The sequence below is a fragment of the Panthera leo genome, chromosome F3 (genome assembly GCF_018350215.1).
Source record: "Panthera leo isolate Ple1 chromosome F3, P.leo_Ple1_pat1.1, whole genome shotgun sequence".
Classification (NCBI taxonomy): domain Eukaryota; kingdom Metazoa; phylum Chordata; class Mammalia; order Carnivora; family Felidae; genus Panthera; species Panthera leo.
In genome coordinates, this window is record NC_056696.1 from 68,174,095 (window position 1) to 68,288,747 (window position 114,653).

At 62.6% G+C, this 114,653-nt stretch overlaps 8 protein-coding genes and 1 non-coding gene across 31 annotated transcripts; 2 read left to right on the forward strand and 7 right to left on the reverse strand.

The window, feature by feature from the left end:
• Nucleotides 1–14,201: 14,201 nt before the first annotated feature.
• On the forward strand, nucleotides 14,202–14,274 carry TRNAE-CUC. The gene has a single exon. It is a non-coding gene; the product is annotated as a tRNA-Glu (tRNA).
• Nucleotides 14,275–21,090: 6,816 nt separating this feature from the next.
• On the reverse strand, nucleotides 21,091–31,251 carry EFNA3 (ephrin A3). The gene is made up of 5 exons (XM_042924802.1): nucleotides 30,764–31,251; nucleotides 24,553–24,866; nucleotides 22,533–22,598; nucleotides 22,277–22,354; nucleotides 21,091–22,065 (listed from the first exon to the last, which is right to left on the reverse strand). The coding sequence occupies exons 1-5, from the start codon at nucleotides 31,249–31,251 to the stop codon at nucleotides 21,935–21,937; spliced, it is 1,077 nt and encodes a 358-aa protein (XP_042780736.1). The 3' UTR covers nucleotides 21,091–21,934.
• Nucleotides 31,252–40,670: 9,419 nt separating this feature from the next.
• On the reverse strand, nucleotides 40,671–44,743 carry EFNA4 (ephrin A4). Of its 2 annotated transcripts, none has more exons than XM_042926182.1 (4): nucleotides 44,590–44,743; nucleotides 42,260–42,555; nucleotides 41,866–41,938; nucleotides 40,671–41,396 (listed from the first exon to the last, which is right to left on the reverse strand). In XM_042926182.1, exons 1-4 carry the CDS (start codon nucleotides 44,700–44,702, stop codon nucleotides 41,162–41,164), a joined length of 717 nt encoding a protein of 238 aa, XP_042782116.1. In that variant the 5' UTR covers nucleotides 44,703–44,743; the 3' UTR covers nucleotides 40,671–41,161. The 2 variants fall into 2 exon arrangements, with proteins under 2 accessions (XP_042782116.1, XP_042782117.1); XM_042926183.1 differs by having other exon boundaries at nucleotides 41,166–41,396; nucleotides 41,870–41,938.
• Nucleotides 44,744–45,873: 1,130 nt separating this feature from the next.
• On the reverse strand, nucleotides 45,874–56,448 carry ADAM15 (ADAM metallopeptidase domain 15). 15 transcript variants are annotated; one of them, XM_042926118.1, is made up of 23 exons: nucleotides 56,280–56,448; nucleotides 55,042–55,148; nucleotides 54,362–54,438; nucleotides 53,907–53,985; nucleotides 53,660–53,736; nucleotides 53,365–53,569; nucleotides 51,912–51,977; nucleotides 51,710–51,778; nucleotides 51,462–51,631; nucleotides 51,297–51,381; nucleotides 50,727–50,875; nucleotides 50,458–50,632; nucleotides 50,086–50,178; nucleotides 49,654–49,958; nucleotides 49,375–49,576; nucleotides 49,044–49,121; nucleotides 48,553–48,625; nucleotides 48,262–48,400; nucleotides 47,812–47,881; nucleotides 47,128–47,199; nucleotides 46,644–46,715; nucleotides 46,264–46,439; nucleotides 45,874–46,170 (listed from the first exon to the last, which is right to left on the reverse strand). In XM_042926118.1, exons 1-23 carry the CDS (start codon nucleotides 56,356–56,358, stop codon nucleotides 46,128–46,130), a joined length of 2,661 nt encoding a protein of 886 aa, XP_042782052.1. In that variant the 5' UTR covers nucleotides 56,359–56,448; the 3' UTR covers nucleotides 45,874–46,127. The 15 variants fall into 15 exon arrangements, with proteins under 15 accessions (XP_042782052.1, XP_042782053.1, XP_042782051.1 ...); XM_042926119.1 differs by having other exon boundaries at nucleotides 46,264–46,382; nucleotides 47,128–47,202; XM_042926117.1 differs by having other exon boundaries at nucleotides 47,128–47,202.
• Nucleotides 56,449–56,784: 336 nt separating this feature from the next.
• On the reverse strand, nucleotides 56,785–70,335 carry DCST1 (DC-STAMP domain containing 1). 4 transcript variants are annotated; one of them, XM_042926137.1, is made up of 16 exons: nucleotides 70,108–70,192; nucleotides 69,651–69,776; nucleotides 69,504–69,578; nucleotides 64,847–64,975; nucleotides 64,488–64,627; nucleotides 63,656–63,872; nucleotides 63,424–63,567; nucleotides 62,765–62,886; nucleotides 62,290–62,447; nucleotides 60,422–60,521; nucleotides 60,214–60,309; nucleotides 59,975–60,101; nucleotides 59,538–59,654; nucleotides 59,007–59,149; nucleotides 58,792–58,905; nucleotides 56,785–57,109 (listed from the first exon to the last, which is right to left on the reverse strand). In XM_042926137.1, the coding sequence occupies exons 1-16, from the start codon at nucleotides 70,163–70,165 to the stop codon at nucleotides 56,858–56,860; spliced, it is 2,118 nt and encodes a 705-aa protein (XP_042782071.1). In that variant the 5' UTR covers nucleotides 70,166–70,192; the 3' UTR covers nucleotides 56,785–56,857. The 4 variants fall into 4 exon arrangements, with proteins under 4 accessions (XP_042782071.1, XP_042782073.1, XP_042782072.1 ...); XM_042926139.1 differs by lacking the exon at nucleotides 69,651–69,776 and having other exon boundaries at nucleotides 69,529–69,567; nucleotides 70,108–70,335; XM_042926138.1 differs by lacking the exon at nucleotides 69,651–69,776 and having other exon boundaries at nucleotides 69,504–69,567; nucleotides 70,108–70,335.
• On the forward strand, nucleotides 70,117–81,319 carry DCST2 (DC-STAMP domain containing 2). The gene is given in 16 exon segments (XM_042926134.1): nucleotides 70,117–70,364; nucleotides 70,366–70,732; nucleotides 70,882–71,052; nucleotides 71,254–71,355; nucleotides 71,617–71,814; nucleotides 72,005–72,070; nucleotides 72,469–72,682; nucleotides 72,837–72,994; nucleotides 74,549–74,713; nucleotides 75,505–75,672; nucleotides 75,822–75,922; nucleotides 77,290–77,420; nucleotides 77,748–77,875; nucleotides 78,244–78,337; nucleotides 78,438–78,578; nucleotides 81,105–81,319. Coding segments are annotated over 16 exon segments (2,610 nt in total). The 5' UTR covers nucleotides 70,117–70,157; the 3' UTR covers nucleotides 81,304–81,319.
• Nucleotides 81,320–81,404: 85 nt separating this feature from the next.
• On the reverse strand, nucleotides 81,405–96,726 carry ZBTB7B (zinc finger and BTB domain containing 7B). Of its 5 annotated transcripts, none has more exons than XM_042926157.1 (4): nucleotides 96,684–96,726; nucleotides 96,409–96,509; nucleotides 83,882–85,050; nucleotides 81,405–83,533 (listed from the first exon to the last, which is right to left on the reverse strand). In XM_042926157.1, the coding sequence occupies exons 3-4, from the start codon at nucleotides 85,042–85,044 to the stop codon at nucleotides 83,068–83,070; spliced, it is 1,629 nt and encodes a 542-aa protein (XP_042782091.1). In that variant the 5' UTR covers nucleotides 85,045–85,050; nucleotides 96,409–96,509; nucleotides 96,684–96,726; the 3' UTR covers nucleotides 81,405–83,067. The 5 variants fall into 5 exon arrangements, with proteins under 5 accessions (XP_042782091.1, XP_042782090.1, XP_042782093.1 ...); XM_042926156.1 differs by having other exon boundaries at nucleotides 96,667–96,721; XM_042926159.1 differs by lacking the exons at nucleotides 96,409–96,509; nucleotides 96,684–96,726 and adding an exon at nucleotides 95,394–95,480.
• Nucleotides 96,727–104,765: 8,039 nt separating this feature from the next.
• LOC122212090 (lens epithelial protein) lies at nucleotides 104,766–105,137 on the reverse strand. Its single transcript, XM_042925771.1, has one exon. It carries the CDS (start codon nucleotides 105,039–105,041, stop codon nucleotides 104,778–104,780), a length of 264 nt encoding a protein of 87 aa, XP_042781705.1. The 5' UTR covers nucleotides 105,042–105,137; the 3' UTR covers nucleotides 104,766–104,777.
• A 325-nt stretch (nucleotides 105,138–105,462) lies between these two features.
• FLAD1 (flavin adenine dinucleotide synthetase 1) lies at nucleotides 105,463–110,775 on the reverse strand. Its single transcript, XM_042925770.1, is given in 9 exon segments — nucleotides 105,463–105,668; nucleotides 105,774–105,847; nucleotides 106,328–106,517; nucleotides 106,602–106,700; nucleotides 106,974–107,121; nucleotides 107,740–107,970; nucleotides 107,973–108,483; nucleotides 109,907–110,100; nucleotides 110,597–110,775. Coding segments are annotated over 8 exon segments (1,470 nt in total). The 5' UTR covers nucleotides 109,988–110,100; nucleotides 110,597–110,775; the 3' UTR covers nucleotides 105,463–105,532.
• Between the last annotated feature and the right edge of the window lie 3,878 nt (nucleotides 110,776–114,653).

The window sequence follows — 114,653 nt, forward strand, 5'->3', positions numbered from 1 at the left end:
TTAGAGGCGGTGATGCGGAGGGGCCGGCCCACTCCGGCCGCCAGAGAAGGAGCCCGTTGTTGGCCCGGCGTGTGTTCCCAGGGCTGGAATGTGCGGGAAGGGCCTCGGGACTTGGGAGGGTGGTTTAGTCTGGGAAATTCGCATCTTTGTAAAAGCCACCGTACTTATAAATCATCAGTTAAAGGCCCGTAGGGGTCATAATGCAGGTGTGTGATTTTTACTTCTGAAGCGAGCGGGCGTGATAATGTTTGACAACACGTAATAATTAGGATACTGCGTGTACATTTGATGAGTTAGATGATGATCGGGATGACCCTCCTGCGTCATGGCTCCTCTCCACCTTTGCTGACACTTCCCTCTCAGTCTCTCTCTCTGCCTGGGCCACCGTCAAACTGAGACCTCCCAGTGGCTCAGCACCACCTCCCCACGGTGTGCATGAAGGCCTCCCTCCGCTGGGCCCCCTTGACGTTTTTCCTTTTTTTTTTCTTTTTTTAAGTGTTTATTTTCGAGAGGGAGCCGGTTGGAGGAGGTGGGTAGAGAGAGGGGGACCGAGGATCTGAAGCCAGAGAGCCCGACGCGGGGCTCGAACTCACAAACCGTGAGATCAAGACCTGAGCCAAAGTCGGACACTCAACCGACAGAGCCACCCAGGGGCCCCAACATTTCGTCTTTAGCAAAGTTCACTGTGTCCTTTCCCTTCTGAAATTCAACTGAATGTGTGTCTGTCGCCGTCACACGCCCTGTGGGGACCGGGGCTGGGTCTTAGCGGTGCCTCCCTTTCAGCTCCGTGCCCAGAGAGGGCTCTTGGTCCATATCTGTTGGATTAAACTGTTTTTTTTCCTTTTAAATTTTTTTTTAATGTTTTATTTACTTTTGAGAGAGAGAGAGAGACAGAGCACGAGCAGGGGAGGGGCAGAGAGAGAGGGAGACACAGAATCGGAAGCAGGCTCCAGGCTCTGAGCCATCAGCACAGAGCCCGATGCAGGGCTCAAGCTCACAAGCTGCGAGGTCATGACCTGAGCCAAAGCCGGAGGCTTAACCAACAGAGCCACCCAGGAGCCCCAGTTTTGCTATACTTTAATGTTTTCTTTCTAGTTTTTTTAATGTTTATTTATTTTTGAGAGAGAGAGACAGAGACAGACAGACACAGTGTGACTGGGGGGAGGGGCAGAGAGAGAGGGGGAGACACAGAATCCAAAGCAGGCTCCCGGCTGCGAGCGGTCAGCACAGAGCCCGACGTGGGGCTCGAACCCACGAACTGGGAGATCATGACCTGGGCCGAAGTCCGATGCTCAACCAACTGAGCCACTCAGGCGCCCCTAAACTGTTTTTTTTTTTTTTTTTTCTTAACAGGATTCCTGGGCAGACCTAATTTGGTAACAGCCATCACACTTTAAGATATATTTTTAAATTCCATTGTCCTCGAGCCCTGCCTCGATGGAATATAGATGTAATTGTGCTGAATTTAGAATTAGTGGAATTCAAGGTACAGTTTGAAGACCATCTGGTTTTGTTTGATTGTAGTTCTGAAACACAATGTCTATCTCATGTGGAAACCCCTTGGGGACAGCATTTGTGGGGGGCAAGGTGACCTGTGGTAGATCTTCGTCATGACCTTCCGTGGCACCTGACGGATGAAGGGCGTTTCTCTCCGCACCTGCGCCCTCTTCTTCGTGCTGGTCGCGGGGATGGATAGAGCGGAGCCCCACACCGAGCAGGGAAGGAACATTCGATTCACGTGAGTGCCCCGGGCGCAGCCTGGTTCCGCGCAAGCGTTAAAGGGAGTGGCAGTGTGGCAGGCTAGGTGTGGCGGTCAACTCTCTAAAAGAAACAGCCACAGCAACAACAGCTGGTGGTGGTCGGCGGCCGGCCGTGAGGCTGTGTTGGAGCAGAGTTCCCGGGACAGGGGCCGCCCCACGTGGGTTGCACGTGAAGGTGGCCTTCGTGTCCTTTTCCTTGGTTTCCCCGCTGCCCCAGGGAGACGGTGCCTGGAAGCCAGGAAGGCTGGGGGTTTAAACACGAGGCAGCAGCGGTCCTGGGTCTCGGTTCCCTCAACTGCGACAATGTGAAGAATAATGCAGTGTCAGCCTGCTTGCTTGTCCCCGTTCCCCCCTCTGCCTGGCAGATCCCCTCCTCCTCCTCCCCTGCCTCCCGGCCATGCAAGCCGCCCTCTCTTCACGTTCAGGCTTTCCGGATTTAGCAAACGAAAATAGGGCATCCCCAGTTAAATCTGAATTTCAGATAAACAGTGAATACTGTTTTAGTCGGAGTAAGACCCAGACAATATTTGGGGCACACTTCTACTGAAGTATTCATTTTAATCTGAGATTCAGACTCAGCGGAGGGTTCTGTCATTGAAACTGACAACTCAGTTAAGTCCCACTTCTCCACGGAGCCGCCCTGGTGAACTTCGTGCAGCTCTGAACTCCTGTAGCCTTAGTGACGCCCACACTTGACCGACATCTGGGAAGTACCACCACCTTTATCTGTTATCAATAACCCTGACCACCTGTTGAGCTCCCGTGATGTGACGTGCCAGGCACATAGGAACTTTGCACAACCTGTCGTGCTATCCCTCACGGTAACCTCATCAGGCTGGAATCCGTGTCCCCGTAGAGGCCCAAGGACGGAGGACGGCCCCGGTGGATGCACGGTGACATCAGGCTGCAGGCCTGAGGGTGCGGGACGGGATCCTGAACCCCGCACTGCCGCTCCCGGTGGGACAGGGACGGGGTCTGACGCCGACCGTCTCTGCTGGTGCCTGGCTGACAGCGGCCCGTGTCTGTTGAGAAGAGTGATGCTCCAAGGGAAGAGTATCAGGATCGATTTGGGGACCGGGGGACAGGTCTGTATCCAGAGTCCTAAACAATGTGACGAAGATAGGGGTTTGGGGACGGGACCACGAAGTTTCTACACTTCCAGCAACTTCTAAAGTGCTGTTTGCTTTCGTGTGTGGATAAATGCTTTGCTGTTTGTGGAGTATTGTGACACTCGTCCCTGAGCAAAGTCCTCTCAGACGCGGCCCATAGGGTGTGGGACACGCGGCCAGACGGGGCGTGTGGCAGGCAGCTGGGGCGCCCCGGGCTCAGTGTTCCTGGGGCTCAAGTTTGGGAATCGACCGAAGGGCACTGTGGTCGCAGAGGAGAGGGTGTCGGGCACAGCCACGCAGCGGTTTCGGAGAGAGAATCTCCGTGGATGCTCTTTCCCCAAGGGACCGGGTGGGGGACGTGCGTGGGCGCAGGCTTGCGGACCCAGAGTGGAGGCTGAGCCCCCGCTGCTGTCCGGGTCTCCCGGGTCAGGTCAAGGTCATTCCCGCACTCGGCCTGGAAGTTAGACACACGCCTGCCCTAGGCCCAGGTGCAGCTGGTTCCCAGGACGGAGGGAGGGGGAGGGAGGTGGGGGCAGCACTGCGCAGGCTCCTGAGCCTCGGGCAGCGCCTGCACCCCTGCCTGGCGGGCCGCCTCTTTTTCCTCATCCCCCCTTTGTCTAATTTTAATTTTTTTTCACATATATTTTTGAGAGACAGGGACAGACAGAATGTGAGCAGAGGAGGGGTTGAGAGAGAGGGGGACACAGGATCTGAAACGGGCTCCAGTCTCCGAGCTGCCAGCACAGAGCCCGACGCGGGGCTCGAACTCACGAACCGTGAGATCATGACCTGAGCCGAAGTTGGACGCTCAACTGACTGGGCCATCCAGGCACCGCCCCCGCCCCTTTTGTCTATTTTTATTCCCGTTCGAATGTATGTGTCCAGGGGAGCTGGCTTTGTAAGGAGGTGGGGAGAGCGGGCTCAGCAGGTGGGGATCAGGCTTCACCCCCACCCCGGAGTTAGAAGCCTTTCCAGGCTCGGGATCCTCAGCTCTTTCCACGGTGACGCTCAGACCCTGTCCTTCAAGAGACTCCGGGGAACATGGGGCTTAATCGTGGGTCTATTTCTCAAAGCCACAGCACAGTGAGTGCGAATCGAATCGTGATACGGTAACAGTGTGGCTCCCCCAGGAGGATACCGGGGACCACCTGACTGAGAGGCTGAGGGGGGAGTGGGGCCCATATCCGGAGGGAAGAGGCGCTAAGGTGGGTGCCTGCAAAGTGAGGTCTTGCCGACAGGGAGGCCGCTGTCTCCCCAGAACCAGGGAGGGCTCAGGAGTCGGGAGAGGAAGGCATCCGGGCCAGGGCTGCCAGCGGGGGTGGGCTTGGGAACGGGGAGCCTAGGGCAGGGGAGCCCCCAGCTCTTTCCTGCACCCCTAGCCGCTAAGCAACGGCACCCCTGCAAACCCCACCCCACGGGAGGCCCCCCGCCCCCCGCCCTGCCGGAGTCCAGCTCCAGCGGGTCCAGGGGTTCCCGAAGGATGAACGGTGTCGGCAAAAAAGCGAAAAAAAAAAATAAAGCAGAAACAAAAATGGACACAGACCACAGCAGTGGGTTAGACTGGCCACTTTATTGTGGCAAACATGGCATTATATTTGCTAGCAATTTCCTTGTAGCGTGCGTCATCTATGTTTTCTGGCATTACCTGATTCTAAAAACGTTCCCATGTGTAATCACCCTTTAAGGAACAACATGGTTATTTTCTCATAACGTTTCCTCCTGCCCTTTGCTTATTGATTAATTTCTTACATTATTTTCATTACGTATCTACGTTTATCCATAATCTATAGAGCATTTGCTTTGCTGTTTTCATGAAAGGTCATCTATCTCTCAACACCTCAAGTGGAACAGTTATGGGGCCATGACCTCTTAGTTGTTTCCCCGAACCATTTGTGGTTTGGGGAACAAAGGTGTTCGTCTCAGTCCAAGGTGCTAGAAGGGGGCCAAGAGGGCCTTAGGAACCCACGCCTTACACATTCTCAGAGAGACAATGCACCTAGGAACTAATGAGCCGTTCTGTACCTTAACCGACTAGGTTCAGTCATCATCTGGAATGCCTCCGGGGGGCCAAGTGGGCCTATGGGTTGCAGTGACTTGTGCCCATGGATACACTCCTTTGTTGCGGGAGTGGGGCTTTCAAGTCCATTTGTTCCTTCCTTGGCTGGGAAACGTAGGAGGCTATCCTTCCTTTAGGTAGAGGAGTCTTTATAGGGGGTGGCAAGGGCTAAATGCAGGGCCGCACAATTTCCTTGCAGAACCTTATTTTCTTTCCCCAATGGTTCTTTTCCCAGGGGGCCTGTGGAGGGCAATTCCCCAAAAGACAATTCCCCAGGTACTTTTATTAAGGCCAAATTACATAAAAGCGGGAATATAAGAAGCTTCGCTGTCGGTGGGCGGCCTGCGGTCCCGATCCGTCCACCGCCCGGGCCCCGCCATCAGGCTGGTTGGATAGCTCGGCTTCCGGCACAGCCCTGAGCCCCCAAGCTTCCAGAGAGATCATGTCAAGCTCCCTGCTGTAAGCCGCATCTACGCACCGAGGACTCACGTCGGACCTGTACAGTCCCCTAATGTCCACACTTACCGGCCGTCTCCACCCGGATGCCTAACCGGCCCCCCGCACTCAACACGGCCCGATGCCCCCTTGATCTCCCCCCTAAGCCTCCCCCCTGCCTCCCGCCTCCGAAAACGGCACTGAAACAAAACGACAGGGCCGAGGCCCTCGACCTCTTTTCTCTCATCTGTCATCCAGTCCTCAGCAAACCCTGTCAGCCGACCTTCCTTCCCGAATCCCCCCAGCTCCACCCCCCAGGCCCCCAGCCACCAACAGCCGGCTCCTGTTTTGTACACAACAGCCCAGGGAGACTCTTTCTTTTTCAGTTTTTTGAGAGAGAGGGTGCAAGTGAGCGAGGGGCAGACAGAGAGAGAGAGAGAGAGAGAGAGAGAGAGAGAATCCCAAGCAGACTCCACAGTCAGTGCAGAACCCGACTCGGGACTCGATCCCACAAACTGTGAGATCATGACCTGAACAGAAACCAGGAGTCGGACGCTTAACTGACCGAGCCCCCGGGCGCCCCACTTAGAGACTCTGTTTGAAAATAATCTCTGCACCCAACGTGGGGCCACTCGAACCCACACCCCTGAGATCAAGAGTCACGCGCTCCATCACTCAGCCAGCCAGGCCCCAGAGACTCGTGAATGTAGATTGTATTCTGGGCTCCCGGGGCCAAACCGTCCAGTGGCCCCAGCCACACTAACCATGAAACTCAGGTGCTTACTGTGGTCGCCCAGGGCCTGTGCTGTGGGGCCCCTGGCTCCCTCCCTCGCGGGCCAGACCACTTCTACCCTTTCTCCCCCTTCTCCAGCCACGGGGCAATTTGCGCTCGACCCTCAGGCTGGAACCTTTCTCCCAAGATACAGACTCGGCCCGTCCAGCCGTCACTCCCCAGGAGAGGTCTTTCGGAGGACTCTGGGCACACGAGCGTGTACGAGCAAGCTCACACACACTCCTCTTCCTCGTCATTCTCCTGTTGCTTTACTGCGTAGGACCTGAACCGGAAGGAAGGGCATGACTGTAGCGGCAGGAACACCAAGCAAGTCAGGTCAAAGGAGCGTCTGCATCAAAACAGCGTCTGCATGCCCACGGGAGTGCGGAGACCCCTGCCCCTTCCCCACCCGCTTCCTGGAGGCGGGACGGTGCCCTCAGGAATGAGATCAGTGGGCGCTTTTCTAGAAAACGTCCCAGAGAAAAGGTCAACGTTTAAAGATGAGAAAATCGGGGCGCCTGGGTGGCTCAGTCGGTTGAGTATCTGACTTCGGCTCAGGTCATGATCTCGCGGTTCGTGGGTTCGAGCCCCGCGTCGGGCTCTGTGCTGACAGCTCGGAACCTGGAGTCTGCTTAGGATTCTGTGTCTCCCTTTCTGTCTGCCCCACCCCTGCTTGCTCTCTGTCTCTCTCAAAAATACTAAACATTAAAAAAAAATTAAAAAAGAAAAAGAAAGAAAGAAAGAAAGGGTGACTGAGGGGCACCCAGCGGGTTCGGTCTGCAGAATGTACGGCTCTTGGTCTCGGGGTTGTGAGTTCAAGCCCCACATTGGGTGCACAGTTTACTTAAAACAAACAAATAAATAAATAAGTAAATATAAACAAAAGAATAACCTCAATTAAAAGAAATGGTACCTGATTGGTTTTTTTTTTTAAGTTTATTTTCTTTTTCAGTAATCTCTACGCCCAACGTGTGGCTCGCTCATGACCCTGAGGTCAAGAGTTGCACACTTCACCGACCGAGCCAGCCCGGTGCCCTAGTAACATATTTTCAGAGGTAAGTCAGGATTTATGAAACAAGAAGATGATATTAGAAATAAATTAGAAATTCAATTACTCAGAAATTAAATGTAGGTTAGTAAAGACAATCAAAGGAATGGGAAGCCCAGGTGTGGAAATCCCCAAGGAAGCACTTTAAGTAGACGAAGACTTGAGGAATAAGGGAGAAAAATGTAAACGAGAAACAATTCAGCATCCAACTGGCAGGAGAACGGGCGTGGGAGGAAGTTCTCAAAGAAACAGTACAAGAAACCTTCTCAGACCTTTTCAGATTCACCTTCATGCGAAGGCTCCAAGATCAGTTGCAACTCGGGGCGCCTGGGGGGCTCAGGTCATGATCTCACGGTTCACGAGTTCGAGCCTCGTGCTGGGCTCTGTGCGGACAGTGTGGAGTCCGCTGGGGACTCTCTCTCCCTCTCTCTCTGCCCCTGTCTCTCTCACGTGCTCTCTCTCTCTCTCAAAAATAAATACATAAACTTTAAAAAAAAAAGAAATGAAAAAGAATCGGTTGTATCTCTGATTTCCCAGTAGCAACACTGGGAGCTAGGGGACCCGGGAAAACCCTGAACAAAATGTTTTCCATCCCAAATTCCTACCCCCAGGCAAACAGAAAGAAAGAGCGGGGCAGGATAAAGAGCCCGCCCGCCAGTCGGTGACACAAAGCCTTCCCCTCCCAGGCACCGGGTTTCGGGGAGCTCTTGGAGACGTGCCCCACAAAGTGAAATGTGCATCCGGGAGCCGGGTCTCACACAGGCAGGGTGGGAAGGGCATTCGTTCCCAGATGTCGGCGAAGGGATGCCCCGAGGTGCGGCACAGCGTGGGCCACAACTAACGACCAACCAACCCGAGCGGCAGCAGGAGACTGGGCACCAGGACCAGTGGCTCCAAGAAGGCGCTGCGGGGAAGCCTGGCTGGCTCAGCGGGCGCTCTGTGCGACGCCTGGTCTCGGGTGTAGACATGACCTTGAAATAAAATCTTAAGGGGCACCTGGGTGGCTCGGTTGGTTAAGCGTCCAACTCCTGATGTCGGCTCAGGTCATGATCTCTCGGTGCACGAGTTCGAGCCCCGCGTCGGGCTCTGTGCTGACAGCTGGGAGCCTGGAGCCCGCTTCGGATTCTGTGTCCCCCTCTCTGCCCCTCTTCCGCTCACGCTCTGTCTCTCTTAAAACTAAACATTAAAAAAAAAAAAAAAAAAAAGGTAGCACTGCCAAAGTGCTGGATGAGTTTGATCACATTGACAGCAAGAGTCAAAGAGACAAAGAGTTTTGGGATGAATTGGTAAAATCAGGAAAAGAAAAAGCAGGAAAATAATCCAGGCAATATTGTATTTTATTTTTAAAGTTAAAAAATGTTTTCATTATTATTTTTTAATTTTTTTAACGTTTATTTATTTTTGAGACAGAGAGAGACAGAGCATGAACAGGGGAGGGGCAGAGAGAGAGGGAGACACAGAATCCGAAACAGGCTCCAGGCTCCGAGCTGTCGGCACAGAGCCCGACGCGGGGCTCGAACTCCCGGACCGCGAGATCATGACCTGAGCTGAAGTCGGACGCTCAACCGGCCGAGCCCCCCAGGCGCCCCTCGTTCCAGTGTTTTTTAATAAGGTTCACATAAATGTGTATTTGCTCTTACTTTTCTTGTGTTCTCTTGTTTTTTAGTTTATTTTTTCTAGTAATCTGTGTACCCAACGCGGGGCTCGAACTCACAACCCTAAGATCAAGAGCTGCGCGCTCTTCCCACGGAGCCAGCGGGCGCCTCTTTTCTTGTGTCCCGTATACACCGTTTGCACTCGGCTCCTGCCGCCTCACACCGTACCCGGGACGTCTTTCCATGGAGAGCTTCCCTTTCTCCTGTATCATGTAGCACAGTCGTGTATGTGGCCAGCTCTCTCACAAAGACACTTGGGTGTCTCCGGGGCTTTGCTCTTACACGCGAATGCCACGGTAACCGGACACATGCAGTGCAGCTGCACGACAAACCCCCAGAGGCGGGCTTGCCCGGCCGGAGGGAGGCGCCCTTGCACCTGACCTCGATGTCCGCACAGGGCCCGCGCAGCCCCGCCTCCCGCCCCCATCCGCCCCCATCGATGAAAGCACCTGTTCTCTGAGGTCTCATCCATGCGCCGGGTCGTAGGCTCCTGGGTTTCTGAGCTGATAAATGAGGAATGCTCTCCCGATGTAGTGTTAATTTTGACTTCTTCCCCGTGGACCGGGCGCGCGCTTTGGCCGATTTTCTCTTCGGTTGCTGGTCTTTCCGGATCGTTGTTGCCTACAAGGGAAGTGGAAAGTGTTTGAAGACAGAACGGATCACAGTATACGACGTGGCTCAACCGTGAATAATTGTTACGGTTGCCTGACACTCTAGATGCTGAATATTGATGCACCCCAAATTTTGGATTGGAATGTATAGAGAAGGTAGCAGCAAAGGGTGTGTGTTCATGCATGCAGGGGTGGGGAGCAGAGGGCCAAGTCCTCACCCTCCATCAAAAGGAGTCAGTCTGTTTCTCTAGAAAGTCTAAGGTTGGAAAACAGGGGCGCCCGGGGGGGGGGGGGGGGGCTCAGTCCGTGAAGCGTCTGACTCTTGGTTTCGGCTCAGGTCGTGACCTCACAGTTTGTGAGTTTAAACCCCACGCCGGGCTCTGTGCCGACAGCCGGAGCCTGCTTCGGATTCTCTCTCTCCCTCTCTCTGCCCCTCCCCTGCTCATGCTCTCTCTCAGAATGGGTAAATAAACTTAAAAAAGAAATCTTTAAAATTGGGGGAAAGAAAGAAGGAGAAAACAGCAGTAGCAGCTGAACAAGATTATTTAGAAACACGAAAGTAAATATGGGTGGAAACAACCAGAAGTTTTGAGGGCGGTCGCCCCTGGAGCCAGGGTGGGAACGGGGAGGGGTGTGGCGGGAGCCCTCATTCCTCGTCAGAACTAAGTCCCATCGTAACCGGGCGCCTGGTCCTGGGAGCCCAAGCAGACCAGGTTCGGGCCCCGGCTGCTGGTTTCGACCAAACCCAAAGGCGGAAGGTGGGCGGTGGTGACGCAAGAGGGGATCTGCTTCAGCAAGGCCACCGCGAGGAAGCAGCCGACCAGTGTCTCGGGGACTGTCTCCGAGGTGCCACAAACGCGTCCAGGTTCACGCAAGGCAAGTGCGAGACAAAGGTGGGGTGGGTCTGCAGGTGGGCGCCAGAGGTCAAGGTGATCACTGTTTCGGGGTCAGTCGCACAGTGGTCCCTGCTGCTGGAGTAGGTAGTTGTGACCCCGTCACCCGATGCTTTGCCTGCTGGGTCTTTCCTCTCCTTTCCTTCCCTTCCCTTCCCTTCCCTTCCCTTCCCTTCCCTTCCCTTCCGTTCCCTTCTTCCCTTCCCTTCCGTTCCCTTCTTCCCTTCCCTTCCCTTCCCTTCCCTTCCCTTCCCTTCCCTTCCCTTCCCTTCTTCCCTTCCCTTCTTCCCTTCCCTTCCCTTCCCCTTCCCTTCCCTTCCCTTCTTCCCTTCCCTTCTTCCCTTCCCTTCCCTTCCCCTTTTTTAAGTTTATTTATTTATTTTGAGCAGGAGGAGGGGGGAGCGGAGAGAGAGCATCCCAGGCAGGCTCTGTGCTGCCAGCGCAGAGCCCAATGTGGGGCTTCAACCCACCAGCCGTGAGATCGTGACCTGAGCTGAAACCTAGAGCCGGACGCCTGGCCACCGAGCCACCCGGCACCTCCAGCCCGCTTGGTCTTTTGTCAGAGTTAAGAGAGAAGAAGCTGAAAAGAAAATAATCAGAAAGTAGAGACTGAGGTGAGAGTGGACGTGGCTGACATCCTCCTCGCCCACCATTTGGCCTTTTAAACTATGTAACGTGTTACTGTGATAAAAGGAATTACATACAATGAAAAGAGGTGGTTTGCACACGGCCACGTAAATGGAGGGATATTGCAGAGTGTGACAGACGTGCGAGTCTGTGCCAGACCAAGAAAGGGCTGAAAGACTGCAGAAGACCCAGCAGCCTCTCTTTCCTTTTCCTTTTCCGGTACGGGCCACACCCAACATGGGGCTTGCGCTCAGGACCCTGAGATTGAGACTCACGCATGCTCCTGACTGCGCCAGCCGGGTGCTCCCTTATGGCTTAATCCGGCAGGTTTTGGGGGAGACAAAGTCACATTTGGAGGAAAGCCTCTCCCGAAATCGCAGGTCGACCCTGACCCCGGCCGCGGTGCCGCAGCGGGGACTGCCCTCCCTCTACCCTCTAGCCTCAAACAACTGAAAACCCAGACGTGCTTCAAGACACAGTGATGTCCAGACGTTGGACAAGGGGCAGAACAGGGCAGCGATCCCCGAGAGAGGGGAAATAAATGAGGTGGGCTCGAAAATTGCCCAAACTTACTGCCTGCGGAGAGTTTCCAGGCTGGCTGAGCCCGGTGGCCTCCCGGCTGGAGGAGAGGGACAGGGGACCCTGGGGGCCGTGGGGGCCGGTGCGCAAGGCAGAGCCCTGGAGAGGGGCAGGCTCCGCAGAGAGGGCTCCAGAAGCCGGCGGAGGGCCCACCCCAGGCTGCGGCCTTGCAGGGCAGCGCTTGCATGTACGGAAGAGCCAGAGGCGAGAAGGGCCAGTGCTGAGCGCCGCCGGGGCCAGGATTACTTTGTGTTCCCGTCAGCCCGAGCGGAAAGACCCCCCCCCCCCCCCCCCCAGTTATCGCTCTGTGCCAGTCGTTAGTTTATCGCCTCTCAGCTCTAAGCTTATTTTACTGCCGGCTCCGTGAAAATGGAGCTGAGCCCTCCGAATAGTTCCTGTGCCGGTGGGCGCGACGCCAAACTTCGTCAGTGGAGGGCGCTGGAGAGACACTGCCGGCGGAAGCCGTTTCCTTCGGATTCTCCAATGGATTCAGTCCACCGGATTCAGACGCGGCGGGGATGGGGGTGGGGGTGGGGGTACGGAGGGGGCTCCTCCTTGAGCGCCCTGTCTCCCCCTAAGTGTGGCGGCTCCTGGTACCTGTGGTTCCTGGGCGCCCTCAGAGTTCTGTTTCTGATCAGCCGATCCCTTGCGACACAGGCTCTTGTTACAAGCAACGATATTTTATGTTAAACGTTCCCTGTTCAAGTCACCATGTGATTTCTATCACCTGACCGGATTGTGGCAGGTACACAGGCTTGAAGCTGAGTCCTCAGAAGGGTATCACCTCTGGGGCTCCTGGGTGGCTCAGTCGGTTAAGCGTCCGGCTTCGGCTCAGGTTGTGATCTCACAGCTCCTGAGGTTGAGTTCGAGGCCCGCGTCGGGCTCCATGCGGACAGCTCGGAGCCCGGAGCCTGCCTCGGATTCTGTGTCTCCCTCTCTCTCTGCCCCTCTCCCACTTGTGCTCTGTCTCTCTCTGCCTCTCAAAAATAAATAAATGCTAAAAAAAAATTAAAAACATTAAATAGAAGGATGGCACCTCACTGGCCAGACCAAATTAGCCCTAAATGAAAGGCTGTTTTGGTCTTGGTATATGGTACTTAAAAGCAAGTCTGAAGGGAGTCAGTCTGTTTCCAAGTAACTGTGTCTCTGAACCAGGCTCGGAAATATTCAAAGCGATTAAAAAAATTAAAAACAGAGTTCGGCATCCAATGATAATTAGCACACGTGCAACGAAGGAAAATATGACCCAAAATGAGAAGAAAAATCAATCAAAACAGATCTAGAACTGACACAGATGATAGAATTCATAGACAAAGGCTTGAAAATAGCTGTTATAGGGGCTCCTGGGTGGCTCAGTCGGTTGAGCGTCCGACTTCGGCTCAGGTCACGATCTCGCGGTCCGTGAGTTCGAGCCCCGCGTCGGGCTCCGTGCTGACAGCTCAGAGCCTGGAGCCTGTTTTGGATTCCGTGTCTCCCTCTCTCTGACCCTCCCCCATCCGTTCATGCTCTGTCTCTCTCTGTCTCCAAAATAAATAAACGTTAAAAAAATAAAAAATAAATAAAATAGGGGTGCCTGGGTGGCGCAGTCGGTTAAGCGTCCGACTTCAGCCAGGTCATGATCTCGCGGTCCGTGAGTTCGAGCCCCGCGTCAGGCTCTGGGCTGACGGCTCGGAGCCTGGAGCCTGTTTCCGATTCTGTGTCTCCCTCTCTCTCTGCCCCTCCCCCGTTCATGCTCTGTCTCTCTCTGTCCCAAAAATAAAAAAAAATAAAAAAAAAAAAATAAATAAAATAGCTGTTATTAAATATATCTATATATTCAGGAAGCTAAAGATACACACGGACGTGATTACAATAGATGTACAAGATGTAGAAAAGACCCCGACTGGACTTCTGGAGACGAGGGTTGCCAGGTCTGAGATGAAAAGTGTACTGGGCAGAATTAAGAGCAGATTAGACACTGGAGACAAAAGATTGGTGAGCTTGAAGACTTAGCCACAGAAACTCTCTAAAACGAAGCACAGAAAAGGACAAGAAGAAGAAGGACAAGGAGGAGAAAAAGGAGGGAGAGGAAGGGAAGGAGGGGAGGGAAAGTCGGTGAGCCGTGGAATCCTGTCAGGTCCACACATCTGTTTGGGGACCCAGACACACGGGAAGGGGCTGACAGCCAAATATTTGAAGAAACAGTGGCCCAAAGGCTTTCCAGTTTTGATGAAAACCATAAAGCCAGATATCCCAGAAGCCCCCAAGCCCCAAAGCACGAGACACATGAGACAACTGCGCACAGACACGTCGGAATCTGCCGTGAGCAGCAGTGATAAGGAGCAAATCCTAAGAGCAGCCGGAGGGAAAACATAGTACGTAAGGAGGACAAGCGAAGCAGACTTCTCGTCAGAAACGACGGAGGCCCGAAGACAGGGCGGCAACGTCTTCATAAAAGTAAAGACAGAATTCGGGGGAGATGGCAAGCGCTGAAAGGATCCGTCGTCACCAGCAGGCCGGCACTAAAGAAAGTAATTTAAGTCCTTCAAGCAGAAGAAAAATGCCAGATGGAAACATCCATCTCTGCAAAGGAACGGACGAAGGGCACCAGGCAGGTAAACATGTGCCTGAGCATAACAGGCCTTTTTCTTGTTTCAAAATTCTCTGTAAGAGAGGCGCCCGGCTGGCTCAGTCGGTAGAGCACGAGATTCTCGGTCTCGGGGTAGTGAGTTCAAGCCCCACGCTGGGTGTGGAGCCTACGTAAAGAAATGAAGTGAAATATAAAATAGAATAGAATAGAACAGAATAGAATAGAATAGAATAGAATAGAATAGAATAGAATCTCTTTAAGTGAGACCTGAGGGATTGAAGCAGAAATAACGTGTGGTCCCACCCGGCGAGCAGGAGGGAGAAGCGAAATGCTATCCCTTCAAAATGGAATGTAACACGTTCAGGATGCATTCTGTAATCCCAGAGGAACCGCGAAAACAAGTTTTTGAAGAGTATAGTTAATAAGCTAGTAAAGGAGACAAAGCAGAGTGGGGGTCACTGGCGTCCCCGGGACTCCGTGGCCCAGGGGGGTGGGTCCCCAGCGCCTCCAGATGTTGGGGACAGAATAAGTACTCAGAAAAGAGCTTCCTCTCCTGCCACCTTCTGGCAGTACATCCAGCCTATTTTTAACTTGAGTCTCTGTTTAAATGCTTTTGGCTAAAAGAGAGCCCGCGGCTTCGGAGCCCCGGGCCGGCCACGGACTCCCCGGCTTCCCCAGCCCCGGTGGCCCCGGCCGCTCGGACGCCCCCCTTCCCAGCCATCTGTGCCCCGCGTGGGTGAGACACCTCCAGCGGGCGCGCGCACACGGCACCTGCAGGCACCTGGACACACGCGCACACGGTGGGAGTGGTGCCCGCAGGGGTGCCCTGGGCCTCGGGGGCACTGGAACTGGAGGGTGCGCGGCAGGAGGGCGGCCTGCGGGGAGGCTGTGGTCTGCCGCCAGGGAGGACGCGGTGGCCGCTCGCGCTCTGTAGGAACCACAGACACCCCCAGCCCGCCGTCGCCTCTCCCGGGCCCCGGCCGCCCCTCTGGCGTCTCCTGTCTCCGGAGGCCCTCCGGCTTCGCTCGAAGCTCTGCCCACCGGCCGGCCAAATGGCCCTTTGATTCGGGGTGAGGACTAGGATGCCGGTGTGCTTGGCCTCACGCGTGGAGGATGCCCCCAAGGCCGGTTTTAGGGGCCTTCCTGGGGGTTCACTGACAGCACCCCTTTCCCACTGGCAGACCAGGTCCACCAACCACAGGCCTCAGGACCCGGAGCGCCAGGATCGTGCTCCAGGCCCACGGCTGGGCCCGGGCGTCTGCGCGCAGAGTGGGCGGTGCCAGCGCGGCGTGGCCCCACGTGGGACGCGGCCGCTGTCCCTGGGCGTCTCCCCCGGGCTCAGGCCTGGCGTGCGTGCACGCGTGTCCGCGGGGTGGAGAGAGGGGCTCTCTGGTCCCCAGCGCCTCTTCCTACGTGCTGTCTCCTCCTTCCCCAGCTAGGGGTGGGGGGCGCTGGCGGCCCCCGGGAGGGGGTGTGCTGGGTGCGTGTGCGCCGGTGTGGATGCGAGCAGCGCCTCCCTCACCTGCTGTTTGGGGGGGGGGGGGGGGGGGGGTACATCCTCGGGGCCCTAGGGGTTGTTTCTGTGTCCGGGGTGGCCGTCGGCCTGACCTGTAGGTCTCCAGAGGGTGTGAACGTGGCCTTGGTCTCCCCCACCGCCCGCCTCCTCCCTTCCCTGGATTTTCCTGGACTCCGGGCTTCGTCCAGTCGGTTCAGCGATGCCGTTCCTTGCGCGGACCCCTATCTGTTGAGTCGCGGCTGGCTGCCAGCCCCGCCCCGGAGCACGTCACCCTGTGAGCCCCCGCCTGTGGGTGGGCTTGTGTGTGCAAGCATCAGGGTGACCCTGCTGTGTGTGCCCGCGGCCTGTGGAGGGGTCCGCGTGGCTGAGCGAGCTGAGCAGTTCCTGAACGTGTCAGCCATCCTGCTCTGCGCCGGGAGGGCCCGCGGGCCTCAGGTGCCCCTTCCCTTCAGCTGTGTAAACAGACCCCCGCCTTCCCTTCCGAGGCCCCTTCAGGACTGTGGCCCCGGCCCCCCTCCCTGAGCAGGGAGTGTGATGGACCGTGTGGGTCACGAGGTTGCAGGTGTGTGAGTGCGTGTGGGTCGGACTGAGCAAGCGCGTGTGGGGCGTGAACGTGAGGCCCGAGCGTCGCCCTCACCAGCACAGCCCTCACGAGCAGCTTGGGGGACCCCAGGCCGCTGGGGCCTAGCTCTCCCAGGTCTCTGGGCTGCTTCGTCCTCCCTTTTATGGCCAGGATCGGTGACGGTCCTGTAATTACCCCGAGCCGGACGCTGTGCGGAAAGCCAGGAGCTTGGCGCTGACCCCCCGGGGGGCCAAGACACAAGAGGCCGGACCTCCCCGAGGTCCCACCCCAGGCGAGTCATGGCCTCTGCCTGCTCTTGCTGCCCTGGCTGGCCCGGTCCCGGCACCTCTGGGCTGTTCCCCGCGTCTGTTCGGGGCTGAGCTACCCAGCCCGTGTGTCCCTCACGCCAGCCTTGGCCTCTACCTAGCTCATGTCCTTTATCCCCACCTGTATCCCCCCGGCCCAGCCTTGTTCCCTGGTCCCAGCCCGTGTCCCCCCGGCCCAGCCATGTCCCTGGTCCCAGCCCATGTCCCCTGGTCCCAGCCCGTGTCCCCTGGTCCCAGCCATGTCCCTGGTCCCAGCCTGTGTCCCCTGGTCCCAGCCGTGTCCCTGGCCCCAGCCTGTGTCCCCCCCCCGGACCAGCCGTGTCCCTGGTCCCAGCCCGTGTCCACCCGGCCCAGCCATGTCCCTCGTCCCAGCCCGTGTCCCCCCAGCCCAGCCGTGTCCCCTGGTTCCAGCCCATGTCCCCTGGTCCCAGCCCGTGTCCCCTGGTCCCAGCCAGTGTCCCCCTGGTCCAGCCATGTCCCTGATCCCAGCCTGTGTCCCCCTAGCCCAGCCGTGTCCCCGGTTCCAGCCCATGTCCCCTGGTCCCAGCCCGTGTCCCCTGGTCCCAGCCAGTGTCCCCCCTAGCCCAGCCGTGTCCCTGGTCCCAGCCCGTGTCCCCTGGTCCCAGCCCGTGTCCCCTGGTCCCAGCCAGTGTCCCCCCTAGCCCAGCCGTGTCCCTGGTCCCAGCCCATGTCCCCTGGTCCCAGCCCGTGTGCCCCCAGCCCAGCTCAACCCATGCCGCTAGGTTTGCCAGCTGAGGAGAACGGGCAGGGTGGGGGAGACCGTGTGAGGCTTTGGGGCGGAGCAGCTCTGGCCAGACAGGACAGGACGGTCCACTCCCAAGGCCTCAGCGCCTGAAGTGGGAGGGTTAGGGGAGCAGGCCTAAAGGGGCAGGAGAGGCTGTGGGATGCGGGAGGTGTGGGGGCCTCACACCTTCTGGCAGCCCCCAGCAGGTGGTCCGGACACCGAAGGGCCCATGTGTGGCAGGGGAAGGAGGTGGCTCAGCCCTCCCTCCCCCTGCTTTGTCCAGTTTCTTCCGCCCAGCCCCCAATGTCCCTGAATGTCGTGCTCGGTCCCAGATGCCACAGGCAGGGATCCTGTGCTGGGCAGGCTCGGGGTCGCTGGTGTCTGTACATCTAAGTGTTGGCCTGTGTCCCCACCTCTCCCAGGCTCTGGGAACAAAAGTCTTGCCTGGGGGGGGGGGGTGTCCCAGTAGGACCCTTGGCTGAAGGGGAGAGGCACTTTCTCTATATTCGCTTTTTGGGGTGACTTAAGAGGTTTCAAATATCAGCCTTCAGTCCCTGGGAAGTTTTAAGTCTCTGGTGGGGCAAGGCTGCCTGGTAGAAGAGACGAGAACTTGGGATACCTGAGTCCTGGGGCTTCTCTGCCGTGGACACCCATCACTTGCCCTTTCTGAGCTTTAGTTTTTTCCTGTCTTCTTTTTTTTTTATGTTTATTTATTTATTTTGAGAGAGAAAGAGAGAGAGAGAGAGAGCCGTCATATGCGCAAGCAGAGGAGGGGCAGAGAGAGAGGGGGAGAGAGAATCTCAAGCAGGCTCTAGGCTCTGAGCTGTCAGCACAGAGCCTGATGTGGGGCTTGAACCACAACCATGGGATCATGACCTGAGCCGAAATCGAGTCAGACACTCAACCGACTGAGCCCCCCAGGCACCCCAAATGTCCTTTTTTTTTTCTTTAAAGTTTTATTTATTTAAGTAATCTCTACACCCAACAAGGGGCTCGAACTCATGACCTGGAGGTCCAGAGTCACATGCTCCTCTGATGGAGCCAGGCTAGTTTTCCTGTCCTTAAAATGTGGGGTTCAGGGACACCTGGGTGGCTCAGTCGGTTGAGCGTCTGACTTTGGCTCGGGTCATGATCTCACGGCTCGTGAGTTCAAGCCCGTGTCGGGCTGTGTGCTGACAGCTCAGAGCCTGGAGCCTGCTTCAAAGTCTGTGTCTCACTCTCTCTGCCCCTCCCCCCACTCACACTCTGTCTCTCTCTCTCAAAAATAAATAAACATTAAAAAAATTAGAAAGAAAACATTAAAGCATAGCAAATCTGGGGCACCTGCGTGGCTCAGTCGGTTAAGCATCCGACTTCAGCTCAGGTCATAATCTCGCGGTCCGTGAGTTCGAGCCCCACATCGGGCTCTGTGCTGACAGCTCAGAGCCTGTTTCCGATTCTGTGTCTCCCTCTCTCTCTGCCCCTCCCCTACTTGCAGTCTGTCTTTCTCTCAAAAATAAATAAACATTAAAAAAAACTTTTTTTGAATCTGGGGTTCAGACTGGCTCAGCCAATCCAGATTGGAGGCCTTTTGCTGTCTTTCTCCAAAGACCCCGAGTGACTTTGGTGGAGGGGCCATCAGGATTTGTGGGAAGCAGTTCCGGGCGGTGGTGCAGGCTGTAATAGAGCGTGGTGTCCATCGGACCCACCTTGAATGCCAGCCGTGCCAGGATGTGTGGCCCTGATCGCAGGACACAGCTCCTTAAACTCTCAGGCTTCCCATCTGTGCTGTTGGGACAGCGAGGCGTCCAAGGGCACGGAAACACGGGGTGCAGCGCCTGGCACGTAGCACGTGCTTGGTAAATGGGAGCTGGCTTGTTCTAGTTCCTGCCCCCAGATGCCCGGGCCTCTGTCTTCCCACGGCTGCATTTTTGAACCTACTAAGCCCTCCCCATCTCAGCGCTCTGCCCCCCCCCTCTCATCCCCTGTGGCCCTGGGATTTGAGGACCTACAGCTTAGGCCCGCCGCGTTGGCTCCTTCAAGGCCCTCCACTCTCCCCAGGGGCTGCCAGCTACGTGTACCTCCTCCCAGCAGCCTCTTTCCTGTGTCCCCAGGCACAGGGGTATGTTCCCCTCCACGTTCCCACGGCCCCCTGGCATTTAACCATGTAACACTCGGTGTTGTCCTGTGTGTGTGTGTGTGTGTGTGTGATTGATCCCTCTTCACATGGCAACACACGCTAAATTATGAGCTTATTGGAGGCAGAGACTGTGTCTTTGCACCCCCAGCACCCAGGATAGAGCCTGGCCTGGAAACCATGACCGAATGGACGAACCTACCTTTTCAGTTGTGTCTCCAGGTGGGGAGCCTCAGACTGGTGTCCTGGCTGCCCCCGGTCCTTTCCCCACTGCCCTCCCTCCCCTACTGCTCTGCCAGCAGGAAACCTACCCGCTGTCCACGGTCCAGAAGAAATTCCAGTTCCCGTGTTTCATGAGTACAGAGTGAAGACCCAGTCCCTGCCAGAGAGGGGCTCGTTCTCAGGATGCAGCTGGTGAGAGCCACCGGGGGCCAAGGCCCTCACCCAGGACCCAGCCTGCCCACACAGTGCCAGTCGGAGAACCAGGGTGCGATGGGGCCCCAAGGGTGTGCAGCTTGGAAGAAGGCGCCCCCTCCCTGGGGGGGTTCGGCCTGTGTCGTCACCCACACTCAGTGCCCACCCTGGCCTCACCCAGCCTGGCAGGGCCATGTGACCGCATCACCTGCTCGCCTGTCTTTTGTTTTCTGTCTCCTCTCTCCTGACAGATGGAGGGTGGCAGAGGCCCCAGCAGCAGCAAACTCAGCCCTTGCGCCATAGTGTTTTTTTTTTTTTAATTTTTGAGAGAGCGAGCGAGCATGCGAGCAGGGGAGAGGGGCAGAGGGAGAGAGAGAGGATCCCAAGCAGGCTCAGTGTGGAGCCTGATGCAGGGCTCAATCCCCTGACCCCGGGATCGTGACCTGAGCTGACATCAAGCCCAGCTGACCGATCCACCCCGGCGCCCCCAGCCATAACGTTTTAAATGAACAAAATAAAATCACAAAGGATTATGAAGGAAACCAATCACATGGAAACACAGTTAACAAAACATTTACATTTTTTGGTATAGTAATATGTACACTTCTTTATTAATACATGAAAAACAAGGCAGGCCTAACAACTCCGGTCGTTTCAACGCAGGGATGAGAGCGAATGGTTATCTTGAGAGATGTTCAAAACTGTAACGCAGCCCGAAAACATCTGGGATTTCTGTTGGTTACAAAGAAGCAACTATTTTGGCTTGTGGACGGAGCACATAAGAGAATGTTTAATTTCAGTTACAGGTGAGTGAAAACAGAGATGTCACTTTTATCCCGTCTGGGTTCACAACCCCCTGAAATCCACAGACCCCAGTCAAGGACCTGATTGCAGAATGGAACGGGAAGAAACCCCCGTTCGTGGAGCTGTACGCTTCCGCTGCCATTTAATCCTCACACGTGTTACAATTTTCTGATGAGAAACACGACCCTCCGAGGGTGGATGATGCGCCCTAAGCCGGCCAGGCCCGGCTGGGAGCCCCTGGTGCTCGCTGGACACGGAGCGGTCCCCTCACGGGAGACAGAGCCCAGACCGAGGTGTTCAGTTGCTCCTTTGGCCCCAGAATCCCCTCCCCGACCCTGTGCCCTGTGGGGTTTAACCAGTGTCCGGAAGGGTGGTGGCCCCTGAAATCACACACACTCGATTATTTTTATCTCCAGTTTATTTTTTTAGACTAAGAGCAGAGTATGAAAGTCACAGCCAAAGCACTTGAAAAAGGCCCAGGAGGATGGGTGGGGCCACGGAGGGTGGGCGGGGCCAGGTCCCGGGACTGGGGTCCCGGCTCAGGGCTGGAGGGGAGGGGGGGCGCTGTTGTCTCACGGTCTCCAAAAGTGTCTGTGCGTTGCATAGGCCTTGTCTTCACAGAAGACAAAAGAGGGGCCAGGGGGTCCCCCGGAGGGGGGGGCCTAGCCTGGTGGGGAAGGGGTCTGAAGCTGGAAGGGGAAGTCAGGGAAGGTCAGGGACCGAGGAGGGGGAGGGAGTCGTCCGTCTGTACATTATATATAGAGATACAGAGTCTGTACATGCCTGCTGGCACCCCGGTGCCCACCCGTTGCCACCCTTGTCCACTGCCCGCCCTCCCCAGGGGTGTCTACTTGTAAACTTGGATTCAATCCAAACCACAATCCTGGGGGCGGGGGTGGGAGGAGGAGGACGTGCTTATTGCTGTAAACAGGGGGAGGGGGCAGTGGGCGCTGCCACCCCCTCGCCCATCTAGTCCCCTCCCTGGGTTCCGCCCCTAGAAGAGAACGACGGGGGTGCCTCCCACGCTCGGATGCGTGCTCTCCGGGGCATACCTGTCTCTGGTGGGGACAACAGGAGAGGGTACCAGGGATCAGAGAAAGGTCGCGGAGCCCCAGGGCCACCCGGGGCCCGGGGCTGTGCCTGCGTCTGGTCCACTCCAGTGCCCTACGCGGGGAGAGCGGGGGCAAAGGGGACGGGCACAGAGGTACGGTGCAGGCCCCACTGCCAGCCACAGCAGGAGGGGGCCTAGGCCCCACAGCTGGACTTCCCTTGGAGAGGCCAGAGTCCCCCTGCCCTTTCCCAGCCCCGCGTCCCCCCCGCCAAGGGAGGGGGCAGAGCTAGGAGGCCAGGAGCGTCATAAGGAAGAAGGCGATGCCCGCCGCCAGGGGCAGGTGTTCCCGCTTGGGGCTGGTCCCACTCACGCTCTTCTCAAGCTTGGGCACCTGGGGGTTCTCTCCCTCAAAGTCTTCTGTGGGCAGACAGATAGAGAGACTGGTGAGGGCTGGGCCGCGCGCCCGGGCGGGGCACGCGGCAGCGGCAGCAGCGGTGGAGCCGGGACGTGACCACCCACGGGGTACGAGGGGTGCGTGCCCCCCGGGGGAGGCATGCGAGGTGGGCAGGCACCGGGGAGGGGGCTGCGGTTCCAGCAGTGGCCACCAGAGGGCGCTGCGCAGACTCACCCAGCACGTTGATCCTCACATGGGGGCCCATGGTGAACTGGGGGAGGGTGGGGGCCGGCTTCTCCCCGGAATGCGATGCTGCGGGGTGGGGCGCGAGGGGGAGAGAGGAGGGGAGAGTCAGGGCCAGGACACCCCCCCTCGCTACAGCTGGGGAGCGAGCCCCCGCTCCTTGCCCCCCCTCCGCCCCCGGGAGCCAGGGGAGCCCCGAAGCAGGGAGCCGGGGATGGGGTCGCGGCCGGGCGCCGGAGGTACTCACTGGAGGCACAGCAGACGAACACCTTCATCCGCAGACACTTCCAGTGCAGACTGTGGGTGGGCGTGGCTGGGGACGAGACGGGGTCTGAGCTGCGTTCTGCGGGCCCACGCCCCGCCCCCTCTCGCCCTCCGCACCGCCACCTGCCCCGGGCAGCGTCCTTCCCGGCTCCCCTACCCTTGGACTTGGCTTGCGGTGGCTCCGCCGGCAGCCCGCGAAGCCCTTTTGGTCCCAGCCCTCAAGAAACTCTGAGCCCTGAGGTCTCAGCCCTGGAACGTCCCTCCCGGAAGCAGTGACCCTGCGACCGACCCTTCAGGCTGTCACTAAACCTCTCAGCCTCGGACGCTGTCCGGCTGGAAGCCCTAAGGCCACCAGGCCCCACGCATCATCCCGAGGTGTCACTCCCAGCGATGCAGACCACATGGCACCCACGTGGGCCCGCCCCGGCCCCTGCGACCCCAGCCCTGGTCATCACTGTGACACTTTCCTTTAGGCCCACCTCCACCCCGTCCCCATCCCCGGATCCTGGGGACCCCAGCGTCTGCCGCTCTCAGATACTTTTTTAGGCCCCGCCCCAGCCCCTGGGGACACCACCCCCTGGCCGCCACTCACGCTTAGGCCCCGCCCATTCCCCCCAGCCTCGCTCTCCCTGCCGTCACTGACGCTCTTAGGCCCCGCCCCGGTCCCTTGAGTCTTCACTTCTGTCACTCATTCTCCTTCGGGACCCGCCCCCAGGACCCCATTCCCTGGTCATCACTCTTTAGACCCTGCCTCCAGGACCCCACACCCTGGCCGTCACTCAGGTACTCCTTAGGTCCCGCCCCTGGGACCCCCCCACCCCCCCACCTCTGGCCATCACTCAGGTACTCTCCTTCGGGCCCTGCCCCAGGACCCTAGCCATCACTCAGGTACTCTTTAGGCCCTGCTCCCAGGACCCCAGCCCGTGGCAGTCACTCCTTAGGCCCCGCCCCTGGAGCCCCGCGCCCTGGACGTCACTCAGATACTCTTAGGCCCCGCCCCTGGGACCCAACCCCGTGGCCCTCCCCATCCCCTGGCCATCACGCAGGTACTCTTTAGGCCCCGACCCCACCCCCAGGATGTCACTCAGATACTCTTTAGGTCCTGTCCCTGGGACCCCCACACCCTGGCCATCACTCCTTGGGCCCCGCCCCCAGGAACGCCCTGGCCGTCACTCAGGTACTCTTTAGGCTCCACCTTTGGGACCTCCACTCCCTGGCCATCACAGGTACTTTTTAGGCCCCCACTCCTGGGACCCCACACCCCTGTTCATCACTCACTCTCCTTAGGCCCCGCCTCTGGGACCCCACCCCATGGCCATCACTCCTTAGGCCCCGCCCCCTAGACCCCACCCCTCTGGCCGTCACTCAGGTACTCTTTAGGCCCCGCCTCTGGGACCCCCACTCCCTGGCCATCACTCAGGTACTCTTTAGGCCCCGCCTCTGGGACACCACCCCATGGCCATCACTCCTTAGGCCTCGCTCTTTAGACCCCACCCCCTAGCCGTCACTCAGGTACTCTTTAGGCCCCGCCTCCGGGACCCCACACCCCTGGTCATCACTCAGTCTCCTTAGGCCCTGCCTCTGGGACCCCACCCCATGGCCATCACTCCTTAGGCTCGGCCCCCGGGACCCCACCCCCCCTGGCCATTACTCAGGTACTTTTTAGGCCCCGTCCCCGGGACTCCACCCCCCACCCTGGCCGCCACTCAGGTACTCTTTAGGCCCCGCCTCCGGGACCCCACACCCCTGGTCATCACTCAGTCTCCTTAGGCCCCGCCTCTGGGACCCCACCCCATGGCCATCACTCCTTAGGCTCCGCCCCCGGGACCCCACCCCCCCCGGCCATTACTCAGGTACTTTTTAGGCCCCGCCCCCGGGACTCCACCCCCCCGACCTCCACTCAGGTACTCTTTAGGCCCCGCCCCGAAACCCCGCCCCCGGCCGGCACTCCTTAGGCCCCGCCCCCGGGATCCCCCCGGGCCCCGCCGCCGGCCGTCACTCACAGATATAGTAGTACTCGTGGCCCGCGTGGAACTCGTAGCCCAGCGAGAAGGCGCTGTAGCGCTGGAACTTCTCCGAGAACTTGATGGGGCTGTGGGGGGCGTGCGGGCGGTTGCACTCCCAGCGCTTGAAGCCTTGGCTGGCGTTGCAGGTGCGGTAGCCGGCGCGGCTCACCATGTACAACACGTACTGCTCCGCCCCGCCCCCGGGGCCCGGCCCCGCCCCGGGGCCCACCCCCGAGCTGTTGTAGTGAGGGCAGTAAATATCCAGATAATCGTTCACATTCACCTGCACCGTGTAGCCCTCTCGCCGCAGGCTGTGGGAGAGAGGAAGCGGGTCAGGGAGGAGAAACCCCACGCCAACCCTCTTCCCATCCCGCCGCTCCGCAGACCTTCCCCTGGGTCTGCGGAGCCTCCCCGAGTAGCTGCGGAGCCGCCTCTCCGCTCGGTCCCGGTCCCCTGGGCCCTAGCGCCACCGGTCCCCCGCCACCCGCCCAGGCCCACGCCTCCTCCTGTCCTTCTCTTGGTGGCCGCCAGGGGGCAGCAGACGCGCAGGGAAGCCCGGCCTTCCTCGGAAGGAAAAGAGAGGCGGAGGAGAAGGGAACGTACGCTTTGGTTACCACAGAAACGGCGCAGGCCCCTGCGACTCCCAGACCCAGGCCCGGATTTCCTCCGTCCATCCCCCATAATTCAGCGCTGGGGAGGAGGGATAGGGGCACGGAAGGGAAGGGTGAAGGCGGGAGGGGTCCCCTCCCAGAGATGCGCACCCTCCATCGCCTCTCCCGGCACGCTTTCCTGCCGCTGCCGGCCCACCCCCAAGGCCAGTCGGACAGCACCTGCCCTCACACACGCCTGTGCGGACGCTCCACGCAATACCCACCGAAGTCCTGTGGCACACACAAATATGTCCACGGTGCAGCGGGCGGCCTAGCTTGGGTGTGTGCTGGGCCCGCGCACCGGTGTTGCTTGACCCCAGCAGTCTCCAGCTCTGTCCCTGCCCCCACTCCCCTCTGGCACGCGCGCGCACACGCACACGCGCACACTGGCACACGCTCTTCTCTACAGTACTACTGGCAATTAAGGTCCCCAATAACGTGATACAACAGGTCGGGGAGAGCTAAGGGACTCCACAGCAAGGCTCCGCGTGGTATCATGCCCACCGGCCCCGAGTTCTGTCTCTATACATCTTCCTCCCCAACCTGGCACCACTGGCCCCTTAATGGTGCCAGGCAGAGTAGTGGGCACAGTGCCCAGACAAGATGGCTGTGCCACTGACTCCCCAGATCCTTCTACGGGACACAGAAGCAGATGCTGGGTCCTTCATAATCCCCACCTGCCTTGCTGATTATCATCAAAGGGCTGGTCTTAATGCCCTCCATGGTGGTGCCGCGCGCTGTGGGGTGAAAAACATCTGAATGGAGAAACAAACTCGGAGAGTAGGCAGGGGTTTCCCCCGGTTTCTTCTGCACACGTCCTGGCAGGGACAGGTGGACGTGGTGGACACAGGAGGCCTGGGGTACTTGGCAGAAGGTCAAACCACTGGGGTCCCTAGTCCCTGGGAACTCCCTGAAGGCAGGCGCGGGCTCCCCCTGTCACCAGGCACCTCCCAGCTCCACAAATAGTAATTAGATTCATTAGGAAAACAGGCTTGGAGGCCTCGGAATTGGGTGGGGCCTCGAGGGTCCCTCCCCACCTTCCCCTCCTTCCATGGCCTTGCCTGGGCCGCCCCCTCCCCAAGCACTCCCTGCCAAGCCAGGCGCTAAGCAGACAGGGGAGAGCTGGTGCTTGGGCATCCCGGGAGAATGGGCAGAGCCTCCTTGAGTCATCGGGAATGCCACCAGCCCCACTCAGTTCCCACAGGAGTGATGGGTCACTCAGGCCCCTCCCTGGCCCTGGCACTCAGGTGGGCAGGAATCTCGGCCTGGGGCACCAGGAGCAGGAAAACGGGTTAGACCAGGCCTGGCTTCTGGCGCCACCTGGGTTTGCCTCTCTATCCCCAGCTTCCAAGTCTACCCTTCCTCCCTCCCCCACAGGCTCTGAGGAGGGGGCCACCAGTGAAAGGGTGCCAGGCCTGCAGCAGCCGCACAGCCACCCGGGGCCTCTGTCCTGGAGCTTCCCCCAGGTTTCCAGCCCTGCTCTGCAGTGGTCCCTCCCTGGGGCGCCTTCCCGGGAGCACAACCCACTCCCGCAAGGAGTCAGCCAAAGCCAGAGCCACTGGGACGGGTTCCTCTGTTTCTTCAACAGGGCGGAGACTAGCCTTATGGAAAGGTCGGTGGGTGACTACAGTGAAGAGAGGCCACCTTTGACCTGTCCGTCCCCAGGCTGGGTGGCAGGAACAGTCCCTGGAGTGCCCGCGCGCCATGGGCACGCGGGAGGAAAGCCTGGTCGTGGAATGATTGCGGGCAGCAGCCGGGATTGGGGGGGGGGGGGGGGAGCGGGACTGGGTGCCAGAGTCCCCAGTCACAACTCGTGGGAGACTCGAGTGAGGTGTCCGCTTGGCTTGGGCACTTTAATTGAATGTGCCATCCTCCCTGCCCTGGCAGCGAAGAGGGAGGGGCCGCTAGGCCCAGCGAAGCTGGCAGCTAACGCCTCCTGGGGGGGGGGGGGCGCGGGTACCCATCCCCGGGAGGGGGCAGGGGGTGGGCTGCGGGGGCCGTGTGCCTGTCCCCTCGAACAGTTCTCCGTTCTTCCCCACTTCACCCCCTCCCAGCCTCCACCTCTTTCGCAGAAAGACCGGTGTTGACGCACCCCACCTGGAGGGGGTGCCCCCTCACCCCGTTATTTTGTCTCTCCCGGCCCTCGCCGCCTCCGGGGCGCATTCCGACCCTTCTCCGTCACTCCTTCAGGGCCCCGCCTGCTCCAACCCGGTGGGGTGGGCGGCGGGGGAGCAGGGAAGGGCAAACCTCTCCCCGCGGGGCAATTAGGGGCAGGTAAACAGGGTGCCTAACGAGACCAGGGAGCAGGCAAAGCATCCCGGGGGGACCCGAACGTGTTCACCCCCCCGCCCCCACCCAGGAAGCCGGGACGCAGAGCTCTCCCAGGGCAGGAGGGATGGAGCGACGCCGACCCGGGCTCTCCACCCCTCTAGAGCGCGCCCCCGAGGCGGCGCGCCGCTCGCTCCCGCAGGCGAGGCCGGACCACGTGCGCGCCCGGCCCGGGGTGGGCGGGTGGCGGGAACGTTCGCGGGGCGCGCGTGCTCGCCGACACCCCCGCACCCCGCGGGCGCTCGGGGCGCCCCGCCCCGCCGGGCCCCGCCGGCCCCCGGCCCGGGCTTCTCCCGCCGGCGTCGGGTGGGGGAGCGTCCGCGCGCCCCGCATCCCCGCCCCCTCCCTGCGACAGCGGCGGCGGCGGCGGCGGCGAAGGTTTATTGATCTGCAGCGGCGGCGAAGAGCGAGAGACCAGCCGAAGGCGAGACACACAGAAACGGAGTGAGACGCGCACCGAGAGGGGTGACTAAGAGGCCCGAGTGTCCGAGAGGGGCCGGGTGTGAGAGCCCGCGAAAGAGAGGGCCCAGAATCGCGGAGAGCGCGAGGATGCGGATGGGACTGAGGCTGGGGACGAAGAGAGGCCTGGGGGGAGGTAGGCGCGCAGGGGCAGGCGGGGAGGCCCGCAGACAGCACAGCCCAGACGGCTCTGAGCGGCGGCGCGGGGGTGCGGGGCACAGGCTCGTGGCCGGGAGGAGACACGCAGGGGACAGGCCACCAGGGACCTGGTGCAGCCTCAATAAATATTTGTTGAATGAACGTGTGAATGAAAGCGAGATCAGCAACAGAAACATTCCAGAGAGAGGGGTAGGAGCCAGCCAAGGGAAGAGGTTCCGGGCTTCCTGAGTTAGGGGCGAAGGACGACACCTTGCTTAGTTCTGCGAAGAAACGAGGCACAGACCAGGGGGCATACACATTTGGCCATCGGCTGGTCCGCCCACCCCCACCCCCAATTCAATTCCGGGCTCAGGGGACCCCTCGACCTCACATTCTCCTTCTTCCCTCCAGTATAGTACGGCCCCCCCCCCCCCCGTCCCCAGTTTCTGGGCCACGTTGGGAACTGGTCTTCCCAATTACAGGGGAGCACACGGAGGGACTGAGTCGGGGGACAGGGGGCGAGATCATGACCGCTGTGCGGGGCACTGCCCCCAGGTCTGTCAAAGGAGGCCTCTGCACGTGTCCCACCAGCACCCTCCCACGTGACCCCAGGAGGCGGGGTCGCAAGACCCTCTCCACGTGACCCCAAGGGGCAGAGACCCTCAGCACGTGATAGGGGGGTGGGAGCCCGGCGCCCAGCTCACGTGACCGGGGGGAGGGGGCGCGGGAGCCTGTGGCTCGGCCCGGCCCCGCCCCCAGCTCCCTGGCCCTCTCCACTCCCGGCTCCCGAGCACGTCGCTCTCACGATTTATGGGGCCGCGGCTGCCGCAGTGAGGGAGCCGGGGAGCCCGGGCGCAGCGGCAACAAAGGCCGAGGAATCGAGGCGGGGGCGGCGGCGTCCTCCCTGCCGGGTGCGCGCCCCCTCCCACCTCTGCCGGTCCAGACCCGTGGGGGGGGGGGGCGCGGAGGACGGACAGGAGGCTCCCGGAACCGGGAGCCCCCACCCCCTCCCAGGGCCTTCACCTGCGCCCAGGTGTATGCGGGGGAGGGGAACCTGATCAACAGCGTCGCCCACCGCCCCCTCCCCGGCCATTCCCGCATACTCCCGGCCCCGGCTTCTCTTAAGAACGCTGGGGTGCCCCAAGGGTGGTGGGGCCCCAGGGTCCCTCACCTGCGTACTCGCCACTCCCCGCCAGACTCTAGCGGGGCGGGGGGCGGACGTGCGAGTCTGGGGGAGGGGGACGAGCTGGATAGAACCGGGGAGTCCGCCCCCAGCACCCCCCGGAGTTCTTCGAGTCCCGCTCCGGGGGACGAGGGGGAGGGGCCTCGTCCCCACCCCCGAGGTTTCCATGGGAAGCGAGAGGGGGGCGTCGTCGGCTCATCCCCACCCCCAGTCTGACACTCCGGGCGCGAGGAGGGAGAGAGGGGGAGGCGCGGAGCCCCAAACAACAAAGAGCGGAGCGGCGAGCGGCAGCCCCTCCCCCGGAAGGTTGGGGGTCGCGGCCGCCCGGCCCTCCCGGTCCCCTCCCCTGGGGCTTCGCCGTTTGCTCCCGGGTCGTCCCCCAGGGTGGGGAGCCAGAGGCAGTGCCGCCGCCGCCCGGGCAGGAGTGACAGTGACCCCCCCGCCTCCCCAGGGATGCCCCCGACACACAGACACACACGGAGGCGGCCGGGGTGATACGCACGGAGGCACGGCGGGGAGGAGAGGACAAGGGCAGCGAGGACTGAGCACACTGAGGACCCGGCCGCCGCGCCACACACCCGGGGAAACCACCCGGCCGCCCTGACACCCGCCCAGACCGCGGCGGCGCCGGCGGCCACCCCAGCCCAGACGCGGCCGGCCACGCGGACGGCGGCCGCAGCCCCCTCCCCGCCCCGCCGCCCCCCTCCCACCCCCAGACGATCGCCGACGCAGACACACAAATCACACACTCAGACACACACGCACACTGACAGCCGCGCACGCCCGCTCACACTCGAGCCACACGCCGTCCCCAGGCCGGGCGTGTGTGTGCGCGCGCGTGTGACACGCCGACATCTGCCTGCCTCTCTCCCTTTCACCGGTACCCCACGTTTCCGTCGTCACCCAGCAGCACCTCCAGGACCCCCGCCTCGGCGACCCAGCCCCCGCTCACCCCACCCGGGCTTTTCCCCACAATCAGGGCAACCGGTTCGCCTTGGTTCTGGGGCGGTGCTCGGCCGGACTCCCTGCCTCAGCTCTGGACCCCACTTTTCAAAAGCAAGAGTCCTAGACCCAAGCCCTCGAAAGCCTCACCGTGAAAACAGGTCATCGCCGCCCCCCCCAAGTGCGACGGCCCAGCACGGCCCAAGGGGGCGAAGATGGGGGGGCGGTGGGATGGGGGCGCGCGCTATCCCAGCGGCGGGCTCCGAGAGAAGGCAAGGTGGGGTGCGGCGTCCGCACGGCCCAAGTCCTCCTTCCCAAACCTCAACAGCCTCTTTCCGACACCCCCCCTCCCCGAGTTTCGCGGACGCCCACAGACTGTGTGCCCCGGTCCCTCGCCCCCAGCCCCCCAGCCCCCAGCCGTGTCTCCCAGGACCCCCACCGCAGGTGCCCTCAGGACTCCCCCTCTCGCCGCCGCGGGACGCGCGGGCTCCCCGGGCCCCCGACTCACTGCTGGTTGGAGCTGTTCCAGTACACCGCATGCCGGTTCCCCAGCGCCCCCCCGGGCCCCTGGGCCAGCAGCGGCAGCAGCGGCACGGGCACGAGCAGCAGCAGCAGCAGCAGCGGCGCCGCCATCCCCGGAGCCGCCGCCGCCGCCGCCCCCCGACTGAGCCCCGCTCTCCCGGCTTCTCGCCTCCCAGCTCCCCGCCGCCGCCGCCGCCGCCGCCGCCGCCGCCGCCGGCCCCCGAGCCGTAGGCCACGCCCCCAGCCCTTCCCTCCGCCCTCCGGGCGCGCCCCCGAAGCCCCGCCCCGGGCGCGCTCCCGCCTGGCCCCGCCCCGCTCGGGCGTCGAGCGCGCGGCGTGGGGCGGCGGGGGACCGCGCTGGCCCCCTCGGGCGGCAGCGGCGCGCGCCTCGTCTCTCCCTGCCGGTCTCGAGTTCCCCGGAGAAGGATTAGGGAGGCCCGGACAGGGATCTCGATCTCGCGTGAGCACATTCATCCCTGGGATGGGGTGGAGGGGCTTTGAAAAGAAGCCGGGGGTCCAGGGCCAGTTCCTAAGTGGAGCCAGACCCCCTCCTTTCTCAAGAGTCTGGCTGTCTGCCCCCTCCATGACCCTCTTCCCATGTGGACGAGGAGGCGGGGGGCTCCAGAGGGTGGTGGAGAAGCCCTCAGTTGGCACCTAGGACTGAAGCCCCTGGCTGAGCACGAGGCTCGGTTTTTCCTGGAGTGGGGTGGAGGGGCCAGCCCCTGAGAAGGTCAGCACCCGGCGTGCTGGAGGGGCCTTGGCCGTCGGGGGCCCGCGGAGAGTCAGCTGGAGCAAAGCAGACTTTCCCAGGACGCCTGCAAACAACTCAAGAGGGGCTCCTTCCTGGGCAGCCCATGGTGTCCCTAGGCTTTGTCACTGCGCTGCTACTCTCGTGGGGAGAGGGCAGAGGGCAGCGCACCCCGTGCTCTGGTGCTCCCCGCGGTCATGCCCTCGCGGTGACAGGTGAGCACAGACATTACACACACACATTCAGACCCCCAGAGGCGGAGAACTTAGACGCACAGAGACAGAGGAACACACCCTGCGGTGTGCAACACACAGTGACTCACACCCAGACCCACATGCACCCTCTGACACACACACAAATCTCTGTGCTCTTCTCCCTTCTTCGCCCAGGAAGTAGGGGTTGAAGGGAAGGGTCTAGAATCCAGACTGAGGGGGTGTCCACCCCTCATCTCTTCTCTTTCAGAGAACCGCGGACTGAGAGTGACCAGGAGAACCAGGTCTCAGATGAGGCTCTGAGATCCCTGGCCAACTCCTGGGCCCAGGGAGACAGGCATGATGCTCTTTCCTTCTTGAGACAGAGAGAGACAGAGCATGAGTGGGGATGGGGCAGAGAGAGAGGGAGACACAGAATCCGAAGCAGGTTCCAGGCTCTGAGCTGTCAGCACAGAGCCCAACGCAGGGCTTGAACCCACAAGCTGTGAGATCATGACCTGAACCGAAGTCAGACACTCAACCGACTGAGCCACCCAGGTGCCCCTCCTTCTTTCTTTCTTGAGCGAGGACACACAAGCACCCTTCATCTGCTTATCCTTGGCAGGACAGGGATCCTGACACAAGTCAGCCTCAGGTGCTGAGTTGGGGGGGGGGGGCAGTGCCACCCAGAATGGGCCCCATGCCCAGCTGGTGCCAGGCAAGAGCAGGCCCTGCCCTGTCTCAGCTCCCCTCCATCCCAGGAGATGTCCTCTCCTTTCTCAGGGGCCAGAAGTAAATTAGGCCCCTTGGGGTGGGAATGGGAGACTTTGCACACAGCTCTCTCCCCTCAGACTCTTCATCCCCAGGGAGATTTGTTTCACCCAAAGGATGCTAATTGCCTGCTCCTGGTGCCACAGATCACAGGGATCCCACCCCCCCAAACTCCCAGCTCCGCAAAGAGAGGCTGTTCCCCGTAGGGCCCACAGTGGGCGGAGTGGTGGGCCATATGCATATGGACTGGGAGATTGCTGATTTGGTCTAGGAGTTTGGATTTCATTCTAGAAGCCTTAAATCGCTTTATGTAGAATCTGGGTCCCACTTACGGACTTGGACCCTTTTCCATAGGACCCAAATATTCCTGTTTAGACACTAGTACCCCCACATCTATCCTCCAATAATGACTGAGCTCCTTCTCGTTAGAATCTGGAGCCCCTTCTCTAGAATTTAAGCAGCTCTATCAGGTTTTTAAGTTCTGAGACACTGTCTATAGGGCCTAGGCCTCTGTCCATGGGATCTGATGCTGTATCCAGATCTCTATCCAGATGAACTGCTGGCTGATTTGAGCTTGTGTGTGAATGTGTACGTGTGTGTGTTTTAAGTTTATTTATCTGAGAGAGAGAGAGAGAGAGAGAGAGAGAGAGACATCAAGCAGGAGAAGAGCAGAGAGAGAGAGAGAGATCCCAAGCAGGCTTGTCAGTGTGGAGCCTGATGTGGGGCTCGATCCCATGAATTGTGAGACCATGGCCTGAGCTGAAACCGAGAGTTGGACGCTCAACTGAGCCACCTGGGTGACTGAGCCACCCAGGCACCCTTTGTGTGTTTTAGAATAAGCACCCTCAGGGGCACCTGGGTGGCTATGTCGGTTAAGCATCTGACTTCGGTCCAGGTCATGATCTCATGGTCCGTGAGTTCAAGCCCCGCGTCGGGCTCTGTGCTGACAGCTCAGAGCCTGGAGCCTGCTTCAGATTCTGTGTCTCCCTCTCTCTCTCTGCCCCTCCCCCACTTGTGCTCTGTCTCTAGCTCTCAAAAATAAATAAATGTTAAAAAAAAATTAAAACAGAAAAAGAATAAGCACCCTCTGTGGGGACGCAGTCCTTCAGGACTTAGATGTGCCCAGTCTTTAGGATACATCTCTTTGCAAGTAGTGTCTTTATGCAAAAACGGGAGGGGGCCCGGTGTGCTTCTCCGTCTTGGGGAGGGAATTTCATGTCAAAAGGTGATGTCACCCTTTACTAGACTCTTGGGTGACTCCTTTGTGCCATGCACGAACTGCACAACTGTGTGGCAGTCTTGACATGGGATTTGACCTCCAGCAGTGCTGTAGAGACCTGCCCGTCGGGCTCTGGTCACAGGGTCTTAGCTTCTCTAGGGATTGGGTCTCTCTGTGCCTAAGATCAGGGCCACTGTCCCCATGCCTGGCACCAGATCTGAGCCTAGGGCTCTTTCTGTGGGTTCTAGGCCTCCATTTATATCTGTGACTCAGACCTTTCCTGACGGTGACCCACAGTAAGATGTAGATTTCACAATACAGCACACACACACACACACACACACACAAGCACACGCACACACATTCACATATAACTGGAACAATACATTTCATGAGACAATACTTAGCCTTACTGCAGAGGATGCACTCTGGTATTTGTCTCCTGTTCTAATTTTAAATCTTTTTTAAAGAAAATAAAGGCCTGGTTGAGACCCCTCAAATTTATTCTTGATTTCGCCACCCCAAAGGGTCACAAGCTATAGTTTGAAACACTGGTGTCAAAGGCCTGGGCCCTGACGGGCACTTGGCTGTAGGGCAGGGACCTCTCTGGGGCTGGGGTTCCCTCCACGGGGCTGGTCCTCCCCCCAGGGCCTCAGCCCCCCCTTCTCCTCATCTCCAGGCTCAGCCTGAATCTCCCTGGGCCCCTGAGTCTTGCTGGTACACCTATGGTCCCTGTGTTCTCTCCAGGGACACTGGATTCAGGCCCTGGGGAGCTCTCTGAATGCGGTGCCTCACTCCTGCCCCCGCTCCTGGGACCAGGGAAGCCGGGAGCAGAACAGGTCAGGGGCAGAGGGAGTACTCAGATGGTGTGTGGCCCAAGGCGGCTCCCAGGACGCGGGGTGGCAACCACAGAGCTGAGCTGTGTTCAATAAATCATGGAGGCTAGGGGGTGGGGGAGGGGGAGACCAGCAGGGAAGGGGGGGCATAGATAAATAATTCATTAAACAAATAAACAAGGAGCCTGTGAGAGGGAGGACTGGGCACGCGTGTGCGCGGGGGAGGCAGCCGGCGGCTCCAGACATGAAATATTCACGGGTTCCGCACCTTGCCCAGGGCCCGTGCGTGTGCCCAGTGCGGGCTGCGGGCGTGGTCCTAACACGGGAAGCTGGTGCCCCTGAGGAGGGCGCTGAAAGTACCTTCCTTCCGACTTTTCTAAGTATGTGTGTCGCCTGGCTACGCGGTGCTCAATGCCCTGCGCGGAAGCGGAGCCCCACGCACGCCTGCGGGCAGGGGACACGGCAACAGGGGGCGCTGCAGCGAGGTCCGGGACATGAGAAATGAGGGTACAGGGCTTGGAGGGCTGGGGGGGTGTAATGACCCCCGACTCTAGCCGCACCCGGGGCCCCTGTAATGAACCCGGCAAGCTGCATGGTGGGGGAGGGGGGGCTCTGGGGCGGTACACGAGGGTGTGGGTGAATCCGGAGTGTGCCTCGAGAAAAGCTGAGGTGCCGTGGCCTAGCAGTGAACAGGGCAGACTTGGGCGTCTGCTGGCTCCCTCAGTGCAGCCTGACTCTTGATCTCAGTGTTTGAGGCTCAAGTCCCATGTTGGGGGAAGAGATCACTTAAAAATAACACCTTTGTTGTTGTTGTTTTTTAATGTTTATTTATTTTTGAGACAGAGAGGCAGTGGGGGAGGGGCGAGGGTGGCAGAGAATCCCAAGCGGGATCCACACTGTTGGCAGAGAGCCTGACACGGGGCTCGAACCCACAAACTGATGTCATGACCTGAGCCGAAGTCGGATGCTCAACTGACTGAGCCACCCAGGCACCCCCCACCCCACCAAATCTTTAAAAAAAACAAACAAACAGGATGGGCTTGGGATTGAATTCCAGTTCTACAGCTCATTGGCGACTGTAGTTACCTAACTTCTCTGGGACCACGTCTGCATCTGTAACGCAGGCAGAATAATGCCCTTCCTCAAGGAGCTGGTTCTCATGGGAATTAGGACCCACGTCTGGGAAGCACTCAGCACAGTGTTGAAGCCCTATGAGGTGCTTGACTCGTGGGGTCCTCATGGCTGTCATTTGTATTCATTTATTTTTAAGAATATTTTATTTTCAATATTTTTAAATTTATTTATGTATTTATTAGAGAGCATGCGCGTGCCAGCAAGTGGAGGAGGGGCAGGGAGAGAGGGAGAGAGAGAATCCCACGCTGTCAGCACAGAGCCCGACGTGGGGCTCCACGACGAGAACTGTGAGATCATGACCTGAGCCAAAATCAAGAGTTGGACACCCAACCGACTGAGCCACCCAGGTGCCCCTAAAATATTTTAAGTAATCTGCACATCCAACATGGGGCTCGAACTCATAACCCAGAGATCAAGAGTCATAGGCTCCACCTCCACTGACAGAGGCAGCCGGGTGCCTCTCATCACTCATCACCATTCGTAATAAGGCATTCTCTCCTGAGGTCTGCCCATGAGAGACCAGCCCCAGACTCCCTTTTCCGTTTGTTCTCCTGCTCTCCAAGCTTCTCTCAAAGCTGTCACAGTGGCAGGGCTGGCCCAGGGCTTGGGGAGTGGACCGGGGCAGGAAACAATTAGATGGAATCTGGGGGAGGGGAAGTTTCAGCCAAAAAACGGAAAGTCCCCGTCCTTGGCAGTAGAGAAGGAGGGGTCCTTGACCCTCTCAGGCCGCAAAGCCTCTTAACCCCTAAAACCTTCCCTAGATCCAGACTCTATTCTCTTTCCTGCCACCAAAATTAGCTTTCTAGCAGGTGGCTGCAAGGAGACAGAGGGGGTTGGGGTGGGGTCTCTGAGCGGCATCACAGTGCCCCCTGCCCCACGACCCCGGCCTCATTGTCAGAACTCTAGCCCCCACCTTCTGCCTGGTGGTCGAGGGCATCCCTGGTGAGGATGCCTGTGCCTGGGCAAGAGCTGGGGAAGTGGTGCCCCAGGGTGGGTGGGGGGAACCCAGGCTGCAGAGCACCTCAGAGGGCAGGGTGGGGTAGCAGGCCTCCTGGTAGGCTCCAGCATTCCCAGCCCTCTGGAGTCCCCTGGAAAACATCCGCTCCCCGCAGGAGAGAGCCAGCAGACAGGTCTGAGCTGGCCTCTCCTCCACAGACAGAACAGGTTGGGGGAGGGGGCCTGAGGTCTCATGGGGAGTGGTGGTTGCAGCCTCTGTGTCTCCCCTGGGGAGCCGGGGACAGAGGGCACTACAGCTTGGGCACACCCCACCATAGCCGGGGCCCCAGCCCTTGGCCTCCCTTGGCCAGCCCGCCGCCAACTGGGGAGCCAAGAGTCTGGGCCCCCAAGTGTGAAGACGGTGTCTGCCCACCCCTTCCCAAAGAGCCAAGGACGGTTCCCTGCTTCCCCTCCCCTGGGCCGGGCAGGTTCGGGCTAATCTGCACGAGAGCTTCGCAGCAAACATTGATCTGTAATAAAACCACAGTGTGTGTTCAGGAGCAGGGATTCCAGACACAGAGAGGTCCAGACAGCACACTTACACACTCTCACACCTACGTACAGACACAAACATGAGCCCCAGGAGGGCACAGGCTGAGCACGGACCCACTCGGACCCACACACACACACACACACAGGCACACTGGGTTCTCCACATCCCCTCCCCGCTTAAACTTTGCCCTTCAAAGCCCAAGTCTTCTCTGAGAGCCCACTTTCCCGTAGCACTTCATTCGTGGCTCTGTAGTGGCATTTGCACTTGGCATTATAATTATTTGTTGGACAATGTGTCTTCCGGAGTAATCTGAAGAATCCTTCAGGGAAGGGATCTTGTCTTATGCAAGTGCCTACCCCCAGCACGCAGCGTGCAGCCCGGTGTTTAGTTAGTAGAGTAGGGAAGGGGACTCGCAAGTCATTGCCGAATTGATGCGCCGGGAAGAAAGACACCCAGCCACTGGGCCGGCCGTGTGTGGAGCCCCCAGCAGCACACAGCATAAGCAGTGCCCGCCGCGCATGCCTCTGGCCCAGACTTCTGGCCCTCCCCCCGCCCCCTGGCCCCACTGCCTCCAGGCTTCCTCAAAGGGCCTCCTCTCCGCCCCTCGGTTCGGGGTGAGACCACGAATCTAAACTCCACCCGAGGGCTGGCAGGCAAGCTAAGGGTTAATGACACCTCATTAGCGTTTAATTGGAGGCAGGAAGCTGTCCTGGCACCAGACAGGTGGGCAGGCCCGCCCCTGGCTGCAAGCAGGCGGCCCTAGTCCCAGCACCCTGCTGGGCGTGTGGGTGACTTGGCCCCGGAGACCCCCGCCCAGCCCCGGGCACCTCCCCCACCATTTGCTTTGTCAGTTTAGTCTCTAGGCGGTAGGGACCAGCCCTCCCCATCTGTCAGCAGACGTCCAGGGGGAAAGGCGGACTTCTCTTTCCGCTCTTGCTAGGCTGCGCCCCCTCGCACCCGAGGGGACACCGCCGGCTGGGAGAGGGGTGGGGTGAGGAACTGGAGAAAGAGAGAGATTACGGAGCTGCTGAGGGATAAAGTCGGGATACAGACGCGCGACAGGGCTGGGATGTGGGGCTGTCTGCTCAATTTGACCTTAAATGAAGAGAATGCAAATGAGGTGCAGACGAGATGCAGAACAGGAGGTTCTCAGAATTAGCATTCCGAGCGGCGGCGGCTCTGCACCCGCGACCCCAACGCCGTCGCCCGTACTCCCCCAGCCCCCAATCTGCCTGCCCCGGGCGAGGGGCACTGACCATTACTTTGAGTGAGAAAAAGATCTCCAGAACGACAGCAGCTTGGTTGGGCCAGGGCTGCGGGACCTGGGGGGTTCTGGGCTCCACCCCGCCTCCCCGCCCCCAACCCAAACACCACCCAAGCTGCCTCTGGAGCTCCGGCAACGACCACTCTCCGGGTTACGGTCGGACGCACCGTCGGTTGCTATGGGGACCCCCTCCCCACGTCCAGGCCTGAGCCAATGGGCATCACCGCTGATGACCTCATGCCCCAGGCCCCAGGATTCAATTGGCTACTTGGAAGCCAGGGTGCCCTTCTCCCACTGCGTCACCGCTGGGAATCCCCCGACGCCCCCAGCTGCCGTGGCCTGCCGGAAGAAGGGCGCTGGGAGCCCACGATTTGGTGAATGAATGAACAAGTAGAGGAAGGAAGGAATCACTGAAAGAGAAGGAAAAAAGGGAGGGGTCACACAGCCCAAACTTGGGGATTTCGCTTCTGCGCCCCCGGAAAGCGTGGGGCAGGCCCCCGGGTCGCAGAGTCTCCCTCCCAGGCTCTGGCGATTCTTCGTGACGCAAAGAGGACCAGAGTCCCCCAACTGCTCGGGAGCGACCAGGGCGGGTCCAGCGAATCGAGGGCCCCACCCTGGGCCGTCTAGCGCCTCTGCGTTCAGGGGAGATCGGTGACGCCCCAAAACTCACAGGCCTGCCCAGCCTCCTGGAGCCGCGCCCCGGAACGCGCCTCGAGGCCTTCTCATGGGTCGGGCCCAGACCCGGAAGGCGGCCCCGCACCTTCAGCCGGTCTCCGCCCCGGGAACCGGAGCCGGAGCCGACCGGGCCCTTGCTGTCGGGGGCACGCCCCGGGGCCGGGCCGGCTGTCCGCACAGGGCCAGGTGTGGGGAAGGGGCCGTCTCACAAATGCCCGGCTGCCTGCCGAGGCGTCCGCACAGGCGCCCGTGGGGAGCCGGGCGGCCACCTGCCACCCGCACCCGCCTTCTCCCCGTCGGGGCCGCTGGCAGCGGGGCGAGACCCCCACGGTCCTCAAGGGGCGGGCAGGGGCTATTGAGCGGTCGCCCCCGCTCGCCCCGCTACGGCGTCTCGGGGGTGAGGAGGAGGGGGACGGCGGTGCCCTCGGTTTCCAGGGCGACGCACGGACACCACCCCCCCCCCCCCCCGTGACAGTGGAGACGCAGCTCGAACCCGGGACCAGAAGACCGGGCCGTGGGTCCTCCCCCAGCCCCTCGCGGGCTGGGCTGCGGGCGCGGACACACGGGTGCGCCGGCACCGGCAGACGGCGGGGGGGGGGGGGGCGGTCTGCGAGGGGCCTCGAAGGGGGGACGGGGTCCGACTGGAGCCCGCGGTGCCGCCCCCCACCCCGTAGGCAGAGCAGGGCGATCAGCGAGGCTGACCCGGGTCCGACCTGGGTGTGTGTGTGGGGGGGGGCTTTGCGAGGTCAGACTTCGCCCCCCCCCCCGCGACCCCGCCCCCCGCGCGCTCACAAGCCGCCTCTCGCTGCCGCAGCCGGGCGAGCTAATCGGCGCACCATCCACCTATCGATCGCTGGCTCGGTGCCACGCGGGCCGGCACGGTGCCAGCGGGGGCTGCGGGGCACCGGGGCGGGCGCGGAACGGCCGCGGGGGACGGGGCGCCCCTTCCCCTGGCTGCACCCGGGACACGTCCAGAAAGAGGGCTCTGGTCGGGTTTGGGCGGGGGGGTGGGGGGATCACAGCCTGGCCTGCCAGAGGTGGGAGAGATGGCGTGGGGCTGAGAGCAGAGGGGGCCCTCCCTCCTCGGCCCCACCCCCTCCTCCTTATAAAAGCGAAGAACAAAGAAGCCGCTGGGGAAGGAGGCTTTGATCTGACCCCACCTTCGCAGTTCTAGGCCTGGTACCGCCCAGACTGCCCTTGGGGAGGGGGAAGGATGCCCAGCTCGCAGGACCCAGGCGCTCTGAAACCCGGGTGCGGTCTTTCTGGCAGCCCTTGCTTTTGCCCCGACACCCTGCTTGGTGCTCCCCGGGCTTGGGCAGTGCCTCGAGCAGGTGGGCTGTCGGGAGCAGCTGCCCCCTCCCCGCACAGGAAGCCAGCTAGGGAGGTGGGAGGGGGCGCCGGGCTGTACAGCTGCTGCTGGCACCCACCCCACATCGCCCAGAGGGGTGCCCTCGGCCTGGAGCCGATGGCCAGGGCACAGCGGGCACAGAGGTCAGGCAGAGCCAAAGCTGAGAGCAGAGGCCGCAGGGAGCCCCGGTGTCAGGGAAGGAGCCGGAGGGCGGTGGGTGGGGCAGAGCAACAAAAAGGGGGGTGGTTTATTGAGGGTTTGGTCCAGACACTTATAAAAATACAAACTGGCATGATGTCCAGCCTCATGGCAAGTCTGTCTTCACAGAAGACAAGCGAGTGGCACCCCCCCCCCCCAGGGTGGGGGGGGGATGTTGCCCCAGGGAAGTGGCCCCCAGGGTGCCGGGCACAGGCCTCAGCCTCTTCCTTGCCCTGGTCTGGCAATCCACCTGTCCCAGGGTCTTCGGTCTTGGCCCCCAACAGGCTCAAGGATTCCATCCCACCAAAATCCCAGTCCTTCTGGGGGGATGGGCAAAGAACATCAAAGCAGCGGACGGAGACCCTGTGTTTGTCCTGCCTGGGCTCCGGGGGCAGGGGAGGGGCGCGGGGGGGGGGGTGCAGGGCGGTGTGCAGCTCCCTGCAGCAACTCTTCAGCCTGTGATAAGGGGCCAGCCCCTGGAAGGTCACCTCGGACCCTCCGACCGCCCCCATCACTCTTCCATCGGTCTGGCTGGCTTGATGCTGAGGGCCCTCCTCCAGGGAGTCTCGGGAGGGCTGTCGCTCCTGGGGTGGCAGGAGGGGTCCGCTGGGCTCAGAGAATTCGCAGGAGACGCAAAATTGGGAGCAGCAGCAGCAAGAGACAGAGAGGGCTGGGAGGCCCTCCCCCTTGCCACCCAGAGGTGCCGCTCTCTCCAGGGCTTCCGACGGGATGGGCCGACTCCGACTCTGCAGGGGGGTGGCACTGATGGGCTCTCCCTGCCAGCAGCCTCCTCCCTGCCCTCCCCCTAGGCTGTTCGCTCTCGTCCCAGTTCAGCCCAGGGCTCGAACGAAGGACATTGCCCTGGAGATGTCGTCCCTTGGCCTGGCATAAAGGGGTACAGTTGGGGGCGCCTGGAGGGCTCAGCCGGTTGAGTGTCCGATCTGGCTCTGGTCACGATCTCACTGTTTGTGAGTTCGAGCCCCACGGCAGGCTCGCGGCTGTCAGCCCAGAGCCTGCTCCGGATCCTCTGCCCCTCCCCCACTCACACTTTCTCAAAAATACACATTAAAAAATTTTAAAAAGGGGTACAGTGAAAGCTCCCACAGAGCAAAAGGCCCCACCTGGGCCCCTCAGGGTGTGATGTTCCCAGACTCTCCCCACTACTCTCCTCACTCCCAAGGGCCCAGAAGGGCTGCCCGCCCTGCCCCAACCTACTTACTGCTCTCCTTGCAGCAGACAGACACCTGGAGCTTCAAGCAGCGGCCAGAACTCTCCGGGGCCGGTACCGCTGCGTGGTGGGAAATCGGGAGGAAGGCGTTAGCACAGGCTAGTCCGCACGCCTCAGACCCTGCTTCAGACCCTTCCGATCGTCTTCTCCCAGGTCCCTGGAAAGCCCGCCCTTACCTTTGGGCCACATCCTGGTGCCAGACTCCCTGTGCCCCCCTCACGTCCCCTTCCCCGGCTCCTCCTGCTTTCTCCTCCTCTTGGGAGACTCACCCTACATGACCCCCTACTCAGTCTTAGACTCAGGCCGCCTGCGCACCTCCACCCGCCCCCCTCCCCCCCCAACCCCGGCCCCAGACACCATCAGTGTGCCTTCCTCACTCACAGATGTAGTAGTAGGTCTCTCCAGGCAAGAACTCGAAGCCAAGGGAGAAGGGTGTGAAGCGCTGAATCTTCTCTGAGAATCGAACGGGACCAAAGGGAGCGAAAGGGAGGGCGCACTCCCAGCGCTTGAAGGCGCCCGGCCCCTGGGCCTGGCAGGCCTCATAGCCCTGCCGGTCCACCATGTATAAAGCAAACGTCTCGGGGCCGTCCGGGGGCCCTGGCCCATCGTAATGTGGGCAGAAGATGTCTAGGTAGTCGTTGAGGACCAGCTCCACCACCTCGTCTCCTCCGAGCAGCCTGCAGGCATAAGGCAGGTGTGGGCTGAAGGGGCAGGGCACAGGGCCCCCGGGGCGTAAGGGCCGGAGAGGCCCCTCCCCATGGCCCCCGCCAGCCTCTCCCCCACCCACTGGAGAGGGAGCGGCTCGGGAGGGTCTGCGCTTGCCAGCCTGACAACTCTTGAGAGACAGTCGAGAAATGGGGGACGTAACCACTACAGGTCTTGAGCGGTGAAGGGACCGCAGTGCCCACTAGCACGAGGCTCCCACACGAGAAGGCCACTCACCACGCCCTACATTTTCAAGTGGGAGCTGCCGCCCAGCTCTGTGGCCCCAGTGCCCAACAGAGCGTCTGGCACAGCACCCTGTACTTGACAAATGCCAGGTCTGGGGCTGCTGCACAGCTGGGCACGGAGGGAGGGGTACGCAGCACAGTCATGGCCTCGGAGAGGGAGGCCCGGATCAGCATCCGCATCAACAGCAACAGAGAGAGAAAGACTGCTTTGCAGACCTCAGTCCAATACCGGAAAGATGCCACAGGACAAAAAAGAAAGAGGGAGTGGATGGGGGTACCTCCTTTTTGTTTTTCCAGGACAAGGAAATGTTGGACGTGGAGCAGAAGCCCTTCCAGATATGAACCAATCTTTGGCCTACTCAGGACTCCCTTCACCTCCTGGGAGCTGCCTGTGGGAGCCAGGACAGGCAGGAAGGGCTGTCACCCCCTTCCCCCTTCCCTGCCGTACACACAGTCCAGCCTGACTCCCGAAAGGCCTCTCGCTATCCCTCAATGGGTGGTCTAAGGACCACCTGCATCTGGAGCTCTAATTAGAAATGCAGATTCATGGGCTCAGCTCAGACCAACTAGAACACGAGCTGGGCCTTGGTTGGATTTGTTCCAGATCATCCCTAGTGCCTGAAAAAGTGTCCTGCCCAAACACTCAATAAGTATTCGTAGATTGAATGAATGAGCCAGAAACCTCAGGGTTCGGGGCTAGGAACCTGAGTTTCTAACGAGTTCTTCAAGTGATTCAGAGGCACTGGTCTGGAACAGAGAGGGGGGATTCGGAACTGGAGGACAATAGTTGTTATCACGTGGTGCTCCTATTGTAATGACCTATGGGAGGCTGCCCTCCCTGGGGGTCTTGGGGCTGGAAGAGGCCAGAGCTGAGGTCTTATCTCCCTGCAGCCAGCATCCTAGCACACGCCCTGGCACACCGCACACTGTGTAACGCCTGTCGGTGAGTGAGCAAATGCACAGTCACAGATTGTCTCAAGTATCAGAAAGGCAAACAGATGGAGAAAGCAGAGAGAGGCACGGAGAGCTGGGGAAGAAGATGAAAACACTCGAAAATACCGAGGTTCAAAGGCTTGGGAGAAAGAAATAATGATTTTTATCTGCACAGCCTGCACCTCGTTTGCACACATGACCTCAGCCAGCCAGCCCGATTTCCCAGGGTACCAGGTGTTATGAGCCCATTTTACAGACGAGATAACTGAGGTTGGAGAGGTCAACCGACTCGCCCGAAGGTGATTCAACTGGAAGGGCTGGGCCGGGACTGGACAGAATTAGAAGGGCGGATAGTGACGGAGATGAAAGCAGAGACAGCGAATGAGATCAGGAGACGGCGAGCGCCAGAGGGGAGGCCCAGCAAGCAGGAGCTTCAACCACGCTCTTTCACGAGAGTAAAGCCCCCTCCCTCCCTCTCCAGACCGCGCGCCCAGGCTCGGGCAGGAGGGCGGGGGGGATCAGCCGGAGAGAGGCCAGAAGCGAGGGGGCGGGGCTCGGAGCGCAGGCCGAGGCCCCCCCCAGCTCCCCGCTCTCCCAGGTCCCACCATCCGCCCGCGGAGCCGGGGTCCTCCGCCCGCCCCCCAACACGTGCGGGCGGGGGGAGCCCGGGGCGCGCCTCGCCCCTCCCCTCCCCCGCCGGCTCAAACAAAGGAGCCCCGGCGCGCGGCCGGGCGCAGGCGGCGCCGCGCACGGAGCGAGAGTGGGGCGCGCGCCCGGCCCGGGAGCGCGCAGGCCCGGCCCGCCGCCGCCTGGGTTCGGCCCGGCTACCTGGGGTTACTGGAGTTCCAGTAGACGGCGTGGCGGAGGCCGGAGCCCCCTCGCAGCGGGGAGCTGAGGAGCGCGGCCCAGAGGACAGTCCGCAGCAGGGGCAGCAGCCGCATCGCCCCCGGGGTCCGCTCTGGTCTGGTCCGGCCGGTCCCGGCCCGCTTCGCTGCCGCGGCGAGAAAGGTACAAAGTGGAGGTGGGGGGGGGGGGGCGGTGCGGGGCTGGGGGTGGGGTGCGGAGACTCGCGGGCCACGCCCCCGGGTAACTTTCCACCAATGGGGGCGCACCCCCGCCTCTCCGCTCAGAGCCAACTCCTGTTAACCCCCTGCGCGCCGAGGCGCACGCCGGGTTCACCCCGCTCCGACCCCGGCTGCGCAGCGTCGCGAGGGGGCGGGAGGGGCGACGTGGTCCGCTGCTGGGAGTCCGTTTTAGGGAGGTCGCGCCTTTCATGTCTAAGTTAGTACCGGGTAGGAGGCCTTATTGCAATTTGGGGGGACTGAAATAGGAGCACGCGCCCTCTGGCCCCAAGAGGCCGGCGAGGGTCTCCAAAGCCCGTCCGCCTCTACCTGAGAATGTTGCCCGTTTTTTAATGCCGGTCCAGGGATAGCGCGAGTGTCGGAAGGGACGGATCGCCTCCTGGGATTTCGCCCGCCCCCAATCCCCCTTACAGGGCCTTAGTGGTGAGCTCGTGCCCATCTCGGGCTTGGCGCTTGCCCCCTTCCGCCCCACACCTTCGTTCTGGGCTGGGGGCCCGCGCGGCCCCATTCCCGAAAACGAAATAATGAGGCCGATTGCGCCCTATACAATGCACCTTTGTTCCCAAGCCCTCAGGTGGGGCGCGGGGTGGTGGGGGGGGGGGGGGGGGGGAGGAGGCAGGTGCACGGCCTTGGGATCGTGGGAGCCGCCGCCCCGCCCCGCCCCGGCTCCGGGGCTCTGACAACACCAGCCAGATCCACTTTTCCCAGCCACTGGTCAGGGGGTGGGGACGGCTTGGCCGCTTGGTTGATAGCCGCCTGTGGGGGCCGCGCAGACCTGGGGGCGAGGACTTGGCGACTGGCGGGTGGCACGGGGTTTTACAACTCCCCGTGGTACTGCAGTGCGCACAGGCCTCCCGGGCCGGGCAGAAACGAGCCGCGAGCATCCCGGGGACACGCGCCGAGCCGGCCGCGGACTCTCGCCCTCCCCGGCCCGCCTTCGTCCGAGGTGGCAGCGCCTCCTGGCGGACAGACCTGGAACCGCAGCAGGGGCGACCCGGCCTTCCCACAGCGGACAAACTCCGAGGCGCGCTGCCCAGACCTCACTGTTTATTGCACCAGAGCAGGGACAGGCTGTGTGCACCTCCCTCAGCCCAGTCCAGCGCCCAGCCCCTCCCCAACCCCAGCTTCCATGGCGTGAGCGGGTCCCTAGAGTGCTGCTCAGCGGCCCGTGGCAGTGTCCGGGGTCCAGGCTCCGGCTCCCTTAGTCATCACCGGGGACTCCAGGGACTGGTCGCCTCTTGAAGTCCTAGGTCCGGGTGGCAGGCCGGGAAACCTCAGCAGAGGTCAGAGGTAGAGCGAGGACGCTGCTGGGGGCGGCGGTGCAGGTCTGGGGTGCAGACGCCAAGCACAGAGATCAGAGGTGCCCTTTCCCCAGACCATTCGCCCCTCCCACCCATCCTCCGCGCCCCTGCTCGCCTACCTGGACGGTACCACTACGGGTTGGATTCCAGTTTCTGGGCCAGGCGGGTCACCCGAAGGGCACCGGCTCTGGGGGTTGGCGGGCAATGGCTTCCTCGGGGGTGGGGGCTTGGCGGGCCCCTGTGAGTGGGAGAGAAGGCAGGAGGCTGGCTTGGGAGGGGATGTCATGGTGCCCACCTGGTTGTTGGGGAACACCAGCTTGTGGGGCCGGCTTCAGAGGTCACCTCTGTCTCCAAACAAACCTGTCACCGGTAAAGGGCACCAGCGGATGTGCCCTTAGGCACAGAGGGGGCATCTCACCATGGCCACCACTGCCACGGCTATTAGCACCACAGCCCTGGGTGGGGGAGAGGCTGTGCCCTTCTCTCCCCACACTGTTACCTTAGGGTGCCTCACCACCGGGTCAGCGGGCAGAGGGCGGGTGGGGGGATTGGGTCGGTCAGCCAGCTCAGCCTGGACAGAGAGAGGGGCAGTGCTGTGAGAGCACAGCCAGGGGCAAGAGGCATGCAGTGGTACTCTTGAGGGGTTCAGGTCAACATGCAAAGTCAGCCAGGGGGCAGGAGAGAATGGGGACATGCGCACAGGGCTTGGGTGCCTGCCAGCAGAAGCCTCAGGGGAGGAAGGCACGGGTCAGAGTGGTGTCCCTGGCCAGCTGCAGTCCTGCCACTGACCACCAGATGGCGGTAGAAACCAAGGCAGGAGGCTCACCCTTTGCTGATTCTGGGGCTCAGAGTGTCTGAAGGCTGAGGGGCACCCCGGTCCCCTAATGAAGAGCGCCACTGGCAGGGGACCAGGGTGAGAGCTGCAGCTGGGCACCAAGCCTCCCACCTGCCCTGGGCGAGGGCGGGGCCTGGCCTGGATTTACCTGGAGTCTCTTGGGCACAGGGTCAGGAGGCAGCGGCCTGGAAGGGGGAGCCGGGAAGCCAAGAGCACTGGCCTGCTGAGAGAGCAGGAGGAGCAGACAGGCAGGGTGGGGGCGGGGTGGGGGGGGAGCACAGAGACAGATGTGGGCAGAGAGGGGTCAGTGCCTGCGGGCGGGGCAGCCAGGGTCCCTGGGGCGGTGGGCGCAGTGCATGCTGTTATCCAATTGTGTGCAGAGGGGGTGACGAGTGGTGGAGCTGGCATGCAGACCACCCCCCACACCCCTGCCGGGGGCTCAGGGGGCACTCACCAGCCCTCCTACCCATGGTGTCCTGGGCCTCATCAGGGTGTGGCACACCCAGGGCCCCTTCTGAGCACCACCCCCCTCGTCCTCCAGGGGCCCCTCTGGGAGCATCCGCAGACCCACCTCTCAAAGCCACCAGCTTGGCCAGCTCAGAGAGCTCAGCGGACCCTCCTCTAGGTGACTGCCCCTCCCCACTGCAGGCTGGACTCTGCTTCTGGGCCTGCAGCCAGGGGAGTGGGGGAGGGCTGGCCCTGACTCCTCTGGCCGACTCTTGGGCAGTGTGAGACTCTCTCTGAGTCTAGGGCCTTCAGTACCCCCGCCCCAGGGCCCAAGCCGGACGCTTGGACAAGGTGGGGCCTCTCTCCTCTGGTATCCATGACTCACCTTGGCACCTGGCATCAGCAGGACCCTCTGCGGGGGTCCTGGGCGTTCTGGGGGACCAGACTGGGCTGCCCTGGACATGGAGAAAAGGAGGCAGGGGGCCCAGCGTCAGACCACGCTCTCCACCCGCACGCGACCCTTGAGTGCAGTGGCCGCAGCCCCTTGGAGAGCAAGGGTTTAGCCCAGTCAGAGTGGGGAGGCGGGGGCGGGGGGGGGTGATGAGCCGGAGGGAGGGCCCCACTTAGCACAGGGGCTCCCCGGCTGCCCTCCGTGGATCTCCGTGTGAGGTGAAGAGTTACGGGGCGTGTGTAGAGAAGGGAGGTGTGGGGGGAGCGGTCCGAGGGGCTGGCGATCGGAAGCCCGTGGGGGGCGCTGCAGACGGGGTGGGGCAGGACCCCACGGCCGTCGTGTGCCGCAGGGCGGTCGAGGGAGCGGCGGCAAGGAGCCTGGTACCTGTACTGGCAGCTGGGGCCTTTGAGCTGACAGAGCCGTTGGCGCAGGCGGGCACGGTGCCAGTAGCTGGCGCCCAGGAGCATCAGGGCCACCAACAGCAGGAGGCTGAGAGGCAGCCCTGTGGTCAGGGAGCTGGTTGCTGTGGGGAGAAGGCGGGTGGGGCTAGGATCCTACACCCAGGAAGGGGTGGCAGGTGGGGAGGGGGAAGTGATCAGAGAACCCCAAGGGGTCAGGAAAGGGCGGGGGGGGGTGGGTAAGGAAGCCACTGTGCCCTCTCCCCTCCCCCCCCACCTCTGCTGCGGTTGGCACAGTCCGGCGGCGCCCAGCCCTCCTCGCAGCGGCAGTGTCCTTTGCTGTCGCAGACCTAGGGGTACAGGCTGAGTAACGAGGGGCCCGTTCCCCTGTCCCAGCTTTTCAGGAGCTCCTAAGTGCACAACCGGGAGGTGTGCCGGGGTGATGGGATGGAGAGAGGGACAGTTTATCCACGGCAGACCAGGTGAAACCAAACTAGCCCCTCGAGCGCCTTCTCCGTGCCGGGCACTGTACCGGAAACTCCCATGTCCTCTCATGCACCAGGAACTGGGTACTATTATTCTGCCCACTGGATAGTCGAGGAGGCTGAGCTCAGAGAGGTTAATAATCTGCCTGAAGTCACGCAGCTAGGCAGCAGCAGAGCAAGGGTCGGAAGCTAGGTGTGTGTGTTTCCCAGCCTGTCACCGTTCTCGTCCCCGGAGGCTGCCTGCTCCCCCCGCCCCCCCACCGTCTCCCCCAGGCCAGCTCACCCCGTGCCCGTGGCACTTGCTTCGACATTCCTGCGCTCCCAGGAGACCCACGGGCTGGCATCGACGGTCAATGCACACCTGCCCAGGGGAGGAAGAAGAAAGATCAGGTTCTCACGAAGCTTCACTGACCCTGGGAGGCCAGCGCGGCTGAGTGGCGGATGGAGAAACCGAGGCCCACGGGAGGACAGGACTTCGCTCGGGCCAAAGAGAGGATCTGAACCCCCCTCAGAGTCTGTGCCTTTTACACGGGTGGACAGCGAGGCCCGGGCACTGCTCGCCGTGGTCCAGACACCCCTCCCCCTCCTGGTCTTGCCCCCTTGGGACTGCTCACCAGGTCAGGACCACAGGCTGTGCCGGGCAGAGTCAGGAGGGGCTGGGCCACGTCATTGCCCAGGTCCAGGTGGACCCAGCTGCAGTTCAGCTCCGGCTGGGTCCCGTTGGCCTCTAGTATCTCCCAGTGCAGATCCCGGGCTGAGCCCCGCAGCGGCTGGGCCCGACCCCCCTGGCACTGGAGCTGCCCGCACATGGCATCTCTGAGGTGAGGGAGGAGGTGCAGGGTCAGGCCGAGGCCCCCACAAACCCAGAGGAGAATCCAGGTTTCGTCACTTACTTAGGGGCACAGGACACGTAGCTGCCATCAGGGCTGCGTCCGCAGCTCCCGAAGGCATCGCCTCTCGTGTTGGCGGTAAGGAGGCAGCGCGGCGCGGCGGGCTGGGCCCCGGGTCCCCAGAGAGCCTGGCACTGCTGGGCATAGGAAGCGCAGCGCCCCTGCACGCACACAGCCTGGCCCCCCGCGCACGGCTCGCCGTTGCCCAGGCTGACGTCAGGAGGGCACTGGGGGCTGTCTCCCGAGCAGAACTCTGCGAGGTCACAGTCCCCTCTGGCGGGGCGGCACTGCCAGCCGGCCGGGCGCAGCTAGGGGGGTGGGGGAGGGTCAGAAGGGGTGCCGGGCAGGTCCAGCCCGGCCCTGGGGGCCACAGGGACCCTTCCCGCCGTGGCCCCGGGCGGGTGAGCTGTGGCGGCCGGTCCGGTCCGTGCCCACCTGGCAATCCTGACAACAGAGCCCGCCGGACGCGCACTGCGCCCCAGGCCTCAGCTGGCAGGTGAAGTCATCGCAACAGGGGTCGGTGCATTCCTGGGGGCACGGGGTGGGGGGGGGGGGTTGCGTCAGGGCGGGCTGGGCCCGAGAGCCTACCTCCTCCCCTCCGCCCAGGGCAGCCATCAGAAGGACGCAGCGGCAAGTAAAGGCCAGAGCCCAATGACATGCGTGGTGTCCCTGCAGGCGGGGAGGGGCGGAGAGGAACGGGCCGGCCCTTTAGAGCCCACGAAGGGGCTCTGGAGGCTCGGAGCGGGGTAGTGAGCCAGGGCCAGGGCACAGGAGTGAGTGGGGCAGGGCTTCGGGCGAGGGGCTCACGTCCGGGAAGCCACAGTCACACTGCTCGCCCGGCTCCACCAACATATTTCCGCAGACAGCGGCCATAGAGGGCAGGCCGGGCTGCCGTTCGAAGAGGCAGCTGCCCATCCCCTCCAGGAGAGCCTCGTCCAGGGCCCGCCGGCTGCAGTTGCTGAAGTTGAGGCCTGGCAGGAAGCTGGGGACGGCGGGGGAGAGGTTAGGGCTGCAGCCACCCCCTGCCCCTGCCCCTGCCCCTGCCCCTCCCCGCTGTGCGTCCTGCAGCCACTCACTCTGTGGAGGCCTCCATGATGCAGCTCTTGGCCGGGGCCGGGCCCGGGCAGGGGCAGCTGTTCCCTGGCAAGTCGTGGTCCAGGCCCAGGCTGTGGCCCAGCTCGTGAGCTATGGAGGACGCAACCCCCAGGACGCTGGTGGAGTGGTCCTGGCATTGGGGAGGGGACACCCCAGGTCCAGCACCAGCCTGACTCTCTTGTTCTCTCCTCATCTGACCTCTTGGGCGCTCAGCCTCCCTCCTTCACTGCTTCTGGAGTAGGAGGAGAGCCCGGGCCTGGGTGGTGGGAAGGCTTAGAGCTCGCTCAGCTCTGTTCCTGTCCCTTACGTGCGGCCCTGGGCACTCGCCTCTGTTCTGTGGGCCTCAGCCACCCCCTCCTCCCCTGCGAGGTGCCCTCACAGGTGAAGCCCCCACGTAACGGTGCCGTGACAGCAGGGGCCACGTCCTACCCGCCGTCCTCCCCACCCCCCCCCCCCCCGTCCCCACATCCGCGGTTTTGGGGTAGGTAACTCGGTGGGGTTGGGGGGGGCACGTGGAGGAGGCGACGTGCGAGGGCCCCGGCATCGCTCACCATGTTCACGCCCCCCGAGAGGTCGGGAGAGCAGATGGAATTCCGAATGGCCATGCCCACCGCGGGCCCGGAGAACGAGGTGGCACTGTGGGATCGCAGGGCCACAGGTCAGCCCAGAGCTTCAGGGCCGCAGGCGGGGAGCTGGGGCGCAGCCTGGGGTCTTACGTCACGAGCTGGGCGCTGTCGTGGGTCAGTCGAGGCAGTAAGTCTTCCCGCCGCCAGCGCAGGAAGTTGCGTAGCGTGAGGCCGGGGTCCCGGCTGATCTCCACCAGGTCACGCTGGCTCCAGGCCTCCAGGCCCACCAGCGCCACCCGGACGTTCAGGGGCCGGAAGAACTGAAAGAGAATGGGGGCTCAGGAGAGGGGTCCCCGCGGCCACAGGGCCGTCCGGCTGCTGCTGGGCCCGGCACTCACGGCGTCCAGGAGAAAGGCCACCTTCAGCATGCGGGTCAGCAGGTGCTGGAAGTCCGGGTACCTCTGGACCTGCGGCTCAAGGGAAACGACCATGATAAGGAGCAGACGCGGCACTGGGGGGGGGGGGGGGGGGGGGCGGGACACGGCGGGCGGTGTAGGGGAGGGTTGGGGGGGGCAGGACACGCGGCGCCTGCAAGCTCACCTCAGAATGGTCGGCTACGAGCACCAGCTCAATAACCTTGGTCTCTGCCACCACGTCCCGCCTCCGCTGAGGACAAGAAGGGGTGTCAGGCACACTCCTCACGCCGGGGCCACACGGGGCTGCCCGAGCTGTGTCCGCTCCCACCCCGTGTGCTCCAGTGGGGGAGAGCAGAGAGCCCGTTTCACAGAGGAACCCCTGAGAGCCTGAGAGGCCGGGGACTTGCCCAAGGTGGACCGAGAAGTAGGTCATGAAGCTGGGAGTAGAGCCTTGCTTCTCTGGCTCCAAACTCAGTACTTTTCCTGAATTAAAAAAAATAATACTAGGGGCGCCCAGCTGGCCCAGTCGGATGAGCATGCGACTCTTTTTAAATTTTTTTTTTTTTTCAACGTTTTTTATTTATTTTTGGGACAGAGAGAGACACAGCATGAGCGGGGGAGGGGCAGAGAGAGAGGGAGACACAGAATCGGAAACAGGCTCCAGGCTCCGAGCCATCAGCCCAGAGCCTGACGTGGGGCTCGAACTCATGGACTCACGGACCGCAAGATCGTGACCTGGCTGAAGTCGGACGCTTAACCGACTGCGCCACCCAGGCGCCCCGAGCATGCGACTCTTGATCTTCTCGGGGGTCGTGAGTCTGAGCCCCACACTCGGTACAGAGATTACTAAAAACAGCCAAAACGATAAATAGGGGGCACCTGGGTGGCTCAGTCGGTTAAGCGTCTGACTTCGGCTCAGGCCACGATCTCACAGTTTGTGCGTTCAAGCCCCGCGTCGGGCTCTGCGCTGACAGCTCAGAGCCTGGAACCTGCTTCGGATTCTGTGTCTCTCTCTCTCTCTCTCTCTCTGCTCCTCCCCCCACTCAAGGTCTGTCTCTCTCTCAAAAATAAACGTTAAAAAAAAAACACAATAAATAAACTTTAAGAAGTAAATAATAATAGCCAACACCATCGTATATTTACCTATCTCAGGCCCAGTTTAAGCACCATATAGATACTTGATAGATGGATATAGACTCGTTTAAGCTCCACAGTAACCCTAGAGAGTAAGTAGCTTATTCTCCCCGATTTATAAACGAGGGTGCTGGACTCATACTGCCTTATGCCTGGTGACTGTGTGGTCTGTAGCCAAGCACTCTCCGCACACGGGATCATACGGCCCATGAAGAGTCTGAGTCAGGTCCCTGCGTCTAAACCCCGCATATGTCATTTCGTGGTTGAACAGCTTTGGGCAAGTCACTGCCTCTCTCTCTCTCTGAGCTGGTTTTCTAACAAAGATGGAGCTATTGCCAGCCCGAACCTCCCAGGGTTTCGGGAGGAGGAGAGGAGATTATGTTCACACAGGGCCCGACCCAGGGCAACAGCTCCTTAGAAGGTACTGGAAACAAAGATCTCTGAGGGTCCGGGGCCTGGCCCTCAGGGACAACAGAAGCCTGGCCTCTTGCCGTCATCCTCACCCGACGACTGCGCATGTGGCTGTGGCGCCGTCCCCGGGGCCGCTCCTGGGGAGCCCGCGTGGCCACAGATGCGTGCCCGCTCAACCCACAGGTGCGGCCTGGCAGGAGGAGGTCTCGGGTCCGGGAGATGATGGGGGCGGCTCGCAGGTCCCCGGGCCCCAGCTCCAAGGTGTAGCTTCTCTCGGGGGACAGGACCACCAGACCCCTGGGAGGAGGCAGGAAGTCAGAAGACCTCTCAGCTCCACACCTCACACAGCCTGGCTCTCTCCACCCCGGTGGGATGCGCCCTCTGTACCTGAGCCCTGAGCAGGTGCACACGGACGCCCAGGAGCCCACGTGGCCCCGTACCGCTCCCTGGTAGCAGCAGCTGTCCTACAGCAGAGAAAGGTCAGCGCTACCCCAAAGGCCAGGGCTGGAGCCCCCGAGGCTAGCTAGCCTGTCGGTGAAGACTGGTGAAGGCGCACCCCACATCCCGTAGGGATGACACCCTCCATCTGGCCCCTGGCGCCGCCCTCGGGCCGGAGACGGGACACTAGACTCACCAGAGCGTGTCCCTCGCTGGCCACACGGGTGCCGTCGGGCCGGTACCACATCAGGTGTGGGCGGCCTGGGACTAGCTCCCTGTGGAGTGAAGAAAAACGGAGGCAATGCCAGTCGCCTCCCAGGGCGGTACGGCGACATCCTGAGGTCCAGAGGTGGTAAGGGGTGGCTGGGGGCCAGGGTTCCCCCCGAGGCCGCAGAGTAGAGCGCTCGGGCCACAAACTCTGCCAGGCTATGTGGGTCCTAACCTGGTTTTTACCACACGCTAGCTGTGTGACCTTGGGCGGGTTATGTAACCTCTCTGTGCCTTGACTTCTTCATATGTAAAATGAAAACAGCAGCATCATAGTATTTACCTTATAGGTTGTTAGAAGGATTAAGAGAGTTCGAGCACTTAGTAAACGTCACCTACGGTTGTTACTTGTGCTGTTATTGTCGTTACCACCGTCATTGTTACCTATTCTGCAGCAGCTCCAGGGTATGACTGTCACCGTCCAATTCCAATCTGATCCGCAGAGCCTCAGGCAGATTGGTCTGCGGGCACCAGAGGGTATGTCACCTCCCTGGCCCTGCCTGAAACTCCCATCCATCTCTAACCAGAAAACCTCAGACCCTTAGGAGAGTACCAACGATTAGGTCACCGGAGGGGGGGGGGGGTCCCGAGGGAGGGGCCAGGAAGCCCTGCCCGGCCTGGGGCATTGTTCTGGGGGGCTGTGTGCGAGGTCAAGCAAGGTATCTGAGCCGCCCCTTCTCGGCTTCCTGCCCAGAGAGGAAGCATCATGGAAGAGCTGGCGCTCGCCCCAGCCCTTCCTCTGACTCAGCGCTGGAATTGGGGAGGGGGGTGCCTGGTGAGGCCCTGACCTTCCCCCACCGAGAAAGCCCGCAGAGTGAGACCCCGAAGGCAAGTCTGGCCTCAGGGTCTCCCCAGGAGATGGACGGGGCCGGGCGGGGCTGAGGCTGGCAGATGCGTGTCGGGGGAGAGGGGGTAAGTGAAGCCAGGTGCTGGGGTGTGGCCAGAGGGGCAGCCAGACCTGGGGTGGCCGTGCCACATGAGGTCCACTCACCTGCTCCTCAGAGAGGGCTGGTTATGGGGGCGGCAGGGACTGTGTTCTGTGCTTGAAGGGACAGGGGTCTCACCTGCAGCATCTCCGCCAGGCTGAGTGTGGGGCTGTCTTGAAAGACCTGGGGCTCCGAGGGTCCACCCAGGGCCCTCTCTGGCCTCGTCTGCTCCTCCACAGGGCCACCTGCAGGGTCCCCAGGACACCCCAAGAGCGTGCTGAGCGAGCCAGTCCCTGGCACTGGGCACAGCCGGTGCCTGTGGCCACTCAGGGCCCTTCTCGGCTGGAAGGGCTCCTGCACTGCATTCTGGGACTTAAAGGAGCAAGCCCCAGGAGAGGGGCTTCTCTCCACCCCTCACTTGCACCCCTACCCCACCTGCACGTCCCCAGGGAAAGTTCAGCTTGCCCCGCCTGGGGCCCCCTCCCTGTCCCCCCAGGCTCTCACGGGGAGCCCCCTTCCCGCTCCCTCCCAATCACCCCCCCCCCCAGGAACGCCCCCTCTCAGGCCTGGGCGAAGCCTTGTGGCCCGGTGCCCACTCACCCTCCCCTTTCCTCACATCGGAGCTGCGGGAACGCCCATCTCTGGGTGCGCAGTGCAAACACCCCTCCCTAAACATCCCTCAGACCCAGCCAGGCACACCCGCTCGCCACAGCTCAGCTCCTCCCTGCTCCCAACATCCCCCCCCTCCTCCGTCCCCACAACGGCCCTGTCTCCTCCGCACAGCCCACCCCCGCCTGCCATCCCGGTCCGTGGCCAGAGACGCAGCGGGAAGTGAAAGTTCCTAGGAGGAGTTGGTGTCAGCCTCTTTCCAGGCCGACTCTCCACCCGCCCCCCCCCCCCCCCCGGCTCCTCCCGCGTCCCCACCCGCCAGCTCCGCCAGGTTTTTGGTGGCATCAACACGGGGTGAGGGGCGCCGTGACCGCCCGGGCCCTGGATAAGGAAGAGTCCTCTTCGCCAAACCCTCCGGGCCGTGCCCACTCGGCGCCCTGGCACCGGGCAGGATGGTCGGCTAGGCCCCAGAGGGGCGAAGACGTCAGTCCTGGGGAGCAGCGACCGTCTCCCACCATCCTGAGGGAGCGCTGGGCCGGGCCCTTTGGTGCCCGGCACCGGAGCCTGGAAGTGTCCGCGGGGACCGCGCACAGGATGACCGCGCAGGGGGACCGGCATCCCCCTCCATCGCCCAGGACATCGAGGCAGGGCGGGCCGCGCTCTGGCCAAGGGGTCTCCCCGGGTCTCCGGCCGACCCCCAGTGCCTCCCGACTTCCCCGTGCCTTCTCCCAGTCTGTCCCCCCGCCCACCGCGGGCCGGGCACTCACCTCGATCCGGGAGCGGCCGGGAGGACAGGGGGCTGCCTGCGCCCAGGAGCCCCAGGGCCCAGAGCAGCGCCAGCCGCATGGCAGCGGCGCCCGGGGCCGGGCGAGGGCAGCAGGTGCTGGGCCGCGCGCCGAGGAACCGCGGCCGCCGGGTCTGCCTGGCGCACCCCGCCGCGCCGGGCCGCCACCAGGCCCCGCCCCGTCCCGCCCCCGCCCCGGGGGCGCAGGGCCAGGCCCCGCCCCCGGGGGAGCCGCGGCTCCGCCCCCGGAGGGCCCCGCCCCCGCCCGCGACTCCCGCGGGGCCCGCGCGGCTCGGCCCCGCCGCGTTCCCGCTGCTGCGCGGGGTGGGAGCAGAACGAGGCCCGGTCCGACCGGCTTGGGCGGCGCGCCTCCACCCGGTCCGGGGCCCGACCCCTTCCCAGCAGCTTGGCTGCCCTCCCGCGTCCCGTCGGCGGCCCGGTTCTGCGGGGATCCGGTGGGCGGCTCAGACCCCTGGGAAGCGCAGGCGTCGGGAGTGCAGGGGCTTTTATTAACCAAGGAGGAGCGGGTTGGGGAGGGGGGGGACAGCGACAGGCGCCCCGTCACTCGGCGTAGGTGGCGTCGTCGTTGCTGTCGCTGTAGGCGGAGGAAGAGAGTTCCTCGCGCGGGGTGCAGGCCGGGCACCGCCGCCGCATGTCGTCCCAGCACGACCGGCAGTACACGGCCGCGCAGTCCGGCGTCGGGCACACGTAGGCCTCGGGCGTCTCGGGAGCCTGGCACACCACGCAGCGCCGGCGCAGCCAGCGGCGCAGGAGCGGGCAGCGGCGGTGCAGGACGTCGGCCAGGTGGTGGCGCTGCCGGGAGCCCGGGGGAGAGAAGGGGTGCGGGGAGCGGGGCCTGGAGGGCAAGGTCGCCAGGCAAATGGACCTAGGGAGCTTCCCTCCCCCGCTCGGTGATGGAGACTGGGGGTGCGGCTTCCACTCCCCCAGCTGGGAGCAGCAACAACCATCACCTGTACCTCCCTGTGAACCACCTGATCTGTTCGCGGGGTGGGCTGAGAAGTGAGTGGGACGCGTAAGACTCTTACCCCTGTGTTCTCCGCTTTACAGGCCAGAAAGGGGAGTCTCGTAAGGGTTATGTGAGTTCCCAAAGGCGCACAGATAGTCAACGGCCAGACCTGGCTGCACGCAGCTGCCCTGATTCCAGATTACAAGCCTGCTTCAGAAGGCTCCCCCCTCTCTCCACACTATTACCAGGAATTCTCTAGAGGCCACCTTATCAGCTCAGTCTTTGCTCAAGAAACTGCATGTCAGCGCAGAACTCCTGGCCTTGGCCTTCAGAGCCTTCCACACTCTGGTCCCTTTCCAGCCTCTGCTCTAACTTACCCCCACTTGAACTTTGCGTCCTCTGGCCAGCCCCCCAGACCAGCCCTGGCCCTTGACGTTCCCCTCGGGCTCTGAGACTTCGCACGTTCTGTTCCCCTAGCTTGGGACGAATGCCCTTCTATCTGCCCGTGAGAGTCCAGTTTACTTCCAGACCAGGTCATGGATTCACAGTGTGCTCTGTCTCAGCAGATGCTCGTTTAGCCTCCATGTGTCGCGGGGTGGGGGACCTAGGCCCTGGAGGAAAACGTCAGCAAATGTGGTCTCTCGCTTCCAAGAGCTCTGTTAGGGCCGGTGAAATAAGAATGGCTGCCTTTTTTTTTTTTTTTTAAACAACACGGGTCCTGTACCAAGAAGGGTCACATGACGACAACATGTGCGTGCGAGTTGCTAGGCGCCTGCTCCATGACAGCCAGGCTCCTCTAACCCTTTCAACAACCAGATGGAGAAGTGGTTCACTGCGTCTTGCAGAAGGGAAACACCAAGGCACAGCTTTTAAGTAAACATCGCAGATCCCGGTTGCCATGGTGATGAAGGAACCAGGATTCAAACCCAGGCCCTCTGGCACCAGCACCCCACACCTCACTGCCACTGATCTCTGCACAGGCCTTGCAGATCTGTCCACCCTCTGAGGTCCCTTGAGGACCATGGCCAAGGTCACACAGCTTGATGAGGAAGCGTGGGCTGGAACCCGCTTCTTCTGGCCGTGGGCTCTGTCCTTCCGCCACGTGCCCCTTCATGATGCCTCCCTGACCCCCAGCCCACCTGCCTCCCCACCTCCGGCAGAGGCCCCGAGCTTCTGGTCTGTGACCCCGCAGTAGCATCCGTGGCTTGCCTCGGGTCCCCTGATCCCGGGGAAGCCCCCTTGCTTTCTTCTGGTCAGGCTGTATCAAATCTGATTCCTCTGTTCTGCCTGCTTCCTGATGGCCCACTGAGTGTCTCAGGCTGGCCTGAACGCGGGGGGACGGAGGCAGACTCGGCCCCGACCCCCGGGAGCTGGACGTCCAGGGCCCCCGGTGTGCATCTCGTCGGAACTCGCTGAGCTCCGCGGGCCGGCCCCCCGGGGCTGGACGGAGCGGCGGGAGAAGCCCCTCCCGGGGTCCTCAGAACCACAGGAGGCGGCGGTGTGGGGGGGGTGGGCAGCCTGGACTTACGGGAGCCCTCTGCCGCTGCGCCCGGCTCACGATGGCAGCCCTCCTCAGCTTCGTAAAGGCCGCCCTCTTCCTCAGCAGGTCATTGTAGAGGAACAGGACCCGCTTCTTCTCTCGCTGGGGTCAGGGAGGGGGGGTCGTCAGGGGTAGCGACAGCGCGTCCCCTCGTGGCGGGGCCGGTCGGCAGGGTGTGGGCCTGTGAGGTGGGGGCGGCGTACCTTGGGGAAGTAGAAGGCCGCGATGACTCTCCGGAGCCGGTAGCCGAAGGCTTGCAGAAGGCACAGACACAGCAGCAGGCCCACGGGGAGCGCGGCCCTCACGTAGGCCCTGGGGTTCAGGCTCACGGGCTGCGGCAGGCAGCCTGGGGCAGGGCCGGGCCGTCACCCCACCGGGACGTGTCTCTGGCGGCCCTGCTCTCCTCCCGCCTGCCCCTCACCCTGCAAGCTGCACCTGGGACACCGTAGCCACCGGGGTCACGGGGCTATTTGCTCAGCACGGCACGGACAGAGAGAAAGTGTCCATCGTGGGCAGGGTTCTCTGGGGGCGCTGGGACCCTCTGTCCCCAAGGCCCTAGCGTCTATGCTCCTCTGACCCCAGGCCGTCATTTCCCAGCTCTCCAAGCCTCCCCTGCTGTTTCCCGCCCTCATCCCTGCAACCCCAGCATGCCTCTCCCATCTCGCCACCTCTCTGCCTTGGGGAGACCCAGGGCCCCCGCCCTCGCCCCCGAGCCGGCCTCCGGCGTGGCTCACGCATGTTGCTGGAGTCCACTGTGGTCTCTGAGGACGTGTTCAGGGCTCCAATGGTTTTCCGAAGAAGCCGGGCCAGCATGGAGTCCCCCCCGACTTTCACCTCCAATTTATGGCTGCCTGAGGCCATGGGGGGGGTCAGGAAAGGGTTGCGGTTTAGGGGAGGGGGCAGGATGGGGACTGGATGTTGGGGGGGGGGTTCAAGGCACAGAAATCCTCTGCAGCGCGGGGCTTTCATCCCTTCACTGAACGCTAACCCCTCCCTGTCGCGGATGTAAAGGGGGCTGAGGCCCCCTCCGTCAGATTGCAGGGCTGAGATTTGACCCTGAGATGGCCAGGGAGGGGTGAGACACAGGAGGAGGTGACAACACTGGACGAGGTCAGGTGGGGTGGCTGCGGGGGTGGGGCGGGGGACTTCCCAGGGGCCGGGCTGGGCTCACTGCGGAAAGAGTACTGCAGGAAGGAGTGATGGCGGATGGTGTTGAAGACGGAGTACAGAGCCCAGTCCAGGCCGCACAGCACCAGCAGCAGCAGCAGGACGGGCAGGGTCTCTGCGAGCTCCCTCACCTGCCCGAGGACAGGAGCGGCAGGCCTGGAGCCCTCCCGGGTGCCCCTGCCCTCCGCCCCACGCGGCCAGTGCCCGCGGTCAGGTCCACGGGCCGCCCCACGGCGCCCTCACCACGTTTCTCATCTCCGAGGCCTGCATGAAGGGACTGCAGGGGAAGATGACGGTTTTCTCCTCGGCTCTGCGGAGCGGCAGCAAAGTCCGCTTGCCCTGGACACAACGTGCACACGGTGACGGACACCAGGGCCCTCCGCCCCCCTGGAGCGCGAGGCCACAGGGTGCACACGGCAGGGCACCCTGGGTCAGGGCTGTGCCCACTCACCAACTTCTTCCTGCGTTCGTCGATCTGGCAAAAGTAGGTGCTGATGTAGATGTTGTCGAAGCGGATGTCCCCGTTATAGCTGTCCACGTAGGAGAAGGACCTGGGCACGGGGACGGTTCCATGTCGTCCTCACCCACCCCCAACCACGGGCTTCCCGGACGCTCGCTCATTCAACGGCCCACCCGGCACGCGCCGAGCGCCGCTTACGTCCTAGGCGGAGACACGGCCCTGCCGCCCGGCAGCCTGCAGCCCAGGGCCAGGCGGGCAGGCACACGAGCGAGAAGACAAGGGGGGTCGTGTACGTGGCCGGGAAGGGAGGCTTCCCGGCCGCGGGTCCGGCAGGGTGGATCTCAAGCAGCGGGAACAGCAGGAGCAAAGGCAGCGGGGCGTGAAGCCCCTCAAGGCTGCAGAACTGCCCGCCATCGTGACGGACTCCCGCTTTCATCTCGGCAGAACCTCTCCTGGAGGTCACTTCAAGCAAAACTCACTTCCCACCTACTTCCCTTCTCCCCACCACACCCTCGAGTAAGGCGGTGTTTTCCGTGTGCCCGAGGCTCCCTCTCCCCTGAGGATGCTCCAAAGTCCCACGTAATGTTTCAGTTTACTAAGGACAAAAAGTTATTGGAGACGTGTTTGAAACTGAGTTACATGACGTAAGCCCTGCAGACTGGAAATCCCGAGTTCCAGTGCTCGTGGTTCGGGACCCGTGGAAACCCTGTTCCTGCCTCTAAGGGACAAAGAGGAGAAATGCAAGGCCAGGCCGCGAGCGCCCCCTTGTGGAGAGACCGAGCGCTGCCGGGCGCGCCTGAACCTGCCCCGCCCGCTCCCCGCTGCCCCTTAGCCGGTGACCTCACCGGGTTGAAAGCCTGGAAGCGGACGCTCTGTGCCTCCTTCCTTCCCTCCCCGAGCCGGCGCGGGACCCGGTGCCCCTCGCCTCTTCCTGCCTCCGTCTCGGGCCAGCTTCCTGCCACGCCCCACTCCCCCCGCCAGGCTCCCTAACCTCTGACCCACCTCGGCCTCCCAGCCTCCGGCCCGCAGGGCTTTCCAGACTCTTCCGGCCATGGCCACTTCAGCCCAGGCCGCAAGCCCAGCCTTGCCCTCCGCACCCCACAGATGCCAGGACCCTTGCCCAAGAGAACCAGCTATGGCAGGGGCACACACTCAGCTCCCACCGGGTCCCCAAGCCGGTCCCGAGTGCGGCCTTCGGACGGTCCATGCTTCTTGGGTGCCTCCCTCTCTTGCCTCCCCTAGACCGTGAGCATCTTGAGAGCGGGAAGATGGTTCCTTCATGTCTGTCTCCCCACAGGGCCCTCGGCTCGCTCAGGACCCCTGCCCCTCAGCTGCCCCACAGCCGGGGGGGGGGGACAATGGAGCAGGAGCCCCTGTGGCCGCCCCTGCCGGCCCCTGCCCATCTCGGGCATGTGAGGGGCGGTGATAGGAGACAGAGGGTCCAGAGGTCGCCAGGGAAACAGAGTGAGGCCCAGGACGGCCCAGCTGGACGCCAGGCTGGGTGGGGTTGAGGACTTTGGTCCAAATGTTGGGAAAGTCGCTGCCAACGCGGCAGGCGGGAGAAAATGAAAGCAGAATTGGACGATAAAAATGGACAAAGTCGGAGCCAAGGGGAATGTGAAGGGCAAGAGAAAAATCAACAGTCAAAGCTAAAAGTAAAAAAGTCCGCGCTGGGATGAAGGCCGAAGGAGGCAGATAAATGAAGACGGCCTCCCTTTCAAGGTGTGGGAACGCGGGCCACGTGTCCCTGACCAAAAGCCCGCGTTTCCTCTGACTCTGCGTCACCAGCGGCTGCCGCTGTACCCAAAGGCAACGCGGAAGGCCCGCGGGGGCCCCACCCGAGCCGGCGCGGCGCTCACGCGTGCAGGACGAGCAGGAAGGTGCAGGACAGCAGCACACGCAGCAGCCCCAGGGTCCACCCCAGCTGGGCCTCCTGGCGGCGGACGAGGTCCCGCAGCTCGGCGCTCACGTGCTCCCAGCTCGTGTTGAGGCCCAGCACCGCCACCTGCTTCTCTTCCTGGGGGGCGCGGAGGCACATGCGGCCGGATGCAGCCGCCGCGTCCCCCCCCCCCACCCCGCCGCCCACTGGGGGGGCAGCTCTTCCCAGGACCCTCCTGCTGCTCGCCATTCCCCCCACCACCACCCCCGCGACCCCCGCCCTGCTCCCCTGCGCGCGGGAGCTGCCGCCCTCCCCTCTCGCACCTGGCGTCCCAGCACAGACACCTGTCCCCTTGTCCTCTCCCTCCCTCCTGGGCCTCGTCAGGGCTCAGGCCCTGTGTCCTCTCCCTCCTCCCTAGCTCCCCCCACCCCCAGCCCCCAGGCCCCGCCTCCTACCTTGAGGTCAATAGTGGCTGAAAATTCCCCTTCCAGGTCGCGGACAGACCGGTTGAGGGAATCATAGGTCTGCCCGAAGTTGCCCTCCACTGGGATGCGACTGCGGCACCAAACTTCCATCGCTGCCGGCCGGACAGCCAGGACAGCGGGGGTCAGGGGCCGCGCTCCCCCCGCCTCCCCGCCGCGGCCCCTCCCTGCAGCCTGCCTGTCTCTCCGCACCGCACCGAGTCTTTCCCCTCTCCCCTCTCCTCGAGCCCCCTTCCCGGACCGAGGCCTCGTTTCTCCCCCGTTTTTCTTACCTGTTCATAACCGTGCCAACCATGAATAATGACGGCCAACATTTATGAGAAAATTCCCGTGTCAGCCCTGTTACTAGCTTCCCGTGTGTTGCCCCTCAGGCCCTCAGAAACCCCTGACGGGGTAGGTACTCTTATTACCCCTGCCTTTCAGATGAAGAGACGAAACTCGGAGCCTCCTATGCATATAAGCTGGGTCACACCGCCAGTCAGGGGAGGGGGCCGGGCTGCACCCCCCTCCTGTCACTGTGCTGACCCCTGGCAATGCCACAGTGGGGGGGGGGGGCGGGCTGGGCGCTGGTGTCCCCCTCCCCTTGCTACTCTGCTGACCCCTGGCTGACCCCTGGCTGACCCCTGGCTGACCCCTGGCGATACTGCAGAAGAACTTGAACTTCATGGGCAGGCAGAGCAGGTGGTTGAGCAGCGGGACCCGGACGCGCTCCATGCACCGCTCGTGCTTTCGGTCGAACCAGCGGCGGCAGCTGAGCATGGCCCGGTCCACCACGTCTGTGGGAGGGGGCCAGGGTGCCTGAGGCCCCCGCCCCTCGCCCCCCGGCCCCGGCCCCGGCCCCCGCCCGCACCCCGCGCCCCTCACAGGAACAGCGCAGCCTGGTTTTCAGCTCGAACATCTTCTGTGTGGAGAGACGGCGCCCGGAAGGTGGGGCTCGGTGGGTCCCCACGCCCCGGGCCGTCCCCTCTGGGCCCTCGGCGTCCTCGGGGCTGTAGCCCATCTCGCTGTTCACCTGGGCATCCAGGTCCTCGAAGGCCTTGGACAGGTTCTGAGTCTCGGCTTTCAGTGAAACTTTGCTGCCCTGGGGTCGGAGGGTGAGGAAGGAGAGGTCGCACTGACCCCCCTGCCCCCCCCCCCCAAGTTCTGGCTCCGCCCTCGGGCCCTCGGGGGAGTCCTGAGACAGCCCCTCACCCTATGCTCCACTGTCCCACCAGGCACCTCCTCTCTGCCCCCTCCCGGCTCCCCAGGCCCTTGGACTTCACCCTTCACACTAACCTCCCAGGCCACTCTGCCATCTCAATGTCCCCGGTCCCCAGCGTCCCCGCAGTCAGCCGGTCTCCCCAACTCCTCAACCCTCCAACCCCTGCAACCCCAGCGTCCGGTCCGCAGTTCCCTGGGTCCCGAAGCTTCCTGACTCCTCCAGGCCAAGGCCACCGGTTTCCTGACATTCAGGTTCAGCGGCTCAGAGCCCCGCCCACCCAGGTGTTTGGAGATGGGGGGGGCACGTCCCATGACTGGGGGCGGGGGCATTCCTGGCGTTTAGTGCCCAGGGCACATCCTGCCATGTTTGAGGACAGTCTTGCAAAAACTGCCGGGGGTGCCCGGCCGGGAAACAGTCTGGGGGTCATGGCTCCCAGTGCAGGTGTGGGAGCCCCCGGGGGACAGGGGCCCAGGCCCTGCCGCGCAGGGTGCTGACCAGCAGGCCCTTGAACACCGCGCGCAGTGGGGCGGTGGAGACGCGCCAGGCCGCTCTCGTGTTGTTGATCTGCAATTCCACCGTGCAGCCCAGCGAGGCCACCACCTCGTTGAGATTGCGCCGCAGATTGGCCGCGGGTCCTGGGGGAAGACGCCACAGTGGGTCTCCCTCCGCAGCCGGGCCGCTTTCAGAAGGTCCCCTCAGCTCCTGCTCGGCATACGGGGGCCACCTGCTGGAGCCGTGCAGCGACGGGGCCCAGCAGCCGGTGAGAGGTCACCTCATCAACACCGGCCTGTTTTTCCTGTGTAAACTAGGGAGGCCTGGAGATGTGGAGGGACTCTCTCAGGGGCACGACTCACCCTCATAGATGGCAGCCAAGGCGTACCCCAGCACAAAGAGCCTGCCCTCTTTGCCCAGCATCTTGGGTACCAGCAGGAGGCTGGCACAGCGGATGTGAGGGGAGGTCCCCCAGCCCACGGCCCCCAAGCCTGTCAGGAGAGAGCGGCAGGTGGTGAGGCAGAGTGAAGATGCCCCCTGGCCCACCACCAGGCTTACCGGAGCACCGACCCCCCAGCTTCTTTCTAGAACCACCACCGTACTGCCTTTGCCCCCATTTACACGGACTCTAATAGGCCTTCGAGGCCACTCATTCATTCATTCATTCATTCATTCAACGGCCTTGTACAGAGCTTAGCTGCGGCGGGCTCTGGAAGGGCTTGGAGAGACGCGGGAGGTTGACAAGCCACGGTCACTGACTGACTGTGTGCAGGAGGGTGTGTTGGTGTTTGGGAAGGGGGCGAGCCCTTCTCATTTCCAGGCTGGACTCCCACAGGCCCTACGTGCTGAGGGAGCGGGGAAAGCAAGAGAACAAGTCCGGCGACAGTCCCTGGTCCTCACAGCCACCCCAGGACTCCCGTGCCCTGAGCCCTGCCGCACTCACCACCTCCGCCCCTGATTTTAGCCCTGAGTCACGGCCCTGCCGGTCCGTGTCCGCGCTTCCGAGCGTCTCCCTATGGTCTCTGCAAGGAGACAGTGAGCTCCTCGGAGCTCGTCATGCAGGGAGACAGACGGCCGGGTGGACAGATGACGACCCTCGAGCGCTCAGTGCACGGGAGGCGCCGCGGGAGCTGAGGGAGCGGGGTTTCTGTGGGGAGGAGGGTGGGGTGGGGCTGGGAGGGCCGGGCAGAGCAGATGTGTCAGCTGGGGCCGAAGGTGAGTAAGTGTGGTTAGGGGGCAGGACGGCATTCCAGGCCAAAGGAACGGCCTAGGTCGGGGGACCTAGAAGCTTCCTGTGAAACAGTGTTTGCCCCTGCCGCCAAAGCGAATCCTAAGTCCCTACACTTCCCCCCGCGTCCCCCGCCCTCGTAGGGACCCCCTTGCCTCTGGCTGGGGCCAACCGGTCCCGACGTCCCCCTGTCACTAGCCTGTCCTCCAGTGCTCACGAGGCAGCCAGAGTGACCTTGTCAACACACAAACCTGATCGTGTTCCTTCTCTGCCTCAAACCACCCCCTGGCTTTCTCCCGTGCTTGGGATCCGACCCAAGCGCCCGTAACGTGGCCTGTGGACCCTCTGACCTGGCCCCCGCCTAGCTTCGGACCTTCACCCACTTCACTGACCCACACAGGCCTGTTGCTGGTCCCAGAATCCGCCAGGTGGCACCGCCTCTGAGCCATGGAACCCCCCCCATACCCCGCCAGGGCCCTGCTCCCCCCTCCCCACCGGGCCGGCTCCCCCAGTCGCACAGGTGTGCCCCGAGCAGCGAGTCGCGCCCCTTGCCACGTTCCTTCTCACGCAACCTGCGTTCAGTTCAAGGGCAACAGCCCCCAGGGGTGAATGTGGATCTGTGTAGCCCTGTCGTGGTACAACAGGATGCGGGAGGGGGTTTGTTCTGTGGTCTTGGCCTCTGGACAAAGACTCAAACTCAGGATGGTTGTTGACAAGTCACTGCCCTACATTCCGAAGAGAGCCCCACGGGGCTGCGGGTGTCCTCCCTGGGCGTCCACAAGGGGAAAACTGGTCTCTGGCCCTCTACCAACCAGAATATACAAAGACAAGACCAGAAACCAGAATTTTCTGGAAGGGGAGGGGAGAGGCGCTCCATCTGTGCCAAGTGAGAGACCCCACGGGGCCCCTGCAGAGATGGGGCAGAGGGAGGCGGCCTCCGCTGAACCCCAGCACCTGGAGCACAGAGGGGGAGGAGAGGTGACCACAGTGCCGGCAGGCCTCCCTCCGGGGGACGTGGGGGACCACGACTTGGGAGCCACGCTTGGTTGTCATCGAGGCAGGGCAAGGACGTGTGCATTTTCTCTGGGACAAGGGGGCATTTTCGGGGGCAGAGAGACCCGAGGGACCCGCACAGAAGAGGCCGGGGGGGCAGGAGCTGCAGGCGTCGGCCAAACAGAAGTGCTCTGAGCAGGAACACGGGACCTCCCAGGTCCACACGGAGCCTCCAGAGATGCCCTGAAAGGCCCCTGAAGTGGGACAGCCTGCCAGCCAGGGCAGAGGGCCCCGCACAGCACTGAGGACGGCGAGCTTGAGGCCCTTTCCCTCAAATCCCTTCTGACATCAGAAGAAGCAGAAGAGGAAGGAGGTGGGGAAACAAATACAAGGCAAGCCCCCCCTCCACCGTGGGACCCCCATCCCGCAGGGGGTGGGCAGGGGGCGGGGGGAGGGCTGGGGAAGGCGTTGGGGAGGGAGGGGGGAGGGGACTGGAGGTTGGGGGCAGGGAGGTGAAGGAGACAGGGAACAGGGGACTGGGGATTGAGGACAGGGAGCTGGGGGTTGGGGTGGGAGACAGGGGGTGAGGGGGCAAGGGGCAGGGGGCGGAGAGGTGGGGGGGACAGGGGACACGGGACATGGGGCAGGGGACTGGGGGTTGGGGGCAGGGAGGTCAGGGGGCAGGGGACGGGGGGTGGGAGGTGGGGGGCATGGGGATGGGGGCAGGGGGTGGGGGGCGAGGAGGACAGGGGGCACGGGACATGGGGCAGGGGGCAGGAGGCTGGGGACAGGGGTTTGGGGGCAGGGGACTGGGGGTTGGGGACAAGGGATGAGGGGGGCAGGGGACGGGGCAGGGGTGCAAGTGGGGAAGAGGCTGGAGAATGCAGCAAGGGCACCTTTGGTGTAGACTGGCTCGGACCTTTCAAACCCTAGAAACAGTCACAATGATGTGAGCAGGTCTTGTAAACGAGAACAAGCAGCAAGCAAGGGTCCTTGGGAAAGGCCATCAGTGGGGGCTGTGGTCAGAGAAGGAGCCGCTCCCTCTGGCCCCACACAGGTCAGGTGGCTCTGGTCAGAGAACCATGCCTGGAGGCCGGCTGGGGGTCCAGGAATGTCTTCCTCCTCCTTACGGGAGACATGAAGAAGGAATGTTCTGGTCTTGTGACATTGTTGTATAAAGACGAGATGCCTGGATTTGCCGCGGCCAATTCATAACCCGAGGCGGAATGGTCGCCAGGCCCAAGATGGCGGAGACACATACAAAAATGCTCAACATCACTCATCGTCTGGGAAATACAGATCAAAACCACACTGAGATGCACCTCACCCCTGTCAGAATGGCTAACTTGAACAACTCAGGCAACAACAGATGTTGGTGAGGATGAGGAGAAAGAGGATGTCTTTTGCGTTGTTGGTGGGAATGCAAGCTGGTGCAGCCACTCTGGAAAACAGCATGGAGGTTCCTCAAAAAACTAAAACTAGAACTACCCCACGACCCAGCAATTGCACTGCCAGGCATTTCTCCACGGGATACAGGTGGGCTGTTTCGAAGGGACACATGCACCCCCACGTTTACAGCAGCACTGTCGACAACAGCCAAAGGATGGAAAGAGCCCAAATGTCCATCGATGGATGAATGGATAAAGGAGATGTGATACACACACACACACACACACACACACACACACACACACACACACAATGGAGTATTAGTCGGCAATCAAAAAGAGTGAAATCTTGCCATTTGCAGCTACGTGGATGGAACTGGAGGCTATTATTAGTGAAATTAGCTAAGTGAAATTAGTCAGAGAAAGACAAAAATCATATGACTTCACTCACAGGAGGACTGTAAGAGCCAAAACAGAGGAACATAAGGGAAGGGAAAGAAAAAGAATATAAAAACAGGGAGGGGGACAAAACAGAAGAGACTCATAAAGATGGAGAACAAACTGAGGGTTGCTGGAGGGGCTGTGGGAGGGGGGATGGGCTAGATGGGGGAGGGGCACTAAGGAATCTACTCCTGAGATCACTGTAGCACCATATGCTAACTAACTTGGAGGTAAATGAAAAAATAAACAATAGAATTAAAAAACAAAGATGGCGGAGAAACCAGGCAAGAGGAACCTGGGTCCTTGGGGGGCTGACCCGGCTGCCGAATTATCCAGACTCCAAACACCACTCGACCTGGAAACCTGTTGTTGCCTGAGATAACCAACCTTCTCTGTGGTTACAGCACTTGCAGGTGGGTTTTCTGTTCCTGCAGCCTGGCACCTCTCGACATGAGCCCCCCCACGGCAGTGTCGCCTCCGAGAAGCCTTCCCTGACTACTCAGGCCGGCGCCGCCCCAGCCGCTTTCCCCCCAAACCCCCAGCTTCCTCTCTTCACGCCCTTGTCACCATCAGAAATGCTCTTACTCAGTGTTCCTTTACTGCCTAAACTGTCCCCACCGGAGGCTCGCGGACCTTGTTCACTGCTGAAGCTTCGTGGGGACTCAGTGAGTGCTGACTGACTGAACGAACGAACCAACCAACGGAGGGGCAGGAAACAAGGCCAGAGAGGTCAGAAGAGATGGGTGTGAAATGCATCATGTAACACGGAGTCCTTTCCGGCTGGGAAGGGCCCCTAGACGACAAGACTGGGTCCTCCTCTTCTCCCCGAATCTCCCTGCAAAGCCCGGGAGGGGGCTGGGGCCACAGGGACACTTGGGGACAGAAGAAACAAGACGGGACTCCCTCCTAGGACTCTCCAGGCCTGTCCCCCCAGCCTCCAAAGCCTCCCTGTCCTCAGCCAGCACTAACCCACCAGGCTGTACAATGTCACCACCTTCTGATCCTCATAGATGTTCATGGGGTTCACCAGGAGCTGAAAGAGACCTACGAGTGCACGGGTCAAGTCGAAGGTCAGAAGATGGGTCCCACCCCTGCCCCGGGGGGCCCCACACTCACCCATGGCCAGGAGCCCTCCAGTGCCTGCCCCCAGCAGGAAAGCAGTGACCGGAAACTCTCCGGGCTGGCGCTGCAGGAGTCGGCCACAGGGGGCCGGCAGCCCCCAGTTCAGGAGCCTCTGCACGGCTGCGGGGTCAAGTACGTTAGCCCAGCAGGGCCAAGAGCCCACTCTTCTGGCTGGGACGCGCTTCATCAGGGTTAGGGGCCTGCGGCGGGGAGAGGCTGGGGGACCTGCAGGAACCTGGGGCCTCCTGGAGGAGGCGGGGGGGCCCTGAGGAAGCAGGGCAGAGGTGAGGGAGAGAAGAGGAGAGGGCATGGCTGGAGGGGGGGGGCCGCTGGGTGAGAGGGGTGGACGCTGGGGGACCCACGGTGGGGGAAGGGGGGGCGGGAGACACTGGACGGATGCCTGGGGGCTGGGAGGCCCTGGGGAAGGGCAGGGTGTCCGGGACTGACTCACTGGTGTGGGGGAGCTTCCTCTGCCCTGTGGCCCCATCCCCATGAGGTGTGATGACCATGAGTCTGCACCCGCTCTCGTCCCACAGATGTCCTCCGCTCTGGCCCCTCCTCTCCGGCCCCTCTGCCGCACCCACAGCCTGTCTGGTCTGTGTCTCTCGCCCCTCTGCTCTGAGACTTGGGGCAGGAGATTCGAGACCTCCCTCGCCCTCCCCAGTCCTGCAGCTGGGTAAGGCCCTCCAGCACAGGTGTGGTACAGCCTCGGAACCTTAGAATGTGGGGCCTCGGAACCTTAGAATGTGGGGAGGGATTCCGGGAGCCCGGAGGAGCCCCAGAACCCCGTGGGCGTCTCCTGGAAACAGGCACACGTTTGGATCCGGCGGCCATGGCCCCCGTAGGGGCCGAGGAGCCGAGCGTGTCGCGGGCCGTGGTCCGCAGCATGGGGGGTTTCGCCCTGGGCTTGTCCTTGGCCACGGCCTATGGGCTCCTGGAGCTGCTGGTGGAAGAACACAGCCCCTGGGCCTGCCTCGTGGGCACCCTCACTCTGGCCGCCTTCCTCGGCCTCGGCATGGGCTTCTCCCGCCAGGTCCGGGTCACCGTCCTCCTGCTGCTGCCCCAGGCCTTCTCCAGTGAGCGAGGCACCCAGGGGGAGGGGCAGGAGGGATCCTGGGGGAGGGGGAGGCTCGAGGGAAATATTCTGGAGGCTTCCTTGAGAGGCTTGCAGATGCTGCCGCCTGCAAGGCTGGAGTCCTGCTTCTGATGGAGCCGTCTCCCCCAGAGCAGGGCCGGGCCCTGTTGATGGTGGCTGCCTTTGGGCTGGTGCTGCAAGGGCCTTGTGCCAACACCCTGCACAACTTCACTCAGGCCAGCAAGGCCGTGGCCTGCGGGGCAGAGCTGGCCCTGAACCAGACCGCCGAAGCGCTGGAACGGGCCAAGCGGCCCCTCGTCAGTAAGGCCCCCCGCGGCCCCTCGTCTTGCGTCTCTGGCTCCGCTCCTCTCCGCTGGGGCCCTGACTTCCGGGCGCCCAGTTAGACCCCTGACCTCACTCACTGGGCGACTCCACCCGGATTCCCAGACCCGCCTCCTGCCCACTCCCTACCGGGGGCCGGTGGTGAGGGCCGCCCCACAGTGCCCCCGCCCCTCCTCTCAGGTGCCCTGAACAAGATTAAGGCCATTGCCCAGAAGGCCAAAGAGGTGGCTGACCGGGTTCGCAAGTTCTTTCGGTCGATCATGGACGGCGTGAAGCACGTAGGTCAGCACATTTGCGTGTCTGTTTGGGGGGCGGGGGTCAAAACGCACCCTGTCTCTTCACCCCTGCCCCCGCCCGGGGCCTTTCGGGCCCCTCCCTGACTAGTCCCCAGTGGGTACAGCACAGCCGGGCCCCTGACCACAGGCGTCTCCTGCTCCGGGGGCTGTCCCGGAGCCCCCGGCCCCCTGGGGGGACGCTGCAGCCGCCCCCCCCCCCCCCCACCGGCTCCCGCCAGCCGCGTGCCAGCCCCGCAGCCGTCCCCAGCCAGGGCGCTGCGGAACGTGTGGTACTGGCTCCTTCACATCGGGGACGTGTGCAACGCCGAGCTGGGCAACCCTTACGTGAAGTGCGCGCGGGTCTTCGACGGCGCCAAGGACAGCTGCATGAGGACCATACCGCGAGCCTATCACCTGTGCTTCGTGCTGACGCCCTTCAAGCTGGTGCTGTGCGGACTGGCCAGCGGTGAGAGAGAGCCCGGGCTTGCCGCCGGGGGAGGCGGGGCGGGGGGGGGGGGGCGGGAGGAGCCAGAGGGGACCAGCCTGGAGGTCAGTAGGAAAGGTGGGAAGCCAGAGGCCTCTGTGCGCAGTAGGTCCCCGAGGGGGAGGGGCCACGCGTCTCCCCCCCCCCCCCCCACTCAGTCTCCGGGTCTCAGTGGTCCAGGTGTTCTGCATCATCCCCGAGTACATCCAGCCCTTCTTGCGCAAGACCATTGGCCCCCGTGAGTGTCCCCCCGCCCCCGGCCGCCCCAGGGGGTGCTCCTGGGGCAGTCCCCTCCTTGCTGGGGCCCGCTCCTGGCCCAGAATGAGAACGCAGGGGCCGGAAGGAAAGGACCCCAGGAAGTTACCCAGGAAAGGGAGGCCCAGCAAGAGGGAGGGGCACCAGCCCAAGCTGGACGTCAGAGCAGGACCCGGGAGAGGATCAGGGCCACCCCCACCCCCACGCCAGGGCATCGGGTGGCACTGGAGTCAGGCTGCCACGGGGACAGCACGGACTGCGGAGGCCCCTCCCCAGTCCACACTGGGTCCCGGCTCGGGGGCCCCGGCTGGCCCGCGAGCCATGCCAGGCCCTGGGCTCCTGACTCCTGGCTCACGGCCCTGCGGCACCTGCCGGCCCCAGCTGTGAGGCACTTGATTAACCGGGTGCGTCAGGAGTTTGAGTTCAACGTCACGGCCACCCACCACTTCTCTGTGGATCTCAACGCCTCCCGGAGCCTGTCCCAGGTGGCCCTGGACCTGCAGGAAGCCGTCGGCGTGAAGCTGCACCGCGTCCGAGAGGCCCTGGCCCTGATGGGCTACACCGCGCCCCTGCTGCTCCCGCCGCTCTACCTCCAGTGAGGGGCTGGGGGGGCTCCGGCGGCCGGGGCTCGGCTGGTCCGGCGGCCTGGAGGGGGGCCGGGGTCGGGGGGGCCGCGGTGCGGGGCGGGAGGGCGGCGCCCAGCGGAGTCTGGGCTGGGGTGCTGAGGGGCCTCGCGGACACTCCCCCAGAGCCCTGTGTTACCGGTACCGTTACCTGAACTGGCTCGGTTTCGACAACATCTACGTTACCGGCCGATTTCTGCTCATGGAAGACGTGCGCTCCAGGGCGGGCCTGCCCACGGTGCTGCCGCTCAGCGCCCACGAGGCCCGACACTACATCCGGCCCGGTGAGGGCCCCGGGATCTGCAGACGGGGACACCGAGCCGGCCCGACCCTAAGCCCCACACACGGCACTGCGTCCCGACGTCCGGACAGAGGGCAGGGGTGGGGAGTGGACACCAGCCGAGGGAAGGGAGGCTTTGGGGGTGAGGCCAGAAGTGCGGATGTGCTGATATGGAGATGCCGCCCGGGAGGAATGGGCCAGGGACCCCCAGGAGGGCGGGTTCCTGAAGACTTGGAAGGGCCCAGGCCCGAAGCTAAGCTCCTACGTCACAGCCCCCGCCACGCCCCCCCACCGCCACTTCCAGCCCTGGCCCAGGGGTCCCCACAGCTTCTACACCTTCCAGATCAACCAACGGGCCCGCTCGGTGGGGGCAGGAGCCCTCCCCAGGAGGGAGCTCTCTCCCCCCAGGGCTGGAGTCTGGGGGTGAGGGGACAGGTGGCTAGGAGTCTGGGACTGAGGGGACGGGGGGCTGGGAGTCCGGGGGTGAGGGGACGGGGGGCTGGGAGTCCGGGGGTGAGGGGACGGGGGGCTGGGAATCTGGGGGTGAGGGGACAGGTGGCTGGGAGTCTGGGGGTGAGGGGACAGGACAGGGGGCTGGGAATCTGGGGGTGAGGGGACGGGGTGGCTGGAGTCCGGGGCTGAGGGGACGGGGGGCTGGGAGTCCGGGGGTGAGGGGATGGGGGGCTGGAGTCTGGGGGTGAGGCGACGGGACAGGGGGCTGGGAGTCTGGGGGTGAGGGGACAGGGGGCTGGGAGTCCGGGACTGAGGGGACGGGGGGCTGGGAGTCCGGGAGTGAGGGGACGGGGGGCTGGGAGTCCGGGGGTGAGGGGACGGGGGGCTGGGAGTCCGGGGGTGAGGGGACGGGGGGCTGGGAGTCCGGGGGTGAGGGGACGGGGGGCTGGGAGTCCGGGGGTGAGGGGACGGGGGGCTGGGAGTCCGGGGCTGAGGGGACGGGGGGCTGGGAGTCCGGGGGTGAGGGGACGGGGGGCTGGGAGTCCGGGGGTGAGGGGACGGGGGGCTGGAGTCTGGGGGTGAGGCGACGGGACAGGGGGCTGGGAGTCTGGGGGTGAGGGGACAGGGGGCTGGGAGTCCGGGACTGAGGGGACGGGGGGCTGGGAGTCCGGGAGTGAGGGGACGGGGGGCTGGGAGTCCGGGGGTGAGGGGACGGGGGGCTGGGAGTCCGGGGGTGAGGGGACGGGGGGCTGGGAGTCCGGGGGTGAGGGGACGGGGGGCTGGGAGTCCGGGGGTGAGGGGACGGGGGGCTGGGAGTCCGGGGCTGAGGGGACGGGGGGCTGGGAGTCCGGGGGTGAGGGGACGGGGGGCTGGGAGTCCGGGGGTGAGGGGACGGGGGGCTGGGAGTCCGGGGGTGAGGGGACGGGGGGCTGGGAGTCCGGGGCTGAGGGGACGGGGGGCTGGGAGTCCGGGGCTGAGGGGACGGGGGGCTGGGAGTCCGGGGCTGAGGGGACGGGGGGCTGGGAGTCCGGGACTGAGGGACGGGCGGCTGGAGTCCCGTGGTGAGGGGACGCGGTGGCACCCTCCTGCCCGCCCTCCCACCCAGGTTCCATCTTCCTGTCCCGGTGGGAGCGGGTGTTCTATATCCTGGCAGTCTTCGACCTGGCCCGGTACCTCCTCCTCGTGCTCCTCCTGGTGTTCCTGGACTACTCCGTCTTCTGGGTGCTGGACCTGGCTCGGCACCAGCTGCAGGGGGAGATCGTGGCCCGCAGTGAGCGCCTGAGCCTCCCCCTGCCCCCCTGGCCGACATCCTCCCGTCCCCCCCGGCCCCAGGGGACGATGCCCCGAAGTCCCCAAGTCACTGTGACTCATCAGCCCCTGGCTTCGCCCCTCTTCCAACTCTGTCCTCTGCCCGGTGACCCCTGTGTCGCGTTCGTGGTTATACCATAACAGAGTAGTTAGCAACACCGGGTCCGGACTCACACTGGCCTGGGCTCCGCCGTCCCAGCTCTGCCCTCCGCGAGGTGCTGACCTCAGGCCAGTGGCTCGGCCTCGCAGAGCCGGGGCACGGCAGCCCCTCGGGGGTACGTGACCCCACGTGTGTCGGGGTCGGGTGGGCCGCTGACTGAGAGCACGCTGTAAACCACAGAATATAATTAATCTGATCCTGCGTCTGCCAGAGGTCCAACGGAGAAAATAAAAACAACAAAAAAGCCCCAAACGATCAATAGAGCACTCAGCCCCGTGGCTGCAACAGTCAGCACTTAGCAAACGCTTTACGACGAACGCTTCTGGAGAGCGGAGAGTCGTGGGGGCCGGGGAGGGACTCAGTGACCATCCAGGCCGTCTCACGTGGGGGAGCGGGGCAGTTCGGGGCCCTGGAGCCAGTCCTCCTCGGTGCTCGGGGCTGAGGTTAGGCCCAGCGCCGCCAGAGGCCCCTGGCTGGGGGCAGGAGGCCTGTCTGCAGTCCCCCCCCCCCCCAGCGCGCGTGGCCTTTCCCGCACGGGAGAGAGGGGGCAGGGACACGGCCCCGCGGGCCCTCACAGGGCACCTCTGTGCCAGGCCCCGTGGCAGTGTCCATAACCGTGGAGGGTCCCGGCTACGCCGGGAAGATCTATCGTGACCTGGTGTCAGCGTTTGACGTCCTGCAGCAGAGCAACATCAGCGTCTTGTCCCCGCGCTGCGTCCTGCGCCCCTCGGAGCCTGACGCCACGGGTTACGTCGTCATCGGTATCGACCACACCGGGGGGGGGGGGGGGGGGGGGGGGGGGGTTGGGAGGTGTGTGCCCCCGGGCGGCGAGGGGGAGCAGACAGCATTCGGGGCACGAGGGGCACCCCGTGCCCAGGGACAGCAGCTCAGCGGGACCGCGTGCCCCCAGGCATCATGTACGGCCTGTGCTTCTTCGTCACGCTGTGTGGCAACTACGTCAGCAGGCTGCGGCGGGTCATATGTGCCTGGTACTACCCGTCCCGGGAGCAGGTGAGGGGCCCGCAGCCGCCGCCGCCCCCGCCCCGCGCGCCAAGTGCGCGCTGTCTGTCTCGGCGGGGGGAGCTTCGAGTCCTTCCGCAGCCCCAGCCCTCTCTCCTCCGGCTGAACCCCCACAGCGCCTCACCTGGACTGTTGGCCTCTGGGCCCAGATGGGGCCGAGGGACGGGGCGTCCTTGGGCAGGGCTCTCTGAGGCCGAGCTTGTCTCCGGAGTTTCGTGAACGACGGGGGGGCCGTGTTGGGGGGTGAATGGCCGCCGGCCACCTGCTCACTCATTTGCGAACCATTTATTGGGCATCTAGCGTAGGCCAGTCACCGTGCTGTCCCACGGTCGCCAAGATGCAGTCTGGAGCTCCCAGTCTCAAGGCAGGCCGGCTGCGAACAAGATGTTACACTTAAAAGTGTTTTTAGGGGTGTCTGGCTGGCTGTCCGGGAGCCTGCGACTCGAACTCGGGGAGTGAGTTCGAGCCCCGTGATCTCACGGTTCGGGGGTTTGAGCCCTGCATCAGGCTCTCTCCTGTCAGCAGTGAACCTGCTTTGGATTCCCCTGTCTCCCTGTCTCTGCCCCTCCCCTGCTTGTGCTCTCTCTCTCTCTCTCAAAAATAAAAATTAAAACCATTGGGGCACCTGGGTGGCTCAGTCGGTTAAGTGTCAGACTCTTGGTTTCAGCTCAGGTCGTGATTTCGTGGTTTGTGGATTTGAGCCCCACATCGGGCTCTGTGCTGACAGCTCGGAGCCTGCTTGGGATTCTCTCTCCCCCTCTCTCTGCCCCTCCCCAGACTGCGCTCTGTCTCTCTCAAAATAAGTAAATAAAAACTTTAAAAAATTTTTAAAAAATAAAAAAAATCTCCTTAAAAAACATTTAAAAATTAAAACAAAGAAAATCTTTTTAAAATTTTTTTAAATTTTCTTTAATTTTTTTAATTTATTTTTTTATTTTTGAGAGAGACAGAGACAGAATGAGAGTGCGTTAGGGGCAGAGAGAGAGGGAGACACGGAATCCGAAGCAGGCTCCAGGCTCCGAGCGGTCAGCACAGAGCCCGACACTGGGCTCGAACCCACGAGCTGTGAGATCATGACCGGAGCCGAAGTCAGTCGCCCAACTGACTGAGCCACCCAGGCGGCCCCCCAAAAAGAAAATGTTTTAAAAAAGAGAGAGAATGTTTTATTAGGGAATGACTGAATTTATCAGTGGTATGAAAACCCAGAGGAGAGAGTAGGAAACTGCTCCCGGGATGTGCAGAGGCTCCCAAAGGAAGAGGCCAAACCTAGAGGGATAGGAGCTGGACAGCGGGCAGATGGCATTCCCGGCACATGAAACAGGCTCAGGGAGCTCCCACCCCGGTCTGCCCTCCACCAGGAGAGGATCTCCTACCTGTACAACGTACTTCTGAGCCGCCGAACCAGTCTGTCGGCTGCCTTGCACCGAGCAGTGAGGCGGCGGGCGGCCGACCTGGGCCACACGAGTGTCCTGCGGATGCTGGCCAGGCGGTGAGCCCACTGTCCTTCCTTCCAGGGGCGGGGCAAGAGGGGACAGAAAAAGAGCCAGAGCTCAGAACGGATCACAGTCTTTCCCGGGCGTCCAGAGGTTTGGTTGAAGAGGGTGCCCGTTCCGCGCCATCCGTGCAGAGACGAGAATTCGGGCTGAGAATTCTGGGCGGGGGGAGGGGGGTGGCCTGAAGGGAGGAGGAGGGCGGGACACAGAGGCCGTGGCTACGGTCAGAGGGATGGAGGTCAGGCTGCGGGCAGGCCTACCCTCGTAGGAGGGAGGCTGTGCGTGTGGGGCCACCCGCTCAGTGTCTGGGACCCCCCCCCCAGATGCTCCTGTCTGGCTCCGGTGGTCGCCCACTTCTGGCAGGAGCAGGGTTACTGCCTGGGCTGTGGGCAGGGCTACGACCAGGAGGACACGGAGACCTTTGTGTCCTGCGCTACCCCGGGCTGCCCAGGTAAGAGTCCTGGGGTGCAAGCGTCTCCCTGCTGGGGCTCACCACGGCCGTGGGACGAGCGACAATCCCCTGTGGTCCTTCCCTCGTGGACCCTTCCTGGAACTGCCCTCTCGAGCCGCCCCCCCGTCATTACCACGCGTGTTCTCGTGGACGGAAAACCACGGGGAGCCCGCTGTCTCTCCTGCCTTGACTCTCCTGGTGGTAACGGAATTTATGGAATTTATGCCAGAGTGGCACTGTAGCCATTCCCCCCCCACACACACGGGCACCATGCCAAGGACCCTCCCCCCTCCCCCCAGGCTGGAGGCTGGGGGCTTGGGTGGGGGGAGGGGCTCCCACTCACCTCCTTCCCTCCCCCCCTTTCCCAGGTCTCTTCTGCTCCACCTGCTTTCGTCTCCTGGACAACGCCTGCTCCGTGTGTGCATCTCCCCTGTCCCACCAGGGGGACCTGGACCCCGAGCTGTGAGTCTCCAGCGAGACGGGGCGGCCGGAGTCTGTGGGGACGGGGGGGGCACCACCCTCCCCTGGAACCTCTGTGGGCCGTGACGGGAGGCTTCTCCAGGGACTCCAGTGACGAGGAGGGCCCCCGGCGATGGCTGGCCGCAGCCCGGAGACAGGACCCCGAGCAGGAGTGGTTACTGAGGCAACAGCTGCAGGAAGCGCTGGGCAGGACCCTCCCTTCGGGGTCCAGCCCTGAGGTCAGGTGAGGGGCGAGCCGGGGGCACGGGGCCTGGGAGGCCTGGGCCTGTCCTGTCACATCTGCAAGGGCTTCTCCGGTGCCGGCCCTCTGCTGGAGCTGGAGGCAGAGGTGAGGGGAGAGGGCAGGGAGGGAAGGAGGTTTGCCCCGTGTCCGTTCTGTGGCAGCGGCGTGCCCTGGAGGTGTCCGCCAAACTGGGGGAGGGCAGCCCCGAGGGGCCCCAGCTCAGGAGGGGCTCAGGGCAGGGCAGACAGCGGACAGCAGGACGGCAGGACGGCTTTGGGATGGGGTCGTATTAATGAAGGCTGCAGGGGAGAGGTGAAAAAGAGGTCGGCTGGGGCCCCCCGGGGGTCTGCTAGGCTGACTGGCGGGGAGGATAGCATTCCAGGGGAGGCCGGGGTGAGCTGTTTCGGGGAGGGAGGCAGGGCCGGAGCGGGGCTGTGTGTGTCTGTCGGGTGAAGTCAGAGGCCGCGGCGGGGAGATGAGCTGGGAAGTCAAGGGTGGAGAGCTGGCTGACACGTTCATAGTTGTCCTTTAAGACAATAAGCTAAGAAGGCAGGGAGAAGTTGGTGTGGCCTCAGGACGGAGGTGCTGAGGGTGGCAGGGGTTTGTGCTCGGGGCCGGTGGTGCTGGCGGTCGAACAGGTCGTGGGGGAGGAAGAATGGCTCGGTTTGAGAACTTTGGGGTATCTGGAGGGAGGCCAGCTGGAGACGCCCAGGGGCCAGCGAGAAAAGGCCTGGGCTGTGGGCCTGTGGCGCCAGGGTTGACTTTCCGGCTGCGGCAGAGGCGGGTGAGGGCGGGGCAGGGGCTCAGGGGCTCAGACACAAACCAAGCAGGGGAGAGGCTGGAGGACACAGAGGGCCAAGCACAATAATTGCATGAGATGGGTGAGGAGGAGGAGGCCGAAGCCTGGCCAGTGGATCTGGTGGCCGACAGGTCACCGCCGTGGCCGCTTGTGGGAACATTTTCTGTGGTCCCGGGAAAGCCAGACCATAATGAGCCGAAGGGTGATAGGTAGACAAGACTCTGAAACACAGGGTACGTGGCTCTGTATCACAACTGCGAGAAGCTTGATCATTTTAAATATAACTGCTCTAGTTAAACAAGGGAAGCCGGATGCCGAAGAGGGGGGCAGTCCTCACACAGCAGGGGTAGGGCTTGCCGGGCCAACGCTAAAGATTTTCTTTCCCGAGGATGGGGGGGCTGGGCCTTTAGGAGGAGAAAGAGGGGGCACCGGAGAAGTGGGGTGTAGGCCAGGTGGATCGGGCGGCCTCGGTCAGGGCGGAGGCGCACCTGTGGCAGGAGGGGGACGGGCGTGTTCCTCTGAGCAGGGCTGGCTGGTGGGAAGGGGGGGGGGCGGTCAGATGTAAGGGAGCCCTGCTGAGACAGCATGTAAGGGGCTGGGAGCAGAATAAAGGTTCCAAGGAGCGGGTACCAGAGGTCAAAACACCTGCCTTGGGAGTGTGCAGAGGCTGGCTGGGAGGGTAAGGGATTTCCAGGTGGCGTAAAAGGCCCAGATGATGCTGAAAATCACAGCCTATAATGACGGACTCCAGTATGTTTGGTTATGTGGTTTTCTCTGGGAAAAGTGGTCCCACGGACAGGATTTGAACAGGGTTGAAGGCTTTTTCTGGGTGGGGAAGAGGACAAGACGAGGAGAGAGCTGGGGTGTCTTCAGTAAGAGTGCTACTACCGGCCTTGGGGCAGAGAAGGGGCTGATGCCAGGGGGACGTCCGGGGTCTATGTGTCCGTCAGGTGTTAAGGAGCAGGGTTAGTGGCCGGGAGGGACACAGAGAATGGGTCATGGCCAGGGAGGAATTCTGGGATGAATCCAGAGGGCAGCCAAAGTTCGGGGGTGTCCCAGTGGAGGCAGAGGCAAAGGTCTTTATGGCCGTGGAGGTCAGAGGTCAAGGACTGAAATGCCAGAGAGGTGGGTGAGTCCCCAGCGAGGAGGCTGGGGGCCACACAAGCAGCTAGAAGCTGGTACAGGCAGCCTGGGTGGGGTGGGGCGGGTGACTGGGGAGACAGTGGCAGCCCCTGTCGGTGGTGGGGGGGGGGGGAAGGGGGGGAGAGCAGGTGCCACCAGAGGCCGGGGTGCAGCGGCCGGGTGCCAGCAGGGTTTGGGAAAGACAGGCAGTCTCCTCCACCCGGGAGGGCTGCGTAAGGAAAGGGTGCGGCGGGCACAGGCTGGCACAAATGGGGCAGGGGGAGCAGTGATGAGCTGGGGGTGGGGGGAGTGAAGCTTTGGTTTCAGAGGCTCCCGAGGGGCTCACTGCAGTTAAGAGCTGGGTCGTGGGAACGGGGAAGCCACGAGTGCGTGGGTACAGCGCCGAGGTCACTACCGGTTCTGCCCTAACTGGCCATGCGACCTTGGCAAGGGACTGCCCACTGGCCCGTGAGCGCCAGCCTAAAACGGGGACCTGCCTGCCGGCGTCTGGAGGAGCAGCAGGAGTAAATACTGAACCACAGGGCGGGGACGCACCTGTGGAAACAGCACTGGTGACCAAGCTGCTCCCCCGCTCTCCTCGCTAGTGACCTGGACGAGGAGAAGGGGCCCCCGCAGAGGACTCAGAGGACCGAGGACACAGATGCAGGGGCCCCACCTGAGAGGATTCCCACACCCCCTGGGCCCGAGGGCGCCCAGAGCGGCCCTTGTCCGGCTTCAGAACCCCGGCCCGTCCGTCTCTCACCTCCCTCCCCTCCTGATGCCTCCTACCTAACTCCCAAATAAAGGACCCGAAGGCAGACACGAGTGTGAATCTTAAATTATTATTATTTCTTCCTGTCGCTTACACCCAAGGTGGGGGCAGGGGAAGAGGAGGGGAAGAGGAGAGGGGGGACTCGCCTCCCCCCCTAAGGCACTGAGTGGAGAAGCCGCAAGGGGGGAGGGGGGAGGTCACATTGTCCTCACTCTCTGGGGCTAGGCCCCAGGTCTCCCCAGCCCTGGGCTCCCCCATCACCTGAAATGCTAAGATGAGGCCCAGGGCCGCCTGACCTCCCCCAACCCCAATATATTACATCATCACTTTTTAAATAGATACAGGGACTGGTCCCGCTACCCCCTCCCTGTGACACCCCCTCACTATTGGGGGTACCTGGGCAGCTGTGCAAATGGGCATGAGGGTGCATGGGAGGAAGGGAGAGCACCGGGCCCCTTAACCTGCCCCTTTTAAGGAGGGGGAGGGGCCGCCAGGCCAGGGAGGGGAAATAGTGCAAGGCAGAGCCCAGGCCGCAAGGGGGGGGGGCGAGGGGGGGCAGCACCCAGCGAGGACGGGAGGGGGGGCAGTTGCCCCCACCCCCAGCAGAATTGGGTAGTTAAAAATCTGAAACTAGATTTCAACAAGACCAACAGAAGAGGCTATGTACAGAACCGGGGTGGATTCAATCCTAAGGGAAGAGCGAGGGGGCTGCCCTCCGAGACCCAGCAGGGCGGCCGGGCCGGCAGGGGTCTGGGAGCGGAACCCCTTCGGCGCTCTCCCGGCGGCGCGCCCGCGGGTCCCCGGAGCGGCCGCCAGGGGGCGCCCGCCCGCGCGCTCCGCAGGCCCGCAGCCCCTCACCCCGTGCCCGAGCCCGCGCCGCGCCAGCCCGGGGGCGGCGTGAGTCAGGGGCGGCCCGGCGGCGGCTCCGGCTCGCACCTGGGCGGGAGGAGGAGAGGAGGGCAGGAGCCACCCGGCCCGCCCTGCCCTCTGGCCCCGGGGAGGGAGCGGCGGGAACAAGACATTCCCTGCCCGGGGACGCGGGAGGGGAGGGCAGGGCCGGGGCGGAGAGCCGAGCGGAGCGGGCCCCTCCCGCTGCCCCCAGGGGCGGGCGAGCCACTCAGGCCACCCCGCCCCCTTCTCCTCCAGGACCCCGTGACTCAGCGCTCGGAGCCTGGCGGGGGGCGAGAGGGGGGGGGGGGCGCGAGGATGGCTCCTTCCTGCGGGGCCCAGTCCCCCAGGCTTTCCAGCTTCTACCTCGCTTTCCCCCACCTACCCTTCCTTCGCCGCCCCCCTTTGCATAATTCACTGCCAGGAAAAGGGAACAGAAACCAGGAAGGAGGGGTCTCGGAAGGGAAGGGAGGGGCGGTCCTTCACCCCCTGACGCAGCCAAAACCCCTAGGGGCGTGGGGGCGGGGCAAGACTTTGGTCCCAAGCCCCCCACCCCCTGGAAACCCGCATAGCCGAAGAGGGACCCCACAAATCAGAAATACATTATTGCTTCTACTCCCCAGGAGCAGCTGGGGACAGGGACCCCACCTTTACAATAGAGCTGTAAATATAGACATACTATCCTGCGTCACTCCTTGGGAGATCACCCCAGTCTGGGGAGCCTCTACCCCAAAACCTTCTCAGCTTGGAACTGGGATGAGGGTTCTGGGGGGCGCGGGGGAAGGGGCAGATCTCTGAAGCCGGGGAGGCCCAGAGCCCCGACCCGGCTCTGTCCGTCCCGCCCACTCCCACTGCTTGGCAGCGGCGGCCCGGCCTCGCGCTGCGCCAGCCCGGCCGCTCGGCCCTCTCTAAGAGGACTCCATGGCACCTTCGGCCTGCGGCGTACTGGGTGCCCCCTCCTCCTCCTCGTCATCAGGGGGCCCCAGGGCGGCGACCGGAGGGCCAGTAGGGGCTGACTGCTCCCAGAATCGGGCCAGAGAGAGGCGGAAGGTGTCCAAGTGGCCGTTGGAGAGGTCGAGGCCCGCGGGGGACGGGGCGGCGGCGGAGGGCGGTGGGTAGTGGGGTGGCGCGTCGTCCTTCCGGCGCCGCCGGGTGCGCACCTCCAGGCAGTTCTGGCCCTTGAGGTGGCGCTGCAGGTGGTCCTCCTTGGCGAAGGCCTTGTGGCACAGGTGGCACTCGTAGGGCCGGTCCCCCGTGTGCAGGTGCATGTGGTTCTTGAGGTCGTAGCTGTGCAGGAAGCGGGCTGGGCAGTGCGGGCACGAGTAAGGCCGCTCTCCGGTGTGCTTCCGCATGTGAATCTTCAGCTTGTCGTTCCTGGCCGGGCGGGGTGCAAGGGAGCGGGTTCAGGACAGGACCCTGGCTGGCTCCTCCGGGCCAGGTCCCTGGGGTCTCGTCCCTCTGGTCCCTCTGCCGCGGGCTGCCTCTTACCGCCCGGGACGCCCTTGCTGACTGCTCCCAGCTTAGGCCGGCCCGGCCTCCCTGCCTCCAACACCAAACCTGTCCTGCCCCAGACCCACCTGCCTTGACTTTCCTTCTCCCGGCCTCCCGGTTTTGTGCGGGTCACTCCGGTCACCCCCACGCCTCCAGCCCTTCCAGGACCACCTGCTCCCCACCCGGGGTCTCCTAACCCCCCTCTCCGCACCCCTCCCCACGGGTGCTCACCGGGTGAAGCGGACGCCGCAGACTTCGCAGGCGAAGGGCTTCTCACCCGTGTGGGTCCTCATGTGGCGGGGCAGCTTGCCTGCCCCGTGGATGATCTTGTGGCAGACGGGGCACTCCTGGGGCATCTGGGAGCGGCGTTTGCGCACCAGCTTGTCCTGGCCGTCCAGGCCGGGCGCGAGGGCGTCCTGGTGCAGCGAACTCAGGTAGGCCATCAGGTCAGGATCGATGGCGTCCTCGTCTGAGCCCAGCTCCTCTGGGGACAGCGGGGGCCCACCCCCCTGCGCCAGCCCGTAGGCGGTGGAGTACACGGGCTCCTCCTCTTCTTCCTCACCCTCATAGGCCTCGTAGGTCAGGGGCCCCTCGGGGGGTGAAGCAGTCCCGGCTGGAGGGCTGTAGCTGTCCCCCGGCCCGCTGCCCGCGCTGCCACCCACCCTGGCCCCCTCCTCCTCCTCGTAGGTCACGGGTTGGCTGGGCACCGCGGGCACCTCGGGCACTAAGTGGTTCGCCCGGGCCCCCTTGGTCTGCAGGAACGCTTTCCGGGGCTTGCGGCTGCGGCGGGCCACGGGCCGAGGGGGCGGCGGGGGCGGGGGCGGGCGGGGCGCCTGCGGGGGGCTGTCTTCGCCATCGGGAACTCCCGCCGCCGTGGCCGTGGCCGTGGCCGTGGCGAAGGCCTCCAGGTACTGGCGGGCCCGCTCACAGTCGTCCTCGTCGGGGCTGGGGGCTTCCAGGCCGCTGCCCTGCAGAATCTCCATGCAGGCAGCGATGACACACGGGATCTCCAGCAGCCGGGCGGCCTGGAGCACGGCGGGCATGTTGGCGCTGCTGGTCGTCAGCGTGGCCGTGTAGGCGAACTCGAGCAGGGCGCCCAGGGCCTCCGGCCCCACGAAGTCCAGCTCGCACACGCCGGCGCCCGCCCCCCCGGCGGCCGGCCCGCCGCCCCCGGCCCCCGAGACGGCGCCGCCACCGCCCTCGGTGAACAGCTTCTTGAAGTAGTGGCTGCAGGCGGCCAGCACGGCCCGGTGGGTGCGGTATTCGAGGCCCTGGGTCCGGATGGTGAGGTCGCAGAGGTGGCCCAGCTGGCGCTGTTCGTTGAGGCAGCTCAGGAGCTCGCTGCTGTGGTCTGGGAACGGGATCCCGATGAGGTCGTCCTCAGGGCTCCCCATCTTTTTCTGTAGGGTTGAGGAGAGGGAGAGGGTGAGAGCACTCGGCCCTGCGAGGGGGTCCGAGGAGGGAGCCGCGGGGTCGGCCCACGCTCGGCGCCGGATACCCTAAGTGTTTCTACCCATTCGGTCTTGCGCGAGCCCCGAGTCCCGACTAGCACCTTGTCTCCTCACAGACAGGGAACCCGACGCGCAGGCAGGTGAAGTGACTTTCCAAGGTACGTGCCGAACGGCGTTCAAAGCCAGGCCGTGGGCCCAAGTCCTGTTCCCAACTGCTGTGCACAGTCCTGCCTGCCTCTGGGTGCGCAGGAGCCCGGACTTGCCCACGGAACCTTCTCTAGAGGCCCGTCCGCTTCACCCGCCCCCCTCCCCATGCCTTTGGAGGAAGCACTGGGCTGGGGGACAGGACACATGGGGAGGCTCCATAAAGTGGCCAAAGGATTCGGGGCTCAATCATCTGGGGAGTGGGGTGACAGTCTGTGACGGAGCCTCCCCACAGCCAGAGAGGCCAAGGACGGAGCCGAGACTCACGCTGGACCCAGGCGTGCTCCCGCCCGGCCATGACGTTAAATCAAGTCGCCCCCACGAAGGGCCTGGCGCGCTCACCAGGAGGCCTCCTGCACCTTCACCTTCCTCCTCCCCTCCCCCACCCACTAAAAGTTCATCTCCTCTTTTAGATTCCACCCCCCACCCCAGGCCAAAAGGGAAATACAGCTCCCAGCACCCCTCCACATCCTCCCCTCCCCCAGGGGGCCAGGGAGCAGCCACCCTGTGCTGGGGTGTCGCTGGCTGGCTCGGGTGCTTCCTGCCCCGCACAGATAAGCATCGTCCCCGCCCCCTCCCCCACTGCCAATAGGCCAGGTTCCAGTCCCACCCCTCCCCACCTCGCTCCCGCCAGGCCACCACCTCTCCCTCCCCACCGGGTGGTGGTGCCGCTGCTGGCCGGTCAGGAGAGCCCCCTCTCCAGAGGGCCATCCCCACCCCACCCCACTCCCGCCCCCGCGCTGCCCTCCCTGAGGCACAGAGATACGGCACCCCCCCAAGGGGGTGGAGGGCAGGGGGGTGGTAGAGTGGGTCTGGCCTGGAAGTGGGGTGTCTGCTGCCATCTTGCTCAGTGACTTTGGACAAGTCCCTTCTCTCTGTGCGTCACCTTCCTCAGCTGTACAAGGAGTGGGTAGAAGGCCCAAGGACTCAGCCCTTTAGCCCTGACCTTTGGTGGGTCTGGAGCCACTGGAGACAGAGTCCGGGCCTGGAAAGAGCTGTGCTCCGGACGCAGCCAGGCTTGACTCTGTGGCTGACTAGCTCGGTGGCTTTCAACACAACGTCTATAGTCTCTGAGCCTCCTTCCTGGTCGACAATACAGGATAATTCCTCCGGATTCCTAGGGCTGTGGTGGCGGCTGAGTGAGACCGTGTGCTGGCCTAGGGGCTGACACACACATTCTGGCCTTGGGAGGGAGAAGCGAGGCCTCACCCAGGGGCAGATTCCACTCTACAGATGGCCTCTGCTGGGAAACAGCTTGGGGACAGCTGGGTCTCTCTCCCTCAAGTCACCCCAAGGAGTCAGGTTACTACTAGCTACATGACCTTGGGTAAGTCACTTCCTTCCCCCACCCCAGGAGGCCCGTTTCCTCGTCCATAATATTGAAGTCCCCAGGGTGGGTCCCACCGACACTGGTCAGTGTCGTCTTCGCCACTGCCAACGGCCGCTCAGCCCTGGCCACTGGGGGGAAAAGTTTTTTTCAGGGAGTTGGGGGAGTCAGGGGCCACAGATTTCCTCTTTAGAGCACAAGACCCGCGTTGTCTCCGCCCGCCTCCAGGCCGGTCACCTGCATAGAAGCCTTAAGTGAGCCTCACCCATGTGTCTGTCTGTCTGTCTGTCTGTCTGTCTCTCTCTCTCTCTCTCTCTCTCTCGTAAGTTGCAAGTTGCGCCCAGATGCCCTCAGCGAGGCCCTTGCTCCCACCCTGGGTCCCCACATCCCTTCTCTCCCTGGGGGCAGCCCCAGACCCCTTTGGTTCTCCTGTCTGCACTTTACAAACTGAACGAGGGGCAAACAGCCCCAGAACTTAGGAACAGACAAAAACCGGGTGGGCGCCCTCCTGAGCCCAAGCGGATCCTGTCCCTCCTGAGGGGGACGGGTGGGGCTATCCTCGCTGTCCATTGGCCTGGAGCTGGGCACCCGCAGGCACGTGGCTCACCCCATCCCTCTCCCTCCTTCCCTCCCCACCCCACCCATTCCTGCCGCTTGCTAAGCCCGCCTCCTTTCTCCCACCCCAGGGCCGGTCTCCGAGGCAACCTGGTGTGGCAGGGCACTGATTGGCTGACCCTGCTGTCAGGTCACAGGCTCAGGCTGGTTCACCACGCAACTCACACAGGACTTGGGCAAGGGTGGGTGTTTAACCCCTTAGGCCCAACTCCAATGCCCTCGGCCACGCGGTGGCAACGCGGGAGGGGAGAGGCAGGGGACACGCGTGGGAAGGGGAGGTGTCGGTAAGGTTCTCCAGCTCCGGGAGACTCCCCCGGCCCTCACCCGGGGCTCTGGCACCAATGCCAACTTAGGTGTCGCCTGGAGCTACCCTGGTGCCAACCAGGCCACGGGGGCACTCCTAGCCCCGTCATCGGGGGGCGGGGGTGGGGCACCGGTGCCGGGATGCCCACCCCACCTCGGGCACCCTTCCCGCATCTGCATCCCAAAGGGCCCGGCCCCCTGACGCCCCGTGAGGGCGGCCCATCCCCACCCAGCCCGGCATGCCCCCTCTTGCTGAGGCCTTGTGGGCATGGGTGTGTGTGGAGGTTGGGGGGGGCGGCTGTGCCAGGGAACCAGGCGAGGTCTGTTTGGTCTGTTTGCCTGGTAGGGGGAAGAACCGGGGGCCCCGCCCCATCACTCCCCCTTTCCCGCCACCCCCCCAGGCTCCCCTCACTGTCAGGCCTGCTAGACCGGCCAAGCAGGTGGGCAGCTCTCTTGAAACTGGGCCCTGAGTCAAGCCTGCCCCATCTTTGGTGGGGGGGAAGACTTTGGGGTGAGAAAGGTAGAAGGGGGCAAAGGTAGGAGCCCCATCAGGTACCTCTCCGCACCCAGGGGCACCCGCCAGCCTGTGTGTCCGCCACCAAGAATCAAAAGATAGAGAGCAGTGGCCCTGCTAGGAAGGGAGGAGGCTGTAACTCCTTCCGGGTGCTGACCTCAGACGGTGTCCAGTGCGGTGCTGGGGGTGCCAGGGCTACCCCTGCCGGCTGGGGCCAGGCGAGGAGAGGGGATACGGCCCCATCGGCGGCCGATGAGTAAAGCTGGCCCCCCTTCCCCACAGCCTGCGGATTAGGGGAGTGAGGCTTAGTGTGGGGGGCAGCAGGCGGAACCGGGATTAGCGGCAGAGAAAATAGATATGGGGCCGAGACGCGGGCGCACAGAACCCCCCCCCCCCCCAAAGTCTTCTCCAGGTGCAGCAGCTTGGGGTGAGGGAGGCTGAGACCTGGCCGGGACATCCCCCGGCCAGAGTGATGGAGGCCCGAGGCGCTTCTCAGTGCCCCCCCTCCTGTCTTGGCTGGCCGCCCCTCCCTCTTACTTCTCTCTCTTTTCTGCGCCCCCCCCCCCGCCCCCACCCCAACTCCAGCCTCAGGTTCTCTTCCTGTTTTTTTGGAGCTAAGTTTTGCACGCAGACAGGGCTTTGGCCTGTGGCTGGACCAGGGGGGTGGGGAAGTAGGACAACGGGGCCAAAGTCCTCAGGGACCCAGGAGTCCCGGCTCCCCAGCCTCTCCTACACTTCCCGGGGCTGCTGGAACCCAGGGGCTGTGGCCATCTGGACCGCCCAGCTGGGAAGGCAGGGTAAGGGGCCAGGGAGTCCCCTGAGGGGCCGGTAAGGGCTCGGAAGGCAAGGCCCCCTGCCCCCGGGGGTGCCCTGGGCGTGTACGGAGTCCCACCCCAGCCCCTCCGAGCGAGTGCGTGCCCTGCCCATCCCCCACACGCCGCTTCCCCCCTCCTAACCTCACCACCCCCAGCACTCACACTTCCTGGGGGCCAGGCGGGGAAGGGAGACCGCAAGCCACGAAGGGGGAAGGAGGCCAGGGGAGCTGGCTGCTTCCCGGTGCTGTGGGGGTTAAGCCTCTCCTCCCTCAAAATGCCCAATTCCCGGTGCTGTGACTCCTGGAAGGAAGGAGGCCTCCGTGCTCCCCTCCACCTTCACTTCCCTGACATCAGGGCACAGCCCTCGCCTGCCCCGCAGGGCACAGGCCAACCTGGGGGGTGTGAGGGGCGCAAGATGGCAGAGATGTGGCCTTCCTCCTTTGCCTCTGGGGACCCCTGCTCACCAGCCACCCTGCGCTCCTGGACCCCCTCCTTGGCCTCTTCTTCCTGTCCCCTTGCTCACTGGCCTGCCTGTCCCCTGACCAAGACGACACGCATCCTTGCCGGCCCCCTGCCTCCACTCTAGGCATCCGTGTCCCTCAGGCCCCAGGAGCCACCCCAGCCTCTCCTGTCTCTGCTGCTTTGCCCCTCAGGTGTGGGCCCAGCCTGTCCCGCTGCCTCCACTCCCCTCTGCTCCGGGCAGCACCCCTTCCCCTCTCCCCAGGCTGGCGGGCAGAGAGGGGCCGCAGTATTCCATCAAGCAGCCAGGCCTGCCTTCCAAGGCCTGGTCTTGCCATGGGATGGCCACATCCAGGGCACCCAGGCCCCGCTTCTGGAAGAAGCACAGGATCGAAATTTGGGGGCCAGCTGGAGAGGATGGGTGGTGGGGTGGGGGTGCGGAGAGAGCGGATGTGGGGTGGGGTGGGGTGGAGGGGGGGACAACCCAGGCCTCTGCCCGTCAGAGTTTCCAGCCCTGGAGCTGCTGGGCTTTCCCCGGAGTGCCCACCCTGGGCCAGGCAACCTCGTACCTGGACAGACCCTGGCCATCAGGGTTCCCAGCAGGAGCTGCCCGGGCAGCACCGGCTCCCCTTAGGGCCCGAGGAGACGGCACAAGGTGCCAGGGTCTGCCCTGTGCCCACCCCCTCCCCCCAGCCTAGCGTCTCAGGCTGGGTAACCGAGCCGGCTGGTAACCCCACACCCGCCAAGCCGCGGGCAGAAACCTGAGCCCCCCAGCCCCAGAGGACACCCCAGCCCGATCCCCGGAGCCCGGCTCTCTGCCAGCCTGTCCAACCTCCTGTCCTGGCCCAGCGATCCCTCGGCTCCCGTAGGCCCCTTCTGCTCCCCTGTCCTCCTGGGTCCCCTAAATGCTGAAGCTTCCCCACACACCAGCTCTTCAGACCCTCAGCTCCCCACACCTTCCCAGGGAAGTTTGGACACCCTCTTCCTAGCCTGTTTTTCAGTCCCTCTCTGACCCTTGGCCAATTCTAGGCCTCCAAGCCTCCCCTGGGGCCTGATCTCCCAAGCCAGAGAAGGGCCTACTCACCTGAACGCTGAGGGGCCTCTCCGGCAACTCCTCTTGGCCCCTGGGGGGAGCAGGTTGGGAGGGGTGGGGGAGGGCCGTGCTGGGGGGGGGGGAGGTGGGGTGGCTGTTCCCCGCTCCAGCTCCCTCCTTCAAAGGGGCCGCCCACGACCTGGCCCAGCCCCTCCCCCCTACAGCCTTAACCCTCTGGGTGCTGCCCCCCCCTCCCCCCCAGCTTGGAGGGAGGGGTTACCGGAGGGCTGGCAGCGTGGGAGAGGGCCTAAAGTCTCTGCCTGTGGTGCCCGAAGCCCCAGCTGTACCCACCCCCGCTCGTCCTCGCTCAGTCCCGAAAGGGGAAAAAGGTGAGCGTAGGCAAGGTAGGAGCCGGGACAGTCCAGGAGGACAGAGGTGAGGAGGAGCCACGGGAGAGGCTGCTGGAGGTGGGACCAGGAGAAGGAAGAAGGGAGGGGAGGGGACAGGAGGCGGCAGTGGCCGGGAGAGGGAGGAGGGGAACCCTGGACAGTCAGTGCCAGGGCTGACAGGTGCCCAGGTCCCAGCCCCTCAGGGCACGCGGTCCCAGAGGGGACCACGGGGAGGCCCTCCGGACTCCAGTGGTCCCCTCGGACCCCTGGGAGCTGGCCGAATTCTCCCCCCACCCCCCCCACTGCCCCTCCGCCTGCATGGGCCGGGGCCCTCAGGGGCTGGGCAAGGCGGCACCCCGCCCTCCCTGCGCCTCACCCCAAACCCACTCACATACCACAGCTCCTTGCCCGGGCGCCAGCCCCTGCCAACCAGGCCAGGGGGCAGCACTCATGCCAGCCCCCAATGGCCAGGGGGACCAGGGGGACGGGGCTGGCCTGAGGGGGCGGACAGATGGGGGGAGCTGAGGGCACCGAAAGAGGAAGGAGCCAGGAGGGGGCATCTGCTGGGAAGCGCCTAGCCCCACCCCTTGCGCAAGCTGCCACCCTGGCCGGTTGGGTGGGACCCGCCTGGGCCTGAGGGGCAACTCAGGAGGGCTGTGAGCCCAGAGATGGGTGGGCCACAAAGTTCCCCTCCAACTCCTAGGGTCTCTTATTCCTGGAACAAGGGGTACCCTAATGTTCCCTAGATGCGAGGCGATCCAGGCCCTCCCGGGGCGGGGAGGACCACAGAAATGCCCCCTAAAACACCCCTCCCCTTTCCCCCCAACAGCTGCTGGCTCAGTGCCGCTGGCCTGCTGCCCCTCACCAGCTCCCGGCCCGGCTGGCACCTACCCACCAGGATGCTGGCAGTCCTGCCCTCCTCTCCCTCCTACCCCCCTGCTCCCGGTGCCCCGTGCCAACTGTGGGCCTGGGGTGGGGGAGGGTCACCCCCGTGCCTTGGTGCCAGTCAGGCGGGTCCGGGCCCCTAGGTGCTACAGATAAGGCCCAAGACCCTGTTCTCGAGCCATCTCCTCAAGACGCAGTGCACAAGTCAGGGCCTACACGAGAGCCCAGGAGACTGTGGACAGCCTAGTGAACACTCATTGAGAGCTCCATTCCCCAAAGTGGGTGCCGGCCTCCCAGCATTCCCTCTGCTTGAACATTTGCTTGGGCACCAAAGTCCCCACAATTCCTGAGAGCCTTGGTGCCCGCAGCCTGCAAGAGAGTGGGGTGGGGCTGCTCTCTGCCCTTTGATCCCCATAAAGGCAGGGAACCAGCCTAGAGGGCAGGGGGCAGGGAAGGGGCCCCTCCATTTTACCCCTGCCAGGGGCAGCAGGGCAGGGTGGGGGCACCTCTTGGGTGGGGCCTATGGTAAGAACGGTAGCCTGTCCCAGCAGAGGAGAGGGATGTTAATCATGGGTACGCGGTGTCATGTGGGCACAGGACGGTGAGGACGGGGCGGGGTGGGAGATGCAGAGGGTACCCACCTTCCAGTTCATGCCTGTCCTGGCTTTTACTCTCATCTTGCAACGTTTCCAGACTTAACCAAAGTGAGAGAGCAAAGAGGACTACAACTCCCAGTATGCACCACAATTGCTCTGCATGTACCTTGGGAGTTGTAGTTCCCAAGAGAAGTCCTGCGTGCTCTTCCCCAGAGCCTTGCTGATGGGGACAGGAGGGCAGAGCAGAGGACTTGGTCAGAAGTCTCTAAGGGGACTGTGTTTGGAAGAGGTAAAAGGCTAGGAGGTCCACGGTGGGGCGAGAGGACCCCTTCTCCCAGGCGAAGGGGAGGAAAGGAGGAAGGAAGGAGGAGAGGATGTCTGTTGAAAGGGGCATATGGGTGGGGAGGAGTTGGGGGGGGGGGTGGAAACAGGAAGGAAACTGAAGCCAGAGACATGAGGTCGAAAGCAAAGGCCTGGTGGAGCCTGACTCCGAAGCCTGGCAGGGACTGGGAAAGCATTTCCCCTGCCATTCTGGTGGCCTGGGGGCTCTAAGAGGAATTAGTGATGTCAACTGATAGCTGGCTGGTGTGCTTGTTGGGGTCACTGGCTCCATTTGCCTGCCACAAGCCCTCTTTTGCCTGGGGCGCTTTTCAACCTCTGGATCTGGCGCAGGTATTTGCTGGCTGGAGAAATCTGAAGGCTGACTTGGTTCTGGGATGATAGGAGGCGGAGGAAGAGGATGGGGGAGGTCAGGGCCAGGCCTGATGGGGAGTGTGCTGGGCGGAGGTACATGTGGGGTTAGGTCCAGGTGTGAGGTCAAGGAATCACGCTGGCAAATGAGGACGCTACCTTCCAGGACCAAGGCCATGGCAGCTGGGAGGCCTCGGCGAAGAGAGGGCTAAGTCGCCAAGGCTACCAGCCTCCGCCCACCCCAAGCAAGGGATGCAGTGGAGAGGGCAGCCCTCTTCGCTTTCCCTGTGGAATTTGCTAAAGGTAGCTTTCCCTCTGGGCCAGGCAGCCTTGAACGTTAAAGGTGGCAACTCAGGGGCCAGATGTCAGCTGGGTGTCTTTCCTTAGTAGGGGGTGGAGGTCAGAAGTGGGCAGAGGCTCTGTTTTGAGGCCGCGTTCTCTGGGCTCCCCAAGGCTCCCAGATAGATGCTTACAGGCCCCAGCTAAGACTCTTGCCAAGACCTGAGTGTGGCTGGGGCGGGGGTGGGGGGGGAGGTCTTCCTTGCCCCTCCAAAGCCCTTGATAGTGGACGACAGTCGCTCTAACCCCTTCCCCCCAGTCCCCCAGGCCCGCCTTGGCGCTTGGCCGCCTGTGTGTTGGCAGGACTAGGGGTGGGGGGGCAGCGAGGCAACTTCAAACTGTCCGGGCAAAACGTCAAGTTTACTCACGAGTTTACTCAGCAGAAGGAGGGGGAAGAGGCTAGAGCGACACACCCCATGCCAGGGTCCTAGCCATCTCCTCTCCCCACCTTCCTCCCCCCCTCCACTCTTCTCTTCAGCCCTAGGCAGTAGGCATAGGCCCCAAGGCCTGGTGGCCAGAGAGCCTTCACTTTCAGAAGGTCAAGGAACCAAGCAGCCCGGAGGCAGGAAGCCCCGAAGCAGGTCCAGAGGCTCCGTCAGAGGGCAGTGCCCTGCCTGGAGCCCATTTACTACCCGGTCTTAGGGCCTTGGCCTTGACCAGAACTGGGTCTCTCAGCCACCAAGAAGGGGGCAGTACCAGGCCAGGCTTCCTCCATCCGGGCAGTCCCCTGGGCAGTGACTTCTGACCCCAAATGGCCAGTCCTAGGCTGCGCCTCAGGCAGCATGGTGCCATCTGGGCGGCCAGAAGATCAGGGGCTGGTCTGCTCCGTCTTGGCTTGGAATGGGGGGCCAGCACCCTATCTGACCTACTTCCCTTTCCTCCCCACCTGCTTTCGTTCTCTGCTTCTCTCCCCCAGCCTTCACCGTCCCCACCCCAGAGGCGCTCCGCCCCCCCCATGCCCGCTGGGCCCCCTCCCCCACCCTTCCCCAGGGTGCCAAGTGCAGGCACACAAAGGGCCTGATGGTGCATTGTTAGCCCAGCCCCCGCTGCCCGCCGCGCCCTCCCGGGGCGGGCACTAGGCCAAGGAGGAGCTGGGGGCCCTGGGTGCCAGGGGGCACCACGGGGAAGGAGCAAGAGGTCAACACCTGTCTCCCAGACACTGGGGTCCACAGTAGCCAGAGCTTCGTACTGATGAGAGTGCCTATCAGAGCAGGCCTCGCTCCCTGACACCTGAACCTAGCGGGCACCGCTCTCCTCCTTCCCCAGAGCCCCCTTCGGGTGGCAGTGACCGCTTTCTGACCCCTGTGTCAAGGCTGGGGGGCGGGTGTGGGACTCAAGGGAGGGGACAGCGTCTGGGGGTGCCGGCGGCGGGCTGCACCATGCCTGCGGCAACCGTGTAACAGAGGCGCGCTGCGGGAGCTGGGGTCCCGGGGGCCGGGGACAGGAGGCACCGGCGGAGATTTCTTCTGGTTTCATCAGCTGCTCCAGGGGGAGCCCCCTGCTCTCCTCCCCAGCCACCAGTGACAGGGAGCACTCCCTGCCACCCAGACTCAGTCACAGCCACGTCCCTGTCCAGCCCTGCACCACACTCCTCGCACCCGCTCTCCCCTCCCAGCCTGGTGCCCACTCCATGCCGGGTCTGCCAGGCAGGTACAGGGGTGACCGAACCAGTCGGTGTGTGCCGGGGAGCAGGAGGCAACCCCGTAATCCTCCAGGCCTCACCCCCCCTACACGCTGCACCCTCAGGGAGCAGAGAGTTCCCATCCTGGTTTAACCCCTCACAGCTCAGCCTGGCTCCCCCTGGCCCTGACCAACTGCCTCCCTCCGCCAGGAATAAGTTGGGGGAAGGGGGACTCTCTGCGCTGACTCACTCCCATTCCCGGCCGCAGCTAGGGGTCTGCGAGGCGGTCGGGCGGGGGTCAATTCAAGAACGCCCTCCACCTGGCCCGGAAGCCAGGACAGCCTGCTGGTCTCCCCCTCTCCTCAGCACCCACTTCCGGTGTCCCAAACTAGGTCAGCGGCGCTCGTTTCCTGTGGGTCAGCTAGCACCCGCGCCTCTGCCCCTCCCCTGCTCCGGACCCGGGCTCCCTGCCCCCCCCCCCCAGGGCGCCCCGAGGTCTCACCACGTCTCAGCCGCCCTTTGATACGTGGGGGTTGTGCGGGGCGGGGGGCAGGGGACCCGCCCTCTCTCCAAACACCAGCAGGGCCGGGGCGCCTGGGCAGGCACGTGTCCGGGCACAACCCGCTGCCCACGCCGCCCCCCCACTCCCGCCCCCCCCCCCCCCCCCGCTCTGGCCGGGACACGTCGCTCTCTTACTTGGGGTGGGGTGGGAGGAGAGAGCGAGAGCTGGGAATGGAAAGCGGCGCCCCCCACCCCTTTGAATGGCAGCCCTCTGTCAGCGGCGCTGCCAGTAGCTTCCACGACTACACAGTAGCGACCCCCACCCGGTGGAGGGGCAGGTGCGCGGGCGCCTCCCGGTCACCCACCCTCGCTGTCGGGTTCTAGGGGCCTGGGCCGGCTTGGGAAGGGTGGCGGCGGGAGCGGCGCCTGCAGGAAGGGACGGGGGCCCAGTCGGTGTCGCCGGGACGTTGCGGCCGAGCCCCGCCGCGGGAGAGGGAGCGCGGCTCCGGAGGCGCAGGAAACCGAATAGTCCAGCCGGTAACTTTCCCCCCAGCCGCGGCTCCTCCTGCGCTACCCCCGCCCCCCGTGCAACTGGCCCGGGTCCAGCCCACCGCGCCAGGGGGCGCGGGGAGGGGGGGGGCGCCGTGTCCTAGTTAGAGTCCGTCAGCCTTTCCATTCCCTCAGCCCGCGCGGCTCGGGGGTCTCCCCTCGAGTCACCGGGGACAGCGGGGGAGCGCTCGGCGCCGCCTCACCCTCTCTCCATCCCGGAGCCGCCAGTCTGCCTGATCCCAGAAGTGCGGAGAAAGTTTCTGGGGACCCTCCGCCCACCTTTTCTCTCAGTTAAAATCAGTTCCAAAGCGTCGGGGTGCCGGGAAGGCGCAGGGAAGGGGAGTGGTGGGAGTCCGGTCTGCATGCGTGTGCGTGGGGGGGTCCCACTTCCAGGACAGACGAAGGACACTGCAGTAGTCTCGCGTCTGGGGGACCCCGAGCCGGCGACAAAAATGGGGTACACTCACCTCTCCGCCTTCGGGTCCGCGGGCCGGAACTGCTGAAGCACCGGGTGTGGAGAGAAGCGCGTCCCCCGCCGGGCCCGGGGGCTTGGGGCCCTGCGCCGGTCCTGGTCAGAAGGCCGCGGTCAGTCGCTCGCCGCTCTCTGCTGGGGGGCTCCTCCTCCGCAGTCCTCGGCCTCCTCCTGCCGCCCGCCCCCCCCTCGGCCGCCGAGAACCGTACATTCACCTGGCTCCCACCCGCCCCCCCCTCTGGGCCCGCCTCACCTGTCCTGCTGTCTCACCTGTCCTCCCGCTGGCTTTCCCCCCATCCCTCCCCTCCCTCCCCCCGCCCCCTGCCACCCCCCAAACTCCCCCCCCCCAACCCTTAGCAACACCCTCTGTCACTTCCTGGTTTTTCACCCGCCCCCCCCAGGGCCCCCTCCCTCCGCCCAATAAGGATATAAACTTCAACCCCTCGGTCCAGCCAGTCCCCGAAGGGCGCAGATGGGTCCCTCCCTCCCTTTTCGCTCCCTTCCTCCAAGCTTTTACTTCGCTCTCCGAGCCTTGCCCACCCTCCTCTTTTTCCCTCCTTCTTTCCTTCGGTCTCTCTCTCCCTCCACCTGCCGCGATCCCTCTCCCCCTCCCTCTCCCGCTTTCTCCTCTAGCCCCTATCTCTCCCAGTCCACCTTAACTCGAGCTCCGCCCCCGACCCCCATCCAGCCCTCCGCCGCTGCTCCGCCCCACCCCCTGCACTCCACCGCCCAGTCCGCCCATTGGCCTGGGCTCCCGCCCATCTCAAGTGGGTCCCGCCTTGCGTTCCGCCAGGGAGGGGGCGGAGTCGAGGGGGCCGGCCTGAAACCTGGAGGAGGGAAAGGGGGAGGGGGCAGTGTCCGCAGTGGCCCGGGAACCGAGCGCCCCCATCGAGGGCTCTCACAGTCCGTGAGGGGCTCTTGTGCGGTCACCTCCTCGGGAGGGAAGGGTAGGAGAGGTTAGAGACAGGCTAGGTGGGGGTGAGGCGGGGACTTCCAGGACTGAAGGAGGGGGTCCCGAGAGGGGCTATAATCAGGTCAGTGCCCCGGGAGGTAGGGGGAGGGGAGCCACCAGGCCACCAGCTTCAGCTCCTACGCCCCACCCCGCCTCCGAGGGAGCGGGGGAGTGGAGGCTGCGGGCACCCTGCCTCCCTCCCCACGCGTGACGGCGCCCCGCGGGGAGGGAGCGGCGCCCTGGGCAAGCGGCCTCTGCGCTCCAGCCGGTGCCCGCTGCGGCCTTGGCATTGTCAGAGGGGAGGGGCCGGGGCCGCGGCGGCGGCGGGGGGGGGGGGGGGGGCGGCGCGCTCTCGCTCCTGCACCCCGCCTCCATCCCGCCTGCTCCCTAAGTGGAGAAACTGAGTCTCTGCGAAGGAGGGACCCTCTCGACAGGGACTCGCTCGGAGACCCAGGTGGCGAGGGGAGCCTCGGTGTTTCAGGATGTGTATGTGGATTCGGGGGGGGGGGGGGGGGACAGAATGCGTACTTCAGCGCCCCCACAACTGAGGAAGGTGGCCGGTGGGGACGCTTCCAGCTGGGCCTGCAGCGCTGCGTCCCCCAGAGGGCCCCTCCCACTAGTGTAAAACGGAATCCAGTCCGGCCACGGGAGCCGGGTTCCGCTCCCCGCGGCCGGCCGGGCCGGGCCGAACCGGGTCGGACTCGCCGCCTCCGCCCCAACCCCCACGCAGGGGGCCTCCCTCCCTTTCCAGCAGGTGGCTCCGCGGGGCACCAGCTCAACCTGTTGGACCACAATGGGCGGCGCCAGGGGGGCCCTGGCCCTCACCCGGGCTGACCCGGGATCCCCGCGCAGGGGGAGGGGCGGAGTCCGGGTCCCGCCCTCCCTCCTCTCCGGCCGTGACTCAGCCTCGGGGCCGCTGCCCTGCGCCCCAGCCAGGGGCGGAAAGTGTGAGGCGCCCCTGAGGGCCCAGGCCAAACCAAACAGCCCCCCACCTCAGACATTATCTCACTGGAGAATTAGGGGGGCTATAGGAAGGAGGGGGTGGCAGCAGGCTTGGGGCGCTCCCGCTCGCTCGATCCGCTCCGGGTTTTCCTATCCGCCCCGTCCCCCTTGGGCCCCGAGGCGGGTCACTGCTCCGGGTTTTCTTCTCGGCCCCGCCGGACAGATTCTAGTCGGTGAGTGCCCCGGAGTCGGTGGGGTCCAGGCAGGGTTTTTTCCCTCCCTTCTCCAGCCGTCGGGGTCGCGCCAGACTGGGGAAGAGCCGCGCCTGGGGCTGGGGGCAGGACGGCAGGGCCAGAAGGACACGTGAAACGGAAGGGGGCTGCATGGCCCCGGGGAAGAAGGGCAGGAAAGCGGTTCTGGGAGGGCAGAGCCTGGGCCTCCAGAGGCAGTAGGAGGGCGGGCGCCCTGGCACCAGCCCTTAGGTACAAAGAGACGAAAGGCGCCCAGTGCCTCGGGCCCGCCCCGTCCCCCAACTCTGGGGGTCGCCTCCGGAGCCTTGCTGGACCCAGCCTGGATCTGTGGGCACCCGGAATGCCATTCTCCAGTCTCGACAGCCCCGGAACCTCCTGTTTGTTCCTCAGTGACCCTCCCCACCCCCCAACCACCACCACGTTTCTCTTCTGGTCCATACAGCTTCCTTCCTGGCTCAGAAGTCGGAGGGGGGAACCCCGACTTGAAATTCCCGCCTCCCCTCTGACTCCTGGCCCTCACCGCGCCAAACCACTGAGATGCGGCAGCCGAGAAACGCTGACTGCAGACTGGGGGCTGCTCCCCTCCCACGAAACTCCCGGCTGGGTCCGGGGCCCCGCTGCCGCCCCCGCCCCGCCGCCAGCGCCGGACTGGCACCGGGAACCCGAGGGCAGGTGTGCGGCCTGCAGGGGACTTCCTGGAGAGACGGGGGCCGGGGCGGGGGCATCCCAGATCCGCACGTACAGACTTAAATCTCAGGCGACCAGCTAGACCTTAGTTTAGAGGAGAAAGTGGCAGGAGTTAATCCCTCCTCGGGAGGACTGTGTACCTGGGGCTGGGGACAGCGATTCTGAGTGACAGCCAGGTGCCCGGACTGGCTGGGCCACGTGCGCTCAGGGGCAGCTGCGGGAGAGTTAGATGCTTGCCGCGCGTGGAGGGAGAGGGCTTCTGGCGGAAGAAAGGCACGGCTCTGTGTGGGCGGGGTCCTGAATGAGTGGGTCTGGGGGCCTGTTTTGGAAGGGGGAGGGCTGAGCTGGAAGCGGAGCGACAGCCTGCGCTGGGCGCCCACCTCTTCCCCGCCCTCCCCCCCCTTCCCCGGGCTGCCCCCGCTTCCCTCGAAAAACCCGCCGCCCAGGAAACCGCTGGGGGCGCACAGACCGCAGCCCCCCCGCCCGCCGCCCCCCGGCGCCCCCACCGCGACCGCCCAACCCACCTGAAGGGGCCGTGGCTGCCAGGGTTGCCCCCTCCCGCCGACTCCCCCCACACCTGCGGGCGCACTATTTATAACTCGGCGCCTATTCCGGGCCTCTGGGCGGGAGCCGGCTGCGCCTCAGCGCTAATCGTCTCCGGGATCTCTGCGCCCCCCAGGGCCGGGGGGGATAAATTTAGCCTCAGGAAGCTCGGGGAACATTTTCCAAAACTCCACGTCCCGCAGAAGGCGAAACAGAACCCCTCTGCCCTCAGCCTCCCTCCCGCCAACCGGCAGGCGGCGCAGGTGTCTCGGCTGCTCGTACCCAGCTGGGATCGGGTGGTGGGTGGCGGCCGAGAAGCTGGCACAGGTGAAGGACGGAAGGTCCTGGGGGCGGCGGCCAGAGGGGCGGGAGGACGGCCGGAAGAACGGCCAAAGGCCGGAGTAAAAAGTCTCGGCTGGCAGTGACTGAGAAAGGGGTTGGGGACTTCTGCCTTTCGAAGGGGAAATAACTCCCGTGCAAACGAGATGCAGGTAGGGACTCGGGGAAGATCGGGAAGATCGTGGTGGCCTTGGGGGTCCACGCCCCGGCGTGGGGGCAGCGACTGCCACACCCCTCTTCCCAAGCGCTTCTGAGCGTTGCTGCGAGAACTCAGGACCCCACCGAGATCTTTACTATAATAGCCAGATGAGTGCGGGCGGCTCTTCCGACCACTTCGCCAGGACCCCTCTCCTCCACCTGCCTCTCGCACACCGTGGAGGGTCTTCTATCGACCTGATCGGCTAGGAATCCTGGGTAGAATCCTTCTAGTGCTGCAGCCTCTGGGGGTCGCTTCCAGCTTTGCCGAGGCTTCTTCTCGGTTTTACCCCGCCCCTTCCCCTTCCCCTTGTGGCCGCCAGAGGGCCCCTGGGCGCCCAGGGGCAAATGAGCTAGCTCTTCCCCAGCCCTCGTATTCTTGGCACTCAGCTCCCCTCTTCCGCCATCTTCCGCCCTCCAATGAGCCCCGAGCGGAGTCTGGACCCTCCAAACGTGAGCTTATCCCAGCTGGGAAGAGGACGTTGCAGGGAAGCGGCCGCATCTTTTTCCCTTGGAGAGCACTGGGGAGGTGTAGGCGGGAACCGGGTCCCGGCCTGTGTGGTCTAGGTGAAAAAGACGTATCTGGGACCCCCAAAGGAGCGGGCGGAGCAAGAGGAAGGCCGGCTGAGAGTGGAGGTGGGGGGGGAGGTGGAGTGGGTGCAGAATGGGCGCGGGAGTCCTCCCCACACCTTTGCACGCTTGGCCCCGCCCCCAGGCCACCAGGCCACCACCCGAAGTGCACTATCAGAAGAGGAAGTCTGGCTGGCCCAGAGGAGCCCCGAATATGAGACGAGAAAATCGGGGTTCGCCAGCTGACTACCGCACTGCGGTGTACTGTGGGTTTGGCCTTCAGCGGGTCACATCGCCTCTCTTGGCCTGTTTCTTTCAAGCTAACCTGGGATAGTTGCCCTTGTCCAGCCTGCTTTTCAAGCGGGCTTGTGTAAGTGTCCAACACTGTAGTGTGGCAAGGGTTCTCAGAACGGCATACACGGTTTTTCTTATCCTCCCCGCTCCTTGCCCCGTACTTTCCACTCTCAGGGCTCCCTTGAGGGCCGACACTCCTCTTGGGCCACCCGCAGTCTCTCCTCTTCTCTCTCCGTCAACTTCCTGGGCCCTGCCTTCCGACACCTACCGCTTCCCTGGTGGCCTTCGCCAGATATCCCCTCTGCTGTCGAGGGCGCTTGTGCTCAGAACTCTGACTCTAGGATCCAGCCCGAGGCCCTGTCCCTGCTCGGTGGCTCAGTGGGAGTGGGGTCTGAGAAAGGAAAGGGAGAGGGGCGCCTGGGAGGCTCAATCAGTTAAATGTCCCAATTAGGCTCAGGTCATGACCTCAGGGTTCGTGAGTTGGACCCCGTGGGGGGGGAGGGGGGGCTCTGGGCTGACAGCTCGGAGTCTGGATTCTGTTTCCGATTCTTTGTCTCCCTCTCTGTCTGCCCCTCCCCTGCTCACACTCTATTTCTCTAAAAGTAAATAAACATGAAAAACAGTTTTTTCCCCTCCTAAATATAAAAGTCAAACATGCTGGGGACGCCAGCATGGCTCAGTGGATTAAGCGTCCGACTTGGGTTCGGGTCCTGATCTCACAAATCACGAGTTCGATATCCACCTGGGGCTCTGTGCTGACAGCTCTGAGCCTGGAGCCTGCTTTGGATTCTGTGTCTCCTTCTCCCTCTTTGCCCCTCCCCTGCTCATGCTCTCTATCTCAAAAATAAGTAAACAAACAAACAAAAAAAATTAGAAAAAAAAAAGAAAAAGAAAGAAAGAAAGGAAAAGGGAGGCAGAAGGCCAGAGCTCAAGTCAGGGACGGGCCGACCAAGCAGGGGTGCAGGCTGTGAGGGGAGGCAGGAGCCCCACACTTGTGTGGAAACGTGAATTCTGTGTCCTCCACCGCTAACCTCTCTCTGGTTGGATTCAAGCTCTTACCTCTTCCCACTGCTGTGTCCTGGGGTGAGGTGGGCTCTGAAGGGACCCGGCGAGAAGGCTGACCTACCTGCATTTTGTGCAGGCCTGAAGGTCGCCAAGCTACCCGGATAAAGACTACCTTGAGCGGGAGTACTATGGAGAACCACGCAGGAAAGAGGGAGCAGGCTCCGTGTGTGCCCCCTGCGGAGTCCCTGCCTCGTCGGAGGGGAAAAACCAGGGGGCAGCGCCGTGTGGAGACCATGTTAGCAACTCCGAGAATTCCTCCGGGCTCAGGGTGCCTGGCTGGCTCAGTCCGCAGAGTGCGTGATTCTCGGTCTCGGGGTTGTGAGTTCGAGCCCCATGTTGGGGCCAGATATTACTGAAAAATAGAAAAACTCTTAAAAAAACAAAAAAAAAAAAGGAATGTGTACGCACGCAGGCCAGCCCTTCTCTCCACTGCTCTTGCTATTAAGCCTGCCCTGAGCCACTGGCACGTCACGACCTGCCTCACACCCACCCCAGCTCATAGCCCGCATCTTCTAATCACAGCTATGTTCCCATTGTTTTGTTTACATTTTATTTCCTGTCTCTGCCCACTGGAACGGAAGCTCCGTGAGTCCTGGGGCCTGTTTTGCTCACCGCGGTGGTGCCGGGAGCACGGGGATTGGCACACAGAGGGTGCTCCCTAACATTTGTTGCACGAACGAGGGAAGAGGAGGGCGAGGCGCGTGCAGCACTCTCTCCCGAATGCCCTCCCAGGGGCTGCTGAATCTGAGCCACCCCAGCGGGGAGAGTGGTCGTGGGGGGGGGGGGGTCACTTCTCACCAGAACTGCTTACTCTAGATATGGGTCACCTTTACCAAGAGAGACAAAACACACCCAGAGGAAAAGGAGTTCACTAACAAGTCTGGGAAAAGCTGGTCCCTGGGGTGAGGAGAGAGTCCCACACACCGTCTCCAGGCTTGTGCCCCAGGACGGAAGGGAGGGGGCAACAACTGGCCCCAAGAGGCTCTGCGGTTGTGGGGGGCTGAGTGGGCGTGTCGGGAAGTGTGAGCAAGATGGTGTCAGTGGCTGCCGCGTGGCCACTGCTGGGCGTGATTCAGGGGCAGCGTGTGTTTCGGCTGCCGAGGGGAAGAGAGGGAGCGGTGCTCATTCTGGCTGTTTGTGCTTGTGCACGGTGACAAGCCTGAGGAACCTGCGCGGCCACCCGGGTGCCTTTCTCTTGCAGCCTCATGTTTGACCAGGGGGAGCGGGGCCCGACTTCCCGTGGGCTTGGGGCTAGCAAGGGCCCAGGGCTTCTCCCAAGATCCTCAAGGCAGGGAGCTGGCCAGGCCACGTCTTCTATTTGAGTTCCTGGCTTAAGGCGCGGGACCCCACCCAAGCCGGACCCCTCCCTACCCACCGGTTGGGGGAGGAACCTGGGCTTTCCACCCTCCACCCTCCCCGACCAGTGAGTCGGAAAACCTGGTTTTCGGTGTGGGTTGTATCCAGGACAACCTCCTTCCCTCCCTTCTTTAAAAATGATTTTTTGGTAATGTTTATTTTTGAGAGAGAGAGAGAGAGAGAGAGAGGCAGAGTGCGAGTGGGGGAGGGGCAGCAGAATCCAAAGCCAGCTCCCAGCTGTTAGCACAGAGCCTGCCGAGGGTCTCGCACCCATGAACCGCAAGATCATGACCTGAGTCGGACGCTCAACCGACCAGGCCGCCCCGGCGCCCATCTCCTTCCCTCCCTGGTCTGAACGCTGGCTCTGGCTCCAAGACCCTTTCAGTGCTGAGTTGTTTGGAGTCCCTTTTAGACATTTAGCACGTTTGGCCTCAAGGCCTATTTATTTTATATAGAACATCTATATCCTTATTTTTTGTTTACATCTTATTTCCTGCCTCTGCCCAGCAGAACATAAGCTCTGTGAGTACAGGGGCCTGTTTTGTTCACTGATGTGTTCAGAGCACCAGGATTGGCACACAGCAGATGGTATATGTATATACATACATACATATATATATATATATATATATATATACATATACATTTATGCACACACATGCACGCACACACAGTTTAGTGATCCTCAGCCCATTCCTGGCACTGAGTACAGAAAAATCAACCATCTGGGCCGGTGGGCTCACGGTGCGGGTCCCGCGGCAGTCTTATCCGGGTCCCGGCCAGCAGCCGGGCAGCTCCCGTGCACCTGCACCGGAGGTCCAGCAGAGGTGGGGGCGGGAACGGAGGCTGGCACATGGCACAAACTCGAAGCAGGGTCCATACTTCCCCCGTTGTTTGTGGCCCATCGTTGGTCAAGCACAGCTGGCCTGGAGGTGGGGGCCGGGGGTGGGGTGGGGGTGGTGGTGCTCGACGGGGGCTGGGCCCGGCGCTGGAGGAGAGAACAGGAAGCTGGGAGGCGGGCTCTGTCACAGAAGCTGTGGCCCTGCGCCTGGGTCTGCGACCCTGGCCACCCACCTGAGCGGTGCGGGGTGCGGGGCGGGAGGGGAAGGGGCGGATCCAGGCCCACCTGAGCGGTGCAGGGGCGGGCGGGGCGGGGCGGTCCCGGGGGCATCAATCCAGCAGTTCCTTGATGCACCAGCAGCAGAGGAGGATGTAGGCAACTTCCTTCAGGGTCTGCTGCAGGCCCTCCCATCCTGTGCCCGTCTTCATGACCGGCACTTGGAACCCGGTGCCCCACAGGGCCCTTCTGAAGGAGAAAGGCAGGGCCTGGGCGAGGGGCCGTGTCCGGGGCTGCATATGGGCCGCAGCTCTGAGGCGCACAGAGCTGTCTCGCGGGCCTTTTATCAGCAGCGTCCCCACCCCCTCAGACCTCATGACTATGGGGACAAAGGCCCCGGGGTCTAGCACAGGGATGGTTCTGGGCCCACGAATGGGCTGAGTCAGCCTCCATGGGCAGGGGTGGGGGCTGGGTTAGGGCAGGGGGGGGGTGGGCCGGCCACCCCGTCTTCTGTCCTCCGCAGCCAGGCCAGCCCAGCTTCCCTTCTCCCAGCCTGGCTCTCCAAACCTCGGCGTCCTGCCCGGGGTGCCTCTCCCCCAGGGGCTGGCGTGGCTCCCGACCCTGCCCTCCGGTGGGCTCCTGCCGAGTGTTCTGTGTACGTCCCCCCAGCACGTCGCCCTGTTGCCCCCCCACCGCCCCTGTTCCTCAGAGGGAGCGCTGCCAGCCGGGAGCTGGCAGAGCCCGGCCCACGTCTGCTTCTCCCGTCCCGTCCCCTGGAGCAGGAAGACACGGGCAGAGCACCGGGCACGCAAGAGGCGGTTTATTGACAGGGGACACCCCAGGGCGGCCTCCCTCTGGCTGCTCGGGGTCACGTGCGCGAGTTCCTCTCCTCGTCTTCGTTCTCCAGGAGGTAGGCTGGCCGGTAGGTGGGCTGGCCCCCCGGGCTCAGGCACTTCAGGGCCGGGTTCCTCACGGTGTTCTCGCGGCCCCCCAGCGACGTGTAGCTGGAGCAGGGAGGAGGCAGGCGAGTTCGGGGCAGGCTCTCCCCACCGCAGCGCCCCCACCTCGTCCCCACGCCCACGACACCCGTCCTCTCCCAGCACCCTTACCCTCGGTCATATAGGACACAGTACGGGACAAACAGCTGCCGCAGGAAGTCCCAGATGTCTCTGTAGGTCCAGTCCTGGGGGTCAGAGTGGGGTGGGGTCACAAAGTCCCCCCTCCCACACCGCGGCCTGCCGCCTGGGCAGGGGCCCGCCTAGAGCTCTTCTGCTTCCCGGGCTCTGAGGGAGGCCTCCTGTGGGATTCTCTGGGATTCTCCGGGATTCTCGGGCACAGCCTGCTGGGTGCGGCCACACAACGCAAAACGGAAACCTTTGCCCGTCTCCCTCCACCCCCAAGCCACCCCCCAGGGACCGGCTTGGGGTCTTTCTTTCATTTCAGTAGGTTGTAATTTGAGTATCGATACAAGGCTAGTGGGTGCCATCCTGGGCAGCGCAGGCCTAAAGGTAGAAAGCACAAGCCACTGAATCGGTGCTCCATACAGAATGGTCAGAAAGCTGAATGGCCGAGCAGCACAGCCTCCCTTGGGTGATGGGGGTCCCTCACGCGATGAGCGACAGGGGTCGGGAGACGGGAGGCGCTGCGGCCCCCTCCCCGTTACCAGCAGCGGGTTGACGCGCACGAAGGCAGGCCAGCCAGGGTCCGTGGGGCTGAAGGGGTGGAGGCTGCAGGAGTAGGGGTCGGTGCGGCGGGTGCCCATCAGGACGGCCTCCAGCCGGGGGTGCCGGGCCCGCAGCTCACACAGGGCCTGCTTCATGTGGCCCTCGGCCTCTAGCACCTGCAGATTATACCTGAGGAGGGGAGGGGCGGGGCGGGGGTCAGAAGCGGGCACTGCTGAGCCGCACCCGGAGCCCACACTTCCAGGCCCTCCGTACCTCTTGATGGTGTCCTGTAGGAACTGCTCCAGCTCGGGGAAGGGGCAGATGTTGCGGACGTACAGGATCTGGAGGGGCTCCTGAGTATCGGGGCGTGTCCTGGGGAGGGGAGGACGCACAGGCTTGGCCGAGCAATGTCCCCAGAGAGCTCGCACACTGTTCTCTCTGCTCCTGGATGGACTGTGACCTCCCTGTGCTCAGGGCCGGTGGCCTACACGTCCACCCAGGGCCACCCAGGGCCACCCAGATGTCAGATGCTCAGTCAACGTGGCGGGGGAAGAGCGCGGAGAGGTCACCACGGCTCCCTCCCTCCCAAACCACACCTGGCCGCCCTCTCCCTCCTTGCTGCCTTCGCCCTGGGCGTGGGCTCACCTCTGCACGGCCGCGTGGAAGAGGTGCAGGAGGGCCGTGCAGTCCTTGCCTCCATTGAAGCCCACGCAAAGGTGGCTGAGGTCGTACTGAGCCAGGGCGGTCTCAATGGTCTGCAGGGCGCCTGCCACCTTCCCCCCCAGAGAAGACCCTGCAAGGAGACAGACAAGAAGATACGTACACGTGGCCGTCAGAGGGCAATGGGGGGGGCCACACTGCCCTGGCCTGAAGCCTCTCCAGGCTTCCCAGTGTTCCCAGAGTAAAGGCTGGAGTCCTACATGCTCTTAGAGTCTGTCCCGGCCTGCCATTCAGAACCCTTCACCTCAGTGTCTTCCCTCGGGGGCCCTGCTCTCCTTCGTTCCCCTAAACCCCATCCTGTTTGCTCTCGCCCACCTCCCGGTGGGGCCCAGTCCTCCTCATCGGCCCACACGTCCGACACTCGCCCAGCAGACTGTATTTAACGTACATACGCCCGGGTCAAGGCTGACCTCCCCACCGTGGAGGCCGCTGAGACCGACGTCTAGTGCCTGACGCCTACCTTTCTTGTTACACTGCCGGCCCAGAAGGCCGTGGCGTGTAACACACTGTCCTGTTGAGCTCGGTCCGCGGTACCCAGCACAGTGCTGGCAGGAGCGGGCACCAGGTTGACATTTACTGGAAGAATGACCGGCGGCACCGGAGCTATCCCCCCTCTCTCAGACCCTACGTTCCCGAGACCTGGGCAGGGGTGGGGTGGGCACGTGCAGCCCCCACCCCCCCAGGCCCCTACCTGATTCTGCGAGCTGGTAGACAGCCTCCCTGGCCTGCCCCACGGCGTCGGGCACGTAGGGGACCAGCGATCCCGGGGGCAGACGGGCAGTCAGGTAGGCCAGGCACTCCTCCAGCGGCCCTTCTTCCTCCGAGTCCAAGGACAGCTTCACCCGATAGTAGTTGCTGCCCCAGTCGGGGTAGGAGCCCAGGCCGAGCCTGCGCCCAAAGTGGGCCTGCGCCTCAGCCAGCACGGGGCGATGGAGGCCTCGTCGGCGGCCACGTACAGCTCCCGCAGGTGGAACTGCACCGCTGTGTTTCGGAACAGCCCCTGCAGCCCCTTCAGCACCCTCCGCAGCAGCTCGGGAATGCCTGGGAAGAGGTAGACATTTCGGACGGAGACCAGCGGGAACTTGAAGGGCCGGCCCGTGTGAGGGTCTGTGCCGTAATGCAGGCGGGCGGAGGAGGGCACTACGGACAGCTTCTCGCAGCCCTTCCCTCCGAGGGCTCGGATGGCCGCTTCTAGCTCGGGGTGCGGCTTGAGCTCATCCCCGAAGGCCTGTGCTACCGCCTCAAAGGTCACATCATCGTGAGTGGGGCCGATGCCCCCTGCCGTGAGGACGTGGGTGAAGCGGCTGGAGAAAGAAGTGACCTCTGCCGCGATGGTGGCCACCTCGTCGGGTACGACAGAGACCCGGCACACCTGGACCCCCAGGGAGCGCAGCGTCCGGCATAGAAAGTAGGTGTTGGTGTCCTGAGTGTGTCCCTGGGAGATGAGATGGGGACGATGAGAGTGTCAGTGCTGCAGGACTCGAGGGCAAAGGGGAAGGGGTGACAGCCGTGTGGGGCATCGTGCTCTTTTGGGGGACGCTGCCTCGTGAGGCTCTAAAGCCTGGACTGGGTACGAGGGTGAGAAAATCCAGGTGAACAGCCGGGGGTCGCGTGAGCCACCTTGGGCCTCCTTCTCCGTGCTTTGACCTTGACCTCATCTATGCCTGAGGATTCGGTGGCCAATTCTATGTGGACGACCCATCCACTTCCTCCCCGACCCTGACGGTTTCAGCTCCTTGGTTCTGCCTACCTATCGGGCATCTCTGCCGTATTCCTGGCCGTTGTCACTTTGGCCAGTGGCCTCCCCAGACACTGTCCACCGCCAGTGAGGCCCTCCTACCGTCAAGTGTACTGAAATGTCTCCCCATCTGCTCTCTTCTCTTGGTCCCTACTGCCGCCGGGCAGGTCCTTGGCACCTGTCATCTGGACATTGTCGAGGCCCCCTGGCCAGGCTCCCGGCCGCCAGCCCCAGCGCTCTGCCCAGTGCCTTCTGACTAACCTAATGTGTTACTGGGATTGCATCACTCTTGGGCTCAAAAGCCCTGTGTTGTTTCCAAACATATACAGAATAAAGTTCACATTCCTTTGCAGAACATTTGAGGCTGCCTGCGGTGTGCACACGATCTTCCTTTGCAGCCCCTTCTCCTTCGACTTCTCTCCAGAGGGCTTAGCGGACAGGGGTTACTTGGAGTAAGAGGGACTCAGGTTGGAATCCCCCCCTCTACCACCTCCTGGCTATGGAACCTTGGACAAGCTAGCTTCTCGGTCTCATAATCTATTAATGGACATTTATAATAAAAGTATTGAACCTCAGGGGATTGTTCTAAGGGTTAGTAAAACCGCACACGTGATCTAGAAGCACAGTCGCGGGCCCTAGTAAGCACTCAAAAAGGAGGGGTCAAGATCACTACCTCAAACCCGATGCCTACCACGACCTTTAACAAGATTTCCCTCGATTGCTCAGAAGAATCCGACGGATTTCTTCCGTCCAGTAGTTTCCTTCTATTTCGCTTACTCACTCTGCCAAGTGCCTTGGGTCATTTTCCAAACAGGCTGGCTGTAACTCTTCAATAACACATGCACCTGTACCCCCTTCACAAGTCGGACTCCCCGTCATTTCTGTGAAGCCCCTCCTACTCCTATCAAGTTGCTGGACAAACTGAAGCCACCTTGCTACAAGTTTTCAACACAGTGATGGAAAGCACAAGGGTCACTTTCCCTCTAACATGCTGGGCTCACTCCAGGACTCCACGGCAGCAAGGGGGCTCCCGCCCTGGCCTGCCTTCCCTCAACAGATCGTGCAGCAGGATCTTAAGGACAGAGGCATGCCACACACCCCCCTTCCGTCCCAGACGCACCTTGAGGATCTCATCTCCAACAATGATGATGCCCGCCGTCACGCTGCGCCCTGAGGGAGGTTCAGAGGCCCTAGATGCCATGGTCCTGCCTTCTCTGCCCCTCTGCAAGGCCCTCCAGTAGCCACCCAGGGCCCCAAATGGGGGTCGAAAGCACGGGAGTCGCGCCAGGTCTACAGGGCACTGGGGGCCATAGCCTGGGAACAGGGGGGTCCGGGGTCAAGGGAACCTGGAGGAGCCAGAAAGGACATTGGGGGAGAGCAGGAGTGCACGTTCTTTTTTCCTTAGAGGGAGACCTCGCCGGGCCCTTGACAAGCGACTCCTTTATCCCTGCCTTCGACGGACGTGTTCTCACCCCATCCCAGCCTCTTCACAAGCTTGGCTCTGGTCTCCTTAAAGCGTCCTGGTCTCCCGAGCACCTACCACTTTACATAGGTCTCCTGCGCGCCGAGCTCGGCCCCCCCCCTGGCCGGCGACAGCCCGGCAGCCTGCACCTTTAAATATCTCTCCTCTTTGGGGACAGGTCCCTTTAAGCGTCTCGACCCCCCCCCCCCCCCCCCTTTAAACGCGGCCCCTCCCTCCGCCGCGGGCCGAGCTCAGGCGCCGGGACCGCCGGGGCCCGCACCCTTTCTGGCCTGCTGTCCCCGTCCCCGCCACCCCGCCCCCGCCCGCCCAGCTGCCCCGGGTCCCCACCTGCCTTCCCGGCCGGCGCCCTCCGCTCCCGCACGGCCCCGGGCGGCTTCCGCACGCAGCGTCCCGCCTTGGATCGCGCCTGCCACGTCAGTTGGCCATCTCGGCTGTCGCTCAGACTGCCTCCAAGGGCCCACGGGTGCAGGCGGCCGTCGCTCGCCAGCCCCAGCCCGGGGGCGGGAGCAGCGCGGGGTTGTTATGGGCGACAAGCACGTGGTCACCCTCACCCGGAACTGCGGGGGCGGGGCCGCCGGGGGGCGGGGGGGGACCTCGGCTGCTGCTCCTGGTGCTGGCGGGAAAGGGAGGTGTGATTCTACCTCGGTCCCGTTTTCGGGTTCTTGTGTGCAGTGCTAGCGGTCTTTAACCCCGACTCGAATTCTAGGCAAAGGGGATTTATCTTGTAGCGCTTGGCCCTTGGAGGGACACCAAGTATCAGCATTGAGCTTGGAGAGGACTTTTTAGTGCGTGGAACTTTCATTTATTTTTTTCTTTTTAAATGTTTATTTCTTTTTTTAAGTCCTTCCCTGTCAGCAGTTATTTTTTTTATTAATTCATTTATTGTGTAATTTACATCCAAGTTAGCATATAGCACAACAGTGATTTCAGGAGTAGATTCCTTAGTGCCCCTTGCCCATTTAGCCCATCCCCCCTCCCACCACCCCTCCAGTAACCCTGTTTGTTCTCCGTATTTAAGAGTCTTTTATGTTTTGTTCCCCTCCCTGTTTTTATATTATTTTTGCTTCCCTTCCCTTTTGTTCATCTGTTTTGCCTCTTAAAGTCCTCATATGGGTGAAGTCCTATGATTTTTGTCTTTCTCTGACTAATTTCACTTAGCATAATACCCTCCAGTTCCATCCACGTAGCTGCAAATGGCAAGATTTCATTCTTTTTGATTTCGAGTAATACTCCATCGTATATATAGACCACATCTTCTTTATCCATTCATCCATCGATGGACATTTGAGCTCCTTCCATACTTTGGCTGTTGTCGACAGCGCTGCTATAAACATGGGGTGCATATGTCCCTTCGAAACAGCCCACCTGTATCCCTTGGATAAATACCTGGTAGTGCAATTGCTGGGTGGTAGGGTAGTTCTTTTAATTTTTTCAGGAACCTCCATACTGTTTTCCAGAACGACTGCACCAGTTTGCATTCCCACCAGCAGTCCGCACCCTCACCAACATCTGTTGTTGCCCGAGTTGTTAATGTGAGCCATTCTGACAGGTGTGAGGTAGCATCTCGTTGTGGTTTTGATTTGTGTTTCCCTGATGATGAGTGATGTTGAGCATCTTTTCATGTGTTGGTGGGCCATCTGGGTGTCTTCTTTGGAAAAGTATCTATTCATATCTTTTGCACATTTCTTCACTGGATTATTTATTTTTTGGGTGTTGAGTTTGACAAGTTCTTTCTAGATTTTGGATACTAACCCTTTATCTGATATGTCGTTTGCAGATATCTTCTCCCATTCTGTCGGTTGCCTTTTAGTTTTGCTGATTGTTTCCTTCACTGTGCAGAAGCTTTTTACCTTGATGAGGTCCCAATAGTTCATGTTTGCTTTTGTTTCCCTTGCTTTGGAGACATGTTGAGTAAGAAGTTGCGATGGCCAAGATCAAAGAGGTTTTTGCCTGCTTTCTCCTTGAGGCTTTTGATGGCTTCCTGTTTTACATTGAGGTCTTTCATTCATTTTGAGTTTGTTTTTGTGTGTGGTGTTAGAAAGTGGTCTGGGTTCATTCTTCTGCATGTCGCTGTCCAGTTTTCCCAGTACGACTTGCTGAAGAGACTGTCTTTATTCCATTGGATATTCTTTCCTGCTTTGTCAAAGATTATTTGGCCGTATGTTTGTGGGTCCATTTCTAGGTTCTCTGTTCTGTTCCATTGATCTGAGTGTCTGTTTTTGTGCCAAAAAAATGTGTATTTTTGAGACAGAGCGAGAGCTCACGCAGTAGAGGGGCAGAGAGAGAGGGAGACACAGAACCCGAAGCAGGCTCCAGGCTCTGAGCTGTCAGCACAGAGCCCGACGCAGGGCTTAAACTCAGGAACCGTAAGATCATGACCTGAGCTGAAGTCGGAGGCTTAACCACTGAGCAATCTAGGCATCCCAGCTTTCATTTATTTCTATTATAAACGGTAAAGCTATGTACTTAACTCTCTTGACAAGAAAAAGCCTTATCCCCCCCTCCCCCCCCCCCCCCCCCCCCCCCCCCCCCCCCCCGCCGCCCCGTCCAGATAGTGCTTAATTTGAACATCACCTTTGCCAGTTTGGGTCTTCTAGGTACCAGTGAGGACAGTGACTAGGGGATGCCACGTGTCCACTTTCGATTCTTACATCATCCTAGCTTACTCTCATTTCAGTTGCCTTTGATCTAAAAGTGCTTCTTAAATTTTAATGTTTGATCATCTGGGACCCTCCTTTTAAAAATTTGTTTTAATTTTTTTAAATAATCTCTATGCCCAACATGGGACTTGAACTGACGACCGGGAGAGAGTTGCATGCTGTATGGAGTGCACTAGCCAGGCTCCCCATCTGGGACTTTAATATGCTGATTAAGTCTCCCCCATTCAGGAGGTTTGGGTGGGAGCTTGAGATCTGCATTTAACAAGCTCTCCTGTCATGCTGACGCTGCTGGTACCTGGACTATGTTTTCTGTAGTAAACACATAAAATTCATGCATCACTGGGAGGACAGCCGAACCACACCCACCCTCATTTTACTCTCCAAAAGCCCCAGATAGATGATACGCATTTTACAGATGGACAACAGGCTAAGAAAAAGGAAGGGATGCCATCCAGCAACCCCAAAACAAAAAACAAAGGTAGAGCCAGACTTCTAGACTATTCTTTCTCAAGCGATAAGCCCTGTGTGTGTTTTTCAATTAAAAGAACCTCAGCTCAAAAAAAAAAAAAATTTTTTTTAAAAGATTTTAAAGTGATCTCCGCACTCAGCGTGGGGTTCAAACTCACGACCCCAAGATCAAGAGCTCTGTGCTGTACCAACTGGCCCAGCCAGATGCCCCTATAAAGCAAATTTAAAGGCAAAACAAAAGTCCCACTTGCCTAACAATGTCACATGATCCATCATCTTGACTAGCAATGGTGATAGTGTCTCCCCACCAGCCCCCCCAACAGCTCTGATCCAATCCTCTATCTGTGGGTTCTCAAGCTTGAGTGGGCGCCAGAATCACCTGGAGAGCCTGTTAAAACCTTGCTAGGCCTAACCGTCAGAGTTTCTGATTCAGCAGGTCTAGGGTGGAGTCCAATAATTTGCATTTCTAACAAGGCTTGAGGTGAAGTCATGCTCTGGTTCAGGGACCACAACTGAACTCCTGCCATAGTAGTAAATGGGTGGATGATGGGGGGGGGGGGGGCAGGGAGATAATTTCCTTTATTTAGTACTGCTGTGATTTTTTATTTATTTATTTTTTTTTTACGTTTATTTATTTTTGAGACAGAGAGAGACAGAGCATGAACGGGGGAGGGGCAGAGAGAGAGAGGAAGACACAGAATCAGAAGCAGGCTCCAGGCTCTGAGCCATCAGCCCAGAGCCCGACGTGGGGCTCGAACTCACGGACTTCGAGATCGTGACCTGAGCCGAAGTCGGACGCTCAACCGACTGAGCCACCCAGGCGCCCCACTGCTGTGATTTTTCAAAGTAGGGGGTAAGCTATTATTTGGAAGAATGCTTTCTTTCTTTTTTTTTTTCTTTTTAAGGTTTTATTTTGAAGTAATCTCTTCACCCGACATGGGACTCGCACTCACGACCCTGAGGTCAAGGGTTGCATGCTCCACCGACTGAGCCAGCCAGGGGCCCCTTGGAGAAATGTTTTCTCAAACAACTACAGCTTATACCTGTTTCCCCAAAGGTTGGTACTCCAGCTACCTGCAGAAAAATGCTTGAAATTCCCACATCCAGGCCACACCCCAGACCAATTGAGTCAACATCTCTCAGGGTCGGCTCAGGCATCAGAACTTGCCAGGAAAAACAGCAGGAGCTGCCCTCCACTCCCCGCAGGTGTGCCTGAGCCTTGGGCCGGGCAGGAAGGGGGCACAGAGCAGCCTCTG

Coding starts and splice junctions, on each gene's coding strand:
- EFNA3 (XM_042924802.1), bottom strand. CDS start 31,251: ATGAATGTGCTCACGCGAGATCGAGATCCCTGTCCGGGCCTCCCTAAT. Junction 24,867..30,763: donor TGGAACAGCTCCAACCAGCA/GTGAGTCGGGGG, acceptor TCTCTCCCACAG/CCTGCGGCGAGAGGGCTACA. Junction 22,355..22,532: donor GTTCGTCTGCTGTGCCTCCA/GTGAGTACCTCC, acceptor CCCACCCCGCAG/CATCGCATTCCGGGGAGAAG.
- EFNA4 (XM_042926182.1), bottom strand. CDS start 44,702: ATGCGGCTGCTGCCCCTGCTGCGGACTGTCCTCTGGGCCGCGCTCCTC. Junction 42,556..44,589: donor TGGAACTCCAGTAACCCCAG/GTAGCCGGGCCG, acceptor TTATGCCTGCAG/GCTGCTCGGAGGAGACGAGG. Junction 41,939..42,259: donor AGAGACCTACTACTACATCT/GTGAGTGAGGAA, acceptor CCCACCACGCAG/CGGTACCGGCCCCGGAGAGT.
- ADAM15 (XM_042926117.1), bottom strand. CDS start 56,358: ATGCGGCTGGCGCTGCTCTGGGCCCTGGGGCTCCTGGGCGCAGGCAGC. Junction 51,978..53,364: donor GCCACATGCGCAGTCGTCGG/GTGAGGATGACG, acceptor TCTTGTCCTCAG/CGGAGGCGGGACGTGGTGGC. Junction 48,401..48,552: donor CTGTGCCAACCGCAGCAGAG/GTGGGGGGGGAG, acceptor TTCTCCCCACAG/CAACCAGCTCCCTGACCACA.
- DCST1 (XM_042926136.1), bottom strand. CDS start 70,165: ATGGTCATCACACCTCATGGGGATGGGGCCACAGGGCAGAGGAAGCTC. Junction 64,628..64,846: donor CTTGGCTGCCATCTATGAGG/GTGAGTCGTGCC, acceptor GTCTTCCCCCAG/GACCCGCGGCCAATCTGCGG. Junction 59,655..59,974: donor CCTGCAGTACTCTTTCCGCA/GTGAGCCCAGCC, acceptor CCATGGCCTCAG/GCAGCCATAAATTGGAGGTG.
- ZBTB7B (XM_042926155.1), bottom strand. CDS start 91,320: ATGCCCCCTCCTGGCTCCTTCCTCTTTCGGTGCCCTCAGCTCCCCCCA. Junction 85,051..91,155: donor CGCCCGGGCAAGGAGCTGTG/GTATGTGAGTGG, acceptor TCAACCCTACAG/AAAAAGATGGGGAGCCCTGA. Junction 83,534..83,881: donor TGCGGCGTCCGCTTCACCCG/GTGAGCACCCGT, acceptor CCGCCCGGCCAG/GAACGACAAGCTGAAGATTC.
- LOC122212090 (XM_042925771.1), bottom strand. CDS start 105,041: ATGAGGTCTGAGGGGGTGGGGACGCTGCTGATAAAAGGCCCGCGAGAC.